Genomic DNA, 120243 nt, shown 5'->3' on the forward strand with positions numbered 1-120243 from the left:
TGTGGATTCTTCATGCTACCTCCACATGCATGTCAGAATTGCATTGCTCAAACACCTGTCTTTCCACCCTCTTCTCCTTATCTAACCAGTCCCACATGGCCTCATGCAACACTGTGGTTATACGAGTGTCGTAAAACTGCTATATATCTCCAGCTCTTTCAGAAGTTAGCACTGTATTTGAATGCAGGACTATATGAATACTCATGGCCAACATGTGATCTGTATGCAGAGTAAGGTCATCTAAGGTGTGGAGAGTTCTATGAGCTTCATTACTGCAAACACATTGAATTAAACACTGTAACAAAATGTCAGGCCAACTTACAATGATAAAGTAAGTGATTACAGGGTGTTTTTGAGTGAACTCACTAGTCAAAAGTTCAGTTTAGTCAACAATACACTTTAATTGAAGGCAGCTCAAAAATAATGTTATTGTTTAAATGTTTTATAAGATATTTATTCTGTGGCTCCTCCCCCTCAATTAATGTATTGTTAATCCCTATTTATAGGTTAAAACCTTCCTGATTACATGATGTACCCACATGGAAGGCTTTTGACCATGGAGCCCTGAGCCCTTGCTGGAATTTGAACCTATGATCTCATCACACTTGATGAGCAGGCAGATAGACCTCTGTCCCACTCTAGAGCTGTGAGATTACTCTACATAAAACACAGTTCTGCTTAAATGGACTTTTCTGTTCTTTTTTAGACACAGAAACATTCATAGTTTCACAGCTTTGGAGTGGCACAACTGTCTAACTGCCTGCTTGATACAAAACAGGAGATCATTAGTACAAATCCCATCAACAACACAGCCCTCCTTGATGACAAATCTGAGAATAGAAAGGCAATCCCCATGTGCAATGTGCAGATGGGAATAAACAATAAAATGCTGACTAAACATCTTGTTGTGTTAAATGAAAGATCGCTCTGTAATCAGTTATTTTATCATTTTTAAATTGGCCTTAAATCTGACTTTTAAAATTGACTTTACATATTTTACAGTGTTTTATTGTTTTATTGTAACTATTATTTCTGTCTTAATGTTACTTCTGTTCCACTACTATAAATGATGTGGCAAATGCCATGAAATTAGTGAATAAATAATGTATCTGTGAGACTCAGGAACTCTGCATCTATGAGTGGGCCTAAATAGAGAAAGGCTTAAGCTCAAACCCTTAGAAGTTGAGTTTTTGGCTTTCTAATAAAAAATAATGACATAATTACACATTTCATTACATAGTTAAACAATGAATTGCATTAATTGGTGTCTGTATTCCCCTCCTCACATCTGTATATCCAGCTTTCAATTTTTTTTAAGATTTGTTTTTTTGAATCTGCACTTTCCCTTGCCTGTTTGCATGAGCTTAGAGTGAGAAATAATTGATATGGAATTACACCACACTTTTCTTACTGCTGGTGACATCTGACACTTTTGAAGGATAAGGGGTTAAGGGACTATGTCCCTTTAAGAACAGTCCTGCACTCGCTAGCAATGGGATGCGATGTATGAAAGAAGACTCCAGTTTGGCTGCTCTACCCCCAAGTCTCAAGGCTGTCCCGCAGAACCCAGCGCTGGAACCAGGCCAGGTGCTTTTTAACTTCTGAAGATCAGGATGAGTTCCAAAACGAAAGAATTATAGCCCTAAAGTGGGCCTCTTGACATTATGCAAGTGTATGTGTATGACGGCCCAATAAAAAAAAGAGAACCAAAAAAAAAAACCTTATGTAAAGCCCACGTTTCTCCCTGTTTGCCCAGTGGGGAGGGGAGTTGGAGCAGCTCACCTGTGGGAGAGAGAGAGCGTATGCATTACCCACAATGACCTCTCCTTACCACCATGATGCTCACATCACTGATGAAAACATTAGTCCACATTTTATGTAGTAGATTTTCTCTTGGAAATGGATTCTGGAAGAGCTGGCTTCACATCTCCCTCTCTCTCCACCTACAAGCTGGGTGAGCAAGCAGAGAGTTGCTCCGAAGGCCAGTTCCATGGTGTATAAACTGTGTTAAATTGAAACAGGGAGATGCTGCTGTTTCTTGTATGTCCTTCAGGACATCTGTGTTAGAATTCATGTCAGAATCTTAATTGGTATCAAGCTTTACTGGCCAAGTATGTTTGCACATACTGGGAATTTGTCTATGTTTCACACACATACAGTCACAGTGTCACACACACACAATCATCCACTCCTTAAACACATTTATTAAGTGATGAGGTGTCCATATACAGTAAGCTGCTGACGACACTGGACCACTTGCTTTGCTTTTCCACCACATCACCATCAGGACTGTGCAGGCTGGAGACCAGTGTTTACCAATGCTAAATAAGTGGCAGCTTACAATGCAAGCACAGAGCTGGTTAAGCAAGATGGAATGCTTTTCTCTTTCAACATTTCACTTGACATCAGCCAGCAAAAACATGAATGTCTCTATTAGAGGACTAGTACATGTCTCCTCTGAAAAACAAATCAGTCAATCAAAACAAACAGCTCAATTGACAGAGTTAATATAGCTCATTTTGGAAGTTGGTCATGGCAGGCAGATTTAGCAGTCCCCAAATGCTCCAGCTCTCTTTAACTAATCCTTGCTCTAACTTCACAACAGAATGGTTTGTTCACAGAACCTTAAAATGCCAATATTAATCCACAAAGAGGTCAAGAAATTAGACCAGTTCCACCTAATTAAGAACAAATGATCAGATCAAAATTTTTATAGAATTCTGTGACAACAGATATGTTGTGGTAAACTGCATCTAGACGACTTGTTTTGGTTATTGACAGCAGTTTCCACAAGATCTTTAGAAGAAACCCAGGGACATACTGACCATGTCACCTTTTTATGGTAGCTTTAACACTAGAAAGGGAATTTTGATTATTTACTACATTAGTGTATATTTTAGTCTGGCATTGTTATGAGATTAGTATAAACATATAATAATCTACCAAGAAAGACCACAGTGGTCATTTTGACATACTTGCTACTATTCCAGCAAGTATGTCATTACCTCAGCACTGCAGTTGCGTCTGGTTTTCCTCATAAAATAACTGAAGTTAAAACTGACCAATAGGTTCCAATTTACCAGCAATGATCAGGATAAGATAAAGAAGAGAAGATCAGAAGATCAGAACATTTCATCACAAAAGTCTGCATCATTTTTATTAGTTAATAAACCAAAATAACAACAAATGGACATCTCCCTGACATTTCATATGGCATACGTTAATCTGTAAATGAGCTTACAAATATTATTAGCAACAGCCATTCTAGTATAGTGTTGGAATTCTGGGCTTTCCAGTTTTTTGTTGATGTTTTCTCTGTCCAAGCTGCACAGAATGTATGTTTCTAAAGGGTCCGACTGTTAAGATAGACTGTAGAGTTTTGTGTTTTTTCTGCATTTGAATGGAATGTTATGTTATTGTTAGCATTGAAATTTAAAGTCGTTATCAACCTACCCAGCTTTACTTGCTATAATAACAGAGTTCCTCTCAGCACTGTACTATGGTACTGAACTGATCTCTCAGTACAGTAGCAGTGTAAATACTACAGTACATGACAAACTCAACACAATTTTAAGCAACTCTAAACTCTACAATTATTAGGTTGGTTTGCCAATGTTCTGTCAATTTTGACATCTAATTAGGACAACTCACAAATATACAGGGCAGTAGGTAGTCTAAAACCAGAGTTGGGAACCACTGATTAAGCCTATGATGTAATACATGCATCAGACTTTGTGAATGTACAAGTGTTCTTTATCCTGTTCTGTACCTCCAGAACAAACCATTTACAAACCTCACCCCATCAGAATAGTTCAATCTGTTGGGCATGGTGTAATCGAGACTGAATTAGCAAATACACAGAGGGGTCGTGGGTGATCTCAGTGTGGTGCTCTGATGCTAACTAACTCATCTTTTCAGCACTGAGACAGCAGGAGTCAGACAGATACAAACAGCTCAAATTGATCTGGCTTCTGTCAGACACTGCACGTTTCACCCAGAGTCACCTACAATACGCTTCTCTGTGTAAGCAGAGAGTGACGAATCTGGCACATATTACTAGTCTTATTATTAGTCTTGGGACTTATTGAAGTTTTTAAAATACTGTAATTTTTGTAGGGTTGCTACTTATATGTCTCATATTAGTGTCATTATCAAGAGAGGACGGCCTTGCTTACTTTAAACATAGTGTGTTCTCATTAGTCCACAGGCCTGCATATGAAAATAAAGGTGCAAAACAACTTTACTGTAAAACCTGATGAGTTATCTGAACTTGGTCTGAGAGAACTGACTGCCTTAAACCATTTAAGTGTAAAACCTTAAATCATTTGATCCTAAATAACACCCTAACCTGAGTATAAGCAGTGCATTTAATAAGTATTATATGAAGTTAAGTAAACTAAGTGAGTTATAGATACTCCATTTAAGTTGACATTACACAGACAGAGGGCTTCATAACCAGATTGCAGGGGAGGGCACTGAGGACCAGAATCCAGCAAAATTTACTGATTTCCTACAGACCTACTAAACCTGCCAATTAACAGGCGAATTGAATTAGGTGTGCTTTAGCGTTAAAAGCACAAAACTCTGAAGGAATACAGTCCTCCAGGACCAGAAAATGCTGATGTCATGATTCTGCATTAGTGCATGAGTGGATAATGTAGCATTTAGCCAACATAAAACCACACTCAGCAGCAGAGACAGTAGTAACTTGCTCTTACAGCCTTCAACACTAAGGCCAGGCAGCTATACCACATCATAAATTACAACTTACCACAGAGGGGAAGGAAAGACACTCTCAGTATGCAAATACATGGTGTCAGTATGCATAGGCAAAATCCTCAACTGTCCAAACATAAGGCATACCCTAAAAGCTGATTTTACACAAACGAGAACTAGTGTAAATCTCAACTACTCTATTTTTGAATTAGTTTGTCTTAATTAGCTAACAATATCCCAACTTTCTGTCGTGTTTAAGTTTATGTTAACTTAATTAATTCAGTAAGTAGAACAGTTCGATTTTACAGTGTTGTTTTAAAGGCATTGATTTATGAGATTTGGGAATGAGCAACTTAACCCGGCTCATTTATGTTCTAAGCAGTGTTGCAGCCCAGATTGCTTTTCGATTGAAACACAACACAGGGCAGCCAATCAGAATCAGTGTTCTTACATCAGTCTTAAATGAACAGTAAAAAAACAGCTTGTTTAATTATGAAGAATAAAGTGACATTAAAAAGGAATATAATAAACACAAGAAGAATGTAGGATATTGGCCCTTTAAAGTTAGTTAGTCATTTGGAGAACTTTGCACAGCGATGGCAGTGACTGAAAGGTGACAAGTGAGTCATTGCAGTTGCATCACATGCTAGTTCCCGTAGATCGCTCAGCTTGTTTCCAAAAGCGGCTTGGGCATGCTGTTTACATCTGCTTATGGGGACAGATAAAGCCTTCACCAAATTCAAACTTTAAAGACTTTATCACTCAGACAGGCCTAATAACTGAGCATTAGATCTGTTTTAAACAGCATGAATGAGCGCCTGTTAAAATGAACACTGAAAGCTTCTCAGTTATGGTAGACAAATGTTAAGGTTCGTGCGAGCAAGGGCAGAAACACAAAGGCTGTCGGCCTACGACACGAGCCAGCAGAATCCAACTGACAGGCCGGTGCAGGAACTAAATGTGGATTTCTTGGGCCAGTGGCAGATTGAAGAGTTCACAATGCTGTGGATCATGTGGAGCCCTTCCTCATCTGTACATGGAGCGCAGGCAGGGCTGGTGCGCTTACATAATCCAGTTAAAATACACCCCAGTCACATGGAGCATTCAGCCCCGCACAGGGAGAGATATCCCATTGCCGCTTGAGCTGTGTTGGCAGCCATTCAGACATTTACGCACACACACGGCCATTAAAGATTCGATTGTGATTTGCTGCCAGACTTGCAGCGCCCTGCCTCCATGTGAACTGTCTGTGGAAAAACGAGCAAGGAGCTTTCGCACTGCACATGTGACTGACCGGAGTCTTCACTGAGGAAAGTCTACATAAAAAACACATAAACACACACACACTCACACACACACACACACATACATCAGGGGGAGGAGGGAGAGAAGTGCAGAGGAGGGGGAGAGGGGGGGTAGGAGATCCAGCCTGTTAAAGTCACAGTGCACAGTGCAAGCTTCCTGGAAGGGTGCAGGCCTGAGTTTCAGTTCTACTGAGACTACATAACCTTTCACACATATTTCTACACACACACACACACACGGCACAAACATGCACACATGTAGTCAAACAAGGCACATACACGCGCTTGTATATAGAGCTGTGTCAACATAACAACATATGTATAGTTATTACATAGACATTACACATATTATATGCACCATGTTATGTAATAAGACAGCTAACCGTAACCTTATATGTTATATAACCCTGTATACCCACATACATATTACATGTTGTATGTATGTAATTTAATAAGATATGTAATAAGAATGTTATAACATCAACCTTAACATTATGTTATATAACCCTAATCCTAACCCTAACCTTAGGCCTAACCTTAACCCTAATCTTAACCCTATAGAACCAGAACTTTGTGTAATAGCTATTTAATATTGTTATTACATAAATGTTACATATGTTCCATGTAATATGTTATGTAATAAGAATGTTCTGATCATGATCTAATTTTATAACCCTAACCTCAGCCCTAACCTTTTAGGAAACATAATGTGTAAGGTGTAATAGTTTTTTAATATGGTTGTTACATAAATATTATATGTTATATGTAATATGTTATGCAATAAAACATGTAATAGGATTGTTCTAACCTTAATTGCATGAACTACAAATGACATTGTTGCCATTTCATTGACAAAATGAATAAGAAAAAGCTTAAAATAGCACTGTAGAAGGATTGGACATTTTTGTCTGGGAAACACACACACACAAAGACACTCACACATACAGTCAAACACAAACACACCCATTACACACACTAGCTGCCTGTTGCATCCACTCTTTGTTTTTTTTATCAGCATGCATACGTATTGGAGCTAAAAAGTGGGCACGATGGGCACCCGACAAATGGTCTCCATGTGCGGCTACATCAATGCTGACCAGTCCTTAAAAGAGCCAGGAGAACATCAAAACCCGCATAATGGCAGGGGTACATCTGGCCGGCGTGCTCTAAAGAGAAGCAATCAGACCATCTGGAAAGAACACACACACACACACATGCACTCAGTGAAAGGCAGCATGATTGCTCATTCACTAGCTTCATAACAAACACCACCTCAGCATCTGGCTCTGCTGTGGTCAGCCGTTTTAATTATGCAGGTTGCTTTACTAATTCATTAAGTGTTGATAATGTAGGCTGTGCCGAGTTGAGTGGGGAGCGGAGTCGGGCCAGAGCAGAACGTTTTAAAAGCCTGTTATGTACAGCTGACTTAGGCCCGGTTACATAATCAATAACCGCACATCTCCCCCTGCCTCCCCAGCACATGGATTTCCTCCCAGAGCGATGATGGCTCTTTCTGGAATAATCCTGCCAGATGGAGTATCAGCCTGCTGCTGACCAACCACTGAAGCAAGAAGCTGCTGTTAAAAAAAACCTGATGCATTTTTAGCACACTTGTTTTTTGGGTGTTTTTTTTTTTTTTTGCTACTCAGTTAGGAGTTGTCATGACCACACAGAACATTCAGCCTATCTCTCCCTCTCTCTCTTTCTGTTTAAAGGCCTGATGAGGGCAATAATCAAAGTGGATTTGACATTTTAGTATGCAATGAAAGACTTTGACAATTTTGAGAGGGTGTGGGACTATGGATGGGCTTCACTACACTATTGGTGCTGCTGTTCTTTTGTTTGTATGTATTTTGATGTGCATGATGAATTGTTGGTCTTAATAAAGGAAGATGAAACTCTCTCTCTCCCTTTCTATCTCTCTCTCTTCCTCTCTTTACATTGTGTAAAATGTGTTGTCTAGAGGCTCCTTCTACTGATTTCTACTGGTCTTCAACTTTCTATGGATGCACAGACACACAAGCGGAAACACATCCACACACATATACACTCCAACAAATACGACATAGTGCAGATGGGGCATTAAGGCTGAGTCATCTGAGCTAATGAGGATGAGATTCTCTCATCCTCTCTCTCTCTCTCTCTCTCTCTCTCTCTTTCTCACACACACACACACAAATGTGTAGTCTTTGAGAAATGACAGGTAGGAATAGAAAAAATATATTTACTTGCACTTCAGCCCATACTGTAAATGTACACTGCCCATCCTTTTAAGCCTCTACACAAATGTAATGGCACTTATACACAAAACACTGCAATCAAAGCAGTTAGTTAAATTTACAATTACAACCATTTTTATTTTATAAGACTTGACTGTTAAATCTGTTACTTGGAATTTATATATATATATATATATATAATATTTTTTTATTTGAATATATAGTGGTGAATTAGAGGTATGGTTTTAAGGGTCTAAGAATGTCAAAATGCACTTACCTTGGCATAGTCGAATAATGATAGTTTGGTGCATGGAAGTAACATACCGTGAATCTCAAACACTGTTCTGTCCTCCAGCATAACAAAAAAATTCCAAAACCCCAAAACTGTTATGTAACAATCTAATGACTCAATCTAATGATTTATGGTGTTGTTGACACTGGAGAACAGCACATCAACAGCAGATTCTGCTAAGTATCAGAGTTGCTATGTGAACCAGGCCTCATGGCCTCTGCTTTTCCTGCGCCACTGTCTGCAGAAGGGGAGTGGAAATTCATTACGCAACAAAGCAAAAGCCTAAGAAGAAACCCAGTTCCATGCTAAGCTAAATGCTAACACTAGTCAAGTCAAGTCAAGTCAGATTTATTTGTATAGCGCTTTTTACAACTGTTGTCATCACAAGCAGCACAAAGCATAAATAGTGATTAATAAAAGACAGAGACAAGGAAGAAAGAAGAAATAACGTAAGACATGATGACCAGTCAACTGGACTAGCTTAGCTGGACCAAACTGGAGCTAAACACACATCAGTAAGGAATGCACTGGCTTCTTTTTTTCACCAGTAAAAAAAAATAAATGCCACTGCTGGTAGACCCGTATGACCATACGCTTAGATACATGGTGAAGGTGATGGACTGTTAATCCATTGTGCTCTGCATGTGTGTGTTAGAATCCCATAATGTATTTTGGTTGGTATGGTGCAACAGATAACACCAGCACTGGCCAGTGAGCTACCACACCATGTGAGAGACTGTCGTAATACAAATAACCTGTAAGTCGCTGTAGAGAAAAGTGTCGGATAAATGACATAAATGTAAATGAAAATGTAAATGATTCACCTGCAAATTCAGCTACTCCCTTCGTATTATGGCCTTTGGCATGCCCAAAATGCAATCACTCAGATCACTCGCCCCTTTGCCAATCATTCACAACTGCTTTATGACCCATTTTCCACACATCGAACGAAACACTCACTGCACTGTACCTCCTTTTCTCAATCCATGAATTCTGTCGCACACCCTGTACATATTTATAGCCTGACCATCCTCGTGCAGCGCCATCTGCAGGAGCATGAAGTTGCTACCACCTTAAACACGCAAGGTGACTAATGTTGTACGTTCCGCATTCATTTTCACACATCCCACCAGCTCTAAAGCAAGGTAGGGGATGAATCCTTAAATGCCCCTTGCACAAACTGTCCATTATATACTGTTCTGAGAAACAGTCACAATGTCCTGCGCTGTCTGCTGTGCATCTGGCCAAAAGTGCCTTTGCCTGTATTTTCTGAATGAGGGTGAGGGAAGAGAGAGGGAGAGAGAGAGAGAGCACAGCTGTGATCACCCGCGCTCTCCCCATCAGCCTCTTAATCACACAGCCTGTCTGACAGCACCCGCAAATCACCACACCACTTCCCACCTCTGACTCATCACAGGCCCTAACTCAGGGATGAGAAGAGCACCATGCAGAGCGTGTGTGTGGAGGCAAAGCCCATGTTGGAATGTGTCGTGTGCAAGGACCCTTGTAATTTCAGTTTATGAAAGGAATCCTGCCAGTGGCGACCTTCAAAGCTTTTGTGATTTATTTTAGAGACGAATCCAGTCGTGGTGGGAAAGCTTTCAACTCCACTGTCAAAGGAAGTGCTCTATTCAGCTGGAGTGTAGATCGATCTTACCTGAGGATCGTGGCAGAGTGAGTGGGTGGCAGAGTTAGTAAGAGTTCAATTCCCTGAGAGCTTTTTACGCTTGTTACAGTAAGACTTGGTGTGCTCATGTGATTCTCCGAAATCTATAATTAAATACAATAAACCCATAATTATATCGGAGTGCACTGTAATCTTAAAAGCACCATAATCATGTTTTCGTCCCCATTTGGACTTTTCCGCAAGCTTAGCAGGAATTTAGTCAATGCTAGGCTGTATGTCTTATAGGCAAGTGATAATTGCACTGGAATTGCTGTGTGTATACAATGAAGGGATGAAAAGAAAATCCTACAGACGGTGGCAGGTGGGTGAGCGCATTTTTATGATAAGAGTGATAAGAGTAGTACGAAAGATAGAGTTCAGTTCACCCCTTCTTGCACTGTCAGGCCAACCTAAAATAATAAAGTAACTGATTACAGAGTGATATTTGAGTTAACTCAACTTAGTTTAGTCAAAAGTTCACCTAACTTAAATTGTTTTATATGTTGAGCCAACTCAAAAACATTAGTAAATGTGCTGCGGCTGCAATATCGCGCAAGATTTTCACACCCCATTTACACATGGTCAATTCATGCATCTTGAGTATCAGGAGTATATCTGGATAAGGTCAAGCCACATAATAATACTAGTGTAAACACACCCATTTAAACCAGATACAAATACGATCACTCAGAACACCTCCTCAATTGGCTTGAGTGATAGTATTGTTATCTGGTATTTGAGCCACATGTTATAGCAGTGTTGACGCATCTGTCTCTACCAGGCACATGCAACAAGACATATTCCATCCCACACAGCAATCGGATGTCAGTTTGACTGACCCGAAACGCATCTAACAACCAAGTGTAAATGCTTGATACAATCCAGATACTAGTCGCATGAAGTGACCAGGTATAAATGGGGTCTTAGTCCCTCAATTTGCTCACTATTTACACCTATCTGCAAGTTAGGACTCCTGACTATGGAGGGGTGTGGTCTTGACAGAATGTCAGGATTCTTATGATCTCCTGTCTCTTGACAAGCAGGTAGTTAGACAGTTGTACCACCCAGAGCTGTGAAACCATGTACATATCTGTGTGTAAAAAAAAAAAACTTGAGTGGTGCAACAGTCTTAAGTTCAAATTCCAGCAGGGCTCAGGGCTCCATTTTCAAAAGCCCCCCAATGTGGGAACATCATGTGATAGATGTTCTAACCTACAGATGGGAATAAACAGTAAACAAATGGAGGCAGAGGAACACAGACTAAACATTAAATAAGCAGTCAGATCAATTCAATATATGTCACTGACCAAACAGAGATGCAGAACTAGAGATTGTAAGATAGCAGAATGTTTGACTAAACTAATTTGAGTTCACACAAAACACCCTGTAATCAGTTACTTTAGCATTTTACATTGGCCTGACTTTATTTCTTTTTCATGAACCTGGTAATGTACTCACAAGGTCACTGCAGGACAGCATGCCACCATGAGGAGTGCAATCTTCACAAAGCATATGCCGAAACCTGGGGTGCTGTCCACTGAGCTCACAGAGGTGGTAACAATATAGAGGTGGTAATAATACAGAGCTGAAGCTGAGAAACCAGGAGGAGGTGACTGACCACTGAGTCAGCCAATGGCCCAGCAGGTGAATCACCTGTGCCTCTTTTGAGCAGCATGTCTACATTTGTGGTCTACGTTTCTCTCAGCAGGACAGTCAGACATCACAGCATTGTGGGATCGATCACTCAATACCTTGTATATAAACTGACTGGCCATTTTAATAGGTACTCTACATGTGTTCTGTGGCCTATCTGTTAGTGAACCCTTTTGTCAGCCACTTTTATCCCATCTTTCAATGGAAAGAGACTAATATGGTAGCAAGTTAGCCAAGTGAGCTTGTATGATTGTACCGGAAGCACCAGCGTTGCTGAGGGCACTGTCTTTTATTACTGGCTACTTTATTGAGTACCAATGCTTTGTTTGTACATCTAGGTGAGACTATAGCTCGTCTTTAGTCATGTCCAATTTGAGTTAGTCATGCTTTAGCCCCTTATTTCTGATCACATGACCACTGTAAGTGTATTCTCAATACAGTAGTGATGAAGAGGTCTTTAAAATACCCCAAAAATACCCCAAAACTGCTACCGACCTAGGAACTGGCCACTATACAAATAATATCTGGTCAGTGGTAATATTGGCCTATGTTGATAGAGAGTGTGCGAAAACTGTGTACATCAACAAACGTACTGCATTCAGTAGTTGTAAACCTACAACATGCACCAATATGGAAAGTGTACCACATGAGTATTGATACAAGGTAACTAGCAACTACCACTGTTATCTTAATGACCTCCATTAGTATGCTCCTACTATCTCTCTCCTGCCCTTCACCCTCTCTATTGCTGAGCCACACCTCTGCTCACGCTGCCATAACACAAAAGTACACCACACACCCTATCATCCCACCACCACAAGGTGTTCTGCACATCCCTCTTAAAGACAGCTAACAAAAGACCTGCCCATTACTGGACACATTAGGCCACATTCCCAGAAAACAGTCCACATTTAAAACCAGACATTTGTACCCGGTTGTTAAACGGTCTGAATGGCTGTGTCGACGCAGTCAAGACGTCACAGTCTTTTTTTTGTAGTGTTCCTGTGTTGATCAGTGTATGCTTGAGGATAACTATGATGTGAGAGAGAGACGGCAGGAGAAAGAGAAGGGGGGGATGGGGGGGGGCGGAAGAAACATGTTGTCCTTGATCCTGTTTGCATGAATTATGATTTTCAAGGGAGGGCAGGGAGGAGAGAGAGAGCGGACGGGTGGGTGTCTACCACTTGCGCTCACGTTTCTCTAGGAGGAGGACTGTGACTCACTGGCTCCAGGCTTTGAATCCTTGCCTGGCCCTTCACCAGAGAACTCCCCCTGAGACCAGCTGACAGAGAGCAAGAGAGAGAGAGAGAGAGAGAGAGAACGCAAGAGCTAGAGAGAAAAAGAGTCAGAGAGAGAGAGAGAGAGAGAGAGAGAGAGAGAGAGAGAGAGAGAGTGAGTCATCAATTGTGCTCTCTCGTCACCGTCACGGTCACAATTTACTCAAACTGGTCCCTTTCGACACAGCGGCAACAGCTTTGAAATGCCTGTAGACACACACAGACACACTCCCTCACATCACCTGGCACATCATTCTCTCAGCGCTTCCAAGTCCTTTCAGAAATCCAGTGTGGACTGGGAGATGTGAGGAGCAAAGTGCCTCTGAATGCAACGCTTTCTCGTGACAGAAATGAAAACAGGCCTACCTGTTGGGCTCATTGTAAGAAGGCGTCACTTTCCTCATAGAGCCATGCTGGTGTCTGAGTCATCACACCATACACAGTTCTGCACAGGATTTCTTAAATTATACAGGATTCAAGAGTTATAATTGGCCACATCTGAGCATGTTGGCCTACTATAACAGTAACTAGGCTAATCATTAAGCTTTGTTTATTGCTTGTGGTTATTAGCAGCGATAAACAAATTAAACTGATTACATTCACTATTGTAAAGTAAAAAATATTAGGGCCTAGTTGATATGATTTCTCCTTGATTATTTTACATTAACAAAACTACTTATTGTATCCATATCATTTGTATTTATTAGTGGTCTGAGGGCGAAGAAATGCACGCTTTTAATGTGCACGTCTAAAGACTTTTGCAATAGACATTTGAGCAATGTGTGGTAATCAGCGGTGTGAGCTGATAGTTACGCACTCTGCAATAGAGTTAAATCTTTATGGAGCTGATAGTAAGCTGGCATTAGAGAGGCCATGTGTGCGGAGCAGAGCACCATTATCATACAGAAAACCTTCCCTGCTAAAAGACTGAGGTCAAATTTACTGTTTATAGGCAGGAGATACTCCTAGCATATACCCCTCTGCTATATCTGAGTAGTGTGTGTGCATGTGTGTGTGTGCAATGTTTTTGCTTATAAAAATGTTACATTAATTCAGTAACAAGAAAGACAAATGTTGGGCCGAGTTGCTATGGTCTATTAAGAAGAATGAATGTGTGGTTGCGTATTTCACCTTGATGACTTCCAGCTGTGCTAAACAATCCTGGGCTTCCTTAAAAATAGGTTTGAAGACGTCAGCACATGTAGACTAGATCAACCAAACCACTACTTATTGTATCTGTATCCCTTGTATTTAATCTAATATTAGTGTTCAATTGGCAAATGAATGCTTAAGACTTGGTATAGACATTTGAGCAGTGTGCGCTAATCTGTTAAAGTGTGGGTTATCTACTCTACATTAGAGTTAAATCTTCATGGGGCTGATAGTGAGCTAGCATTAGGGTGTGGAGCAGAGCACCATTATCATACAGGAAACCATCTCTCCCCAAAGACTGAAGTTAACTTCAATATTCATAGACACAAGATACTCATAGCATACACTCCTCTCTAAGGCTGAAGTGTGTGTATGTGTGTGTGTGTGTGTGTGTGTGTTCACTCTCAGCGCTCATACTCCACAGACTGCAGCTTTTTCCGGGGGAGGACCCTCCCGGCTGCCTCATGACTCCGAGTGCGTAAAAGCGGTCACGTGTTGTGCGGGGAGTGAAATGGGCTACACACGGCACGGCGGCTCACGTTCAGCCTCCCTTCATTCATTCGCCCTGCTCCACATACCAGCGGCCCCGTGTCGAGAACACACGCAGCCAACCCGCGTCCGGGTCAATATGATCACATCGGGCTGTTTGCAGTTACGAAATGAACAAATTGGTGGGCTGGCAGGGGCAGAAAGTCGTTGGAAAGAAATCGGCACGACGTCGGCGCACAACTTGCGCAGGGGGCGTGAAAGTCGCCCTTGCAACAGTTTACTGTTTTGTTAGCATCCGCTTTGTCCAGCCAGTCACTGAGTCGGGCTTAAATGTGAGGATCGTATATACATAGAAATATAGCTATAGCCTTGCCATGTCTCACACCCTCCTAATCTGCAGGATTTTGTACAACGACATGCTAACAAGACAAGCTTTAAACAAAATGTAAACACAACACGAGAACCGAAAGAGAGGTTCACGAGCGCGCGCGCGCGTGTGTGTGTGTATATATATATATATATATATATATATATATATATATATATAAAGCAGCCGAGAGCTGACGCTTGCTGACGCTCTCTCTCACACACACACACACACACACACACACACACACACACACACACACACAGTCCGGCTGCTGGACTGAAACCGATCCGCGTGTCCACGTGCTTTCTCGATTTCCATCTCATTTGAATATGTAAGCTTGGCTCGCCTATCGGCCGTGGCCGCCTTCAAACGCAAACTCTATTTGTCAGATATGGGTCTGGGAGCGCAAATCGGAGAGCCCAGCCTCTGTGCACCCGCCCTCTCAGACACGTTGCCTTGGGAGAAGTAACACGGGGCGCACAATCGCAGCTCCGCATCGCTGCAAAGCCCACACGTACCTCACTCACATCAGCGACTGGCTGCTGCACGACTGTCCTGGATTTACCGCGGAACAAAGGGAACCACACCATTCCCCCTTCGTCCTGAGGAGGTACGGCCGCCGTTCACGACCAAACCGGTGGGAGACGCGTTTACGGAGCGTTTCGGGGTAGAAACAGACGGCAGGCACGTGTACTTTAGAAATGTCAGACTCGGAGCGCACGCATTTACATAATGCTTTATATCGGGAGATGTGTGGCGTTATGTGGTGCTCGGGTGCTCGTGTGAGCTTCAGTTCATTTGACCGGGGCTGTTTTGCTTCTCGCCCGCTTCGAGACGTTCAGAAAAAATTAAGGTATGAGTTAATTAGCTAGCTGTTAGATACGACCTCTGGAGCTGTATCTAGTTTAAGCGTGTTTGCGTTTTGACGGTCTGCTCATAAAAACCACAGGGCGCGATTCTTGTAGCGTATGACGGCGGGGTTATGACTGTGGTCAGCTTGCGAGAAATGAGTAGCTAACGATTTTCTAATTGGAGGTGGGGTGTGCTGGTCTCTTGATTTTAGACTGAAGTGCTGAAGTGTCGGTGGTCTTCTTCCACCGTGCCCCACCCCTCATAAATCCAACAGGTAACTAAACTAATGCTGATGGTGGTTGTGTGTGTGTGTGTGTGTGGGGAAGCTGCCTGTCTGACCTGTTGCTCGTTACAGGAGCAGTTTTGTGGGTGTGAACGCTCAGGTGTTTTCTTCTTCGCCTTTAAGCGTTAGCTATATACTTTCTACCCTGCTAGACGAACTAGACTTTTGTTCAGGACGTTTCACAGCTGGCACAAAGCAGAAGGCCCCTTCCCACCTTAAGCTACCGGTGCGCTCTCGAAACTTTGATGCGTTAGGCCGGGAGTAGCAGCAGCAGCAGCAGGCTCCGGCTGTCGTGTGATATCTGACTGAAAGTCAAGGTGAACGGAGGTATATGATGATCACATCCCCCTCCACTGTTCTTCACCTCCTCCTCTTCCTCCTCAACAGCAGCACGATTGTTGTAAAGCTTTTGGCCGCTTAACAGAAAGCGATAAGCTTGGTTACAGTCATGATATCACCGGTAGTTTGTCACCTCTCAGAGACGTGTTTACTGCCGTGTCTACGGCAGGCTGTTACATAATGGCACTTTTATTACTCCAGAGGAAACGTGTTCATGGGCCTAGTCACCATCCGTGGACAAATCACAGTAATAAGCTATTAATGGAGGAGCTGGTGTAAGCATTCCCAGGTGATAAGATGAAGTCAGATGAATATTTACTTCATAAAGAAAGTGTGGAGTCGTTAGACAATATCTGTAGATGATAAACTGTCTTGTTTGGTTAAAGGAGCTGGTTTATCTAGCTAGCTCTATTGGGTTTATTGGTTACTCTCATTCTGATACTATAAACGGAGGAAAAGTTCATTTAAAATGTATCTATTAACTTCCAAGTTTGTTCACACGGACCTGCTGTTTAGGGTTTAAGTGAATACTATAGCTCGCTTTCTGGTGACACCGTAGTGTGAAAATCCTCCTCCTCCTCGTCCTGAAACAGGAGACTTCACACTTACTCTCTCTCTCTCTCTCTCTCTCTCTCTCTTTTTTCCCCCTCTGCCACGTGCTCATTTAAACAAAGAAACATTTGCAATCATGATCTGATATCCTGCAGCATCCCTTCTAACATGTATATCTCAATGCGACTGTTCCAAAATTCCCACGTCCCACTGTTGGAAAAGGTTAATAATACAGTGAATAGGGGGAAAAAGCCCCAGCCCACATCACAGGACTCTCAGTCTTGATTTTTGATTTGCAGTCCTGCTAATGCTAGCTAATAAAAGCAAGACCCAGACATTCCAGCTTTGGTGTTAATCCACCCCAAATGTTTTACCGTTCAGTTTTGAAACAAGGCTCAGCTCGTGCGGCTTTTATTGGATGTATCTTCGGCGCTGCCGCACCATTAAAATGGCTGTTGTGGAGGGCTATTGTTTGTGTCCCATGGTGGTCGTCATGGTCGCAGTGTTCCAGTCTCATTGAATAAGCAAGCGAGGCTCTGGGTGTGTGTTTTGGGCCACCTGGTTGGTCACACGCCACAAGACCCAAACCATTAAGGTTTTATAACAAACAGGTGGATGTATAGTTTTATTATGCATGCAAATTTAGATATATGTATGTGTATAATAATAATGATGATGATGTAATTTATAATGTAGTGTCAATATATCACCTTATTTTCAGTCGAAAGGCAAACTACCAGACAGTAGTCAACAGTCAGATAGCTCTCAAGGCCAGTCGGTGGTTTCAGTGCTTTTAAGGCAGTCAGTCCTTTTTATATGGGCACTGTTTATCCTTAGTCTGAACTGGAGGTGTTGTGACTGGATGGTGGTGGCCTGTCTCGCCGTGTCCCTGCCTCACAGGGTCAGGACTTCATAGAGACCGTGTGCTTAGGTTGGCATCTTCAACCGCAAACGTCTGCTCGACCATTAATCTCTCTGATTTGTCCAGATAGGTGACAGCCTTTAAATATTTCCCAAACTGCAGTAAGAAATAACATTCCTTTACCAAGAATGCTTTAATTTCTTTACAGTCCAACTCCACCATGCCAGCATTTCTGTGTTCTGTGTAAGGTGCGTTCCTGGTGGTGTTACAGTTGGACCTTTTTTTTTGTCTCCAACAGGTCAGTGATGGTCAGTGGTGGTTAGGACCTGTGGCCGAGGATGTCAGCTTCAGATTCGGACTATTCCATTGACTGGCTGGCCAGCGATGACGAGGAGGACATCGACAGTGAGGTGGAGGCGAAATGCGAAAGAACACAGGGGGTGCTGCCTAGCGCACGTGCATCTGAGGACAACCCTCGGACCTGCAAGAGGAGCGCAGACAGCCCGGTGAAGGACAAGGACGCCAGAAACTCCAGGAGCAGCTCCCCCTCAAGCTGCACAAGCTCCTTCTACAGCGCAGAGGGGGGGCTTTCTCCCTCAAGAGAGAATGAGGACCGGTCTGGCTACAGCCACACCTCAGAAAGCCCTAAAGGCAAAAGCAGGCAGGCGCAGAAGAGAGCATGGAACTCGGCGGTGCCGGAGCAAAAAGAACATCAGCTCACAGCCAGTCGGACCGAGAAGGACAGGCTGTTTGCATGCAAGGTGAGGCACGCCGCGCTCACAGCTGGCTTTGAGTCACACTCGACGCATGAGCAGAGCAGTGGAAGTGTCAATGTACCGAGAAGGGCCCTTATCACCTGCATGATCTAGCTTCACCCAAGCAGAATGAATGTTAGAAATACGCAAAGTGGAACCACTTCCAGGAAGACCCCTCCCCGCCCTTGTGACTAAATGGAAAAGTGAATGAGTCATTTGAGTCAACAGAACCTATATATTCTTTATAGGACGTCTATTGAACCTGCACATGCCTCCATACATGCCATTTGTCATTTGTTCTACATTCGTACACCTTTTTTTCTTTGTGGGGTATATGAGTTACTCATATCCTGAAGTTGATAATATGAGGAGTGGACTTAAATATCACTATCCTGACCTTAATACTTGAAACACGATTTGAATTTTACCCAATCGTGATTGAAAACAATAACTATTAAAAATAATGAAATAACTGAAATATTCTGAAAACACATTCTGGTTCTGGAAAAAGAGAAGGTGTTCAGAAAGCACGCCCTCGGGGCGTTTGCAACACAGTAGTTATTCTCTGTTGCAGAATGAATAGTGATCGAATACGAACGATGCTGAATGATGCTCTTTGTTCCTCAGTGTGTGGAGTTGCAGTGCTACATTCACCCGCTGTCCTCCATCCTGAACGGCCTCCGCTCTGGCAGATACAGAGAACGTGAGTTGCTCTTCTTTCAGTAGGCTCTGGGAGCCACTTAAATGCACATTTCTTGCACTCTGTTGAAGCTATGACCATTTTAGCAGTGAAGCGCTTGCCTTCAGAGCAGTTGAGGAGTATGAGCCAAATTCTGGCAGTTTGCCAGGGCATGACATACACATTCATGAGATTTGATATGATGCTGTCTGTGGTGTGCGTTTGTTTGATGCAAACCTATCATGTAACCAGAACTGTTTCCTGTTGTACTCACTGTTTCAGTTTATCACAGTAGAACATAAAGACACGGGCGCCATGCGATATAAAACACCTGAGTCTGTAAATTCACTCTACATATTCTTCACACATTAAAGCTTCACAATGGAGGTTATCTTGAAGGTGTACAGTGTTTTTTTTTTGTTTGTTTGTTTTTTGTTTTTTTTCTTCTTTGCTCTCCAGTGCCCACAAAACTAAAATGAAACACTTAAAACAACGTTTGGCCTGCATGCTTTGAGAATTAGCATCACAAGTACATTGGCTTCGACAGTGGCACTTTGTAAAAACTGTGGTTAAAGGATTGGCGAGGCATACCCGAGCCAGACGTGGCTTCAACACGTACTACCACATGGTATTAAGCCCAGTAGATGCTGAATGATGCATTTCGCTGGCCAGGCTTCAGTTCCACATGGCTTAGCGGGCTTGCGGGCACGCTGCGCACTGGGCCAGGCTGCTCACGAGCGCTTGGGCTGTGGGATCTGTGTCAAAACCCGAGACCCCCAGACTTCCTGGTCACAGAGACAGAGAGTCTGCCTCCCACACACTTCACAGGAACCCATCTGCTCCACAGACACAGCCCGGCCTGTCAGAGACAATGCGCCGGAGTTGAATGTTTAAAAAAAAAAAAAAAACTGTCTTTTCCTTTCAAAGGGCTCAGCACTTTCCAGGAGAGTGTGGCCATGGATAGGATCCAGAGGATAATGGGGGTCCTGCAGAACCCATGCATGGGGTAAGTGCGCTTTTTTATATATATATATATATATATATATATATATATATATATATACTAATGTGGAAATTGTGGACCATACATTTATCATAGAGATTGTAATTAGACCTGCATTACCAGAGTTGATTAAATTTTCTGCTCTAGTGAAGTTCAATCAAATGGTGGTACGAATTCTCAGTACAACTTAAGCTTCTGCCCATACTACCTCCACTCCCTTCTTATCCTCAGTCCTCCCACACACAGCTTGCTAGATTTTGCCCAGCCGTCACTCTGATGGCAGTGTGTATATATAGTTATTCAGTCTGATTTACCTCCCAGTGTCACATTCACCCACACTCCTGTTGATAGACAGGTGTATGTGGGCATCCGCATGCGTGTGTGTGCAACTTGCATAGCCTCAGATTTTTCTGGAGTGCTGCTGAATGGTTCCTCTGGCTGAAAGACTGTTTTTCATGTTTGTGACTTCTCAGCAAGTCCTCTCTTGCTCTAAACTCTGAAAGGCTTGTAGGCCCCTGGCTTAAACCTCCACTGCGGGCCAGCAAGAGAACCACTCAGCACTGTGAGATCAGCTAGATCAGCTATTGTTGATGTGGACAGTGGACAGTTCTTGCCCAGGTCATTAAAAACGCCCTGATCTCTGTTCTAGGAATAAGTTATCATCCAATTGAATAGCTTTCCGCCGGCAAGACCACATAACGGACAGTGATATCACTGTTAGGGGGTGAAAAGTCTTCTGTTGCTCTAAAAGACTTGAAATTTCAGGATCGGTCAGAATGGGTAATGGACACATCGTTCTCCATTTTCAGAGCAGCATTTGGCAAATGGCCCAGTTCTGCTTCCCAGTATGCTACATAGTTTTGTTAATATCCAAAAAATCTGTTCTCCTTACATTGCTGCGGTTGTTATGTAAAATATATAGTGTCTAGTTTGACAGTCTTGAAAACGTGGGTCTACAGTTTTGGGTGGGGTGCCTATTTGGGCCATCTGATCATGGCACTGAGCCAAGACAGCCCCGGTTCACCCACCAGCTGCTCCCAACACCAGAGAGACAAAGCAGGGGAGTGGCCGGTTCCCTGCAGGCACACATAGCATGAGGGGGGGGGCAAAGAGAGGTCGGCCCTCAGGCTATACCATCATGCCAGCTGGCAGTTCCTCAGAGTGGGGCCACAATTACGGAGAGGGATAAAAGTGACTTCTCTGGAAGGAGCCATTCTAGATAATCTATCGCATAAATTTAACATGCTTAGAATGGGGACACAGCAGGTAGACCTTGGTCATGTGATTTACACTAATCTCCATTAACCATCTGCTGGGGACTGTTAGAAGTCAATGGACACTGATTTGTGTGTGTGTGTGTGTGTGTGTGTGTGTGTGTGTGTGTTATTTATAAGTGTGTGTGTGTGGGTGGGCGTGTAGGCCTGCGTCACTTTTCCTCAGCAGAACTACTTTTGTTTGTGTGCAGCGCGGGTGCCAGTGCCCCGCTGCAGGCTTACGTGCCTATTTTTAGAGGCGAGAGAAACAGTTGCGCTTCATGCCACGTGTGGGCACAAACATGTGTGAATCAGCCTAGGACACGTTCTAGACTGGAGCACAGTGTGCTCTATATGTGGTGTGATGCTCTTACGCATCCCGTGAGGTCAGCAAGAGAGACTAGACTTTCGCACTTACTCAGATCAGATTGTGTGTTCCTGCCACACATACTTGTCTGAGGCACTGTGTGGTTCAACTCATGCCACGTGGATGTTTTTTTTTTTTTTTTATACTGGAGTGGGTGCCCCTGCTAAATCATATCCTTCCTGTGCCATGCAGTGAGCGGTATGTCAACATCATTCTGAAAATGGAGGAAATGCTGAAGAGCTGGTTCCCTCACATAAAACCCCGCCAACAAGCCACTGCTCTGGAGCTGACGCAAGAGACCGCCCCACTGAAGAAACCCAAGGTAATGTGTTTGTTGTTGTGGTTGTCACACTTGTGCCTTGAAACCTTGCAGGAGCCTTTCGCATATGGCAAAAGTTGGTAGGATAGAAATCCCCATGTTTGGTGTATTAATAGGCGTAGGTGTGGGTGGATACCATGCCTGGAACACAGTGTACTTTGTTACTGTATTTGTCTGTAATATTATAATCATTGTTGAAGAGGGAGGTTGGGCAAAAGCAGGGAGTTAAGCCGAAGGTAATTTAACACCAACATGCCTCACCGAACCAAACCTGTCACGAACATGTGTAAGGTGACTACTGGCAAACAGCAAAGGACAGCCTAAAATACCTATTATTCTTTAATCACTGGACCAGTGAGGAACAGGGCAGGCGGGAAGGGATTAAAATCTATTTTTACAGTTGAAAGGTACTACACACACGTCTCATGTTCCCTAAGAACAAAGGTAATTTGGGAAAAGAGTCCCCATTGATAGCTAAAGGTCATCAGAGACCTCTGCGTAAAAGAACATTCCAGGGTTATCTCTGTACAAGTTCTTCTAATTTTGCCTTTAAATAGTTGACTTGCACGTTCATATGGTGACTCAGCTGGGCTGATTCTGAGCTCACTTATAGCGCAGCTCGGCTTTTCCAAACATAGCATTCACTTGTTTGTAAGACGAATGTACATGGACATAAAGTAATAATAAACACAGTGTTAAGGAACACTGTGTACCCTCTACAGTACTCATCCCACATGTGCCTGGAATCATCCCACATGTTCTTGAAATATATAAATAAATATCTCTCTCTCTCTCTCTCTCTCTCTCTCTCTCTCTCTCTCTCTCTCTCTCTCTCTCTCTTTTCTTTGTGCTTCACAGTTGTCCTCCGCTCCCGCCCACATGTCCACCGGTCTGGTTAACCCTGCCACTAGCAGTGCTCCTCACATGGGTGCCAAGGCCATAAGGGTCAGTGACCTCACCCCCCCTGGACCCTACTCCGCCACCAACTTGAAATGGCTCCACACGTCTCCTATCTGCTCGCCGACAGCCGAGCAGGCTCAGGGGACGGTCCGGAACTTTCTAACGGCCCACAGGGACAAGGACGTAACGCAGGACAACTCCGTGTCCTCCAGTACGGACACACATCAACTTCCGACAGACTCCATGCCCAGTCGGCCTCCTCCGGGCAAGATCAACGCTCCGTGCCTGGAGAGACTGCTGAAATCCACAGAGAGCATTATTAGCCAGAAAAGCTCTGGAGGAATGGGTGGCATGGCGGCCAGCGGCTGGTCCTAGTCCACAGAGATGGCTCTGGACGATCAGAGCCTGGCCAGCACTCGCCGGAGTCAGTCAGTCAGCTCACTCCAGTGCAAAGCATACCGCTCCTCCATTTCAGCCTTCAGGAGAGACACAGAGCAGAGCAGGCCCAGCTTAGCACCTAGAGGGATCCAGCCTTTCGGATACATGCCGAAGAGAGAGCATCAGTGCACGACTGGTGTGTGTCAGTGTGTCCTCATCTAACTTGTGTGTCAGGATTGATGCTTATTGTTGGATTACATTGCGTGTGTGGGTATGGATGCGTGCGCGCGTGTGTGTGTGCGCGTGTGTGTGCGCGTGTGAGTTAGGAAAGCCCTCTAATGCTGAGCCCCCTGAGCTGTCTTTAAGGAGGATATCACTGGTGAGACAGAAAGTGCATAGACTACAGTGGCTCAGGCGGGTTGAGGCACTAAGTTGGTATCTGTGAATAAATGCAAGCATGAGTTCAGAAAGGGAAGGGTAAAGAGGGAGTAATGTGTTTTTTGGGAACACTTCAGATATTCCAATGTGTCAGTGATCTCCATCGTAGTTGTAGTTGAAATACGTGGGTTGAATGTGAATTTTGCTTTTCTTTTTTTCTTCTTTCATGTTTTTTTCTTTTTCTTTTTTCATCCACTCTACCGAGTCGGTTGATGTGACTGTTACTTCTTAGGTTGAGAAAAAAAAAATCTAGCTACGTTTTTGGTACAACAGTTCTACCTCAATCTGACACCATGTCAACGGTTGTGTACAGGACGAATGACAACGAACGTCAAAATCAGAGAGAGGGGGCCTACTAAGATGATGGTGAGCCAAATTTGCCTGTAGTGCTGGGTGGGTCTTGGGTGCGGGCTGCTCTGCTTGTGAGAACCCCAAGAGCCTCTTTCCATGACGAAAAGCTCCGGAGGCCTGACTGGTGCCATTGTATAGAATGTGAACTGCAAATTTCTTTAACTCTTGTCTTTCTCTGAGAATTTCCCAGTTCGAGGGCATCCAGTGCCTGTTAATTTGATGTCAAGCTGTGCCTGTACACTGGTTTTGAAGTGAAACAAGAACCATTTGGAATACCTGCAACCTCTGATGGATAAACGAAAGCAAATCAATCAGGAACCCTCAAAACTCCTGCCATTTCCTGTTATCACATAAATTATTGAAATTTTTGCCAACCGATCCCTGTGGTCAAGTGGGACAATGACATTTCTGTTTGCCACAGAGCTGGATGATATCTTGAGAGGGAGAAGGTATTCAAAGTTTGTGTAAATATTTGAAGTTGTTAAACTACCCTTTGCAAAGTGGCCTTTATAGTGTGATATTTTATACTTTCGAAATAAATGTGGTTATATTTGTTTGGCGTATTCACATTGTCTCAGCCCACTTTTTTCGTGTCTTTATCCACCTCCTTGGACTGTTCTGAGACTCCACAGCCAATCGTGGTTTCCTATGATAACTTTATTATTCTTGTTTGGTTAATTCATAAATCGAAAGACGAAGCATTACTGTATCCCAGATACAGTAAATTTCCTTATGTTCTCAGTATCTTTTTGATGTCCCGCTAGGAGACCACTGCATACTGTGGTCTTTGTTTTCTAAAGCTTCATCAGCATTCGGATATAAAGGGATTTTATGCAGATATCCCTGTCATCCTTAGCCATCTCACCACAGCATACAAACCAAACCAAGCAAAACTTAACCAACCAGTCCGGTACATCTAAAAATAGCTGAAACATGACTCATGTTAAATCACAACTTGACCTTAGAAAAATGAATCTAATACCTGTCAGAGAATTGTGAATAGTGCTGGAGTGGTCTCAAATGATTAACCACCCTTGAGTTTCTGGGAAGGAGAACGTCAGTGGGGGGAGTGTCCCGCAGAATCAAAAACCACATCCTCATGGGAACAGAAAAGAAAATGTTGTTCTGTACAGCAAGCAATTCAAATGGGCTTCTCTTTCCCATCCTCCTGTGGCTGTAGAAAATGAAAATCAGGCTTATAAAACCAACCACTCTCAACAAACCCTGAAAAAGTCACGGTTTCACTTCTTGCTACAGTTCTTAGGAAAGGTCTCTTTCTGTTGAAACATGCCTGCCACTGCCATTATTCCTTATTCTGAGAAACAACCCATGTTCAATGTCTTTCATGATGATTATGTCACTGATTGGAAAGCAGGTCAGAAGCTCATCTTGATGCAGATAATCTTTGTAACGTCTCATGCAGAAGATGTTACTCAGTGGTCTGTTTCTGAGCTGTCAGCAGAGTGAGTTAAAAGAGTAAAATAAGGACCAAGTCTCAAGAGAGTCCTTCCATTTTTATGAATTTGACATATATGATCAGCATGAAAGCACAATGTCACAAAGCAAACACATATGTGTGTGTCTGAGACTCATCCATTGGTTATATCCTTTTTACTTTTTTAATAATGTATACATTTTTTTCATGAATTCTGTCTTGCCCATGGTAGTGGTAGTCATGCCTAAGACCTCTTACTATTGTAGTGTGGTGTGCTTGTCTGGCCATGGAATCGAACCCTACTCTGCAACAGGGAGAGCAGTGGTGTTACCTGCTACACCAACCAATAAACAATGAGTGTTTTTTTAGTGGTTCTTTGCATGGACATCCAGTTCTAGCAATATCTTTTAATTGGCATAGAACTTTTAAAGTTCTTCAAGCACCTCGTTTAACAGAACCCATCAATTACATGATTCTGTATGGAACCCTCATTCTACCCTCTGCTACGTGAGGGTAGTCCCAAATAATCCCTTTTGATAATCCACCCTACACCCTAAAGAGGTGCCATCTCATTTACAAACAGTTCAATAGAACCCATGCGTTGGAAGTTTCTTTATTGTACCAAAAGTGGTTCTGCTGTGGCATCACCCCAAATAACCCTTCGTTTTGGCACCTTCGTTTTTAAGAATGTAGGATGCAGTTTATGCCTGACTTTGCCTGACTTTGGCAAAGCTGTCTCTCAGAGGAGGATACATCTGCATGACAGGAACACACTGCCTCAGCTGAACTCTGCACGCCAAAACCCACATCACATCCTCATTCAGAAGGGGGCAGGAACAGTCAGACCCCAACTTCTGCTTTTCAGCCTATTGTTGCTGAGTGTTTTTCACACACTTTTCACACACGCACTTTCTGGAAGGAGAGAGCAGTTGGTAAAGGCCAGGTGGGCTGAGAAAGAACTGTTTGCTAGAAGCTCAGCTCATAAAAAGACTCTCGAGCACTCTTAATCATCGAACAATTAGACTAATAATGACCACAATAATGACTGAAAGTGACTGAGCCCATTTACAGTGCTCATAGTAAACCTGAGGAGCTTAGACCGCATGCTCACAGAGAGGTCCACAGAGAACCATAACGAGTGATGGAGAATAAATCCCTTTCACACCAATCAAACTGATTACCTCCAAACATGAGCGTGAAATGCTAATACCTGATAATCACCAACACAATCTGGCCTCTCAGAGGGGGCGCTGAATATCTGTACAGCATAGTGTTGGGGTCCTTTTGAAGAGATGTAAAATACAAAACCACAGGGTTTATGCCAGAGCAAATAAAATAGATCAAAATTCTTAAAGGACGCTACTGTTTGAGTTGGCTTTGCTGGCAACGTTTGGTGGTAATGTGCTTTTGGATCCAGATTAGCTGAAAAGGACAGTGTGGTGGTGGTGGTGGTGGTGGTGGGGGGGGGGGGGGTGGTCCTGCACTGACCAAGATGAATATCTCTCTCTCTATTCCAGTAATCCCTCATTGACGGCAGAGGGAAGTCCCTTTGAATAGAAGGAAGAATGACATTAAAAAGTGATAATTTGCAGTCATCTGTCTTGTAGGGTTTACACAAATGGCAATATGAAAATCCTCATAAAAAATTCCACACCATTTGAAAACCACTCCTTAATTTAAACATTTCGTCACCGTTGGAGCTATAGAAACAATCCATAATGGACTATTATAAATCCCAGTACTTCATGGAACAAAATTAGGAATGTTCTTTCCTTCAGGATTTTCAAGGTGTCTCTTACAACCGTGTCGATATGCAACTGTTTTGGAAAAGAAGTTGAATATTCTACAATTCAATTTATACAATTACAATACAATTCAATACAATTCTACAAAAACGAGTTCATTTCAACCCATGATAATGATCATAATTTTCAGACATAAGATTGTGACAGTGGGCGAAGGGTAGTAGCATTTCATTTGTGGGATGTGAGATTGTAGAACTGCCATTGTGAAGATGTACCGAGAAAGGACATTTTGTGCTTCCCAATAGCATTGAGAACAGTGGTGCCCCACGCCAGAGAGTGAGTGGTACAGAGCGATCAACATGCCAGTTAACCTCTATAATGAACACCTTCCATCTCCTTATACAGTCCATGCCACAGCGTCTCGAGTCATCTGAGCCACTATTAGGTAGGTGGTCTTAATATTTTGGTCTGTTTGACTGTGTATATGGATATATATTTTTCTACGTATCCCATACATTTCAAATACATTTTTTATACATTTCATTCCAAAATACATTTGCATATTTACTGTGTATCTGTAAACAGATTGTTTTTGTCAATTTTCATACGTTGCACAAATTATATTTGATAAATACATTTTGAATAAATATTTTTTTCCCATGTGGGTTACAACAGGCTGAGGGAATAGATAAAAGCTCTAAACCTAAAGTGGAGTTATGCCATAATTTAATTTTTGGAGAACAACCAGCCCCAAACTCTTCCTTTCCATCCTCTTACCCTTTATGTACCCTGCTTCTCAGTCCCACCATGTGTCAAACAAACTTCTCACCCACCTCCTCCCCATGTTCTCATGTTCGCTCACCACACCAACGGAGGGGCCTGGCTTCACGCGCTGACCACAGGAAAGCCGAATACTCCAAATACTACCGCCCTCCTACCTCAGGGCACACTAGCAAATACCTAAAAATATCTGCATTCAAATCATTTTGATTTGTCCAAAATTTAAGATTTATTTTTTATCATAAAGGGGAACAGAAAATATGAGCATAATACAAGGCAAAATACATTATCTTTACAGCAACAGTATGTTTTAGATGAACCTGTGTATAAAAAAATAATATAAAAAACTTAGCCCTTGTGACCATGTGATGGCTGTAGGTTAGCCTGGCTAGCTCTCACTATGGGCTGTTTACATGCATCATTTTATATCCACCAAGAGCTACAGTAGATAAACATAATGTAGGTATGCATTCTGCAATTGTAACACTCCACTCAAAGCTGTGTTCCTCAGGATCAATCTTGAGAAATATCCAGCCACAATGTAACCTGCGTCCGTTTGAGCCCTGCTCTCCACTATTCTGTTGTGTGGTAATTGTTACTGTATATAAGGAAACCTGAAACCTCAAAACGCATTATCCATTTATTGTCTAAGCTCATTCGTACAGTGATGTCTTCTCCATTTATCTGGGAAACAGTGAAGTTGGGAAACTGCCCAATGTAAACTGAACTAGATGAATTCCAAACAATGCAAGTTCCATGCATGAAGAGCATGTTTCTTTCAATAGTCCATGTAGCAGAGTAATGTACAATGAAGCTATGTTGTGTAAATAAGCTCAAGAGGCTGAGGGAACGTACAGTCAAACTGGTGTCTGCTTACTGGAGGATGTGGCAAATGATTTCTCTCATGAGAGAGCTGCTAAGCGAGCTAAGGAGAGGCTGCACACACATCACTATTGGAGATCACTGAGACGGCACTGGTTGCTGTGCAGTTACTGGCCTCTGTTACATTGCATAAGCAGCAGGTTTGCAAAAGGAAACGCCTTGTTGATTAGAGAGGTCAACGACGAATGGTCGGACTGGTTTGAGCTAACTATGGTAACTCACTATTAGCAATGATAAATGATCACTATGTACAACTGTGGTGAGCAGAAAAGCATTTCCGAATGCACATCGCATCCAACCTTAAGTCTCTAAATGGTTTACATAGGCCCACACTTCAGGTATTCACCCGTTTCAGACTCAAAATACAAAATATGTGAAATAGGTACCCAATACGTCATAGCAGTTTCTGGTTTAGAATTATTAATAGAATACCAAACCAAGTGGTTAAGGGGTTAAGGACGATGGGCTACAATAGCAGACATTAAAGAGAGTCTATTAAAGAAAGGGGGTTTGAATCTCATGAAAAAGGGAAAAAGTTGTAAAGTAAAAAAACTGGATCCGCTAAAAAACTTGAACAATGTAGCCCTATCTTTCATATTGTAATACAGTTTGGGCAAATACCTTTTCTACTAGTCTTCACCAGAAATGTTTTATTAGGATTGCAACCCAATCAGATTTACATGTACTCCTTTATTTCAGAAACTCAAGATTCTTACTATTTATAATATGAAATATTCCAAAGCAGTTCATAAATTACTTTACAGCTAATTTAGTTCATTCATATTTAAATTTTTACATTTTCATTCTGCAAAATTGCTCACTTGTAGAGGTCAATTTCTTTAATATGATTCAGGGCTACTAAATTGTAAAATGGGCTTTCACATTTTGCGAGAAATTATTAATTTATAAAACATTATAAAAGACGCTTAAAAGACCATTTGACAAATGTATTGTTACTTTTTTAAATGTATGTTTATTTAAGAAATTGTAATATTATTTAGGTAGAGGCTTTGTATAAGCCTATATGGTCTCTACCCGCACTGTATGTGTATACTCATATTTTAAATCGTGAAATAAACTAAAATAAACTTCCAGCATATTAATGCACCAGGACACAAAGCAAAAGTTCAAGTCTCAGACTTGCTTCATGAACATGCAAAAAAGGTCCTCAGTGGTCTTCCCAGTCATCGGATCTGAATCCAATAGAACACCTTTGGGAAGTGGTACACTGGGAGATTCACAGCATGAATGTGGTCCGGAAAAAATAGCAGGAATTGTATTGAGAGATCCAACCCAGTATTAGTACAGTATTTCTAATATATGTCTTGCTTCTCTCCTTTCCAAAGACTCAGAATTCCTCACAATTCTTAAGAATCTTCTTAAAGAACAGTAATTTGCTGTTTTGCTTAGCTTTGGCTATTCCATCCATTTGTTTAGCTTCAGATCATGTACATTTAGATACAAAAAAAAATCTAAGATTAAGAATAGAAAATGCTTTTGAAATGATAGAACCTTGATTAAAATATGGTTTCACTCCAAGAGTGACATTCACATTTATTCTTTGAAGCAATGAAAGACCTCAGTGCCATTACAGCAAGAGCCAAATAGGATACAAATATGCTAAGATTCATTACTGGAACACAACATCCTCTACTTGGTGAACTGACGGTTTACAACACCAATAAAGCAAAAGCAGAAATGAGAATTAAATGATTGCAAATTATATTGCGAATATACTTTGCTAAGCAGCTGTGAAGACAGCAGCATTAGTGATAATTGCTAAAATGTTAAATGTGTCAATGGACTGTGCTTTCTTCATGTGGGTTTGAAAATGTGAAATCCAACATATTAACAGGTACAAGCAGGAATACGTTCAGGAAAGGCAGCTCATTTAAAAAAGTTAAGGACAGTACCACTCTTGGTACTTTGAACATTTGGTCCACTGCTAATTGTATGTGTGGAAGTGCAGAGGTATTACTGTTTAATGCTCAGACTGGTGTTCCCAGCATGTACACAACCTTATGGTAATTTACTCTGCACCCACCATAACATGTTTTGTAACACACATAATTCACATATGCTTTTATACAAATTCAACAAATAGCCTTCAACTAGCATAGATCTAAATGCTTCAAACTGAGCTTTTTTTAGCCAAAAAACCCACTTTTGGTTCATGTTGGTAATTGGGATGTGTGAATGTGAACCTTAAAATGATCTAAAAACATTACATCAAGTGAAGATTGATCTGAGAGGGTGAAGCTCAAAGCTTGCAGAGCCCAGGTATCAAACCCACAACCCTGTCATCAATAGTCTGGAGCTCTAACCACTGAGCCACCACTGTCCCAACTATGCATATACTGTACCCATGAATCTCATTAGAAAAAAGTTATCTTCAAATAATTGGCACTAGGAAGCATCAAGATGCAGCGCAGTCTGCAGAAGGCAACGAGCAGTAGTTAAAATATCCAATTACCCGATTTTCTGTTTAGTTTATGAGAGAAGCTGTGAGACACTATTTGATTGGCTCTGAGGATTTAAAGAATAGAGTAACAAAGGGCCAGCAATGGTGATCCAACCCCATGAACTGTTATTCTACATTGTGTAATAACCTTCACTTTTCACCCTTTTGTCTCGGTGGCAAGAACATTGGAAATGTTCTCTTTCATGCTGGCAGAATTAGAAAATCGCTCATTAAGTTGTTAGGAAATTCAACAGGTAATTTGTTCTCACCATACAGAGATAATGATATCATTTGTCACAGAAGGCCTCACACTTCTTACTGCATGAACTATGGTGCTCTTTTTATAGATGTAAAAATAACCTGAGAGCCGATCATTATAACGATCACACCTTTTCCCTCAGCCAAGCACAAACAGGTCTGTTTCTCTTTGATTGGGTCCCTGTAGCTTTTATGTCGATACAAAGGCCAAAAGAGAAGAATCAATCAGCAGATGGCTCTTTAACTTTATTGAATTTAGAAATTGCACATATGAGGTCAAGAACCGGGCTGAACGAATGAATGATACCAATGCTGGCCATTAGCCAATGAACTCTGAGGTTGACAAATTGCATGTTCATAATACAAAATGATCTCATTTGTAAAATAAGTGTAATGGCTTAATTAATTGAATGAATAGCTGTCAAATATTGACTCCCCAGTAGTATCTGTGCCTCGATTGAACCACTATAGTACACGTGTTCGAAATGGACGCCATTAATCGACTGATTCCAGTCAGATCAGCTTTATTATTACAGATTTTGTCGTTTGGTGCTTCCAAAAAGGTGTCACATTTGAATTAAACCCCAAACAGATACGTACAGCCTGCTCACAATAGAGATGCTTTGTTCAGAGATGATTTGGTAAATGCACGCCTAAATGGCTGGAGCATTTGATCTGGAGATGTAAGATGATACAACATCATTAACAATGCAGGAGCTAAAGCAAAGGGGTTTGGTAATGGCCTGCATTTGCCTGCCTAAGTATGCACAGATAGGCTATAGCATGGTCTAGGGTGGTCTAGGTATTCATCCACTCTTTTGAATACTCGATCTATTTAACTTTGGAGACAGAGAAACTCAAAAGAGATATTTTAACAGGTACTACCTAGCTCAAGAGTTTACTCTTGCTTAGCCTCCTTAATGGGGTAAACTTCTACTCACTGACTGTACAAAAGGGTGGGATCTGTAATTCTAACTAGGGTGGCAGATCAATATTGTTAATAGGTCTTATTCTGGAAAGTTCTTATGAGAATCAGGACTCATATGAAAATATCAAATAAGCCACATGCTTCCGTTTCGCAATAAATGCAATATTTATTATCTATGAAGTGGAATTTATTGATTTAATAGTTGCAGCAAATTACTGTTGGTTAACACAGACACACACACAATCAGGAAGAAAGAAAAATATATTATTTATATTATACTGTACTTTTTCACATAATGTGAATCAGGCAGCTGTTCTTTACTCTGTGTCACAATTTCATGAATAATAAAAATGACTTTAGAATGACTTGGAATATAATTTTTTTATATTGACTTCCATTGAAAGTTAAAAAGGTTTATTTCTTCTACGGCATGTTGGAGGTTTGTGTGAGATAGCGACAATATTTTCAACCCCTTAAGACTAAAACGTGGTAGCATCACATTTTGCTGCAGTAACAGCCATTGGCCATTCACCTGTGTTGCATTTGGCCATGTGCTGGAATTACTGCCCATCCTTAATTTGTGTCAAGATTCCCAGTCTCCACTATGTATCCTCACAACATAATGCTACCACCCCCATACTTCACTGTTGGCCACACTTTGGCACACGCACACATTTTAAATCTTGGCCTAAAAGCTCAATTTCTGTCTCATCTGACCACAAAATGTTACCCTACATTTTAACTGGGCCACTCTAATGCTTTCTGGCAAACTCCAGATGTGATCTGATGTGTTTGTTTCTTCAGTAATGGCTTCTTTTAATGGCTTCCCTCTCATACAGGCCAGTTGTACTTAATTATTGATGTCATCAACTGGTGTACCTTCGTTCCAGTCTCATCCACTAATGACACACAATTCAATGAACTGCCTGATACCTTCACTTTCTGAGGTAGTTGAGCCTGAGATTATATGCAATTGGCTAGAAAACTGGGTTGGGCTTTCTGGCCCAGTCTTAGTTTATATGCTTTTTTAAGTGGATCATGAATATTACATTGAACTGAGTACTTATGCTTCCAAGCGACATGTAGTATCTTGCAGAACCCCCCAAAGCTCAACTTTGTCCCCTTTATTATCCATTCTACATATCAATAGCTCATATCCTCCCAAATTGTCTCTTTTCAGGAGAAGAAAGTAATGTAAATGAATGTAAAGTGATTTTACTCCGTTATTTATGGGGTCACCAACCTTATCCACAAGGGGCCAGTGTAACTGCAGGCTTTCTTTCCAGTCAAGCGAGAGCATCTCATATGGCCAATCAACTGTTTGAATATTGAGAGCAGCTGATTAAACAAGTGGTATTAGGGGTGTTCTATCTTGAGTAGGATAAAAACATGTAGTCATGGCCTGTTGTGGATAATGCTGGTGACCTCTGAATTATGTCAAAAGGTTAAAAGACGAAACAGAAAACAGAAAAGAAAAATAGAAATGCACAGTTTGGTTTTTATCAGTATACAGTGCCTTTCAGATTTGCACACTTGGTAAAAATGAAAATTGTTGTTATTCAACATGAAGCACAGAGAAAACATGCTGGTGTATGTAGACTCTGTGTTTATGAAGGACAAAAACTCAGGAATCTATGAAGTCATTTCACACCTAAATGGTTATAAACTTGGTATTTTCACACTTTTAGACATCTTCATACTTCTACATAAAGAAATGTTTATTTTGTGTATCTTCCAGTGGGATCATTCAGGTCAATATGCTGGTCACTTGCACTACTAAAAACAATCACTAACGTTTTTGTTTATATTGATTTGAGCCAGTTTTTTTTATCTCATCACATTTGATTGTTTTTGTGTAGTTTATTTTTATTATTTTGAATGTATGCATTTATTTATTAGCTTACATATTTCCTAATTACTCTGTAATGTCCTTTGTAATGCTACTTCTTTTTATTGTATCCTGTTGTTTATTAGTCAACTATTATTTAAATTAGATAATTGGCACTTATTGTTAATTTTCATTTTAGGAAGAGGTCTTTAACATTAAAATAAATGTATTTACATATATAGTAGGCTTGTGATTAAACTGTGCATAAAAACAAAAATCTAAAAATAATTGTTTCATATTTGCAATTTTTTGTCAATTTTAAAACTAACTCCACCATGTGAAGGCTGTACTTTTGCCTCACAAGCTCTTACTGTCATTTCTATCATTTCTATCGCTGCTGTCCAAGGAAAAACATATATCTCCAGATTTTCTCTTTTTCATTTGAACCCTGTAGCTGCTCTGTACATTGTGAAATAATTCTAGAAGAATAGACAAATTAATGCTCTAAATGACTAAAAATAAAATAATGTTTTACATGACTTCTGTTAAAAGTTTCTAATAGAGTTTCTATAGAACATTTCTAAACATTTTCAGAGTTTTTTTTATTGGACAGCTATGATATGCTTCAAATTATACTATTATGTTACTAGCACCCAGAGCGTCAATTAAATAATACAGAACTGAATTCTGTAACTTACACACGCAACTTTATTTACAATTTATAATGTTACTTTTAAGATATCAAAATATACCTAAAATATCTAGATTTGTCAGATTGCTGTCAAAATACACAACTTTGCTATGGAAATATGAGAAGACAAGCAAAAGTGATTTAACTACACAATATTAAATATCTATTATTACCCCTCTCTCACCTTTAGCATTTGTTCTTTCTTAATAATGTTTGTATGAAATGTGTGTGTGTGTGTGTGTGTGTGTGTGTGTGTGTGTGTGTGTGTGTAGGAGAGACTGAGAGAGATGAATATCACCAGAGACTAATTTAAACACCACTGCATCAATACACCCCACCCACTGACATCAGCAAATCCCCCATTAATTACTGCACTGGGCCTTCGTGCATAGAAGTAGTCAAAGGGCTGAGTCCCAAACAAACAGCATTTAAGAGCAGATTTCTATTTGATTTGTCAAAAATAAGATTTGCTACCATAAGATCCACCTTGTTGGAAGATAAAGGGCTCTTATGACCTACAATGTCTACTTAATATGTTATTTGTCATGTCCTGTAATATTGTATAATTCAGCATTACTCACCCCCACAACCACATCAGTTTCACAGCTACTATGTATGTTTTCATCCATTATTATTCTTTCACTAAAACCCATCATGCTGTTCACAAATTTATTAGGCACCCAACGGGACCCCCCCCCCCAAAAAAAAAAAAAGTATTTAAGAAGTCAACTGCTTTACCACTGAGGTAGAAGCTAACATAATCAGACTTGATATTCAGTTTCCCATAAGTAATATGCGCTATTTGCTTTCAAAACTTCTAGTTATAGGCTACTTTTTTCACAAGCATGCTTCATAATAAATGGCACTTTAATCACATGGATTGAAAGGATACAACTAAATATTCATTCATTTATTCATCTTCTTATCTGCTTCTTCCTGGTCAGGGTCGTATTTGGTCCAGAGCCTACCCAGAAACTCTGGACGCATGACAGGAATACCCTCTGGACAGGGTGGCAGTCCATCGCAGGGGACCACACACAAACACATTCACTTACACACTCACACCTAAAGGCAATTTAGCACTGCCAATTCTCCTACCACGTGTTTTTGGGAGATAGGAAGAAACTGGAGTACCTGGAGCAAACCTGCATGGAGACAGGGAACACACACCTCAGAAACTCCTTGAAGCTAAACTAAGTTTTAAATGGTAAAAAAAAAATCTAGGCTTGTCCACCTGACAATTCTGCCACTGGTTTTAGGCAGACCACCCCCCAAAATCTGCCCAAAGCAGTTCCTCTTTTCCTTAAGACACAATGTCAGAAGAGAGATCCTCACTCTCGACTGAGCACTGCTCCAGTTGACAAATAGGCATGTTTGCAACAAACACAGCAATGGTTTCTGTTTTAACTGAAGTGTCCCTTTAAAAGCTCCCACTGACTCAGACGGATTAGGCAAGCAGAGATACTCCCCTGGGTCTTTATTCGCAGGTGAGTTGAAAAAAGCATGTGTGTCTCAGCCTACTATCAAGGGCATTCAAATCCCAATCTATTAATTCTATTCTGTAATTTCATATTACATGATTTACAGAGCATGCACTAGGCTTGCAAGGAACTTACAAAATGTAAATATACCAGAGTGAAAATGACACATTTTCTTTGTTGTTACAGGCAGTACAATTGTAGGTTCTCTGTGAGTCTTTCCCAGTCTGGATCACATATAGCAGTGCCTTTAACCCAGATAAGGAGGAGAGGCCTAATAGCTCTCTAGAGAGGCAATGCTCCACATATCTTTTGTTCTCATTTTTTGGATAAAGCCTTGCTTTATTCTGTCAAAAAACATACTGTATATATAGTAAATGACTTGGAATACAATCTTTTTAAACTGCCTTCCATTGAAAGTTAAGATGTTTTTTCATTCTCTTGTAAGTTAAAAAAATGTTTGCATGAGAGAAACAATATATACAGTCATGTCAGAATATTATTATATTATTAACTAGCCCCTGGGTTGGAATGAACTTGCAGGGTTTGCTGTACGTATAAATAAGCAGGCATACTAGTCAGTTGTAGCAGAGTGCAAAACAATTGTCATGGAAAAAGGACGTGATTTGACTGATGTCTAAAAGGGCACGATAATAGAATACCAGGTGAAGGGTGGTAGCATCTTGGAAACTGCTAACTTCATGGGATGATCTAGAGCTGTCGTAGTGAAGATGTACCGAGAATGGGCTTCTCGCCAACATGCCATTTAGACGAGAGGGGAATGATGACTCCAGCAAGTGGCACAGAGCAATCGACGTGCCGCTGTGCACAAGTTAACCCTCCATAATAAACATTTTCCATCACCTAATACTGTTCATGCTATGACGTCTCGCTACTGTAATCTAAGCCAAGAGTGTTTATCCCACTATTAGGTAGGTGGTCATAATATTCTGATATGACTGTGTATATACACCATATGTCCTTATACAAGGTATATATACACCTTTGTATATACACCTTTTAATTAATGTATTTAGCCTCTTTGCTGACACAGATGTGCAAATGCACACACACAGCTTGCCTAGTCCCTGTAGAGAACTATTGCCAATAGAATAAGACTTTCTGGAGCAGATCTATCATGCCTAATGCCCGACATGAGCTAACCCTCCCCACCCCAACATTGAGCAGTGGAGCAGTTCAACTGTGTTCTCTAGAATTATGGTAGGTGCTCCATTCAATACTTTTGAGATGAGTTGGGTGAGGTGAGCTGGTAATCTTGACCTCACTAACGCTCTTGTTGCCGAATACAATAAAATCTTCACAGTAATGCTCCAAAAAAAAGTCTTCCCTGGGTAGAAGAGACATTTATTCTAACAAAAGCAGAATAAACTGTTTATTAATATTGTAAAATAAAATCATCAAGGCAGCAATCATCACAGCAGGAATACCCCCCTATCGCAAGGTATCACACACTTATTCATTTCTTTACTCACGCTCATACGTCATTCCCTACTATGTGTGTTTTTGGTAGTTGGAAGAAAACTGGAGTACGTGGAGAGAAATCCCACACAGATATGGGGCAGAGCACATATTGTTGTTATTGTCATTATTACTAATATCTCAATAACTCCTCCCCTGACCATAGATAGGCCAGCTGCTGGACGGTGACACTAAATCAGTAGCTTTTCCTCTCTGCACTCATTCAAGGTTATATTTTGATCCATTGAGCAGCCAGATAAACTCTAGATTAGGGTAAATGTCAGTGGGGCTAAGGTTACATGAGATACAGGCTGGAGCGCCTCTTTTCCACATTTCTAAGAAATATTTAAACCTTGATAAACTTGCCTGAGACAAAAAAAATGTCTCTAACAGGTCTGAGATGTGTAGAGAAGAGCTGTTTAAACCAGCGCAGGTTTAGGCTTGAGTGACACAGAGGCAGCAAAGCATCCTGAACAGACACCTTCATTAAGCAGCCTTTCCAAGAATAGGGCCATGCACTGCTCCTGTACCAATGAATAATGGAGAGAGCCCTCCAGGAGCTCATCTCCTCTCCACTATCATCAGGGCCCAAATATGGCCTAATGATCACACAGACTCAATGAGTTGCTTCCATGCATGATTCATGAGTAACAGCCCTTCACCCTCACTCACATGTAGCAGATGAACTGTTCCTGCCATCACCTGCTATATGTGAAAACATCCAATTAGCCAGTTAGTCTCATGTATGACATTTACATACGAAATCCAATTCTTGATATATGCATTCACACACACACACACACACACACACACACACACACACACACACACACACACACACACAACATGTTAGCTAGAGTGTATTTCTGGAGTTAGAGGAGCATTTCTTAATACTGGCAGCTGAGTAGTAAGGATGTGGGGGTAGTCCATACAGATCAAGTGTAACAGTTGCTCTCTCTCTCTCTGTCTGTCTCACTTTCTGTATGTGTGTGTGTGTGTGTGTGTGCACAAGATGCCATTCTGTTACTCCAAATGGTAAAGTCTGTGTCCCATATTCAAAGCACACAGGCCGTGAGTGCTCATTGAGGGCCTGCCGGCTTGCCTAAAATCTGCTCCTATCCCAGACTGCTGCTTTTGTTGCTGGCTGATGCAAAAGTCCTCTCTATTGAAAATTCATCCCCACCTGTCAAATGAAAAGTAATTACTTTAAAACCCTGCAACCATTCAGCATTAATTACCTCACTGCATCATTAAGGCAATCAGAGGCACTCTCTGAGCGTTCGTGGACAGCATGCCTTGGCTGCGTGTGAGATCAGTCTGTAAAAATAAATTGCCAAAGGATCTGTGAAATCTTAATGAAAGCTCCCCCACACTGTCACCATCCCGGAGCCAGTCTCAAGGCACGGATGATGAATCGAGGCTATCAAAACTTCAGAAATCACCAGGAATGACTGCTTTGTCTTGTTAATTAAATCTCTTGGCAGGTTTAACATTTCAGAACATTTGTGTATTAATATTGATAAGAGGAGGAGAAAAAAAAACAGAATGAGAGAGGTTTAAAAAGGATCCATTGAGGGCAGAAACGCTGCCTCCCACCTACAGCTTGCCAACAAAATGAGAACACTTGCTCCTTAGTGCTAATCACAGAAACACACACTCACAAAGACACAAAGATTTGTAAATGTAGAACAAAGTCCTCCTACATCATAACATACTGTTCCTATTTACTGTCACACTGTCACAGAAATCCCACAAAGTGTGTGGGTGGAAGACAAATGTCAGAGCTTGTATTAAGGGTAAGAGTAAGCTAAGGTATAGGCTAACAGTCACTGCTGCTACAATAACTACATATGAGCTCTGAGTATGAGGCAGCATATTTGTGCAATGCAAACACATTTCCTATATAAATCCAATGAAATGATCAGCACACCTACTGAAACAGTCTCAGCACCACCACACCACTGTCTTTTAAACCACGAAATTTACTGATATGGATTTTGAAATATTACTGATACCAATACCTGTTTAGTAATCTTTGAACTTTAATGGGTTATTAATAATTTAAGTGCATCTAAATGTAGCCTATCATGTGCAATCTACTCAAGCAAGACTACTTTCATACACAAGCACACAGCTACAGTGCCTATGAAAGGTATTGACCCCTTGGATGTTTTCTATTTCAATTGCTTTTATAAATGGAATCATGATTCATATTATTTGGCTTTTTTAACAACAATTTACAAAAAAAAAAATTTAATAATGTCAAAGTGAAACAGATTTCTACAAAGTAATGTAGATTTAAGAAAAACATACAATGTAAAATATGTGACTGCATAAGTATAAGTATTCACCCCATTTAAAGTGACTGACATAATTCATCCAGGTCCAGGCAATTGGTGCTAGTACTCTTACAGTTAGTTATCTCACCTGAGAGTAGAGGATGTGATTGTAGTATAAAGACCCCTGTCTGGAAGCTCCAGTCACTGGTTAATCAGTATTCCTGGCTACAAATACACCATGAAGACACAAGAACACTCCACTCAACAAAAAGTTAAAGTCAAAGAGTTAGTCATGGGATAGATACAACAAAAGTGCCAAGGCACTGAACATCCCTGGAGCTCTGTTAAATCTATCATTAAGAAATGGAATGAATATGGCATGTGTTAATCTGCCCAGAGTAGGCCGCAGTCCTCACAAACTGAGGCCAACAAAAACACAAAAAGCAAAAAACCAAAAGGGCAAATTATTTTGACCATGATTCCATTTTTAAAAGCAAAGAGGAAAACATCCAAGGGGGTGAATACTTTTCATAATCACTGTAATGTTTAGCACAACTATAGCATTTTTGACAATATCTAGTACCCATACCCATTGATATACCTTCATACATAACAGTACATTCCTGCCAAGCACTAAGTGAAATGCAGAAATTATATAGATATGGGCCAACAGCTTCATCAATCTGCTGAACCATCAGAATGGGGCAGAAGATGTGACCTCAGTGATTTTGAGCATGGCATGATTGTTGGCGCTAGACAGGGTTTTTGCTGAATTTCCTGGAATTTTCAGCACTACAGTCTCTAGAGTTTACTCAGAATGGTGCAACATCCAGTGAGCGTCAGTTCAAAAGCCTTGTTCATGAGAGAATGGCCAGACTGGTTAAAGCTGATGGAAAGCCTACAGTAGGACTGTGGTGAGCAGAAAAGAGATGGATGGGCTACAGCAGCAGAAGACCACATCAGGTTTCCACTTCTGTCAGCCACGAACAGAAAGCTGAGGCTGCAGCAGACACAGGCTCACCAAAACTGGACAGTTGAAGACTGCTGGAAAAACTAAACTTGGGGCAGTGGTGGCTCAGAGGTTAGCGTTCCAGGCTATTGATGACAGGGTTGTGGGTTGATACCCGGGCTCGGCAAGCTGCCACTGTTGGGCCCTTGAGTAAGGCCCTTCACCCTCTCTGCTCCCCAGGCGAGTTGGCTGCCCACTGCTCTGGGTGTGTTTGTGCTCAGTGCCTATAGTTCACTAGTGTGTGTGTGTGTGTGTTCACTACCACAGACGGGTAAAATGCGGAGGACACATTTCACTGTACTTAGTACAGTGACAAATATGTGTTCCTTTACCTTCACATAGCCTGATCTGATGAATCTTGATTTCTGCAGAGGCACACAGGTAGTTGAGTCAGAATTTGGCACCAATCCATGGATCCAGCCTGCCTTGACTCAGCAGTCCAGGCTGGTGGAGGTGTAATGGTGTGGGGAATGTTTTCTTGGCACACCTGGGTCTGTTACTGCCGACCAATCATTGCTTGAATGCCAGGGCCTATCTGAGCATTGTGGCTGACCACGTGCATCCTTTTATGGGCACAGTTTACCCATCTCCTAAAGGTCATTTTCAGCATGATAATGCACCATGTCACAAGGCAAAAGTCGCATCAAACTGGTTTCATGAACAGTGGCCTTCCCAGTCACCAGATCTGAATTCTCTGTTTTATAATAAACTGCACACACACACACACACACACACACAAACACATCACACTCACTGGGGTTGGAGGTGGGGCTCTTTTGCCCTCACAGACAGTTACATAACATTAGAACAAAGACTTCTCACTGTGGTACAGTTAGAATTATACACTGACACTCAAACTGACACTCATAAACCACTGCAGCAAACCCAGGTTGCATAACTGCTCATATGGAGCGAAATCTTCACCATGCTGAGAAACACCGGAACCTGCATTTTCAAGGTTTGCCCAGCAGAGGGAGACATCCACCACAATTTCTGTATTATATTATAGGTCCATTGAACACTTGCAGCCAATAGAGGGAGCTATGGACACGAGGGTGAAAAGTCACTGAGAACAGCATAGTATAAGTATCTCCCTAAAGACTGAATTACAGGGTTTATTTGAGGAATATCAACTTCAACTTCACCAATACAAGGAGGGCAATTTCTTTTTTTATCATTAGACTAAAAAGGGTGTTTGTGGTAACCATGTGAAAGTGTTTGCAGAAGGCCTCGTAAAACTACCCCATCACTGCTTTCTCATGTGACATGTGGCCAGTCGTTCAAGGACACCTGTAAATGATTGAAAACAAAATATATAAACACAACATTTGCACTGGTTTGCTGGTGGAACTCCTCAGATTCGTGAGCATGAAGAAGCAGGACCCAACGATGACATTTTCATTAGCCCTGCTTTAAAAATGAATGTGACAAATCAGAGCACCTTCATACCCTTGTAGTAGTAACAGATGTCCTAACAGCGATCCACTCATAGCTTGAACTTCATCCTACTCATCATGTTAGGAATGGCAGCATTCTAGACTTGGTGAATCACTCGTCAAAGGCAGCCAAAGCCTCTCCTCCAATTTCACTCCATGTTTGTGCAAGATCCTCAGGGACGCAGTACATCACTGTGCCTGAAAGACACTCAAAGTCACTGACATCATCTAGTGTTTCAGCACTTTGAAAATATGCCATTGGCAGCCAAGAGGCATATTCAGAGTGATCTGGGGCCAGTTTGCAGCCTCTGTTCTAGTGTTTGCGGTTCCAGATCATCATGAAAGGGCAATTTTACACTGCAGTTTAACTTGCCCAGTGGCAGAGGGTTAGCGCACTGTCATCGGAGCTGCTATTTCCCCTTCCTCCCTGAAACCAGAGGAAGCTGAAAGACAAAATGGGCAACTCTGAGTCTGCAGAAAAAGCTGAGTGACGATCAGCACTGGCACTGGCAGGAGACAATGGACATCTGCTGAGCTGAGTGCTGAGTGTTTTTGTTTGTGTGTGTGTGTGTCTGCGTGTGTGTGTTTGTTTGTTTGTGTGTTTTTAGGCTAAAGGACATCGGGACATTCCAGGATGTGAAGTCATGTCCCCAGTATTACCACACACACTCATGTACATACACACATATATACTTTTTCATATCATGACAGACCCAGGAACAACCCAGCTGGTCACCAACGACAAAAATGGACAAATGGATGAATGTAGTCGTGTCATGGTGGGGTGTCTGGACATCTAATGCCAACATCTGTTTGATGTAAAATTGTGATGACAGCTGACATTGATATTTTGTTGGCTTTTAGTTGGGATGTTGAATAAAGTTGAGTCAGAATTTGGCACCAACAGCATGAATCCATGGATCCAGCCTGCCTTGAGTCAGCAGTCCAGGCTGCTGGAGGTGTAATGGTGTAATGGTGTGGGGAATGTTTTCTTGGCTCACTTCGAGTCTGTTAATACCAACCAATCATCGCTGAAGTGCTACAGCCTATTTGAGTATTGTTGCTGACCACATGCATCCTTTTATGGGCACCGTTTACCCATCTTCTCATTATCAGCTGTCCACCAACATCACAAATGGATGGATGAATGTACAGTGAGTCCAAGAAGTATTTGATCCCTTGCTGATTTTCTTCGTTGGCCCACTAATAAAGACATGATCATTCTATACTTTTAATGGTAGATGTATTCTTACATGGAGAGACAGAATATTAAAAAGAAAATCCAGAAAATAAATCTAAGGAATATATATTAATTGATTTGTATTTCATGGAGTGAAATAAGTATTTGATCCCTTAGTATTCATTAGCAGTTCTGGCTTTTACAGACCAGTTAGACACTCCCAATCAACTTGTTACCTGACCTGAAGCCACCTGTTCTCACTAATCACTTGTGTGAAAAACACCTGTCCACAGAATCAGACAGATCACACAGATTTCAAGTCTCCAACATGGGTAAAACCAAAGAGCTGTCACAGGACCTCAGAGTCAGAATTGTTGACCTTCACAAAGCTGGAATGGGCTACAAAAAGATTAGTAAGGTGTTGGATGTGAAAGTAACAACTATTGGTGCAATTATCAGAAAGTTTAAAGAGTATAACATGACAATCAACAGACCTCGGCCCGGTGCTCCAAAGAAGATTTCGCCTCGTGGGGTGGCAATGATGCTGAGAACAGTCAGAAATCGTCCTGCAACCACTCGGCAGGAGTTAGCAAATGACCTGAAGGCAGCTGGGACCACAGTTTGCAAGGAAACAATTGGCAACACTTTGCGCAACAATGGATTCACATCCTGCAGTGCCCGAAAGGTACCCCTGCTGAAGAGAGCACATGTGGAGGCGCGCCTCAAGTATGCCAATGATCATTTGAAAGATGAACCAAGTTATTGGGAGAAGGTTTTGTGGTCAGACGAGACCAAAATTGAACTTTTTGGCCTCAACTCCACCCGCCATGTGTGGAGGAAGAAAAATGCTGCCTATGACCCCAAGAACACTGTGCCCACCGTCAAGCATGGAGATGGAAGCATAATGTTTTGGGGGTGTTTCTCTGCCAAGGGTACAGGGCTACTTCACCGCATCACTGGGAAGATGGATGGAGCCATGTACCGCACAATCCTGAGGGACAACCTCCTCCCCTCTGCCAGGGATCTGAAAATGGGCCGTGGTTGGGTCTTCCAACATGATAACGACCCTAAACATACAGCAAAGGCAACAAAGGATTGGCTCAAGAAAAATCACATTAAGGTCATGGAGTGGCCCAGCCAGTCGCCAGACCTCAATCCGATCGAAAATCTATGGAGGGAGCTGAAGGTCAGAGTTGCCAAGCGACAGCCCACCAACCTTCATGATTTAGAGAGGATCTGCAAAGAAGAGTGGGCCAAAATTCCCCCTGGTGTGTGTGCTAAACTTGTGGTTAACTACAACAAACGTCTCACCGCTGTGCTTGCAAACAAAGGCTTTGCCACTAAGTATTGAGTGTGTTTGGCAAGAGGGATCAAATACTTATTTTCCTCATTGAAATACAAATTAATTAAAATATATTCTTTAAAATTATATTCTGGATTTTTGTCTTGATATTCTGTCTCTCCATGTTAGAATATATCTACCATTAAAAGTGCAGAAGGATAGTGTCTTTATTAGTGGGCAAACAAAGAAAATCAGCAAGGGATCAAATACTTCTTGGACTCACTGTAGCCGTGACATTGTAATGTCAGGACATCTAATGCCAACATCAATTTGACATAGGAACATAAGACCAATGTCTTTCAAACATTACATGGCAATGTCATATTGATGTAAATGGTATGGTATGGTGACTAAACCATCTGCAATGCAATTTCATAATTTAATTTCCAACCAAAATTCTAACATCTGTACAATAATGGGTTTTGACATCTATACGATTTTTATAGTCTATCTGATGTCAAATGCAGTCATATGTATAGCAGATATAAAAGAAATACTGTTTCAGTATGAATATTTGAATCACGTAACCTTTAAAAAAAGCCATCTACAAAGTCAAAACCTGTGAGCAAGCCAAATATGAGTATCATATTTTGATAATCAAATAAATATTAAAATCATACTGTGTGTAAACACTGCGTAAATGCCACAGGCAGAAATAGTGGCTCTAGGTGAAAGCTGCCCTGTTATTCTTGTGTAAGACTCATTTTCCATGACTCCTAGGCTTAACCATGACACAGGAGAACCAGCTCAACTGGCCACAGAGCAGCTTAACTGAGCAAATTCCATTGATGCTGCCACACTGAGTACCACTTACACTTGTGTTCAACATCCCAAGATTAGTGGCTCTCGCAGACTTTATAACGCCCACCTAGATTCTTTGCTTTAGTGTAAACTGGCTGGGACAAAGTACTACTTGGCAAAGATCACAATGAAGGAAATAAAAGAAACAAAGTACTTGAGGAACACCCAAGGGAACACAAGGGGATAAGGGGATTATTAAAATATGTGGGGCAAGAATCTGAAACACAACAAACTACATTATTTAGTGGCATCGACTAGCAAGATTTAGCTCATTTATTCAAAAGGAATAAACAAAAAAATTGTGGGTTTATTTGTAGGTGTGGGTCACTGCTATTTCGCCACAGCCTCCCAGCTGCATTCGCAGCAGTGCTGTGCTGTTACTAAGGGATCTTCTGTTACATGACATTAAGAAGGATTTACTAAAGTTCTGGATGCCTTTTTGGTTGCTCAAATGCCACCTCTGGAAATGGACAGAAGCGAAGACTGCCTCTTCACGTCTAGGGTCTGATGCATGTTCCTGTTCTACTGGCCTACATTTGCTCGCCAGTAGTTCATTTGGTTCAGGTCAAATTTTGTCTGCAATTGCTTTCAGCTTAACTGAGCCTGAACAACACTACTCTTGTGAGAAGGTCTAACTGCGTCATCAAAGAGGCAATCAGACAAGCAGAGAGAAGCACGGACTCTTTCTCTGTCTGCTTAAACAATGTAAAAACGCTCACTTTTATTCACCATTCTCTGTGTAACCACATACATCATTAGCAGCTCACTGTTTCTTTTAGAGCTTCCAAGCTGGCTCCCTTATAACCTAAAAGATCCTTCTAGAAGATAAACAAACAAGGAATCAAATAAATATATTAAACATTTATTTTGTTTTTGTTTGTACAAAATAAGGGGCATTTTTCTTAGAGACACAGCCCTTAGACAACTAGTTAGTTAGTCATCACTTTACACATGCTGCATGCAGAAACAAAAATACCAAGAGACTTTATTGGTCAGGAAAGAGCTAAAGTGAACATGACCATGCATTGACCGTTAACATAATTCCAAAATAGTAAGTAAACTCTTAAATAAGCCCGAGCTAATTCTGGAAAGGACTATCACCTGTAGTTGAAACTGATTACTATCAATTCTTTTTTTTTTTTTAAATAAGTTGACAAATGCTATGAACATTGTGAACTAAAATACAATGGAAAAAACACACACCTTCAAGACATGGTTCAGTGTATTCCATGGAACAGGGAGATCAGGGAGGGTCATAAGGAAGCTGTGTGTGAATTTGCTTGTGTGAATCATTGCCAGAATGTCAATATCTACATGTACCAATAGAAATGCTTCAAACATTTTATACAATTATTTAAATAATTGGAATGAAATCATTTTACATTGAAGTTTTTGTTCTTATAATAAATAATATAGTAATATTGAAGCATTTCTATTGGTCCATTCATCATTAAATTTGGACACAATGTAATTGTGCAAAAAGGTTTGCGCAGTGATATATATATATATATATATATATATATATAATGGTATATTTAAATATATATAACATATAATTATATAGTATATAATTAAAAAAAGATGGCCCTACTGTACTAGTGTTACTGCACTACTAAGTATAATTAAAATCAGAATGAGAAAGATTCTTAACAATAACATTAAAGGTTCCACTAATGTGGGTTGGCTTTTTTTTTTTTTTTTTTTTTTGCTTCCTAAAGTGTGTTGTGAGGTAGCATATTGTTGCCCTGATTTTAAAATTATGATACATTGCCATTAAAAAAAACAACAACAAAAAAAGATTTTTTGATACAATCCTGAATATGGTGACTGGTTACTTCCTGACCAATATCTTTAATATGGGAAAAAGGTTTTGTGCAATGTGTAGTAATGTCAGACTGCCAAACTGACCTCTTGGTTAGTTTGTAAATACATGGAACACTGCATAACTTGTCCCACAGAGAACTTTTAAGACAATAAGGCTCCACTAGATCATGACATTGTTAATTAACCCTACTAGTAACATATTACACAGTTCATAATTACATGGGTCATTTATAAGAGTATATGTAGCAAAACAAATGCAAAATATCATGGCACATAGTAAGACAACAGGCACTTTTTAAGACACTAGACTGGAAGGTCACAATGCTTGTCCAGAGGGACAGTTGCTTAACAGCTTTCCATGTTACACTGAACACTGCACTCATGGACTTCATAAGCACATAACAAAAAAACACATGTCTCTCTTTTCCCCCTTACCCCAATAAGTGCATTACCATTTTGTGCACAGCTTTAAAAAACATCCTATTTAATACCTGCCACTTATTGCATCGCTTATCTTGACGCAGTTATTTGACAAACAACTGTATGTGTGAGTGTGGCCAAGGCATATATTTACATGACTCAGGCCCTCTTATGAAACACTTTCTTTAAAGGGTGTGTACCTGTTAAAGGCACCACCGGGGCTATTTCACACCAGTGTGTTTTTTTGAGGCTGGTGTGTCATTGCTTATGGCAGACTCAGTGTCCTCCATGTTGGAGCTTCAGGAGGTGCTGCTCCTTTTCCTGGTCCTGGGTCTCCTTAGCATTACCTCCTCCTCCTGGTCACTTTCACAGTCCCTCTCAAACATGGCCACTGTGCGTTCCACGTAACCCTCCTTGGGTCCGTCCTGTTTTGTACAAAAAAATACAAAGGACCCTTTGATTTGTGTAACATCCTTTTAATATATCTTCATGTTTATGACAAAACCTAAGAGTAGCAAAACCAAAGATGCCCTAAATATTAACATATATTAACATATATTTGTACTATATGATTAATGTATTAGTACTATACTTAATATATAGTCTTAATAAATATGTGGACACATTATGTAGACAAAAGTATTGGGACACCGGCTCATTCATTGTTTAAGGGTATTAAAACAGAGTTTCTTCTGGTTTTGTTGGAGTAACTGCCTCTACTGTCCAGAGAAGGCTTTCTACTAGACCAAATCGTCCCAAAAGTGCTGGTTACAGCACCATCATTTCAGAGAACACAGTTGCACTGCTCCACAGCTCAATACTGGGGGGCTTTATTACCCTCTAGCCCACACCTGGTATTAGGTATGATGCTAATAGGTTGTTTGCTCCAGAGAGTCCTATTCTATTGTCAATACTTCTCCACAGGGAATAGACAGCAAAAACGGAGATACAAGGCGTTTGTGCGACAGCGGCGGTATATACAGTATATCAACAATTACTAATGTATAGGATGCTATATATTAGTACCCTATTAGTACTACTTAGTACTAATATTAGTACTACTGCTGCTAAGGAGACAAACGAAAAGTTAAAAAAGGTTTCTAGGATCATTTTTATAGGACTTCAATTAACACAAATACCATGTTTTTAAAATTTCACTCCACCATTTACTGTAAACAGGTAACACCACCCTTTAACCTGACTCGGGTAAAACGTTAGAACAATTCATAAGACTTTGATGACATTACATGGCTCTCAATAGCTAAGAGACAGACAAAATCAGAGAATTATCTTCAATGGAGAAAGGACGTGAGTGAAGCACTTACGTGTGGTTTCTTCATCATGCGTGTCAAATGGTTACAGAGAGCTACAATCCTGAAGGAGAACTGTTGAAGAGAACAAAAAGCAGAGACTGATGCACACACACATACATACACACTATGTAGCACAAAGTAACACTACATAGCAATTTGTAAAAAGGGGTCATGAACCACACATATTGCACGTTTCAAAGTTCTTCAGCACTTAAAAGTGCTATGTGATGTGTGATAAAGCACCAAATACAGACTGCTCAGCACTGTAAGACTGTAAAAGCAGGTTTCAGAGTATTACCTTCCATCTCCGGCGGGCATACTGCCTCCTGAAGTTTTCAATGTTGACTACAGACTGTCTGCGCACCAGAGCTTGTCTAGGGTTCACAGGCTACAGAAGAAAACACACCATAGAGAACATCAACACAACACTGTTCTGGTACATATATAGTTAACTACAATAAAATGAAGAATCTGTGAGACATATGAAAAGCATTTTCTTATATAACATTACTTCCCAGATCCATTTAACACCAAACACTACCAGCATAGATAGCTGACAAAGAACAGAATCCACTCATCCAAATTATGATATCATGAACCCCACCCAATATTACAATATGCTGTTTTTCATTTCACCCATCACAAATATAGCAAACACATTCTAACAGCCTGAATCAAATCCACAAAAAATAGGTTTATTACAATACATAATTCCAGGTGGGAATAAATAAAAGCATTGTTCATATCAAATGGCATGTTCTCAAAAACAATGCAAAAATTGTATTCAAGTGCTTAAGATACAAGTACACAAAAGATGGTGATATTCAAAGCAATACCTTGGGTAACAGAAAATTAAAAGTGCATTATAATAATTTATACAAAAGAAATATATATATTAACTATTTGTCAGATTTCTTATTGTTATAGTGATTCATTTTTTAATAAACAATAATGTGTTGAAAACATATAACATTGTGTTTCAGACGTGGCATGTGGAATCTAGTTTTAGGACAGAACGGGTTTTAGTTTAGGCACAAAATCCTAGAAAATATCAACTCTGTTACCATAAACTCTGTTATTGGTTTAAATGGTTTAAACAGTGTAACAATAACAGAGTAGGTAAGTCCAATCTTTCCAAACTTGAAATGAACCCGCAATTCTAGAATAGACCAAAACTGAAAATACCAATTCAATAACAATTATGACATTACGATTACAAATGTAACAGAAAGAAAGCACGCAAGAAAGAAAGAAAGAAAGAAAGAAAGAAAGAAAAGTTAAATTACAACAGATAACTACACATGCATCATGTTTTTCTTCTCTTAGATGATTCACTGGAAAGTCTGAGTGATTACTAAAATCTATTTCAGATGACCAAGATGACAAAGTTATCTTAACTTTGTTTACTGATTATCACATAATGTAAAATGTAGTTTCTGAATGTCCAGTTATCCAATAATATTTAATAATATACTGAGAAAAACTAAAAAGTGCTGATGAAAATGTATGTATAGCATTATCCACAGTGCATCTTAGACAATGTATACACTTTACAAACAGTAATCTTTATAGTAACTACCAAAACAAATGATGAACAACATATAAACAGCATTAAAGATCATAAACTAATCTACGTTTTAACAGTGCCTTATGGACATAAGACCAAAAGATTGAAAGACTTCTTTAGACCTATGTGTGCAAAATGTTGCCTGTTTAAAAATATTCTTAAATTCCCATTCATGCACTGACCCTTTTGAGAATTTAAATTACATATTTGCATAATAACACAGAATTGCATGGAAATGCATGCAAATCTCCTAAAGCCCTGACATTAAATTTACACACAACTTCATCAGGTGGACCCTGAGTTGTTTTCTGTGAGGACACTACAGCGTAACTCTCCTCCACAGGCTCTGCTCAGCAGCTCCTTCAGAGCCTCGTTGACCTCGTTGTTGAGGGTAGAGCAGTGTGTTCCGTTCTCCACCTCTCCCTCTATGGAGCCCATCACCTCCTGTAGCCAGCGTAGTTCTGTATTCAGCTCCTCCCTAAGAGAGCTCAGGTGGGCCTGTCGTTCCAGATAGCGGCTGCTGATGCTGGTGAGACTGGCATCTGTTGCCCTCAGATCCTCCTGGACTCCCTTCCTCAGTTCCTTAATGTTCCTAAGCTCGCAACGGACCTGTGAGAGGCCCTGTCGCATGCTCTCACTCTCTTCTTTGTACCAGGTCTCCTTCTCATTGTATATAGAGAGTAGAGCGTCAGTGTCCCCCTGAAGGGACTCACGCTTCTCGGCCACCCCCTTCAGGCCAGTCTCTATGAAGGAGATGTCCTCCACTACATGGGCAAAGCGCTCAAAGTTGATGTAGGTGTTGTTAGGTGGAATGCTGCAGTGAGAGTGGATGGTGTACTCTTTCAAGCGCTTGGTCTTCAGATGACGTGTCTCACTCTTTTTCTGGGATTCTGCCGCTAAGCTGGTGTCTTCAACTTGCTCACGGGACTTCAGACATAGGAACCAAATGGAGATTGAGTAAGGGTGTGTCCTGGACATCTATTTTGGTCAGTCATAGCACTCATTCTCATTCACAGGCTGGTAAGTTCACACTGGGGCCAGGATGCACGCTCACAAATGTTAGTGTCATATTGTTAGAGCAATGTACTCAGATCACATTGGAGTAGGCTCAATCTTCAGTCCATTCCATACGTGCAGTAGGTTACAAAATACTGTACGTCCATGATGCAAAAAACTCACGCATGCAGGTGATTGTTGGTTCTCGCCAAATTAATCTCCAAGCTGCAGATGCAATGATTTTAATTTGCTGCGTTTGTTACAGAAAAACATGTCTTGGTACTCTTGGTTAGTTCTCTGGCAAATGTTCTTCTTGTGGTGTATACCATACAAATTATCTGCACCAAATGAAAATGGTATGGTGTGACAAAACAACTTCTCTGATATTCAGCATACCTTAAATATATCATGGCCAGTAACAGCAGTCAATTCACATCCACACACAGCAGAGATTTTTACTTCACTTCATCAAGTCCCAATCAAGTCTCAAGAGTGTTTTGAGCACAAGACTAGTCTCCAGTCTCTGGGGTGCAAGTTCAAGTCTAGTGCTGGGTCCCTGGAGTGTAAGTTCAAAACTGGAGTGTCAGTCCAAGTCTAGTTTTGAGTCTCTAAAGTGTAACTTTAAGTCTAGTTTTAAATTTTTAGTGTGTGAATACAAGTCTAATATCGAGTCTCTGGAGTATAAGTCTGAGTTTGGTTAGAGTATCTTAAGTGTCTTAAATATCTAGGGTGCAATTCTCAAATTTCAAATACTGAGCCTTTCTTAATGGATGAAGCAGTCTGAAATACAGAACTGGAGCATTGCAAGCAGTTAATGCAGTGTTTATTATGTGATTTATAACTTACTAAACCTTAAGGAAGATTCCCTTATAAATACTGCATTTACTGCAAGTTCCTTTCTATCCATCACACTTTCTTTCTAGAATTAAAAACTTGTCATTTGAAGCTGCATCAGGTCTGTTGCGACAACAACATGGCTGTAATGACTAGGCATGACAGCAGCCAACAGATATACAAAGTCAGACACGCAAGGTTGTTCGTGTTTTGTTCTTCTGACAATCTTGAGTCAATTTGCAAATCATTTTTGAGAAGTCAAAGTTCAGGCTGTGAGTAATTATATATGTGTCTTTAGGAATTCATTTCTTGTATTCTGTGCAATATATGGTGTGATAAAGGGTTTTTCATTCTCAACATTTTTCATAGTCTGTGGAGTGTTTCTTTTCCTCCTGTCACAAACAGATCAATGTACATTGACCAAAAACAACAGCCAGGTACTATTGAGTGCTGTTGCTGGTTACTAATGGTCAGTAAAGGCAATAATATCAAACCACACAAGTGCTCAGGTACATGCTGTCACTTGCTATAATCCAAAAAAGTTACCTTTATCCATGGGTGGTTAAGAGCACTTTCTATTGTGAGCCTCTTTCTGTAGAGCAAACAAAAACAAGAAAATCCCATTGAAAAAACAGCAGCTTGTTCAAGTGAATAAAGAACATCCCTGCACATCTAGTGCCTTCTACTCATGTTCAGACAGATATTTCCTTTGGTTTACACTGCTTTTGCAGCTCCTAGTTGATGATGTAACAGCAACATGTTTCAGCCCGTCCTCAAACACGTGCGAGTACACAGGAAGTCTGCGTAATATTAAGAAAGCTTTCTCTACTGGTTCACTGTTCTGCATAATAAAACATAGAGTCTTTGACCTTTGCAGTTCACTAGAATTCCTGCATTTGATTTCTCACCTTGTGTCTTTAGTAAGCAGCTGTCTGATGAAGCTCTTAGCCAGCTCGCTGGTGCTGCCGAAGAATTCCTCATCAAACTCATAGTTCATGCCAGAAATGTTTGCCAGAGTCTCCTGTTTCGACTCGCCCAGAAATGGGGAAGCACCACTTAGACTGAAGAGGTAAAAAATGCAAATGTTCAAAATTTCAGCCAAGGCAGTCTAGACTATTATATTAACGAATGTCTTTTTTTTTTTTACACATTTATTTGTCATTTCAGTGGCTTTAAATGGCAAATAAAGAATAATGGCTTGCATGTACATTTCTAGGAAAAACCTTTAATTGAAAGAATTATAGAACCATTGGCTTATATGGAAAGTCTTTAAATGTGCTACAGAATGCATCTATTAAGTTATTATAGTAATTATTTTAAGTTGTTATTTGACATATAAATAGTAAGTATGTACATACCGAATGAGACATGCCAATGTTTTGTTTTATGGTGGGCTTTTGGGAAAAAATGATAACCCCTGGTTGATTTAAATGATTTACAGCACTGCTACAGCTCACAAGAGTCACGTAACATAGCATAGTTTTTAATGCAGTAACAAAATTATTTGTTACAGCATTAAAAACTATCCCGTCTGATATGTTTTAGCTGACTTAGAAGAGATAAGATAGCAGAGTTTGAGCTCCTTTATTGCAGACACTGGCACAGCTGTGGTCACAAGGCCTGGTCCGCGTAGCAACCCATATTGCCATAACTAGCATAGTCTACTGGTGATGTGCTTAAGATCTTCAGTGTTAAAGGTATCACCACCACCATTGGCCGAAGTAGCCGTTGCTTTTGACCATGTCACAACTTTATGTGTTGAAAGGCTTTGGCTAGTGGACTGGGTGTGTGTAAAATGTTGGTGATGTAAATATAATAAATGTGACAGTTTTGGGGATTTTGAATTGGCCAGTTTTGGTGATGCAGGCTTTTCCTTTGAAGGAGGACACACCAGTGTCCAGTGTTTGAGGTTCATAAACAAGAAAAAATAAATAAATTGAAGAACCATCCAAAAAAGATGTGGTGAGGTGCTCTAAATCAGGTTCTTAAAAAGCAACAAAGGAAATCCGGTCAAGAATTAAAATACCATTTAAATTGAAGGTTTAATTGTGAGTGAAAATGCACTACATTTATTTTTCAGTCTATATTTAGGAATAATCTGGGTCTGACACACATGCCCACAGAAGTAACACCTGAAAGTGAGAATCCACATTCCCCAGTTCACACTTACAGGATGTATGTGATGACTCCAATGCTCCTGCAGAGGCGGAGGGAAGGGGAGAGAACACAGGATTAAGCCATGGAACTATACTGACGCCGGTCTTATTCAAAAGCAAATGTGCCAGCCAATTAAAAGCACTTACCACATGTCTGCTGCTAATCCCAAAGGCTCATAGTTCACTATCTCTGGAGCTAAAAAAAGATCATTACCATAAAGATATTTCACAACGCAACAATGCAAGATGGTTAAAAATGGTTCTGTTCTGGATGATACAACAGCACTATGCAACCATTCTATTTAGATAATAGTGATTCAGCCCAAATATCCAAAGGGTGATGCACACTGTATAGCACAGTATATACATAGTGAACATATTAGGTGTTACTCATCGATCTGCTGACTTACCCACAAATTCTGGAGTCCCAAAAATATTTTTGAATTCAGCACCATCTTCTATTTTATGTGCCAGGCCAAAGTCAATAAGTTTGATTCGTGGCAGTGGGACGTTGTTGTCCAGCAGCATAATATTCTCAGGCTAAAATTAAAAGAGATAAGATATTAAAACATGACAAAACTTGATATTTCTTATTAATAAAACTTAATATTTTCATTTTGCTATTTTATGTACAATAACAATTTGCTTGTTAATGCAGGCTCCAATACTCCATCCAAAGTATTTACAAAGTTATATTTAATATTGTACACACACATGTACACATTTCGAAAATGTACTATTTTCATGCCTTCAAAATATGCAGATATCCTTTTTTAATAGAGAAAAAACAATTTGGATAATTTTATGCAGTGATATTAGAATAATCCACAGCTCTGTTATTATTTTTATTTTATGAATTCACAATAAAAAGGACTTATTTTAACCTATAAGCATATGTTGTTGGACAAGATTGTTTTTTTAATCATAATAATCAGAATTGATTGCTAATTTAATATTAATTTTCCTATTTAAATAATCATTATAATAATGTTATGCATTTATCTATATGCTTCCATACTGGTTTAACATTAAGACAATTTTTTATTCCAATTTTTTTTATTTCAAACTTCTGAACTTCAGGAAAAGCATAGTAACTGCTCTCTACTTCTAAATACAGGCTTCTCTGAACAGACTCTCCACTGAGGTATGACACTTTCAGTGAAATACTTCATAAGGTCTGTTCTGGAAAAAGAAGACATGTCCTCTCTGTATCTGTTTGTTAAGATCATGCTGCTAAGCCGGGCTGTTGGAGTGTGCTGATGCCTTTGCGGAGCAGCGGAGCAGAGGGTGGGTTGGAGAGGGAAAGGGTGATGCACTTAGAAAAACAGGATGGAGATTATCGGGCTGAGCAGCGTGGGTGACATCCCTCCTCATGTGTGCCTGATAACCTTGCAGCGTCTGAATACTTGGACTCAGGCCAGGCAACACAATGCACACGTGCAAGCAGGAGGCCAAGTAGAGCAACAGTCTGTGTTGATAATCAGGCACTGTTTACCATGCCTGCTGTCTGTGATTTAGACAATACCTTTAACACACTGTTTTTCCAATACTTTTATAGCTTTATGTGTCTGTATGTTTAAAATACCCTTACTTAAATAATTTCCACAAGCCCTGAATACAGGTAGTGCAGTGCACTGTGCCAATTCCCTCCGAGTTCCCTAAGCTACAGGTGTTGCTATGCAACAGAGTGCACGGCAGGACAGATTCTCTAAAAAGGCCAGCGCAGAAATGATCTGCTGCCATAGCAACAATTCCATTTCCTATTCCTCCCATCTCCTCATAAGTACGGACAATACAGTATGTGAATGTGAAATCCCTTAGGAGAACTGCTGTAAGTGTAACAGTGCAAAAGAACATAACATTGCAAAAGCATCTTTTCTGAGTTAGGACCGGTGCTACACCCTTGATCAGGCCTGTACTGAATAGAGCGTTTGGGTATTAAGCTGCACACTGTCAGGTTTGGTTATTCTTTTATATAAATAATATAGTTTTCTATATATGGTCATGATGTTCCAAACCCACATATAATAATAACTTTGGTGTTATTTCTTTATATGGCTGACTGACATTGAACGACCTATGTATCAATGAAAAATGACATAAAGCACAAAGATCTTTCTGAATTTTTTACATTATCACAAATTCAGAAATACGATTAGCTTGAAAACATGTATAGATAGCTATTTCTTTAATCATATATTTGTACAAGTATACTAGCCAAGCCTTTTGTCTTTAATTTCTTTCCTCCTTTCGCACTATCATGGAAATCACTGAACCAAGCGCAAGTTGCATTATCATATGCTGATCCCTTGACCTAGCCGAAGAGTTCTGATATTAACTCCAATGGAAACGATGTAACACTAAAAGACATCCCAAGAAGACTAGACCATGTCACATAATTCATCTGTGGTTGGTGTGGTGCAACAGATAACAGATAACAGATAACCTGCCATTGAGTTACAACACCATGTGGGAGACCAGCTGCGCTACACCAATAAGAGTCCTTGGGCCAGACTCTTAACACTACATTGGCCCACCTCTGTGATATGAGTAACCTTGTATGTTGCTGGATAAGAGCGTCTGCTAAATGCCAAATGTAAATGTAAATGTAAACCTCTCATGTTTCAAAAATAGTTCAAATATACATAAAAAGTATATTAATACTGCAAAACAATCTCATCAAATCAGAGCTAATATTATTTCTGAAATGTCAACATGAGCATTTTGCAATGCATTTTTAGCGACTGATTTAAGTTACAATTATAATTATTGTATTTATTTTTTTAGATATAGAATATCTACATATCCTATTGGATTATTTATCCCATGGATCATCTGTTTTGATGTTTGGTTACTTGTGAGATTATTTTGCTGCTTACTGTTAAGACATTAAGGATTTGCTGAAAACAGTCCAGCAAGACTAATGAACTTACTATGTAAAACAGTAACACTGTTTTTCTCATTTCAGTCAACCAGTCTAGTTTACTGATTATAAATCTGTTACCTGTTACATTAACCTCTCATGTAACATATGTTTATTGGCTGAATGATGAATTATTTGATCAGTACATCAAACAAGTAACCAAAAGACACCTTACATTAACATATCATCTAGAAACAGTTTACCTATGAAACAACTCATATTACATGATAGGTAAATGACAAAAGAGAGGTTGTTGGGTAATCAAAAGAGAGCTGAGTGTACCCATGAAACACAGCACAGTGACAGAGCACATACCTTCAAATCAAAATGTGTAATTTGTTTGGAGTGTAGATATTGTACTCCATCAAGGATCTGTTTGATAAACTCTGTTGCCTCCTCTTCACTCAGAGATTCCTTCTGAGCCAGGAAATCAAAGAGCTCTCCTCCGGACACCCTGGAAATGCACACAAATGAAACTACAGTCCTTTACCTCAGCTTCACTTCATACATAAACAATGTCACACTCTTAGATGTGACTAGCACATTATACACCACACATACAGGTCTGGTCTAAGTCCACACGGTATATCCTAACATCTGTGGACATCTGTGGATGCAACGTTTCTCCTGAAAGCAAAGGTATTAACAAGGAGTTTGTCCCTCATTGCTGCCTCAACGGCCTCTGTTACAATCTCAACCTCTTGCTTTGAGGATCTGATAGCATTAGACCACAAGAGCATTAGAAAGGTCAAGTACTGATGATGGATGATTAGTTTAGCAACACAAGCGGCACTCCAACTCAACCCACAGGTGTTTAAGTTTCATTGAATGAGAGAATACAGTTCCATGGCTTCTTAACCCTCTAACTAATGCTTGGCATTAGGCATGGGGACTTTAGGCTCATGTGCCACCACAGTGTCAGCAATGGGTGCACAGGTAGCTGAATTCTGAATACTTTTGGACAAATAGGTACTTTTTCTAGTACTCTAGTCCGAACAGCAGAGTCTCTCACTGTCTTCAAACGCAGACTGAAGACCCACCTCTACCGAGAGTACTTGGGCAAAGGGTAGAGTATTATGGTCTCCTTATGGACTTGAATGTGTTAATGCAGTTTCTCTATGTAAGTCAGCTATGTTGGCTCTAGGTAGTAGAAGACTGTACATTATTCTAGACTGTACAACACATTATTAACTGATAAATGTTCTACTGCATGAAAAGGGAGTAATGAACAGAAGAGGATTATTACTTGAATTCAGAGCATCCATTACAAATAAGTGGTTTCAGTTGTAAATTTAAAAATGGGAGTTGAGACTTATTAGCTTAGTCTTTAAGGATAGCATAAGCTATTTTTCTAGCCAGTAAGCATTTATTTGTGGCCTAACCATTTCTACACCTCTCCTTGAGAAAGTCCAGCCTTTACAGTAACCATCCAGCTCCAAGTCTTTCTAAAGGGTTCGAGTAATAGTAATGGGGAAAGCTTAAAGGTTGAAGGTGTGTGGTTGCAGTTTCTGAAAAATATAATTCAGAGTAGCTGGCCGATTTTGGACAGCTCATAGTAAAATCGATCAAAAGAAAAGCAAGCTGGTTTGGGAACAAAATATTTATACTCTCAAGTTCACACTGAAGTTAAGCCTTGCTGGTAAGGCACACATCTACTGACCAGACTTTCACATGTCTATATCTCACACTCTGTAAACCCAACACTAAACATGTACTTCCTCCGCTGCATCATGAAGCTGAATTTAACCACAGAAACAACTGACACTGCAATATTAAATAGTCACATGTACTGAACGTAGGTTATCGTACTATCTTTCTAAACTGCAAAATACATTGCTCTCTCTCACCTTCACTTCTTTCTTACCTTTACTGACAGTCCCCTTCAAAAGTGTTGCAATGGTAAGGCCAATTCAGTTTTTTATTGCTACACACTGAAAATATTTGTGTTTGAGACACAAGAATATGAGATGATAGATGAGAATTACAGCGTATATTCTCTGATATTTACATCTAGACTTTAGTTTGAACCCACAATATTGAAACATATGACTGACAGGTCTGTCTTTTTGCCCAGTAGTGCCCTGTTAGATCTGATACAGCTCTAAATGTCTATTTTTGGTTTGAGCCCTGGGTATTGTTTCTTTTACATAGACTACATTCTTGGTTGTGTATGTAAGAAAAGGAAGCCATTTTGAAGATGAGAAGAGAAGAACAAAAAAAGATCAGAGCCATTGCACAAACATTGGGTAGAGCCAACATAACGTTTTGCAATGATCTGAAAAAGAAATAAACCACTGGTGTAGTAACAACCAGACACCCAACAGGTTGGGCAAGGAAAACAACAGCAGCTGATGACAGAAATGTTGAAGGAGCTATGAAGACAAAAGCCAAAGAAATGTCAGTGACATCATCAACAACCTCCATAGGTCAGTGGGAATGAATAACAATCGATTGTGAAGAAACTTTGAATGCAGAAATCTAGAGGCCAAACCACTCCAAATCCAAATAACTCGATTCAGAAGGTCAGCTTTGAATTTGCGCTGAAAAGCTTTACTAACTGATGAGACCAAGCTCAACCTGCTCATCTGCATCATATTCTAAAACATATAAACTCAGATTCTCCACATAGAAAAAACTCCGGATATGACGGTAAATTTACCCACATATCGATTCACATGGGGTGGAAATTTCAGAAACTGAAAATCTGAAATTCTGATCTATCATCACACCTAAATGTCATTAGTGTGTAGCAAAAAAAAAAGAATAAAAAGATTCAGCCTTGTCAGTGCAATACGTTTGGAAGCAGCTGTATAATACAGTGGCACAAGCACATCAATTCACTTAACAAAATCGGACCAGTTGACTGTCTCACTCATGACTCCACTTAGATGTTTTTTGTTTTTTTTTAAACATAAAGATGTCAGCAGCTGACTGCCTCTGACAGTTTCTGCCATTCACCAAAAGCCCTGATTGAATTCAGCCCACAATTAGACCTAATTGGGTGCCCATGCTTCCATGCACACATTGCCCATGAAAAACCCCACATGACCCCTCGCAACATTTCCAGAGATCTGATATTTGGTCCATATTTGCCTGCATACCAGGCAAAAACACACAGCAAACACACAGACACAGAATCCTGGGGGTTGGCCCAAATGGGGTGCACACATGCCTACGTGTGCGCACAGTTCTAGCATGCTTACCAATCAGTAAGCAAACAACACAGATATACAGTGAATCAAATATCCATCAAACATGAGACACATTTGTAACCATGATGCTTTCAGCTAACTCTGCTTCTAAAGTTCACCAACAGAATACTTTCTTCGATGCTTATGTTACCTACTAACACCACGCATATTTAAAAAAAAGTACACTGGGATAGACGAAATATCACCCAGCACAACCTTGATTAATGGGCCTATGCCAAGGATATGTGTAAATGCCACTCACAGCTCAAGTATGAGTACCACATCGGTACGGTTCTCGTAGACATCATGTAGCGAGATGATGTTGGGGTGCTGGAGCTGCTGAAGGATGTTCACCTCCCTCTCGATCTCCTCTCGCCGCACTCCTCTCCTGCTCGCTCTGCTCTGGCGTTTCTTTATGAACTTTGCTGCATACTCCACACCCGTGCTCTTCTCCTTACATCGTTTTACTATGGCAAACTGTCCACTGAAAGACAAGAAAACCTTATGTACACTGTACGAAAGTGTTCTCATTTTGCATTTATTTTCTCGTGTTATGAATTAGAATATCAGAATCACATAAGTTAGAGTTAAATTGTGCTTTTAGTGAGGTCACTATTTAGCTTTTATTAATGTTTTTATCCATCTTTCCATTCCTTAAGTGATAACATAATAATTTTGGTGCCAGGCCAGTTATGAGCACTAGCAACAATGAAAACGGCTATTGTCTTCTACCAACTCCTCTCATATATCCTCTCTCTGATTATATATGTATTGTATATTAAACCACAGTACATGTACTGCAGTTGTACACCCAGTGTCACAACCAAAGTTGGGAACAAAACACCTCCCACAGAGAGAGAATTTGAGAGGAAATCCTTCATCTGGTCAGTATGACATGAGAGCTATGGAGTAGGAAGAACAGAGCGAGAGAGAGAGAAGAGAAGTAGAGAAATGTCTTCCTCCTACTCATTCTACTACTGTGCCAGGCATTCTGGCCCTGCTTCCTCTTGCATACTTACAGCACAGCTTCCTAGCATTCAACATATCTATCTAGGGTGAAGAACTTCATCAAATTCCTGATGGTCATTACCGTTTGTAGTTTAAAGAGAAGCAAACAAAACAATCAAAAACAGCATTCTTTTCTGACACATGTTATATCAGGTAACAGAAATAGAAGCCTTAGGATGAGATCACATCGCACTCTTTGTGAATCTAAAAAAGTAAACCACAACCGCACACATAAAACAGAGTGTTTATTTAAAGCTTTACGCGGGCTGCTCTTTTCCAAAGTAATACCACTTCTGCCTGGTAACAACAGTGTCAGAAATGTCAATCAGATTTTTCTTTTATTTAGTTAATGTTGTCAGTGCTAGCTAGCCAGCTATCATTTTGATACGTCATGATCATTGCGAAATGTACTTGAAGAACATATGTACAACCAGTGGCGGACTTGACCACCACATAAACCATAGGTTCTGTAGCATGCTTGCTAGCTAACAGGATGCTGCTAGACGCTGCACCTGCCAAGTCAATATTCAAAAGCTGCATCCCAAACCACATGCATCTATACTTTACTTTCCACACCAATAAATGCACTTCTAACTGAAGTGCATTCTTTGGTACATACTATTTAGTGTAAGAAGTGTGTGGTTTGAACATCTACAGTGTAAAAGCAGTGTACTACATAAGTGGTACTAATATAAAGATGACATATTTTGAGAAACAGATGAAGGTTCACAGCATTTTAAGTAAGACAACATAATCAAGGCATTTGCTGAAACCTAGATCGGGACAGTTGACTCGGGACCTCTTTGCAGTCTGACTGCTGTAAGATGAAGAACAAGGTGGGTAAAGATTTATTGTATTTTTTCAAGAAATACCTTTGCTTTGGGCCCCAGAAATGCCAGTTTCACCCCTGTGTACAACTACTATAGAAGGTCTACCTTCCATTGTAAAGCTCATTACAAAGGACACGATCACTTTCAGTTTTTTCAGAACTGCCATCTAATTATGCACTTATTTTCAAATGCTACAGTAAAGGATCAATATGCATCTGGAGCAACAGAGAAGGGAACACAATTTTACTGTAAAGCCTTATAGGACAACTGCACTAGTATTTCATTATATGCATTGCCCTGTCATTACACATCTCTTCCAGTAAGATTCTCTGCTCACAGCTGTGCCATATCCATTTCAAGGATGCCAAAAATGTGAACAATGGCCAGCGTGAACAGATATAGGAAACGTCTCCCTGTCTCACAGTTAAATCCGGGATATGATCTTGTCCCTGCAGTTATGGCAGGCTGGATCACCACCACCACAATGCTCAGTGGGGAGTGTCTGAGCAGGAAGCTGTATCAGAGCTGACTAAGCAGGCCTGCATCTGATGCTGTAGCTCATTTCTACTCCCATTATCTGCTCTCTATTTCAGTCTGGCCCATTAAGACAGAGTGCCTCCAGTGCTCACTCCAGATGGCCAGCTCAGGAGTGGAGATAGCACGGAGGTGGAGAGCGATTAGGAGGGCACTGAGAGAGACAGAATGAGGAATGATGTGTCCCGTCTGAAATGTGTTATACAGAGACAGATTCTGTCTAGCACAGTCATCCTGCGGCCTGACAGAGACTGGACTGTGACGCACTTCAAAGATATGAAATACTGGATGCCTCTTCAGGTGGAGGCATGCTTATGAAATAGAACCCCTTTTATGCAGCAGATCTGAAAGAATTTTGTGAGAAGGTTTTATAGGGTTGTAACTGAGGAAATTATTACTTGATGTTGAATAATGGGGAAATCAATATTACTTGATTAGATTCAATCACTTAATTGAGTTTAATCCAGTAATTACTCAATAATTTCTTATTAACTTGAATAAAAGTAAAAAAAAAAAAGTGCAATGATTAGTTAACCGTTTTTTTCAATACAGTATTCTGTAATCCTTGACAGTTTTCTTTGTCTTTCAGATCTCATTTTAACCTCCACAGTTCCCCTAAAAGACATTTCCTAATAACAATCTTGCATAACAACCACAACTAAACATTAAATAAACAGAAAATAAACAGCCTGTGCAAACCTGGGCACCCTAAGTGCTGCATATTGGGCTTTTTGTACATGGTTTTAGACCATATTGTAGCTTGAAACTGTCAGCTGAACCATATTTCCAACCTTTATACATTCTCTGGCTATTAACACTCCTCTAAGAACTGTCTAAAGATATTAAAACAAAAGTAACTGATGCCCACAGGGGAAGGCTACAAGCAGTTTAAGCTTGCTCTTTCTACAGTGCTTCTAGTGATCAGGGGAACTGTGGAAGTCTGGAAGACCAAGAAAGCTCTGGAAGAACTGCTTGTATGTTGGAAAAACAGGCAAATCAAAACTCTTCAACATGACTGCCAAGAACCTTGCTGAGGGTTTGGCTGAGTCAAGGGGATGGGGCATCGAAACAAGGATGGCTTCTACAGCAGGATAAAGATCCAAAACATAACTCAAAATCAACTCTGGACTACCTGATGAGACACAAACTAAAAAAAAGACCCATCTGGTTGTTGCTTTCACCTGCCCACTAGTAGTGCTGTTGAACAATATTTACACAAACACTTACACGCACCGGACGAAGAACTGATAAAACAGCGCTTGGATATTGTGTTGGAGAAAATCTGCTGTCTAAACTTTTTGTAGATTAGGTTTAGGTGTAGATTAAGGTGTAAGGTGTTTAATGTTAGGTTTAGATTAAGTGTAGGTATAGATTAAGATAATAAAATACACATTACAGGTTTGTAGTTTTTGCTTTGTTATAGTAACTTTTGCCTCTAAATGTAAAACATGTTGTTTATGTAGATAAAACACAACAAACACGGCTGCACAGCTTTTATAATGGTCATCACAGACCCCTGACCCAAATATCGCAAGGTTTTGGATAGACTTTAAACAAGTTGTACATGCAAGATGACTTAGAATAGACTTTTAGTTACAAAAAAAACACATGCAAGCTGTTCCTTCTGCCAAATGAGATGTTACTAAGCCCAGACTTGAATAGCAATGTATGGTGTGTGTGTGTTTCCTGCACACAAAATGTTGGTGCCCCAACCTTCGCACAAGACTGGATGTACATTTACTAATTACTAATAATAATCACACCAGTCACCGTGTATCGAAAGAAGTGTCCTCAGAGATTCAGTCATTTTTCACAGGTACAGCGTCTCCTTCAAGTAGTATTTTCACCACTTACTGTATTAGCATACCATTCTCCCATGCCTGAGAGTGCCCAACATGCTGTGGCACAGAGGATTAACACAGGGAACAGATGATTAAAGGATGATTACGGTCAGTTATTTCCTGTCTTTGACGTGGGGCCCCACAGAGAGGTCTCCCAAAGGCTGTGATAGGCTGCGTGGCTCTGGGTGCTATCAGGACAGCTAGGTTAATTTTAAACCAGCCACTGCCCCACTTCACTCTCACCCGACAGCCTTGTTTTGGGTGATAGTGTGGTGATGGGGAAGAGGACAGAGTCTGGAGGCTCAGAGGGGGGTCTGAATCAACCATGTCCCCTGATAGGGACATACTCTCTTACACATTCCAGTTATCTTCCGCTTAGCCTTGCCTCCATTTCTGAGAACGTCTTTCTGGGTATGTTTTTAGGTTGCCAATCACAAGGTCACACAAAAATGTACATTTTGGTCTGGCTGGCGCATGCCTGAAGGCCTAGACATAGAGTAGATATAAAATCTGTTTCTGCTTAGATGAAGAACATAAACACTGCTTTTAACAGTGTTACCAACACTGGATTCTTTCTCTGACATACATTCTTGCTGTTTTCCCTGAACCCACAGTAAAAACAAGGACAGGAATCCTTAAGTGCTTTTGGACGAACTCTGCAACTACAGAAAACAATTTACTCTCTAACTTAATTATTAAATCACTGTGGACAGGGTTATTGGTGAAGACACATTTTTACCCTTAAATTACCCTGTAAAAATTTTAGATCATAGCAACAAACATTTAGAGGGCTCCACCTGGGGTGGAGCTGTCCCTGCTGTCCTTCTCTCTTTCCATACAGTCCATAGAGAGCTGAGAAAAAAAATAGGAACGACACATATCCAAACACACAACCACGCACAGTACATTAAACCAAAACAGGCTTGGCTGGAATGTGCAGCCTTAGGGTTGGCCTTCTCTCATCGAGTCTTGGGAAAGCACAAACCTGGGGGGTCAGAACAAGTGAACATCTCAAATGTTCTCTGCATCTATTATGTCTACAACGCTACTCCAGAGACCACTCTTGAATATTTGGCCAGCTGGACTGATTTTGAGCCCTGACACAGGAACAAATAACTCATACACTGCAAGATATGAAGCAAATTGACTCTTTGTGACAGAAGGGGGAAATAAAAGGGAAAAATGATCCCCAAGAGAGATTTTATAAGAAAAACAACTGAGGCCAAAAGCATGTAACAGCCAGGGCAAATAGCTTATCCTCTATACCATAAATTCTTGTAATGTAAATCACGCAATTCAAACTACATTGAGTGAAAGACTCTTGGGTCGCAACACACCGACCTTGACACTAACACCTCCTCCCACACCTAAAACAGTTGGAAATCTCTAGAAATGCTTTGTTGGAGATGTGGGCTAACAGAGAGGCTGGAGAGGGAACGAGTCGTCCCATAGCGGGCGTTCCGGCTGACTTTGCTCTAAGCCCGACTATAGCTCTGACAGCTCCAGGTCTCAATGGACTTTCCACTCCCAACAGCTGCTGGATATTAGCCATGCCGAAGTCCTGCGTGTTTGACCGAGTGGCGCCAGCCCAATATTCAAATTCACAACTCAACAACAGCCTGAGGGAAAACCATGACACTTAGCTGTATAACTGTAAACTGCACTAACTGCAGGACCTACTCACTGTCACCAGCATGGAACCTTTATCATAAATATCTGGCTATGGGAAAGTTAGATACGTTAATATAGAAGATATGGAAGAAAAAAGAAGATATAACATTTATAAATGGAACATAGAGCAAAAAACGAATAAAACATGAAGACGTTTTCACCATACCAGATGGTAGTTGTTCTGATGTTCGCAAAGTAGATGATACATTTTTAAAAAGGCTTTGGAAAAACTGTGATTACTATACCTACTTGTCAATATTCAGTCTGTGCTGTTACTATATGCTGATTGTTGTTGTTTACCGACTGTCTATAATTATTAAATCTTAATCTGTATTTCTATGCCATGTGCTGTTTTAGCAACCTGCCTGTTACACAAGTACAGTTGTCACTGTGTAGTAGTAACATATGATTGCCATGATGCTTCTCAAACCTGATAAATGAAGTTCAAACATGATGAATTCAGGCTAAAACATCATTTTGCCTTGGCTGTCATCACTGCTGAGGCACTAGACTTTCCGGAGAGGGGCGAGCAACCCACACACATCATTATCCCTCCCACACTGATGTACTTCACATTATCGTGTACAGAAATCAAACGGTACTCCCTCTCACCGCCTTCAGCAGCTGCTTAATATTCCACCCATTATGCTTCAGCGCCTTGAACCCTGAAGTTGTTCTATAAAGAAATAACATTAATAGACACACAGACGTACCCCGGTCTAACCTTTGAAAGCCCACTCTCATGCAGTTCAGCAGAGAAAGCCCGAATGTGTGTGGGGGAAGAACTCACGGAATGTTCTCTGAGGTCTGGATAAAGCCTGCTGTACTACTTTGCTATAAATAAACATATTGGTCCACCAAATCAACACAAAGAACGGCAATTACCGCACAGTGATGACCATGTAGAGTGCATGCAATTGTCCTTACAGTTAGCTGTAAATAGCAGGCATGGCATAAATACCGCCTGGGTGAAAAATGAGGAGGACACCTCTAGGGATCAATAGCATCTGTCGTCCACTTCAACAAACACCTGAATGATATGAATGATCTTCCATGAACAAACAAGATAATGAATGGAAATTCAAAGGGACTTCATAGAAAACCCATAGGGACTAAATGCAAAACATACAGCAGTTTTAAAATCTTGCAGTATGATATCGCAAGCACAGGCTTGTTGGTCTAGGAATGCTGTGCTTATTATCAGAGCTAGCTCATAAATACTTACTCTTCCATGTTCTCAGCTACAGAAATACTCACTTGTACTACTACTCAGATGTACTAAAGGTGGTATAAAGGGTTCTTTGAGCGGTGCCATTGAAGAACCACTTTTGGTTTTATAAAGACTGTTTGTAACAGAGAAAGATGTGTGATGATGAAGAACCTTTTAAAGGTCTAAAAAACCTGGATATACTTCATGTAAAAGTTCTTTACACTCAAATATATTGTTTACAAACATGTTTTTTTATGGAACCAAAAGTGGTTTGTCTATGGATTCACTCAAAGATTGTTTTCTTTTAGTGCTTTGCTACTGGACAGACTTTCGTGCTTTAGAGTGTCTGCATTTTCAAAATGATGCAAACTGGATAAAAGATCAAAACTACAACACTGGAAATCAGAAGATACACCATCGTTTAAAGCATGGAAGCTGAAGTTGAACCTGAAGTTTCTAAGATAAGCAGATAACTCTGCTGTTTCCCCTCACAGTGCAGCTTTCCCTTTTCTTTTGTATACCTCCGTCTAAAGCAGTGAGAACTGAGGTGCTGTGTTAACTGCCACTGTATTTAACCCCTTATTATACATTAAGGTGTATTACTCAGTAACTACAGGAACTTCAGTACAAACTGGTGGGGATATTCTTTGGTAACAGAAGTTTGTAAGCATTTCCACTTAATTGCATGTTAGCATTTTTACTTTTCCATTGTTTATTTCTTCGTTCGCTTGTTTTTTGTTTTTGCTTTCTGTGTATGTACGTATTACAATCAATGTTTAATTATGACTGAGCCCTCTTCCCCATTTAGCTGTATTTTTGTTATTTTTGAGTTTACTCTTTCATTACACTGTGACAGAACATCCTGCGCTCACATTTGAAAAAAGCTACAAAAACTGCTCTGCCTGATCAGAAGTGTGTGGGTGATTCAAAGACGTAAAAAAATGATATTATAGATTTTATTTGTGATTTTAAACTTGGGTTTTGAGTCTGTATGTGAGATCAAGTTATGGAAAACTGCTGTTTGAACAGCACACAGTAAAGAACCTTTGTTGTTAGAAATCGTGCTACAGCTTCTCGCTGTATTTAAGTCCTTTTTGGACTGTACACTGCTTTGTTTTTTTATCAATTTGACATTAAACTATGTGAGGCACCCAGCTGGGCTGGCACGCCCACATGAGCAGTTAAGGGTCTTTTAAGCGTTGTTGTGTTGATGGAGAGATTTTCTGAAGGTACATACACCAAGAACCCCTCATACTCCTCAAAACAGCAAAAACATCTCTGGGGGATCTCTGTTAAGACAGCAAACAACAGTGCATATACAGGAGATTGAGGAGCACAATTAGGACTTGCATCCAGACAGAGTGGTTCAAGGTACGACAAGAATCCAGGCCTAATAATAAAAGTGTTTCAAAGGATGTCATTGACTCATATTAATAATCTGCCTTTCATCTCACTTCCTCTTGTTGTTAACCACAGATCTGAACCAAAAAAAAAGATGTCAAGTTGCAGTTTATGCTTTTTTTCTCACAGTTCAGTGTTTGGCTAAATATATGTGTGCAATCATAAGCAGGAAGTTTACTTAAAAGAGAAAGTCTTTATTCAGCCAACTGCAACTGCAAACTGCATTTACAGCACATCTACAGAAGATATAAAAAGGCCTTCTTATGAGTGGTCGACAAGTATCAGTCTAATAGTCACTGATGGCTCATGAGTTAAGCGATTTAAGTATATTTAACCCCCTACAGAACCGCAGTAAAGCCACTGCTTTACTTGTCATTCAAGGTACAGTACAAACCGTTCCTCACAGTTTGCTGCCAGCGGCTGAACTGACGTGATGAAGTATATTCTGGTGGTCAGTGGAGTGCTGTGTGGGCGGACAATAAATGAAAGCAACATCTCAAAGGTGGTTTACCAACAGAGTGAGTTGTAGTGCAGCACACAATGGAAACAGAGCACAGTCCCTTAGAAAGACTCCACATAAAAGCCTGTCTGCAGCCAGCCTTCGCCATCAGGGAACAAATGCGTAAGGTCTTACTCGCCCCCTGCAATGCTGGGGAGTGATTCATGACATGACATGACATGCAGCCCCCCACCCACATGGAACAGAGTGGAAGAGTGGGACATATAGAATTGCCAAGGCATGGGTAACCGCTTCACCTGATTAGTTTTCTGTATATATATATATTATACATTTCTTCTCTCAATTGCTTTGCTTTTACATTTCTCCCTCCCCCACCTCCTCTTAAGCATGTAGCTGCTTGGCTGTCACACACCACAGATGGTTCTGTGATTCTGTCAAACCACATACATACTGTTTCCTCTTTCACTTAAGTGACAAGTGTTTCTGCACAACATTAATTTCTACCAGAACGACACTAGGCCCTGTATGACATAATGGGATTGTATAAAGTTTGTCAAACTCTGAACACTGTTCTCCACTCCAATGTTAGTACAATATTCACTTCTGGAGAAGAAAATTATTGACACAACAAGCCCTCACTATGTACAGCTGAGAGTAAAAGTCTGAGACCACATTAAGTAGCGTAGAGTACACGCCAGCTTGAGTGAATGCTGTCATTAAAGCGGAAGGGTGACCAAAGACTTAAAAATATGCTGTTATTCTGATAATATACAACGATCAGCCATAACATTAGTGCCTAATATTGAGTAGGTTACCCTTGTGCCGCCACAACAGACCTGACAATTCAAGGCATGGACTCCACAAGACCTCTGAAGCCATCCTGTGGTATCAATGAACCCCTTTTTTGAACCACTTTTGATCACACTGATTGATGGCACTGACCACTGAATACCAAAAAAAAAATTTTCTTGATTCTGGTACTAATGTTATGGCTGATCAGTGTAATTTGTAATGTGTCCTAGAATGGAAAACTTGTCTTGGGTTAAGATGGAAATGGAACCCTGTCACAGAGTCACCTGTTAAAATCCCCCTTCTATGTCAAGGGTGTGTGATTGAAAGTGCATGTAAATAAGGGAAGGAACATTTAGTGTGACACAAAGCTGGTCAAGCAGATGGTGGGCGTCCTCATTTTATATATTCAAAACAATAACAAACATCCACCTGTTAGCCACAGGCCATGTCGCCTTAGTTGACCTCATTCGTGGTGATAACCTCCCTGTGATAACAGCTATTGTGCTATAAGTGCTAACCTAAGACTATTTAGCTATTTTTTCTAGGTTTAGTGCAGTTCAGCTTCCCAAAACCATACAAAAGGCCAGAGGGATGGGCTGAGCACCTGGGTGTATGGCTACACCTTTCCTGTAAGCTAACAAGCAATTGAACACGGTCACCTCACTTCCTTTCTGAACAGATTTATAACTTCCCTCTGCTGAAGCGATACTTGGCTTTATGTTTTTACAGTTGATATTCATTAGGGTAGTGATGAGAGCAGGGATTGCCGGTTGGGCGGCTCTTTAGGAGAATGTTCAGAACATTCGGAACTACAACTGCCAAAAGAGGAGAAAAATAAAAGGGAGTGTTTTCGTGACATCTTGTGTAGTTCAATCTCTGTCTGGAGACTCTGGAGGTGACTTCCACACAGTACACACACTGTACTACTTTGCATGTACAACTTAGGACAATGTACGTTCCAGAAACAACCAATCAGAGGTTGCTGTTGTGCAGGGATAACAAATCCGGACAGTGCCAAACTTCTCATGTTAATCCAGTTATAGCTGCAAACCCCACTGCTGCCCGTCCCTTCCCATACATCAGCGAACCATCTGTTAGCCAGCGCCTTTGAACACACTCTGGAGGACCATCCACAAAGCATGCACTGTGATAGATGTTCTTAATGACAACACACACACACACACACACACATAACTCCACTTTGTTGTGGTGTAACAGTTGTGGATAATCCCACCACCGGTGATTTTGTTACTCACCTTCCAAGCTCCTCTCCAATTTCATAAAAATCCTCCACTTTCTGTTGCTTGAACACAGCCATGCCCAGTGTCCTCATTGATGATGATGATTGAGTCTTGATAAAAGTTCAACACTTAAGCAGGCCTATGGGTCCAGTGGGTATCCCCTGAGGGCAGCAGCAACACACAGGTCCACCCGAGAAGCTGTGAAAAGAAACGCATTTGTGTATGTCACTTCTGGTGCATTTCAAGAACTCAAAACAGGGAAGTTCTGGACAGATAGTAAGCACATGTTCCGGCATGCTACTTGCATTCCTGCACATGAGAGACAGAGAGAGAAAGAGAGAGAGAGAGAGAGAGAGAGAGAGAGAGAGAGAGAGTCCCAGGTGTCATATTACTCAAAGATCTCATCTCATATCAGTTTCTTTGGCTAAATATTTCATACACATCTCTTTAGGGAGCGTGGAAATACTTAAAATAAATAAAGAACAGTTCTCAGGGCAAGTTGCGTGCTTAGCCTGCCATTTCCTTGTCTAGGCAATATTGTTTTGGTAAGGCTGACTGAGGCTCTAGCTCTGTTACTGAATGTAAAGTAGCAGCACAGATTTGTCTCAGCACCTAGAACACCAGCACAAAACAGCTCAAAACACCAGTCTGGGGCACTAAGCAGGATAAAGAATTTATCAAGTGGGGCTCTGTCTGTGTGGAGCTCAAAAGGGGAAGATACAGGGCAGTGAAACTGAATTTGACCACAACAAGTCCTACGAAGTCTAATGAAAATACACAGTACAGCATGCATAATCCGTCCTTATGACGCCTACATAAGCCTTTAATGATAAATGACATAAACCTACATAAACATTTAGAAAAGCTTGTTTGTGTCATTTGTCAGGAAGGCTTGTTTTTGTCCATATTTACACCAACATACCTACGTAAAAATGTAAAAAGTCATTTTTTCATGTCAAATTTATGTCATTTAAAGTGTTACGACGACTGATGCTTTTTGAAAGAAGCCTTTAGAAATGTTTTTGAGCTCTTAAGGGAAAAACAACCGGATTTGATCACGATAATAGCAACACATAAGGGCAGCATAGCTTAAATACAGACATCAACTTAAATAAATCAAAATAAAATAAATAAATAAAATTAAATAAATAAAAAAGTCAGCTGTCATGATGCCTGTTTATTCGATGTTGACATTTACATACCCACATAAACAATTTTTCTATGCCATTTAAACTCTAAATAATGTTACACAACAGCTGACACTTGTTGGGAAAAGCGTTTATGCATGCCTGTACAGGCTGCCTATACTGTTGCAATGTAAAGCTTGTGTAGGTGTAGCTTTCTGTAGACTCTGTAGAGTGTTACCAAACACACTAGACGTTAGCTAGCTCTTAAAGGAAGGAAGCACAGAGAATCTTCCCTCCAGTAATATGGGTGCATCTATAAGGCTTAATCATGTGCAGCACGACTTTTACAAACTTTAAGCCATACTTCTTTATACTGCCAGTCCTTTCCTTTCCGTTTTTTTTTTTTTTAAAGCTGTGGCCACGAATCTGATGGGCAGCATACATCCCCATTCCCTTCATTTAGCTACCTAGATTGATAGGAATTGCAGTTATGAGGGAACGACCCCTCACACAGCTAGGCTCTCAATGACAGCCAGCTGTACAGCCACCTGTATGGCAGGACACTGATAACGTAATGCGTGTTTACCTTTCAGGCAGTGACCACAGGTGCGATGAACTAATGTGGCACTAATGTGGCACCAGCTGGACATATATACGATATACTCAAAGGCTATTCACCGTTCATTTGCGTCGTTGATTGTAACGTTAGAGATATGTTATGATGTCTGTCCGGGAGGCATCATTCAGCACATCTACCGACAGTCTGTTAAACTGCAGCAGTAAGGAGTTGGAGCTCAGTCAGAAAACTTCAGAACAGCGGTAAAAGCTAGATTTCTGCCATTAGCGTTAAACTTTTAGTTGTCTTACCTTGTTTGTGAGCGTGTGTAGCGCGCTGCTGAAGTTCGTCTCTGCCAGCGCACTGGGACGATGATCGAGCTGCTGACTGACTTCTTTACGCACGCGCTCGTGTTGTTGTCAGCTCGCGCGCCTCCTGCTGGTTCGCTCGCAAGCAGTGGTCCGATTTCTGCTGCTGGTCGAGGACACGGCTCTGTCCTGTAATAACCGGACAGACGTGGGACATTCAGGTCCAGAAAGTATGATCCGCCCACAACATCCGGGGGTGGATTCTTATTTTCTGAACCTGGGTTTGCCAACATTGTAGCGAACATTATCAGAAATTCATAAGAAATTAGAAATTAACCCATCACACGGTTTTTTTTAATATATTTGTCCTCGTGTTGTATAAACGTGTGGCACACACAGACCTTAAAACTGTTATTTGTTAAAATGCTGTTTAACAAGACTTCACAAGCCAGTGTTTCTGCATCCCAATGAAACTTTTCCCTTCATGGAGAGCTTGTGGGAAAAAATGATGAGCTCTGCTCTGATTGGTGGGTTTATGCACCTGGACAGTAGCACAGTTCACAGTAGCAACATAGTAAGGTTTGTTTTTAGCACTGTAACAAGACATGCAACTATGATCTATAATTATTCCAATGTCTTACCAGATATTGTTGCTGTCCTCTCAGTGGGGTGAGAGATGAAGCGATGACCCGATGGCCTAGGGTATTGTTTTTAGTCGATAACCAGGGAACCTTCCCTGAGGAGCTTCTTTCCACAGCGGTTGGCTTTGCTTTAGAGCTTTCCACTTCTTGGAATGGCACCTGAACTGAGCTGAGGTTAACTTAATGTATCAAAAACACCCTATTCTCCAAATGTGAAATTGGGGGGGGGGGGGGGGGGGGGTTTGGAATTGGTCCATTGTACAGCTCTGTTTTGGTTACACCAGATTTTCATTTAAATGAAGACACAATAAGGTTCACGGTTTGTCACATCCCTGTACAGAGCTCTCATTATTCAACTATTATTATTCAACAATGGTTGGTGTGGCGCAACAGATAACACCACTACCTGTCACACACACGCCATGTGGGAGACTGGGGTTCGATTCCCGGTCTGGGTGACTATGCTGCGCTACACCAATAAGAGTCCTTGGGCAAGACTCCTAACACTACACTGACCCACCTGTAATACGAGTAACCTTGTAAGTCGCTCTGGATAAGAGCGTCTGCTAAATGCCGTAAATGTAAATGTAAATGTAACTATACCAAGGACAATGCAGTTTTCTGTTCTAGGGCACCTTTTAAAATGGCTTTAAATAAAACCATATTAAATTTAGTCTTTTAATTAAAGTGGATGACTACATGGATGACTTTTTAGCAAAACAAAAAACAAGTATTATTCTGAATAAATCTATGAAAAATTACACATAGTCAAATTTAAAAAACTGTTACATGTTCAACCAAAGGATAAAATTTTACCACTTTAGGCCAATCAATACAAGTTCTGTGGGTTCAGATTTAACTGCTTAAACATACTGAAATTTCAGACATGCACAAACGCACCACAAACTCCCCATCTCTCTATAATCTTCCCACTCAGGCAAGTGTGTATGGTGCTGTCCTATGTCACCAGGAAAACATTATATTCTCAGCAACTGAAAACATCCAGCATAATTAAACATTGTCAAAGGCCTTGTAACTTCTGTTAAAAGTCTCTGATGTGTCTTGATTGCCCCCTGCAGGAAGAATGGCATAACTAAAAAATAAATAAATAAAAAAAAAAAAACTGTTTTGATACTATTCTCGTCAAATTCCCCGACCTCAGTGACCCAACAAAATTCCCATACAGGCAGCATGAACACAAAAAAATCAAGAAAACTAGGAAGGAACTTGGGGTGACCCTTGTGTATTGTTTCTCTTTAACCCTAGCCCATTTTAAATTTCCTGCCACAGAGGGGCTCTTTCTTGCATCGACTTGCTTTTCCTCTAATGAGATCCACATCTTGAGCAACACACAGCAAGAGAAACTACACAGCAGTAGTGTGCTGTATGCAAAGGCAATTTATTGGACAATTATTCCACTAAGGTGAAGCGACCGATGATTACACTGTGAAATAATACAACGTTTTGGTAACGTTCAGTGTATTACATGATTTCTAAATGGCTTGACATACAAGAATTGACAGCCTTGAGATTTGTGCATACAATACTTGTGCAACACGAACAGCAGTTCAAATTCTGACATGCTAAATTTGACATGCTAGCTTATTTCATTTAAAACAGAAAAGGAAAAGCTAGATAATTCGCTACTAGACTTGCTGCATAATACGTAAAGATATGCATGCAATTGATATGTAGAGATATGCAAAGGCGTGCATACAAATTTTACCAAGTAAAATTCAAAGGGACATCCTTAGTAAAAAGTGAAAATTGCAGTAAAGGAAATGCAGCCTTGAAGTTTATGTAATACAACACTAATCAATCACAAGTACATTGATCTAAACTCTAGATCCAAACAACATGAAAATATGTTACAGATCTGAGAGACCAGCTCTCAATTAGAAAATTCACAGTTTGGGATTATTAGTCAATTGAGGGGATGTGTGAAATGAACCGTTTGCATGTAGAAATCCACAGGCCATAGTGAAGGTTTCTGGTGTAAAACGGTACAAACAAATATAAAAATGTAATTAAAGAGTAAACAAAGCCATGTTGAAGCCAACCTGCGGTAAACACTTCAGCAGATAAACATAGATTAGGAATGTTATATTCCGAACACATCTAAATACATCAGGTTAGAAACAGAAATTGTAGCTGCACTACTACAGTGCAATTAATTGCTTAACATTATAATGTCCCTCATCAACTAGAGCCTTAAAATCCAATTCCAAAGTTTGCGGAAGCACTTGCAGCTAATCTGACAGTAGGTTACATGCATATTAAATGGAATGCGTATAATCAACGTTACATTACTGTAAAAAACAGTACTGATCCCTGCTCAAGAACCAAACAAAACCCTCCTGTACAGTATCTCCAATATGACAACTTTACAGGAGATAAAACCTTATAGACAGAGTTATTTTGGAGCTTTTTCTGTTGGTAAATTCACCATGAAAGGTTGACGCAATGTAAAAAACAACTGCCAGATTCTGCCATGTCCAAAAATGGATATACAAGGTTTTTGAGACAGCATCAACTTATTACTTCACAAGTAACGTACCAAAATGCAACTGCATAACTTTAAACTGACAAAAATCTACACGAGAAAAGTCATTTCTTCATTTGCTATAAACCATGAGCCCACATTCATAGCAAAACCCTGAAATTCAAGGCCACAACTGTTAATTATCCAAATTGTCCTGATAGACAGCCATGCCAGGCTGTCACACTGATAACACACATGGCACAAACAGCACTGGATATAATGGTAGAATCCTGACACTTGAGGACTCAAACTAGTCCAAATGCAGCTGATCGCTAACAAAGGAATGCCACTCAAGCAGAAAATAAGCAGCCTGGTCTGACAGACTGCATGATATGCATTGTCCAGGAACTGTTTTCCAGCAGCTAAGTGCCACCTCATGACTGAAGACAGGAATTTTCTTCATACAAACACTTCATGTGCACGCTGGACAGGAGCTCAAACTGCTCAATTTGTTTTACATAGAATCTTTTGCTTCCCTAAAGCGAAATGTGTCCTAAAATAGAACAGCCGGAATCTAAAGTGATTTAAGTGCCTCAGAAGACAGAAAACAGGGACAGACACAAAGAATATGAAATTTGCATGAGCAAAACCTGAAATATTTCACACACAGAACATGAGACATTGAAAATAATACACCGTGCTAATTAATCCATGACATTAAAAAAGTAAACAAGGGACATTAAACATATTCTGATTCATGTATACCATCATTTGCAATGAACCATTATCTGCTGATTCTGATTAAACAACATGCAATGCTGATGTACCAGAACTGCTTGTCCAGCAATATATGAAGGTACCTGAATGTACGCACACACATACAAACACACAAAGCCATTACACTGATGCGGACGTTAATACTGATTTGTAAGAAAAAATAAAAGAAAAACACAAATCATTGACAGCTCAAGAAAAAAGGCGTAAAGACAATGATCAAATCAAATGGCTGCTTTATGTTCTTTGGTCCATGCAAGCCAATGAGCTCAGAAGTATAAAAGTGAATTCTTCCCAAGAACGTTTACCATAAAAGTAAACTAAGAAAATAAGAAACAGTAAAGCGTGAAACACAAGGAAAAACAAGGCACTGTTTGATTGGCTGAGTAGCTGACTGGTCCTCATTCAGTTGTCCTCCTCGTCATCACTGATCAGCGTGCGTCCATTTTGAGAGGTCTCTCTTTCTCGTAGGAATGTCTGGCGAATGGCCTCCAACTCAGTGAGCTCCAGTCGAACCTTCTCCAGGTGAAAAGTGCGGCGATTCAGGATCTGCCTCAGGGGGAAGGGATTCATGTCCACAAAGGCCATATTCATCAGCTTCCTGAAGGACAGAGATATAAAGGAAACTTAACTCTGAAAGTCAGTGATTTGTTCTTGCCGGTACTAACTAACTAACTAACTAAATAAATAAATAAATAAAGACAGCAGCAGTTTATGCCTTTAGAGATACCTTTAATCCTTTAAAAAATGTATTATTTTAAAAATCTTACCGTGAGTCCAGAATTGTACGTGTAAAATATCGAAGATACTTAAAAATAGCCATGGCATCCTGCAACTTCAAAAATTCCTCTTCTTTGCACTTGAAGAGTGCAAGAGCAAAGCGAAATATGATCTGCAGAAGTAAAGAAAAACAAGCCTTAAAAGCGGTGACCTCCTGCACTGAAAAATATAAGCAGAATAAAAACTAGGAGAGCTTTAATAATGCATATATATATATATATATATATATATATATATATATATATATATATATATATATATATATATATATATATATATACATATATATATATATATATATATATATATATACACACACACACACAAAAAGTATTTAGTCAGTCACCAAAAGTTCTCCCACTTAAAAAAAAATGAGAGAGGCCTGTAATTGACATTATAGGTAGACCTCGACTATGAGAGACAAAATGAGAAAAAAAAATCTGGAAATCACATTGTCTGATTTTTAAAGAATTTATTGTGCAAATAATGGTGGAAAATAAGTATTTGGTCACCTACAAACAAGCAAGATGTCTGGCTGTCACAGACCTGTAACAACTTCTTTAAGAGGCTTCTCTGTCCTCCACTCATTACCTGTATTAATGGCACCTGTTTGAACTCAGTAACAGTATAAAAGACACCTTCCCACAACCTCAAACAGTCACACTCCAAACTTCACTATGGTGAAGACCAAAGAGCTGTCAAAGGACACCAGAAACAAAATTGTAGACCTGCACCAGGCTGGGAAGACTGAATCTGCAATAGGCAAGCAGCTTGGTGTGAAGAAATCTACTGTGGGAGCAATAATCAGAAAATGGGAGACCTACAAGACCACTGCTAATCTCCCTCGATCAGGGGCTCCACGCAAGATCTCAGCCCGTGGGGTCAAAATGATCACAAGAACAGTGAGCAAAAATCCCAGAACCACACGGGGGGACCTAGTAAAGGACCTGCAGAAAGCTGGGACCAACATTACAAAGGCTACCGTCAGTAACACACTATGCCGCCAGGGACTCAGATCTTGTAGTGCAGATGTGTTACCCTGCTTAGGCCAGTACATATCCGGGCGCGTCTGAAGTTTGCTAAAGAGCATTTGGATGTTCTGGAAGTGTATTGGGAGAATGTCTTATGGTCAGATGAAACCAAAGTAGAACTGTTTGGTACAAACACAACTCGTTGTGTTTGGAGGAGAGTAAATGCTAAGTTTCATCCAAAGAACACCATACCAACTGTGAAGCATGGGGGTGGCAACATCATGCTTTGGGGCTGTTTCTCTGCAAAGGGACTAGGACGACTGGTCCGTGTACATGAAAGAATGAATGGGGCCATGTATTGTGAGATTTTGAGTGCAAACCTCCTTCCATCAGCAAGGGCATTGAAGATGAAACGTCTTTCAGCATGACAATGATCCCAAGCACACTGCCAGGACAACAAAGGAGTGGCTTCGTAAGAAGCATTTCAAGGTCCTGGAGTGGCTTAGCCAGTCTCCAGATCTCAACCACATAGAAAACCTTTGGAGGGAGTTGAAAGTCCGTGTTGCCTGCCGACAGCCCAAAAACATCACTGCTCTAGAGGAGATCTGCATGGAGGAATGGGCCAACATACCAGCAACGGTGTGTGCCAACCTTGTGAAGACTTACAGAAAACGTTTGACCTCTGTCATTGCCAACAAAAGATAAATATAACAAAGTATTGAGATGAACTTTTGTTATTGACCAAATACTTATTTTCCACCATTATTTGCAAATAAATTCTTTAAAAATCAGACAATGTGATTTTCCAAAACTTAATTTTCTCATTTTATCTCTCATAGTTGAGGTCTACATATGATGTCAATAATAGGCCTTTCTCTTTTTTTTTTTTAAATGGGAGAACTTGCACAATTGGTGACTGACTAAATACTTTTTTCCCCCACTGTATACAGTCTTGGAATAAATTAATTGCACATTGGAAGTTAAGAAGATTTACCCTTTTCCTGTAAACTTAACATGTTGACAATACAAGATTTCTGAGCATCAGCAACAATATTATTGTTTATTTTTTTTTCCAACTGCATTGATTCCCCTACCAATACTTGTGTTGTGTATACTATTTGGTTTACTTTAACTCAGTAAAGATGTTCACTTATTAAAGGTTACAGAAGTCAACAGTACAGTGACATGAACACTGTTCACATCCTCCTAACAGTTATAATGCATAAGCCTTGGTCTTAGTCACACCCATTTTCTACTCCATTTTGGCTAATTTATCATCGGTCAGTGATTTAATCCGTGTCTAGAGGCCATTTCCACTCGTGAAAGTAGAAGCTTTACCTTCAGGAATACATCAGAAGACTGTAATGTACCAGCTGTCCCTGCCTCATTTGTAATAACTACAGCACTATTTATTTTAAATAAATAAATACAATACAATACAATACACACAGGGCTTCACACAAGAATACGCCCATGTCCACTTCCACACACTTTCACTTGAGCATACCTACACTGCTTCAAAACGTCATACTACTACTAGATCAAAACTACACAGAGTGCGCTTACCTTGGGTCCCTCATAGAGAAATGAATCCCATATCTTGAAGAGAATGTCACTGACCACACTGTCCACAAACACCACCAGGAACCAGTTGAAGGTAATAAGTGAGAAATCTACTTTATACTGCTCAAAGTGAGCATGAAGTCTGGGCAGCTTCTCGTTCATCAAGTCCTTAAACACACGCTGGTCCACCTGCAGACACAAAACAGTTGAACTGTATGATTTGTTAACACAAGAATGAACGTCACCAATATTTTAGTCAGTCGTGCTATACTATTGTTTTATTAGTCTGCACACTATCAGAGGGAGGGGCACAAGTCTGTGAATGTGCTGCAGCATCTATAGTGTAGTAAAGAATGCAGTGTGCTCAGTGACCAATGCATTAACAGCACTGTGCAATGTGTTACTCAAGGCCAACAGGTCTTTCTTACAAAAGATTGCATAATACCAGCTAGAAAGCTTGGAAATCCACAGCTACGACTAAGCAAGAGCCCATTAATGTGAGCCAGCATGTCAACTTTGTTTAAAAACAGTGCCAAGGAAAAGTGGCAGTACATCTAAATCATAACCATCCCATCTGATTTTCCAAACTGGGAACAAAAATTGTTGTTGGAGAAGGCCGTTCCTGACCTTTGGGCATTATGGAACAGTGTAAATATAAAAACACAAAATGGTGCACGCACACACATAAGGTAAGTCACTATATAGTGCCCCTAGGTAGTATGAACTGCCAAACATGCATCACCTAAACTATTCTTAATTAATAGGCTGTTCCTTACAATGGTGTAAATGCATTATTGTGCCAATATATTACCATTACATCAGTGGCATAAACAATCTTATTTTTTTTATTTAATTCCCAATTGTAAAATTGGTACAATAGATACAATAGATAACTTACAATACATTTATAATAGTACAATAGATAATTTATGCTAAGAAGACATAATGATAACATAATAAATAACATAAGGACAAAACAAATAAGGATTTTGCATATGTATAATTTTCGGTTAACAGAAATGGCTAGAAACTGACTAGTCGGATTATTATGCCTCCTACCAAAATTCATAATGGAATCATTTTAATTGTTAACTGTTGGCAACTTTTCATTATATTTTCCATTTTTATGTTCTAATCTATCTAACAGCACAGTGACCGCCCAGTGCAATGATTCTTTCAGACCTTTTCAGACATGTACTGTACTTTGCCTGAATTCTTAAGCATTAGTCTACCGGCTAAAACACCAGGCATCTGTTATATAATAATAATAAAAATAATAATAATAACAATAACAATAATACATTTCTTTTGCTCCGTGATCTGTTTCTAGAGAAAACACTGTTGCGTCACGACAAGGAACCAGCTTTTATATCACAAAAACATGCATAATGCAATGAAACATATACACATGAAAAATATAAAACACAGTCTCTCCTTAACCTTAGTGATACTGAATCATAGAAAACAGTCATATGCTAACAGTACTCATAACAGCTGGCTGGCTACAATTCTGGCAGCAGATCTGCGATTTTTTCCACATTAGAAAAAAACAGGAAGAACAGTGGTTGGAGAGGCGGGCAGGCTTTTAATAGTACCTGTGAACCAAGCAGTGTCTTGGTATAATAGTCCCGTGGCATGAAAACCTCCACAATAGTGATGAGACACCAGAAAGCTTCTTCTTGCTCCAGATAGAGAAGAGCGATGGCTGCTAATCTAAAGAGAGTTCAACAATAATGAAAACAATGCAGAAAAGAACTTTTACAAAGCATATACAATCATAGCACTGGGGACCACCTGAATGTGTCATCACTAAGATTCTCGAATTCCTGATAAGGCTAAACTTTAGACATAAAATAGAGGTCAAAATAATGTTCAGTCAGTACAACGGGAAATAAATCACCACTATACTGACTGAACTGATGAACTTCCTCCAAACCTCTGCTCCCAATGCTGTAATATATATAATATTTTATACTTTCTTCTGTATTAAGAGTGTGTGACAATTGAGACTAGATTATCTGCCAGTGAAGCACAGTTTAACAGTATAAAATCTAAAATAATCATATAAAATGATGACAACTGATCATTTCATTTATATTAATTTGCAGCCCTTTACAATTGCTACTGGTACTCATACATAGTGTATGATACTAAATAATAAAGACAAATATGATTGGCTAATGCAAATTTTAAAAACACATAGAGAACACAAAAAGTACACACTCTAGCAATATGTAGATGTAGGTCTACACTATGCAAAAAAAGAAAAGTAACTATTGTTATATTTAGCAGCTGCAGTTACATAATCGCAAACATATGGTCTGCTGCAGCATCCTAACTAGGCCACATCCCTGAACAGCCCTGGTAGTTACCTGTTGAGGCCCTGGCAGTAGCCAATATCAGGGTTCCTCCAGGAGAAAGCCAGCAGCACATTCCTGAGTTTCTGGATGCCTTCGGCTGAAGGGGAGGAATAGTGCTTGTTATTGGGCAGCGTGCGCAGCAGATCCAGCTCTATCTGCTTAGAGGCCGGGTTTGGTTTGTCCCTCGCCATGCACAACAGGTTCTCATAATAGTCGGCTGGCTGGCTCTCCCGGATCTTCTTAACATGGAAGTTAACGCACCAGCTCCACACTTTACAGCGATGCACATGTGGCACACTGCTGCGTATCAGTGCCTTTAGTTCTGGAGAGCGGACCATCTCCCTGTTCATGGTACCTGCAAGGTAATTTTCCCACTTCACCCCCACTGACACCTCCTGGTCAGTCAGTGAGAGGGACTTCAGCTCCAGAGCTCTAACTTTGGCTACAAGCTTCTCCTCCTCGTCATCCTCTTCCGGAACCGTTTTAAAGCCGTACACATCATACTCACTGAGGAAGAGAAATGAGAAGAGATAAAGATGGAGGGGGAAAAAAAAAAAACGCTGATTTAAAAAAAAAAAAAAAAAAAGTATGAAACTCAGGAACTTGGGTCTAAAATAATAAGCGTGACAGTAAAAGGTGGGAATTCAAGACTGTAAGAGAATTGATATCAAGGTGAGAAACATAGGGCTGAACACACACGGATACAGAAACCATGCCATGTTTTTCAGCACCTCAACATTATGTATTTTTTCCCCATGATGGTATGATGTGCCATTAAATTGCATGCAGACACTTGTAATCTATTTTATCTAATTAGATCTATAATTCAATCTTTACTCACCGCAAACCAGTAGGTAATGTGGTAACACTATGGAAAGAAATTGTCCTTATTTATGAATAAATTTTACTTTCACTTTAGAGTGTGATGCTATAATACCATGTTATTTTGTTTCTTATGTCTTATGTCTGTAAATGCTCTAATAAACATGGAAACTGGCTGTAATTACAATTAAACTGAATGATACTAGAACAATAAAATCTTGCTTCTCTAGTACTGCATTTCACAGCAGGCGACAGTGTCAGTTCTTCGAAATGATGTGGATAGATGCAATAAAAAAATTGAAGAAGTTGGCTGGCTTCCTTCTTGTGCACACTGTGCAGGAGGATCTGCTGCTATTATCTTCCAACAATGCTAATAGGCTTATAGGCTCAGACAGTTTTGAAGTTCAAATCTTTGCTGATCTTTTGCAAGATCTTTGTAACCGAGTAACAGTATTTCGAAACACATGTCAACATGTCATGGTGCATTTTTCAGCCCTGATTCCATGTAATACCAGTAGATTACTGGGTGTTTTCCTGGGTAACATGTTTATGTTGGCAGAGCATTATTAACAATTTTATTACCATTTTATTAACTACAACTACCCAAACAAAAACACATCTACCATTTAGTGAGCACTAGGAAATTGGCATTTACACTTAAAGGTAACAACTTGTTACCATAGTATTATGACATATTACCTTATTACTGATGAACTGTCACATTCATTAAACAGACCACATGGTTGTGACAACACATTTAGACTTTACCCAATGATCTGTATGAAGAACACTCAAGACAGAGAGGTGAGCTAATCTGGCATGCAAATACTTACATATCCATCAGCATTTCTCCAGGTCCAAACATGGAGATAAATTAATGATGTGAGAAAGGTGGACTCTCGCTCTCCTACCTGACAGGGTGGGGTTTGAAAATCATGTGCTCCTGTTGATCAGAGCTCTCCACCTGCAGCGCATCTTCCAGCAGTCTGGATATGACCTCTCGCGCTGGACCCTGCTCAGAAGAGGAACACACTGGAGTCTTCACCTCCTGCAGCAGCACCAGGTACTTGCACTCCACTTGGCACATCTTGGCTTCCAGAGAGGTGTACTGCAAACCATAAAGAACATTGGGATTATGGAAGAGAATGAGTACTGTACTGTTCATCACAATGCAAAACAGGAAACCCCAAACCTACACACCAGGTTAAAAAAAATCCAAGTTCTGCTAACACAGATCAAGAAATAAACACAAAGTCTTTTCCCCACTTTTACCTTTGCTTCCAAGGCTTTCTCTCTAGCTTCAGCGTTCCTCCGCAAGACTGTCAGCTCAAGGATTTCTTTATTTAGGAAATTATTCTGTGACTTGTAGCCCTGAAGACTGTCCTGAAACAGTAGAACCACAAAACATGTCAAACCCAGAACTGACAGTAAAGCAGACAAAATCCATAGGGTCCAGACATATATAGCATTCAGCAATTTGGTGATTTTCCTGCTCAAACACATATCAAGTAAACCTGCCAATGAACAGGTTAGTCTGACCTGGTGTGTGACCAGAGAAGTACCTAACTATACTGCAGGACTGGAAGCAAACACCCAACCTAAACATTAACACTATTTGGCTAAACATTTGTGCTTTGTATATGTGTGACCACTACAGTGACACTTGCAGTGTGAGACTATTATTATCTTCTTATATTATTATCTTCTTGCAGTGTGAGACTTATTTCTGTCATATTTCAGACCTGCAACCTACCTGGAGTACCAAGATGATGTTCAGTGCTCAGAGACTCAAGGTAAGAAAGCTGAAACCCGACCTGTTCTATTTATTAGAACAATTGATTAGACAGTCCCACAGCAAACAGCACTCACACAGAACATGCACTCACTCACACTCTCCTCACATTCTCTTAAACTCTTCAGAACCACCAGCAGTTCCTAACTTTTCCACCCCCTAACTTAGAAACAACTTAGCCAGTATGCACTGATTTGCAAGTGGTTATCAATTAGTACCAAATAACCAAGTCAGTTGAGAGAAAGGTTAGATGTGTGAGTTGGAACAAGAGGTGTTGCTTCTGCACTCGCTCAGGGTTTTTTCAAGAAGTTAAATGCATTATATTATAAATGATATCTGCCAGCGCCTGAGTGACAACATCTACAATCAGTACATAAACATAAGAGTAAACGGACTAAAAGAATCTACAGTACCCGTCCAGTGGCACATCTGATTAACATCTTTGCTGAAACCTTAATAACCCACCACCACTGAACAAGACACATAAGCTGAAGCGTCTAGACTGGTCTAGGAAATATCTGAAGACAGAAGTTTTTATAGATTGATGGAATGAGTGACTCTTGACGGACAAGATGGATGGGCTCGTGGCTGGATCAGTGACGGGCACAGAACTCCACTTCAAGGGTAAAGATGGGCTCAAAATCAACTCCCAAGCCTATTGACAGTTTTTAGAAGAAAACTACAGGAATTACAAACTAAACCAGTCTCACACACTCTAGTAGCTCAGCTGAGTAGCTCACCACTTTGAACATGTGCTGTACTAGTTGTTTATTCATATCTGCAGGGCATTTTCCAAAAGTCTGGATATGACCTGATCTCCCACCCACTAATTAGTGAACAATTGTTCTTAAGGGACGGTGCTACCACATCAGACACAGACCTCTGTCCATGTTGCTTGTTTACTTTCTCACAAAGCTCCTCTTCTTATTCTGGCACAACACTACTGTGCTACTTCTAATCCAGTCCTGTATTAATAAATCATGAATTTTATAAGTCACACACAGCAAGTGTCACTGTAGTGGTCACAGATACACAAAGCACAATTTAAAACTTGCTAGGAACACTGCAAAATACAACATTCATGCTATAACGTGCAGTTTAGGCCGATAACAACCTATATTAGGATCCTCATTCTGCATTTGCAAATCATAGCTGTCGGCTGTTGGTTTTCCTTTTTTACTTATATGATCTGGTAAATGGACCACCAGAAGACACTTGAAATTACTTTTTTCTGAAAGTTAAAAAAAGTATTTTTTCCTTTCTCCTGTAAAACTGCTATTGTGGAAATACAAGGTTTCTGCATGGCTGTAACAATTACCCTCAGGTTGTCCATCTCCTGCTGTTCTCTGCCTGTTGGGGAGCTGCACTCCAGCAGCTCAGCGCTACCCTCTTGGCTCTGCTGGGACAATTTTATAATGACCTCATCTTTGGCCTGGATTGTCTCCATCAGCATGCCTAACTGATCATTAATCTCCCCCACTTTAATCTTCAGGCTCTTCAGTTCCTGTTGCAGACTCTCCTTCTCGAGAGCCAACTTCTCCATGTGGCCGCACAGAGACTGGATCTGTCTGTCCCGCTCGGCCACGGCTGTGGCCACCTCCATCTCCCCTGGCCCAGGGCTGCCTACCGGCCAACGCTCGCACTGTGAACTCCGCAGTGTCTGCTGGAGGAGTCGGACCAGCTCCTAGCGAAGGGAAACAAACACAGCTTTGTTGAAGACCAGCCTCAGAGGAAATCTGAGTCAGGCAAACCCCATCAGTCAGTCACTACATCCAACATCAGATGAGCTGACAGAAAGAAATAGTACCTATTGATTAGGGTTCTAAATCAAAGTTCATGAGAACACATTTCATTCAGTGAACAGTAGTTTTTCAGTGGCTAATGTGCAAGACTGGATAAAACTACTGATTTGGAAAGAAAAGCACAGTGATTAGTAGGGTCAAGGACCGTGTTTTTCCTCATAGTCTGTATCAGTCCAACCAACTCGCATAAGGTTCTTCTAACTGATAACAGCATGCAATTTTTCCTTTCTTGAACTGAAAAAGGGCGTAAAACGCTCAAAAAGTAAACGTGTGTTGCTCTTTTTCTGTGTGGGATGCTGATCTCTTTCTGAATAAACCATTGACATGTTACATGTTCCGCAGATGATTCGGTCTTTGCAATGTCTCAGCTGACAAGGCCTTTCATTGAAGGAAGTTTATGAACACTTAGCTGAAGGAAAACTGAGAATATGTTGGTCTACCAAGTTAATGAAGAAGTGGGAAATGAAATGAAACAGCAGCTCAAAGACTCACACAACAATGAAAACTTTATACCCAGCTGACTAATTAAATCCAAACTCATTTATTTACACACATGAAACATAATGTGTGTTGAAGAAAGGATAGGAAACAAAGGAAAATATACATCAAATGACTTTGTCCCACAAGATACACAAATACACTGAAAGCTATGATCATCTGTTTTCCTTGATCATCTGTTATCCTCATAGGCTTCTCTGATTAGCTGGCCCAAAGTCAAGTGATCGGAGCTTAATTTGGCTTCCAATGGTTTTTTGTGTGACCTATTTGATAAGCTTATATTTGTGCCTCTGAATTATAATGAATCCATTCTTCAGTGCAAAAGTTTTACTTATTAGAACAGTTGATTAGACAGTCCCACAGCAAACAGCACTCACACAGCACATGCACTCACACAGCACATTCTCTTAAACTGCTCAGAACCACCAATGGTTCCTAACTTTTCCACCCCCTAACTTAGAAACAACTCAGCCAGTTTGCACTGCTTTGCAAGTGGTTATCAATTAGTAATCCCTTGAGTGTAAAAGTCACAGAGCATAATGGGTTAAGAAACAATACACAACACAAACCTAAGTTAATATCGAATGGAACGTAATGCTCTAGTCTTGAATAAGAACTATACCAAATGACCAAGTCAGTTGAGAGCTAAGGTTAGATGTGTGAGTTGGAACAAGAGGTGTCGCTTCTGCACTCGCTCAGGGTTAAGTTAAATGCATTATATTATAAATGATATCTGCCAGCGCCTGAGTGACAACATTTACAATCAGTACATAAACATAAGAGTAAATGGAATAAAAGGATCTACAGTACCCGTCCAATGGCTCATCTGATTAACATCTTTGCTGAAACCTCAATAGCAAAAAAAAAAAAAAAAAAAAAAAAGAACAACATGAAAATGAATGACTCATGCTACAGCACAAGCTGAAGGCTGTACCACTCACCAACATACAACACTGTCCAACCTCAGGGCAAACAGCTGCCTTCATAGTTTTCACTGATGCTTTCATTCTAATAACATGTAGCATGTTTGTACATGTAATATGTCCAATCCAAATCACACATGGTCTCTTTATCTCTCTCTCTCTCACTTTCTCTCTCACACAAACTCACAAACAAGCGCACACACTTTCAAACAGGAATTCCCCTATCTTTGTGCAGTAGTGAACTAAATGGGGAACTGGCAGCACAAGACTCACAGAGAACAGAGAGTTTAAAAACTCCTGAGCGACAGACAGTCCTGTAGGCCAGAGTTAATCCCAGAACAGGTGGCAAAAGAACCGCCTGTGCTGACTCTCCGGTGACAGGCCAAACTGAACTGCAGAATTGTGAAGATGGGCAGTACGTTTTTATTGTTTTATCCTTCATGACTTTAACGCAGTTTATAGGAGTCTCTGAACACAAGCACTTTAGTCACCCTTTCACCCATCTCACCCAAACTTCTGTACCTTCTGACTAGTCAGCTCCTCTTGGAGGCGGAGTTGCTCCTCCTGCATGCGTCGGAGCTCCTCCTGCTGGTTCTGCAGTTGCAGCTGCAGCTCCAAGGTCTTGCTGCCGTTGCACTCCACCGGCGACGTCTCTGCACTGCGGCTTGATTTAGCTGGCCCGAAAGGCCGCCTAATGCGAGATGGGTTCCGGAAATCAAACGTAAACGCCGAACCAATGGAGTCTGCAGCAGGTGACAGAAAAAAAAGACCACTTTAATTTGATATTTACATGTTTAAATGCATTGCATGGTATGAAGTTTGGGGACACCTTGCTCTTTTAGAAAAATGGGCCTCGTTCATGAATATCTGCCAAAGAATTTTCTGAAAGTTGATCTTGAGGACAGTCCTAACAAAAAGGTGACATCAGATTCATGAGGTGGTTTTAAACTACAGAATTGTTCATGGCCCTGCTCTTATCATGATGAATCCCACTGTTCTTGTAAATTAAATTGGTGAATTGGACTAACTGGCATCTTTTCCTTCATATAAAACTAAGTTGTTGTTTTTGTTGTTTTTTTGTTGTTGTTTGTTTTACACATAACCTTGAATGACATTTACCCTTGAATAAACAGAATATAATTACCACTCTTAAATCTTTAACGTGTTGTGATTGCCTATCAGTGACAAGCTCATTTCTATATATATATATTTTTTTTTTGGAAAATACAGATACTGTCATCAGAAACAGAAGAAAACAGGGTAAATTAACCTAATGTTAGATATTTCTCCATTGATTATGCTTCCTGTTTGAAACTAAGATATTTGGATATTTGAGACATCAAGTGGTTTTGATCACATAAAATCACAGTTTGTGGTAACCCATAGTTTTTTGTTTTACTTTTAAGAATTGTAGAAAAACCTACACTAAATAAAGCTCAGGTATCCCACGTTAGGGCAATCCACTCTCCAGCATAGTTAGGTATCACCAAACAACGAACAGAGAAAGCAATATTCTTCGATATATCATCTATAAACTCTGGCCCCTGTCTCAGCACAGAAGCACTAAGGGAAAAAAGGCTGTTTATCTTACGTCTGTGGAAATGTGATGGGCTCTCTCGGCGTGGACTCTCTACTGGGGTCTTGTGCTCTGGTGTGTCTTTAGTTGGCGCATCAACCATCTCCCACTCCTCATTGCTGGCTGTGTAAAACACGCTGCGTCTGTTCTCCCCCACGCGACTGGACCGCAAGTGTGACATGCTGTTCCTGATGGAAAGTACAGCAAGAGAAAAAGACAAGAGAAGGACAGAGTGTTGTGGTTAAAAGAAGCAGCTGTATTATAAAAGTATAATTAAAATAAGCTTGATGCAAACTGTTTAAAGACAGGCCAAGATGTTGGAGGACCTGCACCAGAACTATTAGCTATTGTTCGATTAATTATATATATATATATATATATATATATATATATATATATATATATATATATATATATATATATATATATATATAATACTGGGTAGTTTCCCTTTGATTTCATAATGATACAGCTAGAACAATCTTTTTTGAGAACACAATACACATTTGGACATATAAGTCGACTAAAGCAGAAGTGTTGGGATTTGTACACATATTGGTTTTGGTACCCACAGTGAGGACCATAAGTATTTGAACAGTGACCCAATTTGTGTAATTTTGCCTCTGTACGCCACCTCACAAGATCTGAAATGAAGCAATCAAGATATATTGAAGCAATCAAGTGTACAACAACTGTTTAAATTCAACAGCATTAACAAAAATATTACATTATTCAATTACTAATTACAGCCATTTTACAACAAATTTTAACATGAAATGGACCACTTGTGCCTCCAAATGGCATAACAACATGGCCCCAAGAGCCATTGAGGGAAACAACAACTCTGGTTGATTGGCACAGTTCAATCAACGAGCCACTATAGACCAGTTAACCTCCAAAATGAACACCTTCCGTCACATAACACCAAATACCCACAATGTCTCGGTAGTGTCATTCAAGCTAAGGGTGGTTATTCCCACTATTATATATATTTATTATTATTTATATTTATTACTACATATAAATATATATAAATTTGTCCAGTCCAAATTTTTCTGATGTCAGAAAAGCAGGTTTTCCCTGCCTAATGATGGCCCCCTTCACGTGCATAGACACGTCTATGGACAGAACATTGAGAGTTCAAATGAACTGCATCGCTGTCCAAATACTTATGGATCTGCCTGTACTTGAGGATCAGTACTCCGATCAGTTCTGAAACATGTCTTCTCTGTTCTTTGTGTGTGCAAATGTGAACATAACATCTTGCCTGGTGTTTCGACATAGAAACAAATAGAGGTGTTACAAGAGTATCATTAAATAACTGACATGCAACATACATATTTGTGAGGAACACAACATAACATAATTCAGGTTATATAAAAATTATGACATAAGTATTTTCACAATACTTTAAGCTTCAATGAAATTTTTTGCCATATCAGCCACTGCTACACTGTATCCCTAGTCCGTACTACAGAATGGTGTCAGCAGCCAGCTGTCATATGTGGTGCTGGGATGTAGGTACTCCTTGAGCAGCCCAATAAAAGCAGAGATTGCATGCAAGCAACAGCCTCATTCTCATCATACGTCACGTTTAGATGTTGTTTAGAAGGAGGAGCTGCTGGTGTATTTCCCCAGATTACTCCATAACATGTCCCAGCATGTTGGAGAGTGATTGCATATCTTGAGCTTGCCGGAAGCAGACAGAATGAAAAAGATCAAGTGAATCTCGAGTGGCAGCTAATAAGGAAGACACTGACAGCACAGCATAAATGTCAATGCAGTGACAGAAAAGAGAAAGCTGAGACAGGCCATTCTGCTAAAGATGTCTAGACATTATTATTAATAAGAGACTGTTCAGAATTTTTTAGCTCTGTTTAGCAAATTCCTTTGCCGAAGAATAGTAGTCAAGTAGCTTCCTTTTGCATTCATTGAGGTCAAGGCAGGTGTGTGGCATCTGTGCCACAGACAAATACAATTGTCTCAATGAAGATGAGCCAAGCATGTTGCAGTATTATCCAGATATACACAAACCACACATTGTTATTTTCTGCCCTTGCATGCATTTGAACAGTTACATGCTGAGTTATGAGCTGGACACAGAGATAATGAAGTTAAACATCTGTTCTCAGAAAGGAAAAAGAGGGCATGTGGTCAGGGGGGGAAGATCATGTACTAACAGCATCTGTACAGACGATGTTACAGTAATAAACTCATGGGCCGCTGGAAGTTGTCTCATCCACAGAACAGATGTCAAGGTGTCAAATCTGTATGTGCAACCAGTTCTGCTTTTGACATGACTAAGCATCTCTGCTTGCTTAACATAGTTACACTGGATCTTTTTTTTATAGATATGGCACTATGTCAAAATTGTGTTTCCTCATAGTGTATCCAGCTCCTTTATATTTATTTTTTTAAAAACAAGGATACTTTTAAATACAGCTTGGAATTTCCTTCCACACCAGTTGTGTTTGTTCTAGGCTGAACTTTCTGGCCCACTGAACAATTGCGTCATCCAAACAGATGTGTCCAAAGCAGCTCTGATGAAGTGCAAGAAGTGTGAGCTTCACTGAAGGCATTGCAGTTTCAACACTGTACTGTTTACACAGCCAAGAACAGTATGTAGACGTAGGCTACATTCAGACTGGTTTAAAGGTGGTTCATGTTCCAAACTTTCTGTCTTTTGGATTAAAACAGGCTGTTCCTGCTGCGGTGCCTTTTAAGAATGATGGACACTGATCTTGTTCTGGTTGGCTGTTCTGTATGGTGCCTTTTTCAAAAAGCAATCAGAGCTGAAACAGTCCTTATAACTTGTGTGAATGAGCGTGGCTACACAGAAGTAGGCAGAATGTGGGACATACTTTGAATCACGTCTCTTCACCTGTAAATGGCACTGCTGCTTAAAATCAAAATACTGCAGTTGCCACTATGCTGGGTTTATCAGGTGCTGCTATTTTTACTGTGCTGCTATTAAATGTGAAAAGTTAAAAGTTAAAATGGTAAATGTTAAAAGTGGTCGATAGGAGAGAACCACTTTAAAGATAATGAAACTATAACACATCATTACTACAGGTTAAACAGTGCTTTTTTTCTCCTAATTTCAGAATTTTCAGACACGTGACCCAGCCCGCGAAACCATTTAATGTTTGATAAAGAAAACGATTTCCTCCATTTTTCTGTTGTCTTACTGGATTGCAGTGGAACAAAAAGTACTTATCAGAGGGGCGCACCAAGTGCTCTTAGGAGGTACTCAAGAGCACTCTTGTTGGGGAAACTGAAAATAAATGGGACACCCTACAGCTTTGCACACCTACCGAGCATGCAGAAACGAGGGGTGCAGGGGTGCAAGTGTGAATAATGGGACAGGGTCTATGGATATATGTAAATATGAGGGTCTATGGATATATGTAAACTTATTTTTGTGACATCATAAAAACAACTGATATGAAATGGGTTATTTTAGCTGCAGGATTTTCATATATGGACTGAGGAGTGCATTAAAACAAGCTACATTAAACTCATTTGAATTAAATGAGGAACATTAGTTTCTCATGATATGGGCACTAATTTCTGTTGTATAAGCCACAACAAACAGATGAGAATCTGCTAAAAATGCACCTGTATACATTATATCGCAAATACAACTGCAGAAAAAAAAAGGTATTCCACACATCATTATTTGCGTCCGAAATAAAAGCATTCCTTTGCCCCTCACCTCAGGTCCGTGCTCCACTGCTTAAGGGAAAAGTTGAGGGTTGCTGGGTTCCTTGCAGTCTGAAGTCCGACCAAGCCGTTAGCGTCTGCCTCCACTGCAAAATCACTGCGGACGCTCTCCATGTTTTCATTGGGCTGCTCAAGGAGAACTGCATCTAAACAGCAACACAACAGAGCAAACAGCTCCACAGTGACACATGTTCATATAATCCTATTCACTAGCTACGGGCCAGAGAATGTATCCTTAAATGACCAAAGCAGGAGTCACCATCATTCACAATGTTATAAAAACAGAACTGTTTAAGAAACAATGTTTTGGCACTAGTGCACTTAAAAAGAAAGGTGCTACAAGACCTTAAATTAATGTAAAGATAATTTACCAATTAAATTGATCTTTACACCTCACACACCTCTATTAAACACATGCTTCTTTAGGGAAGCAAAAGCGGTGCATGAATGGGATCATGCAAAGAACCTTTTTGTAGCTCCTTTATTTACAAGAGTGCAGCTGGAACCGCATTAGGAAATGAGAAATAGTGAGACAGCACACTCAAATGGAATTCTACGTCTGACAATGTTTACCCAACTGACTGTTATCAGACCCCAGACTTTCAACCTGACTGTGACTGTTAAAGGCAGCCAGAAGTGCACTGTCAAAGATAATGGTATAATTTACTGCAAAGTTTTAAGGAAACGTGCTTACTCTTTTTAACTTGCTGTTATTTTACTCAGCATTTCAAGTTTTTAGAAGAAGAATTAGCTAATTAGCAGATTTCTAGCAAATATTATGTCCCAAATTTGTTTTATATTAATAAACTGTATTACATAAAAATAGACTTTACTTAAAAATAATTACAATTTGCAAAGATTATTGTAAAAATTCCAAAACATTTTCAACATTAGGATTTTACAGTGTAGTGACATCCAAAAGGAACTAGAAAATGTGGATATAGGTCTACTGCAACTTCATCACAGGCTCAAAATTAGGGAGAGAGGTATTTATGTCTGCTGACTCTGTACATGTGTCATCATATGGTTCTCATATGATATACTTAATCACAGATGTCCTAAAACTTTACTTTCACCATCTCACTGAATACAACAGATTTCTGTACTGTACAGTGAGGGCATTTCTGTAATTTACATGACTTTCTCAAATAATCACATTTTACAGGAAAAGGGAGCTGGAGATGATTAAATTCAGTAAGCATTTGTTGACATTTCTGAGATTAAGGCATTTTGTAATCCAAGTTAACTGATATGTTAACTATTAAGCCCCACACTAAGAATCATATTGACCTGTGACTCACTCCACATACTGACTAGACATGATCGAGAAACAGTGCATTGTTTAGACTGAACAGCAGGCTGAGAAATTCCCACATGCTGCAACTGCAGCCAAACAGCAGTGGAAAACACTCCTTAGTAACAACAGGAGTCCTCTGGCAAAACCAGCCCCTTTGTCATACGTATGATATCTGCAGATCTCCATTCATGCCTTACCAGCATCTTTAGCCACCAGGCCTGCATGAGGGTACTGCAGGGTGGGTGAGGACCAGCTGTCTCTGTTTGCGCATCCCCGTGTGTTACTGAACTCCCACCGCTTTTGCTGGAGCTGCTGGAGCCAGTACTGCATCACCTGCCTGTTGGGCGCCTGCAAAGTGAAAGACATCAGAAATCAGAGTTTTCCCCTAACACTGACATTCTGGTACAATTTGTGAATGGGGGGAAAAAGGAGATGTTTAGGCACCCAATAAAGGGTTCTCTAGCTTGTTCAGGCTATGGCTTGTTCACAATCATCATTAGGACAGGCCAGGTGATTTCAAAGCTTTATAAACACTCTGCTTTCTGAAACATTGTCCCAACAATCAGCAGCCATGGGCTCCTCACCTGGGAATGGCAGTTAATAGGAAAAGTGAAGGTCAAGTCAAGGTCTGGAAGACCAAGAAAACTTTCAGAAATATTTGCTCGTAGAATTGCTAGCGAGGGAAACCCCTGTGCAGCAACACCTGCACAAATATGACCTTCATGGAAGCGTCATCATCACAAAAGCATCACATGACGCTTTCAAAGAAATATCTAAACAAGCCGGATGCATTTTGAAAGCCATGTGGACTGATAACGCTAAGGGCTCTATTTTGGTGGTCTTTAGGCAAGCAGTCAACCACGCACCGCACAGCTGGCTTTAGGGTGTGTCAGTGCGTCTTTGCTATCTTAATGTTGGCGGGGTGTAAGATAGCAATGAGCACTGGGCCCTAAATATTTTCTTTTAGAGAGACACAAAAATAGTACAGCATTTCCTGAAAAGATCACCTTTCCAACTTTTAAGCAGACAGGATAGATCACAATTCGGTGCTTGTGTTGCAGCCTGTGAAATGGGGAACATTCAATTAAATACCAGTTTATTCCTAAAGCAAACTTCCCACCATCTGTTAAAAAGGGTGAAACGAGGAATGCTTCTACAGCAAGATACCCATTCTTAACATGTCTCCAAATGCACAGGAGACTACCTTAAGAGGCGCAAGCTGAAGTTTCTGCAGTGGCCCTCACAGTCCCCTGACCTAAACATCACTGAAAGGTCTTCAAATGAGCAGTGCATGAAAAAAATCTCAAAGAAAGACACAAATTGAAGACTATAAGCCTGATACAAAAAGCATTTACAAGCAGAGGTGGGCGATATGATGGAAAAAAATATATTTTCAAAAGACATTTTAACGATACACAATATTAACTGCGATATATAAAACACATCTGTAGCCAAAGATCCCTAGAAACCACTAATCAAATACTCTCCCATATTAAGCATTCTGATTTTTATTCATGTGATGCACTTCATCCAATTACACTACAACATCTTCAATACGCTTAGAAAATCATACTGTGTGTCACAAAAACAAAATATCACCATACGATAAAATATCATAATACTTGCTAACACCCCCTTTGGCAAGTACTGACCATGAGTGTCCAAACTTTTAATTATTTATTTTATTTTTAATTTTTTTGGAAACTGTAAAGAATAAACAGAAGAAGAAAATACCTTACTAAAACATACTAAGCTTTTTTATTTTGCTTTATGCGTTTGTTTGTTTGTTGCTGTGGTTGTATGTGCTAAGCTAAAGGTTTCTGGCAAACACCAACACAATACCCATGCTACACATAGCTGTTTCTGAGGAGGCTAAAAACATCCATGTATTGTTGATATATACTGTGTAACATGTCTACAATTATCATACAACTATTATAACAGTGGCTACGCTACCAAGGCAGCAATACCCATGAGAGGGTGATGTGGGCTAAGCTGATGAAAGCTATGGCACGTTAGCTTGTGGCCCCCTAATCAACAACCTATGCAGTAGAGCTGGGCAATATGACAATATTTTATCGTATCGTGATACATTTTCTTATCGTGATACACAATATGCTTTTTTAAGCATATCGAGAACATGATCAGTGCTTCAAGAACGCTAATCAGCTGCATGTTTCATTACAAACAGTGTATTTAGTCTGGTTTAATGGCAGTGCAGCACATTTCAAGAAACAAATCACTGTACTAAATATGGAAAATGAAAAATAAAAATCCATCACTACTGATGCATTTTGTCTGCGATTACATCAATCCTGATGAATATCAGGTATTGTGAAAATATCGTTAAATATATTTATTTAAATATTTAAATATTGCGATACAATGTTTTGACCATATCGTCCCAGTCCTACTATGCAGTCCACCTAAAGGAAACACTGGCATTGTGAAGTAAAGAACGAGGTGTGCAACACACTCATCTCATGCGACACTATACGCATTCTGCTTATTCTAGTTCTGTTTGCACCTGTAAACTTCCCCTGAACCTCTCATGTAGCAGGGCTTTATTAATATAAGCAAGCAAACCATGGTGGCGCGGGACATTTTTAAAGAGATTGTTATCTTGCCCAGCCCAGCTGGTACAGCACAGCAGCACTGTGCCTGACTCAGTTAGCTGAAGACAGGGAGGTGTAAGGGAGATTGTGCTCTTTGAGAACTATCATGCGGGTTTCAGTCTCAGTTCCAGTTTGGGCAACGTCTAACTCGTTAACCCAACAAAACACCTGATGTGTTTCGGTGCATGATTCTCTCTCAACGCTCCAGAGAGCTCAGCTGACACTGGTTCTAAAAACCCCCCTACATTCAATTCAAAGCCGCCATGACATGAGGTTTAGTATGTTAACAGAATCCAAACCTGTGCCAAATCTCTACCAAGTCTACAGTCGTAAAATGAGAAGACGATGTATAGCGGGCATGAACATGCTTTTCATACTGGAGTAGATAAGGAGAGAAAGGAGTCTGCTGTACAAACAATGATGAATGGGATTGGCCAGAGCTCGTGAAGGTGTTGCCTGTAGCCTGGCCATGCGTGTCAACCAATAAAACGACAATGGAGGAACTAAGAAAGGAGGCCTGGACCTGAGAAAAGAATGTGGACAGCCGTTCCACATGTGTGCCTGGAAGGAGTGCTGAGAGCGCAGCTAAGGTCGGGTGCCCAAATCTGCTACAGTCCCCCAGGGATTTTCTGAATGGCAACAAAATCTGGGCAAACCAAACGAAGTCATTGCAACAGTGATTGTAGAGACATGTCTAATGACTGTGTGAGGATTACCATGAAGATACTGATCAGCACTGAATGAGTTCTGCTATTCGTCAAGATTGTCTGCAAACATACTGACAGTTTAGGCCTTAAATTCTTTATAGGCCTATATACTTTAATTTCTGCAGCCAACACGCCAAGAAGCCCCTTTTCAATAATGAGCTTGAAAAGACAGAGCAACATTCTATCAATGCTTGTCAATGCTTTTCAGGCAATCATGATCTTGGGAAACCGCCCCAAAAAAAGTCTCATATTTTGGTCAGTTCACAAATGAACTCAACACAATTGCCAGCTGGCTGTATATTAAATCCAGCGTGTTGGATTAGAGAAGGCACAAGGTGCAGCTGAGTGGTGTCTGTAAATTCCAGACATGACGGAGTCTAACAGCAGCCAGAAGAGTACCATCCAAACAGCAGCAGCAAAAGCCCATTACGGTGTTGAACCTGGATTGCTCACAGCTGACCGGATCAGGTCCAGGTTTGGGTGACCTGCAACTTTCACATCAGCACTGCCTCAGAATTCCCATCCACCACAGGTCTTTTAGTGACCCTAACAGCCACCTGGGATGCCATAGAAACCACCTATCAGCCTCACTGAGACCACCTGGGATACTATAGGACAGTGCTCTCCAACCCCTTCTCCTGGAGAGCTACTTTCCTGCAGGTTTCAACTCCAACTCAAACCTAATACACCTCCTCGTTCAGTCAATCAAGGACTATTTCATGGATTAGGACTGGATCCAAAGTCTGTCAGAAGATAGTCCTCTGCTGATGGAGCAGCTTAACAGGACCTCCTCCCACTTGAGAACCATGGTCATAAGTGATTGGACACCAAGCTACTCTCTAGGTAATGATTTGACCTCCATGTGAGGGATATACCTGGGCTAAAGACAACAACTTCTATACAGAACAAATTCTATGAACCATCTGGACTTTAATCACAGTCACTGCAGCTGAGATTTGTTTATGGCTTAAGAGCCAACCTAATGCCAAGCTTGAATGAAGCCTAATATCTAGATGCACTCTCTTAAAATCACTGAAGATCGGGGGCAGGGGGGGATTTAGCTAGAAGGCTACTGCGCCCCAAAAGCCCTTCACTCGATTTACCTTCAGTAAAAACTCCTTCCCTGCTGTGCGGATCTCGAACTGGCCCTCTTCTCCCTCCACGTCGTAGGTGAAACATGCATCGGCTATTTCGATATGCCCCAGGGGAAGGATGTCATTAGGGGTCTTGAAAAAATACAAGTAACATTTCCTTGGGTCGTAGACAAACCAGCGCGTCTTGAAGCCCTTGAGGGGCCCCTTCCCCGCTAGTTTGTTCAGGTAGCCGCAGAGTTTGGGAGCCTGCTCCTTCGAGCCCTCACAGTCTGCCACATCCACAGACTTGGTCGCGAAAATGCGAGAATTCCTGGGCGGACTGGCAAGGTTGTCATCCTCGTCCTGCATCTTTCTCGGAACTTCAGCCTAAGCGGATACACATCTCTATTTCCATCCGCATGACTGCTCCTTCATTCTCGTGGCGCAGCAAAGGCTCACGGGGATTGTAGTGAGGAAGTGCTTTCAAACGCAGATGAGAAGAGATTAAATGAGATGAGATTTATTTATCGTCCTCCAAAAGAGAAAATGAGTTTTCACAGCCTGTGCTATTCGTACATTGGTCTGGGACATACAACATCAGACATTATGTAGCTAGCTATATTTGAATAAATATTATTCAAAACAAACAACAGGACACATCCATTCAGCACATTTAAACACATGAGCACTACATCAGTTACTTGTTCTGTAACAGAAAACTGCACCTATTGCTTCTACATTAGTCTCTTTTCCCTTCACTTCAGCCTCCTCTCCCTTCACCCGTCCACGTGGTCTGCAGGTAGTGCTACCTTCTCTCTCAACTCTGAGGTCTCCTGTAGAGGCGTGTGTGGTCGGTTGCTTGTACTGAGACACAAATGACAACTTTTAGCTGGACTACTGACTGATTAAAAAACATTAACATATAAATAATCTACATTTCTAGCACTATGGCCTCTGTCATAGTTCTAATGTCAAAAACATTAACATTTTCATGAACAGTATTAGTTTTCTAGCTGCAGAGATTGAGTGAGGGCTCCATTCAGACACTACTCAAAAATACAATTGACATATAATAACTTTAACACAGCGTGGAAACGTAAAAAGTGAGCAAGTGCACATATATTATTGTGTAGAAGTGTTGAGGCTGGTTTCACCGATTAGGAAACGTCCCATCCTGTGGTTATAATCAGGGATGATTGATTGGTTCCGACCAATAACTGTAGAACACATTAGCCGTGTCCAAAACTGTGCCCTGTGCACTTTATAGTACACTACTTTGAGGTTCTGCTATTGTGATGAGGTGTTCAAAAACTACAACAATCCCACAATGCCACACAATAAGTAGTGTGCAGATGTACTCTAGTGGACATGGAATATCATAAAAGTGTAGTTTGGTCTGAAGAGTGTTGTTTAACCTCTCACACACTAAAATCGTTCACTTCCATACCATGTAGGGGATAGTGAATAGGGCACGGTTTTGAACACAGCTCTCAACAGCGCTGTAAAAGGAAAGCAACCTCAGGTCTAGTGCCTCTGCTGGCTGGCTGCAGTATGATGTGTAGCTCAGCTCCGCCCCTCCCCTTATGTTTCAATGACAAAACAGACCATTTTCTAATTCCAACCGTTAGTTTTCATTGTGCTAATATTGCCATTTTATTTATTTGTTGTTTTCTTCAGAATAATACGCTATACTTTGCTTTATTTTAAGAAGGTTAGGTTACACTTAGGATTAAAGTGATTGACAGCATGATATTTATGTTGTTATTTTTGACGTTTTTTGCTCAATTTGAAATCTCCAGTTATCCTTTGCATTATGGTCAAATGGAAATGGTCCAAAAGTACACAATGTTTCACTATGGTCTACTTAAAAAAAATAAAATACATAAATATAAAATCACATATAACCAAAACAGACCTGTAAAGGAGCTGCATCTTTACATAAAGATCCTCAACATTGTTTGTTATTTTATGTTATTTCATGTTTGTTGTTTCTGATGTTTTCTCAGATATTCTATAAAGCGCTAAAAAAAAAGGTCAAATCTATTTTTGAGTTGATGTGTCCAAACTTGTGGAGTGATAATGTAGATAATTAAACTCATTATTTAAATCATCTGTAGAAAAAGACAACCTAATGTTTTGTTGTCTTTTCAAAAATAACAACTGTTAGATTCTTCAAACATGGAGCAGTGTATGTTGTGTGCCTCTTCCTTTCTTTGATCATCATCACCAGTAGAGGGAGCAAAAGAGCCACAGAATATGTGCATGCTTTCTGCACAGGCCAAGATGACTGGAATGATGGCTGTAAGAGTTTATTAGCTCTGTTTTCATTTCTTTCATTCCTTTTCATTTTCAAAGTGCCGCATTGCAGTGTAGACTCAGCTCACATTTTCGTATTCATACCTTGAAAACAGGTATGTAAAGTTAATGTTTGGGGGGAAAAAAACAACATTCAGCCCTGTCTGTAATTTCTGTTCTGTGCAAAGTTGTTGACAATTCGATTGCATGCCCACAACTGATGCTATCTGGGTGCTATGTGCAGAATATGAATATGGATTACACTGTTGTAGAAGAAGGGTCAACATGCTCCCTAACTCCATAAGACCAGACGTTTTTATTCATCCTCCACTTAGTAGCAGGGGTAATGGGACTGCATAGTCCTTGATCAACAGCCCTATTGTAAAGAGACACCTTCACAAGGCTGCATATTACTATAATGCAGTAGTAGCTCACTGATGACTTTCTGTCTGGAGCATAAATTGACCTACAAAAGTGCATGACCTTTGTCCCAGGTAATCAGTTAAACCGAGTGTTTCCAGCATGCCTCAAGCTTTAACGTCAGGTGAAAGCTGTCATCGTTGTTGCAGCAGATGTTTTTTTGAGAGATAAGACGGTTAGGAGGGAAACACTCTGGTTTCCTGTACCACCACACTTTCTGTGTCGACCTAATAAAAGTGTCACCTGTTTGATCTTGCTGACGCAAATGAAATCAAACTTTTTATGAAGAAATATTTCCGGAAGACATCTACATCTAATAGGCTCCTAATCGGACGAATATAGAAACCAAGCAAGCATTGATAAAACAAGATCTGCAGTTGCCTCAGTGGTTTAGCATGACGTTACGCAAACTTGACCTGCATTTCTTTTCTTCCTTCTTCATTCTGTCGCTGTTTGGTTGCTAGATGGTTTGCATCCACTTTTCTCAAGTATACAGTACTGTGCAAAAATCAGAGAGCATCCATCACAATGACACCAGTCTTTAAATTTAAGCTATGCATTTTCAGGGATGTTTTCTAAGGTGGTTAGTTATAAAATAATAAATCACCAGCAGAGCTGCACTCACTGTAAAAAATTTAACTCAGGCTAACTTAAAATGATACAGTAACTCAGCTTAGTTTAGTCAAAAGTTCTTTTTTTTTCTGCTCCTCAATTTCTCAGGTCAACAATATTTTTAGGTTGAGCATCAAAAACATTACTGAATGAGCTGCAGCTCAAATTGCTTAAAGGTTAGTGAAATTTTTAGTCTGTGGCTCCTCCCCCTCAGTTTGTTTACTGTTTATTCACATCTGCAGGTTATAACATCCTCTACCACATAATGTCCTCTGACTGGGAGACTCTTGACAATATGGAGTGCTGAGCTCTTGCTGGAATTTGCTGATAAGCAGGCAGTTAGACCACTGTGCCACTCTAGAGCTGTGAAGTTCTAGGAACCCCCTAGAAACACAGGTCTGAGTATGATCATCTTTCCGTTCTGTCTTAGACACAGATATGTGCATGGTCTAACAGCCTGCTTTGTCAAAAGACAGAAGATTATAAAGTTGAGTCATGTCAACAGGAGTCTGAAAATAGAAAGGCCTGATTTATTTCTGGACAGTGTGCCTTAGAAGCTAAGCTAAAAAGGTTAAAAGCTAATGCTAGGCCAACTGGAGCAAGCACCGTTGCAGTTCTCGCAGTGCGTGAAGCCTCTGGAGAGGCTGGAAATTCTAAAGACTGAACCCAGCTGACTGGCTATAATCTCTTCAGATAGCTAACCGCACCGTGCATCGACAACACAACAGGAAGACAGCGATAAGACTCAGAAATAAATAATCAGAAAAATATGTTTGTTTTTATTTGTTCTTAATACAGTTATAAGTTATGCTATGTGATTTATTTCTGTACAGTGTGCCTGGGGTGGTAGAGAGTCTGGTCCAGGGGCACAAGCTTCAGCTACGTGCCCCTTTTGCTTCAGAACGGAAAACATCCACAGGTATTTCTGTCCATCTTTCCACTGTACAAAGACAACTCAGTGCTGTGGAACTGATCAAGAAGATATTAAAAACAGACAAACACTGTGTGGGCTGATGTGGCGTTGATGTGGCCTAAAGGTTAAAGAAGTGGGCCTGGAACCAGATGGTCACTTGTGCAATCTGCAAGACTGGCACCCACACTGAGGTGCCTTTGACCAATGCACTTTACCACCAACTGTTCCCAGAGTGTTAAAGTGGCGACCCACTGTTCCGGGTGTGTGTGCTTACTGCTCTAATCACTTCACTACCATGGATGGGCTTAAAGCAGAGGATTGAATTCTGCTGTACTGCTGTGCTATGGTGGTGTTCCATCCCAGAGCCCAGACCTTAATGTGAGATTACTTGGGCTGGGAAAAGCAGAAAATGCTTCAATGTAGAGTGAACTTTGGAGGTGTTGGCGAATCTCCCTGCAGATTTCTGCAGAAACACAAAAAGAAAGCCTCCTGGAAAGAATGGGAGCTGAAAATCATATTTTTTATAGGGAATTCAATAAATAAAGGGTGGTCTCTGACGTGCACTGTACTGCAATTCCGACCTGCACGAGACGACTAACACAAAATTACCTCGCCCTGACATTCTCTCCAGTCCTGACATGTGACCTTTCAAAAATGTCAAGCTGTTTAGATCTCCCCCTACGGCAGGCCTATCTAACATGCAAGCCTTTCTGCAGTTAACACCTCCTGTCTATCGCTCTAATCTTTGGTGTCTATGAGAATGGAAATTCAGTAATTTTGATTTGCTCACCGTAAATCCAAGCAGGTTCGTTCTGATTAAATACAGCGTTCAGTACAGTGTTCACAAGGCTGCTTATTTCTGTAATGCACTCGTGCACAACCCTGCATATTTAGTCATTTTGAAAATATCAAAAAAGAACAATTTAAATATGAAAGTTCTTTTATTCTGTATTGGTATTATTCTGAAAGCTCGCTATAAGTCATTGTGGGCAACAGTAAAGATTTTGGTAAGATTTTGGGTAAAACATGACTGTGGTGAACACGTGATGGATTTGGCAACACTGATGAAGTTCAGTCCTCCACGTTAACCTGTACAGAACCTGTGAAAACTTATGAGTCATATCACAGACTTCTGTACTTTACAGCCTTCATAGTCTGTTTAGAATATGATTTAGACAAACCATTAAGTTAATCCAATGATAACTGGTATATGATGACGCATCAAAGAAATCCACAGCAACTAAAAAGCCCCCTGTGGGCCTAACGCCAGTAGGCTTGGGTACAATCTACTGTAACCCCACACTGGTGGTCTGAGTGGTGGAACTGAGGCTGGTGTCTTGGTGCTGGAAGGCCTCGAGGTGAAACCTGTGACACATTAGCTCTGAAGAGGGTGTTGTCCCACTTACAGTGGGGAAAAGGTAGGCTGGGCCACCTCACGGCAAGCACAGATCAACCATGAGGTGTGACCTGTACATTACTGTAATCAGACTAATGTTCTAAAGATGAGTCCTAGTTGGAATTTCAGCAGGGGGAAAAGGGGAATTCAGGCTACTGAATTCACTGAAAGGAGTTTTATTTTTTTTTAGATGGTCACATTTACAGTATGTGGTTGAAAAAGGTTATAAATAAAAACGAATTTAAAGATCATTATCTACTTTTTTTTCCATCTTTTTAGAGCGCAGAAAATATCCATGACGATAGGTCCCATTGATTTTGTGGCCTTGTTTTCATTAGAAAACCTGTGCTGTTGCTGTACCCAGCTTTTCTAGCCTGGAAGCCTTCAGGGATTTCTGTTCGGGGCCATACTTGTGCACAGTATTACTGTAAATTACAGACACTTCTCCTTACAGCCAATTTGTTCTCCTACAACTATATCATCCCTTGCTGGCAACAGTCGTACTGTGATTGCGCACACGGAGACCACATTTCTTTCCCCTGTCTGCTCGGTTCCATTTCTTTCAGGAAATTCTAAGTTGGTGAAAACCCTCTGATCTCTGTGTGAGTATGTGTGTGTGTGTGTGTGTGTGTGTGTGTTTTTTTTCCTCTCCGCTTGCAGTCTCACTCACTCAGACATGAGCTGCTCACTTTACCCCTTGCACAACACGTTTCATTTTCCGGGCCACATGGAACGGTGTGTAATGTAAATGTCAGCAATGTATATCAGCCCTGTAACAGTACGTACACCTTCAGAACGCCTTTTCTTTCCTCTGAAGCAGCTGAAGAGAACGTCTCCCTTCAGCAACATGAGACTCAGATCATATCACATGCAGCAACGCTCAGCAACAGGTATGGCTCCACCGGCCCATGGATTTTACTTTGAGGATTTGGAGATATCTGTGTTTCTTCAAGCTATTTTTTAAAATCTTTTTGGGGTGTTACCAGATATTAGAGAAATGCATCTATTTTCTGTATTAGCACTATTCCATATTTGCATGAATTATAGCAATAAAAGTTTCTTTACAATTTTATATGTAAATGACGTGTGTAATTGTATGTAAATTGTATTAAAATTCAAAAAGACAATATTATATATATATATATATATATATATATATATATATATATATATATATATATATATATATAAAAAAATATAAAATAATATTTGGAATCTATGGTCCTGGGTTTTCAGTGCAAATCAGCAGCCGCTGGGGTCTATTACAGTAGACATAAATGTGTACTTTATCTTTGTGCCCAGGAACTCTATGGCACAATCCGCAGTGCCTTGGACAGCATAGTGTCAAATCCCAGCTTAACTACCTCACTGGAAGATTAATGGAGCATAAGAGGCCTAAGCCACACAGGTTCCAGTCCTGTCTGATGTTTTGCCTGAAGGTAAGTCAAATTCACAAAAACAAAGATTTTAGAAATACTTAGCTGATGTTTGGTTCAACATACCTTACCCTCTTAAACTGGAAGGCCATGTGGGTTCACACGTCCATTGCTCACTTGCCCATAGCTGTTGTGTAATTTATAGTCAAATAATGGAAACGTATGCCTACAGGTAAAGGGTTTAATGGGGTACAGTATAATACATCATGAGTATGCATCTGAATCCCTAAACCAGACTTAAGTATGTGTGACTTTATATATTTACACTGACAGTGCTTTCTGAACTATGTCCCTTTCTGGGAAACTCAAGCCATTACAGTAACTGTTATCTTAACTCTAACCATAATAAGACTACAGAAACAGTAATGCTCATTCCTATGAAATGTTAAATTTACATAGAGCTGCACTTTCTCACCCCTCTAGGGGCGACTATAGGCAGTGATAGTAAAATTTAACCACGTTGCGCTGACCAGCTTGGGTAAGATAAACAAGAACAATGGCTGTGTTGAGCCGAGCACTGGCATTTTATGACGCCAGGTGGAAAATAGGCAAATTAGGGCGACAGAGTGGATCCACTCTAATGCAGGTGTCATACTGAGAGTAAGGTGAGCTCAGAGCCTGGGTTAAAGCTTCTTTTTCTCTCTGGCTGCGTCCAGGAGAGCGTGAGGATGGAACACAGGCGGCCTGGGGCCGACAGCCAACTGGACAGCACGGAGAGCAAGCTGAGGGAGCTGGCCCTCAAATGGTTCACCGAGACACAGGCTCCTCTCATCCTCCATGAAGGAAACTTCCCTGCCTGGTTCCAGGGCTTCATCAGCAGAAAGTAAGCCTGAGAAAGAGAGCGAGAGACCATTTTTGTTGGTCCAGTCAACAGACTGAAATTACGGGACTGTTGAACATCTTTATTTTCATATATGTTCATAATTTCTTCTTGTAAATAATTATAAGTATGTGAAGCAGTATGGATAAACTATGGGATAAATATTGATTATTGATTTATTATGAATATAGTATTATATTTTGGTTACAGCTCTATTATAATAAAAATATTTTTCTCTAGTATTACCATATACAAGTGTACAAGTATGAAAGTCCACTTCCAACACCTTATTACACTGAATAAAGTGAAAACAGAACAGATTTTAATGTGCTTCGCAGTACATTTGTATACTAACTACTTGCTATTTGTAAGTCATCTGGAGTCTAATTGACTGCTTGTCACCAGTCAGCTTAAACAAAATCAAGCCATAAAATGTCCTGAAATGTTACCAATTTCATTATTTTATTCAGTTTGTTAATTTTGTCCTATTTAGATTTTATTATTCTGCCAATTGTCCATATAAAAGACTTCTTTTCTTCAGTTTTACCATATTAAAAGCCATTTTCTGTCCTTCTTACTGAAAGCAGCTAGAATTGTAGCATACAAATATTTTCTGAAGATTAATTTTCCATTGGGCTGTATTACACAGGGATGCAGAAGATCATCTAAGAGATAAGGAGTTGGGCTGTTTCCTCATTCGCCTTAGTGACAAAGCCACTGGATACATCCTGTCATATCGGTGAGTTGGAATTTGTTTACCCATCTCACTCTTGAGGTGGACAAGTGGAGAGCAGTGGCCTGAAGTTCAAATGAAATCTTAGAACCTTCAGGAGGAAAACCTTTTTCATACTGTTTCAGTGGACGGGACCGGTGTCGGCACTTTGTCATCAACCAGAATAAAGAGGGGCAGTTCATCGTGACGGGAGACACTGAGATGCATGATACACTCACCAGCCTGATCCAGTATTACAAGACCAGTCCCATTGAGCCATTTGGGGAATATCTAACAATGTCTTGTTTCGAGGTACAGCATCTCTCTCACCATTCCTTCATGACATATATATCCCCTTATATCATTAGACAGCAATTCCCTTGATGTCTAGACTTATTATCCAGTTATTAATCCTAAGAATTTTTTATTCAGTACCTACTATAAGGTCGTGTAGTTATGAGAGTATGATTCGCATATTTCCTTCAGGTGTACTGAACATTTGCATGTTCCTGTCACTGAACTATTATATGTTTGTATTTTCTTGTAGTCGTCCACAAGTGATCTGTATGATGTGGTGCAGTTTGAGCCGAAGGAAAAGCCAAGGGTGAATGTAAAGGCAGCAAAGAACTTGTGGGACCAGCGTGCTGAACATCCACCCAGCCAGCCTCCGACAGTGCCGCAAAGGAGCAGCAGACCCACACAAGTATGTTATATAACATCACACAAAGACAAATGCTTTTAATAGTTAGGATATTGATGCAAATAATAATAGCAATTCAAATATTACTGAATATATACTGAAAAAAGTCATTTACATATTCAAATGTGTGTGTATTTTTAGACCATTTCTAAAAACCAGCCATAAAGCCCTTTATTGTGTGCTGTAGAACTTTTAATCAATTGAAATAGTAATCAAAGTTAATTCTTTACCTTAAGCTTAAAATTAAGACCATTTTACACTCCTATAAAACCACAATTGATTGACAATTCAGTACAAGATTTTGTTAGAAAAGACATACTCAACACTATTTTTACAGATTTAACTCAATGGTCATATTTGTTCTGCCCAGGCAGTACCTCCAGTTCCAAAAAGAAGCTCCCCACCCAAGATGAGATCTCTGGAGGAGAGGAGCAGTTCTGAGGGCAAGGTGCTATACGCTCAGCTGGAACAGCCGAAGCTTAAAGACAGAGACAGTGAGCCCAAAGCTCCAAAAGCAAACAACGGAGGTGCACTCAGAGCATCTGGTCCACATAGGGTCCAGGCCCAGAGGAGCCCTGCTCCAGGGCCCGGCACTGTATACTCAGAACTCAACCTGTCGGACTGCAGGAGCAGGTCGCTCCCACTCCTGGATGATAACACACAGGAAGACCATTCATACAAGTTAAACACACCCTCCCCTGGCCTACCCCAGCTATCCCCTAACCTCCACAGAGAGCATGCCAGGAAGCCTCCCAGTCAGACGCTGCCAAGCCACAGCCACAGTCTGGATAAGCTATGCGATAACTCCTTCTATCAGCTGGCCGGCCAGCCCGGCAACCCCAGAGACACCAAACAGGCTGTATCTGCGACAGCACAGCAGAACGCAGATGTTACATATGCCGAGGTGCCTCTGGATCCCACGTCAAACCGTTTCTGTAAGGAGGAGAATATGTATGAGCAGATACCTGAACCACGACACACTCCCAGTGCTAAAGGCTCTTCTGCACATGGGAACACTTACGAGACACTAGAGGACTGCAAACCAAAGTCCAGCGAGTCAACATGGGGCATTAAGGTGAGGGAGTGACTGACACACACAAAATAATGTTTACTGTAATATCGCATACATTAATATCACTAATCAATACTATTAAAATCTGATGGCATGTTTTAGGTTAAATACAAAAAAGGTATAATATCAGTATAAACTCTTTAAGGTTATAATGTATTAAATGTGACACCACACTATTCAAATTAGAGGTGCTAAAAAGGCTTATTTGAGCGATGCCATAAAAGAGCATTAAAAAGAGCTGACAGTGTGAAGAACCTTTACATTGGTAAATAACCACAGACTCTTGCTTTCAAAATGTTCTAAATGGAACCAAAAGTGGTTCTTCTGTGGCATCGCTCAAAAGAAGCCTTTGTTACACTTTTCTTTTGAAGACTATATGACCTAGAATTTGACTCAAAACACTGGTAATAAGTGATGTCCTGAATTTGTGTTTCCCCATTTCCACACCTATGAAATCTATTACATATACTCGAGTATTGCCAAAGTAAGTAAACAGACAGCTGATGTGATATGTTGTATTCACGTGGAAATTAAGCCCACTTTTATTCGGTGCACTCCGACAGAATGAATAATCATTTACTTTAAACTGTTTAATAACTGATTTGTTCCTTCCTGCAGGGTGACAAGTGGAAATGGTTGCTCCCGGAACACTGGAAAAAATGACACAATCCTCACTTTCTAAACCAGCTGTTACAGGCAAACACACAGAAACATGAGAGTTACACTAACCGTCAGTTTATACACTTTATTTATAGAAAGACTATCTCTGAATCATTCAAATGAAAATCCTTAACTGCTTTAACTGTGGCGTTTTACAGTTATAGTTTGTATGTTTTTTTTTTATATATAAATATTTATTACTTAATAAAAAAATGTACTTAACTTAATAAAATATACTAACTGTATAAAAAAAACCTGTATCCTTGTTAGTAAGTTAATATACCCTGTACATTTATCCATGACTTTGACTAAAAGGACGCACATTCATACATAGCAGTGTAGTACCTTATTTCGGTACATGGCTTTACCAGCTCACACTTGAGAGGCATTAGGCAATGCGGTGAATGATCACCGGTTGGTAATGGGTTGATTTTGCATGAATAAAACACATCACTGGAATTTGGTCTTCCGGTTTATTTACCTTTGATAATAATTATTTCAGTGTATTACAATGTACATAGAACTGGTGATGATTTAGAAAAAGTGCATTACAGCTTTAAAATAATTTGGTATTCTTGTTTTTCTGGAGCTTCAAAGAGCAGCACTTCTGCTCTTATCCTGAAAATAGGGTTGAGGGTTATAAGTCTAGCCTGTCTGGAATAGTCTGTGAGATTCATGTGGAGGTGGGGAGCAACCCTGCATGTGCAGATAGCTCTCATTAACCAGAGCGTGGTAGCTGGTGGGCCTCAGTGGGGCGGCTGGTGCTGCACTGTCAATCTTCTGATAGATGATGATATCAGTCACATCCACACAACGCAGAGACATGAGGGCCTCGAAACACGGCTTTAACAATTCTGAAACGTATCACACGCAAATGTCTGCATTAGTACGTGTGAAAGTGAACATCATCTCTTAATCATCTTGAATTGTGTAGCAAAAATCAGTTCAAATGCTGTGTGGAAAAACTTAATAATTCTGGGTGGAATATTTTATGCAAGTGTCTGTTCGGACAGCGAGTAATGGTTCCTGGCTTGGTTTTACAATTCTAGGGAAATACTTAACTGGTATGTGACTTTAATGTGATATAGATTTTTTTCTTTTTTGAAAAACCTTTTTGTTTCTATGCCTTTTTAATGGTGTGGTAACATTTAAGATAAGATAAGATAGTCCTTTATTAGTCCCGCAGTGGGGAAATTCACAAAAGCTAGTTGGCCCGTACGGTAGTCATATAAACATTAGCAAAACATTAAGAAGCTTGTGGCTGTAGGCCTGTTGTTTCCAATATCATTTGTATAGACATCAGAGGAGTCATACAGTTTTAATGCAGTAGTGTCAAACATGTAGAAAATAAACACTGTAAAAGTCTCTAAAACCAATCTAAAGGGTTTTTTACCTTGACATAGTTGAATAATGAGTTTATAAAATATATAAGTTTATAAAAAATATAGAAAAATCTTTAAAGAGCCACTTTCTTTCTATGCCTTTTTGTGCGGTTTGAACTTTGTAGGTTTAATTTTGATAAAGTTATATAAACATAAGCAAAACATTAAGAAGGCAAGGCTTTGAGATGCAAATCTTTAATGACCTTCTGTACCTCTGCCGCCAACCGTACATTTCATTGACACATTTAAACAAATACTTGTAATGGCTGCTTCATTGCTATGAACACAGTAATTAACCTACAGAGTGAGAATGGGATGTTATAGGAGTTCACAGTCATCCAAGTGACCTTGACCACCTATTACGAAGACCATCTGTTGTGGTATGCTATGGCAAGGCCTAGACCTTCCTATAAAAACTCATTCGCGAGATGCTAGATGGTCTAGCCATCATTAACGTAACAGTCTAGAAAAAAAGCAACACCACAGTCTTGAACATCTGGTGCGAATAGATCAAAACTGGAAGAGCAGATGCTCATTAACAGTATGCAGTCTGTGTCAGTGCATCACTCTACATTACTAATTTCTATAGGTAGCTGACTGAAAGGTAGATACTGTACATTCAGGGACGTTTAAAACAAAATAGCACATCAGATTTATCCCATATATCTTATATTCTGTTCACTGGAAAGGAACTACATTACATTTCTGAAATATGTGTAACAAAGCATTAGAAAGGGGTGTCCACAAATATTTGGACATATAGTGTATGACAGTCACATTCTCAAACACGCTTATAATTTTTTTTCATATTTCTTTGAGGTTTTGTATATTTCCACTGTAGGCTGAAAGTAGACTGATGTGCTGTTCATTCTCTGTAACATTTTTCCTCTGTCTCTGGGGAAGGTTACTCACCATGCATAGATAGCTCTTTAGAAGTATCCGCATATCAAAGACCTGTTCTGTGTCATGGCAAAGACAGACACTATCTATCTATGTATCTATCTATGTATCTATCTATGTAACTATCGATCTATCTGGAATTATTTATTTTGCTTAATGCTGTAGGCCTGTTGTTTCCAATAGCATTTGTATAGACATTAGAAGAGTCACGCATTTGTACACAGGTCCCTAGAATCAATCTAAAGGGGCTTTCACCTTGACATAGTTGAATAATGAGATTTCAGTACATGGAAGTGACAAACCATGAACCCCAAACCTTCAAAAGAAAATCTTGCATAACCAAAACAGAGCTGGAAACAGGCCAATTAAAAAAACAACAAAAACTGCTTATTAGCGCTCTTGAATTCATAGCGATCTATATTTATAGCCCCATATTTTACATTTACACTTACCCAGCCCTCTAGCAAAAGCTCTAGTCAAAGCGAAACAGTACAATGTGACTTTAGGAGAATGTGGTGTTGCTGAAACTGGAGAGCAGCATATTACATCTAGACTCTGCTATTTCTGGGAATAAAGTTTGCTATGTGATTGCCTTATGATTGCGGGTTTTCCTGTGCCTGTGTCCGCAAAGCGGGAGCTCAAACTCAGCACACATCGAAGCAAAAACTGCAAAAGCAAACTGGACTACCTAACTGACCAACCCCAATCCTGGGAAAGTGAGCGAGGGCATGGCTAAAAGCTAACCGGCTTGATCTCTTGAGCTTGCTAACAGCACATCATGCTGACAGGAGATAGCGAGAGGATAGCAACCCTAAACAGTAAACAGCTTTATTCTGTGGCAAAATAACAAGGTTGTAAATAGGCCATCTTTCTAAAACACTGCAGTTCTAATTAATCAGTGTAGTGCTAATTATAAGATCTTCCATATTTGGTGCTAATATGGGTCAAGTGTAACATCTTATATAGATACACGATATGGGCAAAAGTATTGGGACACCTGCTCAATCATTGGTTTTAAAAATAATTTATCCTGCTATGGTTGGAGTAACTGTCTGTACTGCCCAGGAAAGGCTTTCTACTAGGCTGTGAAGATTTGATTGCACTGAATGACAAGAGCATTAGTGAGGTCTGGATGTTGGATGATCACCACCCCATCTTATCTCCAACTCATCCCAAAAGTATTGGATGGAGCACCATCATTCCAGAGAACACAGTTTCATTGCTCCACAGCTCAATACTGGGGTTGAGGTCCACACCCCCCTATTGGGCACCTGGTATTAGGCATGGTGCCAATAGGGTCATGTTTATCTGCCCTATTGAGTCCTATTCTATTGGCAATACTTCTCTACAGGGACTAGACAAGCTGTGTTTGTGTGAGTCTGTCTCAGCAACATCCATCTTCCAGTAAAAGTACAGGTGCTATATATAACGTGAGCATGGTGAGTCATAGGTTCTTCCATGTGCACTGTCTGTACAGGATCTCTCGTCACTGCCCATTAAAACCTGTCACTTTTAAGATGAGCCAAGTCACCAACAAATACACCCATAATGACATGGCACTGAAATGACCAATCAATGCAACAGAACTAAGCTATTCATAGAGTGACATCCTGTCCATGGGACTGAAATATCTACTATTTCACATGCATTAATGACCCTGTTGACCACTGTTTACCACATTTGTCCCTTGTCAACGTCTCTCAGATCCTTACACTTGACCATTTTTCCTGCTTCCTTGATATCTGACTGTTCACTCACTGCTTAACATACCCAACCTCTGAACAGGTCCCACATACTTCACAACTGGCGTACAGCACTTTGAGGCTCGTTCAAGTTCTCTGGTTAACCTCTTGATATTTGCCATAATATCAGGCCATACAATATGCTATAGATGCAATCTATGGGAATCTTCTGGGAATGTATGTGTACTAAAATTGCTGATTTCCTGAAACTGGTCCTACAACATACTGTAGGAGTTTATACCTTGTATCCATTTCAAGGCAGCATAACATTTTTGACATTGGGCTTCACGTTTGTTTGTGATTAATCTGCTTTGTTCAATTGCTTCATTAGTGCAGAGAGCTTCCAGCACCACTATTCAATATAGGCTTTTGGTCAGCTCTGAAGATTGCTTTTGCTGTGTTCTGACCCAGGTCTGTGTCAATGATGCCAGAGAAAGCTAAGGTAACCATTATAAGGCTGAGATGCATACTAACAACAGTAACAATCAGCCAAACTTTAGCTCACCATAATTAACTATTTTGAGAAAGAGAATTGGTGTGCTTAGTAATTGTAATGGGACTGGTAGGGCAAGAAGGAACTCCATAGCTGATGACAAAATTGTCTCCATGATAAAAAAAAAAAACAATCCCCATACACCTGTCTGATACAGTCAGAAACACTCAGGTAACACAAGTGGCAGATATGGATTTAACAATGACTACAAGGATGCAGTTTGCTGAAAAGTACTTAAAGTAGCATTATGCGAGAATTGGGATGTCTTGCTCCTGGGCTCCCAGGAGCTTACAGTCAGGAAGTGTAATTTGCCCTTTGAGCCATCACTACAGGACAGGCATTTCACATGCATTTTTACAAGCTGAGCGAAACAGAACCTGCATCTGCAGTGAAAGGATCATGTGGACAGTAATGATATTACAGGATTTTACACAAATACGACTTGGGTTACATCCACTTTTCCAAAGTTACATAGTGCAGTTTCTGGCGTGCCGTGCCCAGAGTAGCAATGATATCAGCACTACCATAGCCACTGTAGGTCAGTGGAGCATCAACATGGGTTTGCAGCTGATATTTTAAGGTAAGAAATGTTACATAAAGCTGCTTTAAAATAACCTGGAGGTAAAAGTCTTGTAGTACAAGCCTGGCAGATTATCACTAAATGAGCTACTCAAAAAGTGGTAATGTCTGTGCATCACAGACTTTATCAGTCATTACATGCAAATGATGTGCAACAAAGAAACAAATACTAAACATGACTAATTTACTGTACATCCTACTGCTGTGTCCCAAACGCTTCAAACGTCAACAGATGACTCTCTGGTGAACCTTCAGAGGTGGATGACCACACCTTAACTCTTAGGCCTTAACTCTATGTAAGCGTGTCATTTTAGAGGACTAAGTACGTTAGCCAGGTAAAGCAAACTTTCACTCAAAAGCCAAGTCACAGTATACTTGATCACTCTATGGACTAATCAGCACCCTGTTCCACATACTTTATTAATGAAACTCCCTTGCCCAGTCTAACATGCAGGGCTGATGTCCAGACTCGTGATTTATTTGAAATGGGAATTTATTGTGTCCTTTCTGTCTGCCCCGAGAGGCAGCACTATATGATTTGCACAGTTATGCACAAAGTCGAGAGACAAAATAGTGTCAGACAAGATTTTCATGTAAAGAGGGCAGTTAAGCTGTCAGCAGTGACTGATCCTGTTTTTGTGGGAAGTAGAACGCATAAATAAGAGAGTCATCACCGCGTCAGAGTAAACAGATTAAGAGTGCAGCTAACAACTGTGTCCTTGTCAGCTTGGTATGTCTGTGTGTGTGTCTAAGTGTATATGTCTGTATATATATATATATATGTGTGTGTGTGTGTGTGTCATTTTACAGGGAAAGAAATCCCAAAACAGGGCTAACCTATAACCTAATAACCTAAAATGCCAACTGATCCTTTATCCTTTTCATTACTTTTTATATACATACATGCTATTTATAGTAATGTATATCAAAAAGTGAAAATGGCTACTTAAAATTTAGCCATATATATATATATATATATATATATATATATATATATATATATATATATACACTATTGTTTTTTACATGGACATGTTTTATCATATTTTTGTCCTGTAAAGTTGGGGATACTGTTTTTGTGTGACAGTAACTATATATATATATATATATATATATATATATATATATATATATATATATATATATATATATATATATATATCATGTATAGGTAATGTCACAGAAAAACAGTGTCTAAAAACAGTATTTATTTATATATTCAACCCCTGATAATATTTGTCCACCAACAAGCCCTTTGCCCTATCAAAGCACAATTATTTTCATTTTTAATATAAATCAATATAAATAACTCGCAGTTGTTCTGTACATAGTGTCAAAATATCATAATGAATGGACCAACTGCAAATACTCCAAAATGACTTTGGATGGAAGAATTGGCATTGGTATCCAGTGAAGGTTATAGCCCCTTGTTTAGTGAAGTGTTCAGCAACATTTTAATGAAATGGTCTGGGCGTGGATTTATATTTTAATGAACAGCCCTCAATCACTGGCGAAAAACAAAAAATTGTTTCACTATCATGGATATAATTATAATGATCATATAATTAAATATTACTGGAATATATTCAACTAATATAAACCTACATAATGGTAAGTTGTTTTTCTTATAAATATCAGCTGTTTCAGGTACCATCAGGGTAACACATCTGTAACATTTGACTGAATAACTCATTAACTTACATTACTGAAGTAAAATGTTACCAAAAATATAGCTACATACTCAGTACATCCATACGCGGCATCTCAGAGACAAACAGAGAAAGATTGCATCTAGTGCAGAACAAAACATCACTGGCACTGTGTAAAACAAACAAGCAAACGCATAAACAACATGCGAATGTAAATATATGGGTCGGTAAGCAGGAAGGATGTGTTCACGCTCAAAACAAAAGAACACTGTGTTTGTTTCCTCGTCATGTTTTCTTTGCTGGTATATTTAGATACTGAGCTGTTGTTCTTTTTTATGTAGGTCATTACTGTGCTATCCTTGATGATTTCTGATGACCTTCCAACTAAGAAAACCAAGGAAAACAAGTCAATTATTTATAATTATCATATAATTAAATATTGCTGGAATATATTCAACTAATATAAACCTACATAATATTAAGTTGCTTTTCTTATAAATATCAGCTGTTTCAGGTAACATCAGGGTAACACATCTGTAACATTTGACTAAATAGGTTATTGAATTACATTACTGAAGTTAAATATTACCAAAAATATAGACACATACTCAGTACATGCATAACTGAAAGATTTCAGTTATGCATGATTAGTTTAGGGGACTGAAAGTGGTCCTTTCATTTGGATGTATGGAGATGTTGATGCAGCAGTGACCTATAGTGCCTGTAAAAAGTATTCACCCCTTGGATGTTTTCCCCCTTCATTGCTTTTAGAAATCATGGTCAATATAATTTGGCATTTTTGAGAAAACAAAGCAAGATATCAAAGTAAAACAGATTTATATAAAGTAACCTAATAAATTAAGACATACAATGTCAAATAAGTGACCGCAGAAGTATTTACCCCTTTTAAAGTGACATAATTGATCCAGACAGTTGGTGCTAGTAGTCTCACTATTAGAGTGACTGAGACACTAAAACATTGATGACTTCTCTGAAGGAGTTGATGCAGTCACGTATTTGACTTTTCTTTATATATCTGTATTTATTGATGTTACTTTGTAGAAATTAAGGGTTGTATTGACCATAATTCTCAAAATCTCAAAAATCTAAAAAAGTAAACAAGTGGTTCTTGTACAACATTGTTCCAGACCCCATTTTGGCACCCACGTTTGTAAGTGCTATTGAGCTGCTGTCCAAAAAACACAGTCAAATTGCTTCTGGTGTGGCATCCTGGAACCTCACAATAGACAAATGAGATTAAAGGGTAACACTGACCTGTGCTGTGTGCCTGTGTATGTGTGTGTATGAGTTCATCTGAGTGGAGGCGCTGACGCCTTCTTTGCACCAAAGGCTCGAGAATCAATGTTCTAATGGCTACT

General features: G+C 40.1%; 4 protein-coding genes across 7 annotated transcripts; 2 read left to right on the top strand and 2 right to left on the bottom strand.

Annotated features, from left to right (window-relative positions):
• Positions 1-15617: 15617 nt before the first annotated feature.
• Positions 15618-25032, top strand: ciartb (circadian associated repressor of transcription b). 3 transcript variants are annotated; one of them, XM_072670809.1, is made up of 6 exons: positions 15618-15775; positions 18325-18787; positions 19409-19484; positions 20388-20466; positions 22276-22405; positions 23261-25032. In XM_072670809.1, exons 2-6 carry the CDS (start codon positions 18365-18367, stop codon positions 23675-23677), a joined length of 1125 nt encoding a protein of 374 aa, XP_072526910.1. In that variant the 5' UTR covers positions 15618-15775; positions 18325-18364; the 3' UTR covers positions 23678-25032. The 3 variants fall into 3 exon arrangements, with proteins under 3 accessions (XP_072526910.1, XP_072526909.1, XP_072526911.1); XM_072670808.1 differs by having other exon boundaries at positions 15619-15748; XM_072670810.1 differs by lacking the exon at positions 15618-15775 and adding an exon at positions 15914-15991.
• A 22295-nt stretch (positions 25033-47327) lies between these two features.
• dapk2b (death-associated protein kinase 2b) lies at positions 47328-74863 on the bottom strand. Of its 2 annotated transcripts, XM_072670812.1 has the most exons (12): positions 74688-74863; positions 72709-72891; positions 61968-62189; positions 58830-58968; positions 56002-56131; positions 55739-55787; positions 55606-55632; positions 54344-54496; positions 53982-54027; positions 50337-50426; positions 50051-50110; positions 47328-49150 (listed from the first exon to the last, which is right to left on the bottom strand). In XM_072670812.1, exons 2-12 carry the CDS (start codon positions 72783-72785, stop codon positions 49025-49027), a joined length of 1119 nt encoding a protein of 372 aa, XP_072526913.1. In that variant the 5' UTR covers positions 72786-72891; positions 74688-74863; the 3' UTR covers positions 47328-49024. The 2 variants fall into 2 exon arrangements, with proteins under 2 accessions (XP_072526913.1, XP_072526912.1); XM_072670811.1 differs by lacking the exons at positions 47328-49150; positions 50051-50110; positions 50337-50426 and adding an exon at positions 50435-52532.
• A 1842-nt stretch (positions 74864-76705) lies between these two features.
• On the bottom strand, positions 76706-101501 carry tbc1d2b (TBC1 domain family, member 2B). The gene is made up of 13 exons (XM_072670813.1): positions 101114-101501; positions 96886-97036; positions 95384-95537; positions 91684-91856; positions 90615-90835; positions 88188-88553; positions 86350-86460; positions 85989-86185; positions 84268-84762; positions 83491-83608; positions 81899-82084; positions 79352-79473; positions 76706-79182 (listed from the first exon to the last, which is right to left on the bottom strand). Exons 1-13 carry the CDS (start codon positions 101450-101452, stop codon positions 78987-78989), a joined length of 2829 nt encoding a protein of 942 aa, XP_072526914.1. The 5' UTR covers positions 101453-101501; the 3' UTR covers positions 76706-78986.
• A 5966-nt stretch (positions 101502-107467) lies between these two features.
• LOC140549914 (uncharacterized) lies at positions 107468-112312 on the top strand. The gene is made up of 8 exons (XM_072673680.1): positions 107468-107609; positions 108022-108158; positions 108812-108978; positions 109625-109714; positions 109834-109999; positions 110235-110390; positions 110758-111462; positions 112078-112312. The coding sequence occupies exons 1-8, from the start codon at positions 107468-107470 to the stop codon at positions 112120-112122; spliced, it is 1608 nt and encodes a 535-aa protein (XP_072529781.1). The 3' UTR covers positions 112123-112312.
• The last annotated feature ends 7931 nt before the right edge of the window (positions 112313-120243 follow it).

This window comes from Salminus brasiliensis, chromosome 2 (assembly GCF_030463535.1).
Source record: "Salminus brasiliensis chromosome 2, fSalBra1.hap2, whole genome shotgun sequence".
Lineage (NCBI taxonomy): Eukaryota > Metazoa > Chordata > Actinopteri > Characiformes > Bryconidae > Salminus > Salminus brasiliensis.

What these genes read in the sequence shown, in the direction of transcription:
- ciartb (XM_072670809.1), top strand. Translation starts at nt 18,365, where the DNA reads ATGTCAGCTTCAGATTCGGACTATTCCATTGACTGGCTGGCCAGCGAT. An exon ending in ACAGGCTGTTTGCATGCAAG is followed by an intron (nt 18,788 to 19,408) that starts GTGAGGCACGCC and finishes TTTGTTCCTCAG; the next exon opens with TGTGTGGAGTTGCAGTGCTA. An exon ending in CTCTGGCAGATACAGAGAAC is followed by an intron (nt 19,485 to 20,387) that starts GTGAGTTGCTCT and finishes TTCCTTTCAAAG; the next exon opens with GGCTCAGCACTTTCCAGGAG.
- tbc1d2b (XM_072670813.1), bottom strand. Translation starts at nt 101,452, where the DNA reads ATGCAGGACGAGGATGACAACCTTGCCAGTCCGCCCAGGAATTCTCGC. An exon ending in CCTGGTGGCTAAAGATGCTG is followed by an intron (nt 95,538 to 96,885) that starts GTAAGGCATGAA and finishes GTTGCTGTTTAG; the next exon opens with ATGCAGTTCTCCTTGAGCAG. An exon ending in AGGAGATGGACAACCTGAGG is followed by an intron (nt 86,461 to 88,187) that starts GTAATTGTTACA and finishes CTACTGTTTCAG; the next exon opens with GACAGTCTTCAGGGCTACAA.
- dapk2b (XM_072670811.1), bottom strand. Translation starts at nt 72,785, where the DNA reads ATGAGGACACTGGGCATGGCTGTGTTCAAGCAACAGAAAGTGGAGGAT. An exon ending in ATTGGAGAGGAGCTTGGAAG is followed by an intron (nt 62,190 to 72,708) that starts GTGAGTAACAAA and finishes CTTGTCTTTCAG; the next exon opens with TGGACAGTTTGCCATAGTAA. An exon ending in TTACACATTTTGATTTGAAG is followed by an intron (nt 56,132 to 58,829) that starts GTATGTGCTCTG and finishes TTTTAATTTTAG; the next exon opens with CCTGAGAATATTATGCTGCT.
- LOC140549914 (XM_072673680.1), top strand. Translation starts at nt 107,468, where the DNA reads ATGTCAGCAATGTATATCAGCCCTGTAACAGTACGTACACCTTCAGAA. An exon ending in GCAGCAACGCTCAGCAACAG is followed by an intron (nt 107,610 to 108,021) that starts GTATGGCTCCAC and finishes CTTTGTGCCCAG; the next exon opens with GAACTCTATGGCACAATCCG. An exon ending in AGTCAACATGGGGCATTAAG is followed by an intron (nt 111,463 to 112,077) that starts GTGAGGGAGTGA and finishes TCCTTCCTGCAG; the next exon opens with GGTGACAAGTGGAAATGGTT.